At 42.2% G+C, this 122,833-nt stretch overlaps 2 protein-coding genes and 1 long non-coding RNA gene across 7 annotated transcripts in view; 1 reads left to right on the forward strand and 2 right to left on the reverse strand.

The window, feature by feature from the left end:
• LOC142071162 (uncharacterized) overlaps positions 1-1,590 on the reverse strand; it is an 11,925-nt gene extending 10,335 nt beyond the window's left edge. Inside the window, exon 1 of the long non-coding RNA XR_012667193.1 lies at positions 1-1,590. This exon is cut by the window's left edge and continues 1,213 nt beyond it. This is a non-coding gene — a long non-coding RNA (uncharacterized LOC142071162).
• A 33,906-nt stretch (positions 1,591-35,496) lies between these two features.
• Positions 35,497-48,534, reverse strand: OXSM (3-oxoacyl-ACP synthase, mitochondrial). 3 transcript variants are annotated; one of them, XM_048838587.2, is made up of 3 exons: positions 48,100-48,534; positions 43,504-44,520; positions 35,497-36,852 (listed from the first exon to the last, which is right to left on the reverse strand). In XM_048838587.2, the coding sequence occupies exons 2-3, from the start codon at positions 44,487-44,489 to the stop codon at positions 36,450-36,452; spliced, it is 1,389 nt and encodes a 462-aa protein (XP_048694544.1). In that variant the 5' UTR covers positions 44,490-44,520; positions 48,100-48,534; the 3' UTR covers positions 35,497-36,449. The 3 variants fall into 3 exon arrangements, with proteins under 3 accessions (XP_048694544.1, XP_048694545.1, XP_074981843.1); XM_048838588.2 differs by lacking the exon at positions 48,100-48,534 and adding an exon at positions 47,453-47,804; XM_075125742.1 differs by lacking the exon at positions 48,100-48,534 and adding an exon at positions 47,521-47,541.
• Positions 48,535-50,875: 2,341 nt separating this feature from the next.
• Positions 50,876-100,903, forward strand: NGLY1 (N-glycanase 1). Of its 3 annotated transcripts, none has more exons than XM_075125739.1 (12): positions 50,901-51,080; positions 52,221-52,335; positions 58,428-58,670; positions 81,019-81,181; positions 87,121-87,340; positions 88,416-88,537; positions 90,357-90,502; positions 90,709-90,819; positions 92,233-92,397; positions 93,717-93,905; positions 98,942-99,119; positions 99,687-100,903. In XM_075125739.1, exons 1-12 carry the CDS (start codon positions 50,953-50,955, stop codon positions 99,860-99,862), a joined length of 1,956 nt encoding a protein of 651 aa, XP_074981840.1. In that variant the 5' UTR covers positions 50,901-50,952; the 3' UTR covers positions 99,863-100,903. The 3 variants fall into 3 exon arrangements, with proteins under 3 accessions (XP_074981842.1, XP_074981840.1, XP_074981841.1); XM_075125740.1 differs by having other exon boundaries at positions 50,999-51,130; XM_075125741.1 differs by lacking the exons at positions 81,019-81,181; positions 87,121-87,340; positions 88,416-88,537; ... (4 more) ...; positions 98,942-99,119; positions 99,687-100,903 and adding exons at positions 68,226-68,829; positions 69,235-69,794 and having other exon boundaries at positions 50,876-51,080.
• The last annotated feature ends 21,930 nt before the right edge of the window (positions 100,904-122,833 follow it).

Here is a 122,833-nt window from a genome sequence, read left to right on the forward strand (position 1 = left end):
GGCCAACTCATGAACTCACTGCGGTAGATCTCACTGACCCAGAGGCTCTTCTCTGTCAGTAACAGTCATCCATTCCTGGTCTCCACAGGGGCCAGTGGAGCTCTCTGTAGGAGCTACCAGCATAGGACTGCGCCTTGCTCTGTCCACCCTGACTGAGATGGGCCACTCCCTTTTGATCTTTGCCTCCACTGAGAGCATGCCCAGCAGGTGTGGCTTGGCGGGGCCTGGTTAACTAACCCTTGGTTCCCCAGTGTGGATTTAATACAACCCATCATAGGCGGATACAACAAATTGATTCAGGTAGCACAAGTTATACATCGATCATATAAGTTATGTGTGCTAAGTATAACTCCTATGTTCTTGAATATAAAAATAAAACTAACTAAATGAATAAATACCCAATGCAACACTGTGTTTGAGATTTTCCATGACTGCTCATTCATATTAACGCATATTGCATGAAACCAAACCGAATAAATGAGTAAATTTATTTCACTGACAGGTTTCAGAGTAACAGCCGTGTTAGTCTGTATTCACAAAAAGAAAAGGAGTACTTGTGGCACCTTGGAGACTAACCAATTTATTTGAGCATAAGCTTTCCTGAGCTACAGCTCACTTCATCGGATGCAATTTATTTCAATGTGTGATTATTATTGTGTGCCATGCTGTCTGGAATGGCTCACCACCATGACTGCCTATCTCAGGGCAGACTGTCAAAAACAGGGCAGACATCCCCAAACTGGTGGTATGTTCTATAGATATAGATAGATATAGATAATGTGAACTCCTGGATCACTATAACAGTCTTACCCCGAGGTCACAGACAATCCCCTTACACTCTCTAGTCTGTCTTGCCACACAGGCAGCTGGATTTATTTAGTGACAAATGGTCACTTACACCAAAAATCACAAAATATTCAGGTTGCTCCAGTCCCAAGACACCAGTTACTTACCCCAGATCAACTGATACCCTGTACCTTACACCAAAGACAACACCTGTAGCCAATCCTGTAATAAACTATCTAAAGTTTTATTAACTAGGAAAATGAAATAAGAATTATTTACAGATTAAAGCAAGCAAACATATGTACACAATTTTGTAAAGATAAATTTGCTTATTTTTAATAAGATCTTTAAGGCATTGTGATGTTTACAAAGGGTGCTACTTTGCATGTGTGTTGTGGAAGGAAATATTTCAACAGCAGACTGGAAATCAGTTCTTGTGTACTGGAAATCAGAAAGAGCAATGTTTCACCCATTTACTGACAGTTAAAGACTGTGCAGGGTAATAAATAAGTCTTTTTTATTTTTAAAAAGAATCTTCACAAATGAATCACACAAGATTAAAGATCATCATGACACCTAAATTCAAATAGAAGTGTCTCGATTTTCAACAGTTCTTCATATGTCTTGGCAATTTATTGGGTTCCAAATAGTGATGGCTAGAGAGTGAACTTCAAAAGGCTCAAGAACACATAACCAAATAACTTTGGCTTGGGGAAAAAAATCAGGATGGAGATAATATATTTCTACCCTAATTTTTCAGATTAAATAAATATGATAAGAACAAAAAGAAAAGGAGTACTTGTGGCACCATAGAGACTAACACATTTATTTGAGCTCACTTCATCGGATGCATGCAGTGGAAAATTTTCCACTGCATGCATCCGATGAAGTGAGCTGTAGCTCACAAAAGCTTATGCTCAAATAAATGTGTTAGTCGCTAAGGTGCCACAAGTACTTCTGTTCTTTTTGCGAATACAGACTAACACTGCTGCTACTCTGAAACATGATAAGAACAGATGCTCATACGGGATTTCCTATACATACTAATGTTGAACAGGTAAGAACAATGATGAGAATATCTTCTCCTGGTATTTAAATGTTGTCACTTCCTGTCCTATTTGACTCCAAGTAACGCAAAAGTTTCAAAAATGTTTTTGAATAAAGTTTACTGAACTTTTTGCAAGCTCAGAGAAAGGTATAGTTGGTCTGAGATTTAAGTGAAAATTAATGCCAGCTCTTTTTATTAAAATCTGAACCAATTCAGCTATCCTGAGGTCCAAAGCACATAGGCAATATTGCCAATCCCAAGTATGCAAAATTCATGAGTCAGCCCCTAAAAATCAAGAGCTTGGCATACAAATCATGAGATCTTAAAAAAAATTCATTTTCATTTCTTTTTATTTGCCTGCTGGTTTTTCAGCCTTTTGGAGTAATGTTTTCAAGCTTTTTCTCTGCAATCATGAGGGCAATAAAATTACCTTTTGAACAAAAAATGAAACCTGAAATTCTCACAATAAACATAGGACTGAAGGAGCAGGAGCTTTAAGAAAAATACCAAATATTGTAAGACTTGGCAACACTGCATAGGATACTTGGATCAAGATCAACAATGTCTGTAAGGAAATGTCTCAGAGACATTTGAGATATATGTATATAAGCTAGCATGGAAGATTTAAAATGAGTACAATACAAATGGTCTGCGAGTTAGTTCAATATTCTCTCTCTCTAACATAGCCTCTAGGCATTCCAAGCTCTTATCTTGGAAGCAAGGAAAAGAATATCTTCATTCTTGAATGGTAAAATAAACAATCCCAAATAGCTGTAGGCTTCAAATACAAAAGAGATAGAGAACGACATTGACTCAAAAGGAAGCTTTCCCAAGTGACTTTCACTGTTACCTAAACTAACATGCAGAAGGTTTTTCTATAGAACTCAACACCTTACTATCTAAGCAAGAATTTTTTAGTAATACAGTGAAATCAATTTCATCAGCACCCTGAAGCATATCAGGTTGGCATAGTTGGTACATTTGCCAGGAAACAGATTAAATGTGGTGAATTTCAGCAGAAACTATACAATGAATACATTTCAGACATAGCCACTGCTTCACTGGGTAGCCCGTCTGCTCACCAGAAACAGTTTGCTCCATGAGATATCTAGGATTTTGCTTTTAATTGGACCATTTCTGTTTCCACCAAGGTCTGTGCCAATAAGAGGATTCTAGTGTGTCGAAAGAAGGGATTATATATGCAACAGATATTAGAAAACTGGATTAACTATCCAAAATGTGCGAGGATAGACAATTACAGAGCATATAGTTTCAGTTGAATCAGACCTCCATTGAGTCCTTCTATTGAATGCCTGGCTGCATATTTAATTACAGCTGCCATGGGAGTAACAGATTCTCGGACAGTTTAAAAGTGTCTATAACTTTTGATATTGAGGGCTTTTGCACACTAATTAGTGAGAGGATAAATCAGTGGGTCAAGGTCCAGCCCCATAAGGTTCTGAGGTTGCAAATTCTCACTGAAGCTGCAAATTTGGCATTTGATACTGTGATGGGATATACAAACCTCACAATGGACAACAAAGGGTTAAGGAACTGCTCTGGGCTCGGATAGCTCCATCCCATCACACCTGCAATAAATGAATGAACAGGCTGGGGGAGGACTTAAAAGGGGAGCAGAGCTGCTCACTTGTGGGCAGATCAAGGAAGAGACTCGACCTTCAGTTCTCTGCTCCTGAAGAAAGGGCTGACAGAAGGCAGGCGCTTCCCAGACAATCACTGCCTGAAGGCCCCTCCGTGAGGGAAGAGAGGGCCAGATCCTGATGGACCCTGAAAGGAAGTCATTCCCCTATATCTCTTACTAACTCAGTTTGTGTTAATTCTTCTTGCTTTTTGTTCACGGACTACCCCAGAAGAGGAGAGACTTTGAAGTGACCCTGCCAGAAGGCCTCGTCATGGGAAGAGGCAGCCCATCACAGAAGTGGAGCAGCCACCGTCAGAAGACCCCCGCAGAGAGAAAGCTGTCACTCCACTTCTGACCATGAGGAGGCACCAGCAATGAGTTAGCCCTTTCCAGATACCCATTTGAGTGAAAAATGTCCAATTTGCAAGCACACTTGTGCAAATTGCTGAAATAAAATAGGTTTCAGAGTAACAGCCGTGTTAGTCTGTATTCGCAAAAAGAAAAGGAGGACTTGTGGCACCTTAGAGACTAACCAATTTATTTGAGCATGAGTTTTCGTGAGCATCCGATGAAGTGAGCTGTAGCTCACGAAGGCTTATGCTCAAATAAACTGAAATAAAATAGTCATAGAAAATGCATGTGGGCTTCAACTTTCTGAAAAGCATGCCCTCAATCTCTAACTTGTGATCTGCTGAGACACTGCTAAATTCACTTTGGAAATATAATGAAGGAGAAAAAGCATGATGTTTATAAGACAAATGTGATGTAAAAGTCTGATATTCCACACACTTCCAAAGATAAAAACACTTTGGCAGGAGCAGTACATTTTCAATCACGGCTACTGGGCCAAAAAATTTCAGTCACTCAACATTTAAAATTCACACAGCCCTATCTATTACTATAATTACACACTAGCAGCTCAACAAGAAGGTTGTAGACAACAAGGATACACATACCACAGCTAATTGACCACAAATCCAATCTGTATTCTTAATGTCAAATTCTTTTCATCATTAATAGCACCATTCACAAAGAGGCTTGAGATTTGTTTGCTGGTTTAATACACTCTAGTAATAATGTTCCACAAGTAAAGTTTCTACAGGAGGCTAGTGATTCGTCAGCAATTTCTGTGCAAAAGAATATGTGTGTAAGAACTGGAGCTGACCGGAGAACGATAATTCTATTTCACAGCTACTTTTGAGATTTCAAAATTTGTTTTCTTTCCAGATTGGAACAAAAACAAAAGCTTTCAAAAGTTTTTGCAAAAATGGAATTGTGTTGAAATGTCCATTTTTGGACCAAAACCTGAACCATTTGATTGGGATGGGGTGTGTATATGTGTGCCCTGGTGGGTAGGCGACTGGCAGAGGTTTTCATCTCAGATCAGTCTGAATCAGGCAGAACAGGGCTCCACACAGCCCAGGCCAGTGCTTTAACCACCAAGCAATCAAGTGTGACACAGAATCTCTCTCACACACTCTCCCCCATCACCTCACTCTCCTTAATGCAAACTTAGTTGAAACCAGTACATCTCTGTGAAAGGTTTCGGCTCTGATGAAACACCATATGTTTCAACCAGCTCTAAAGAGAATCTGTGAATTGTTCCATATAGCATTTAAACAAAAAGGACAAATCAGTTAATCTAGTTGACACAGCAGTACATGAACGTACGATGGGTAAAACTCGGTGAGAGGATGATTCAGAAATCTCTTTGCAGATAGACAGGAAAGGAGCTCAGTTCACCCTAAAATAACAGAAGCCACAAGAACTTTGCAGAACAATGGGAACAAAGGCTATAAGACCTACAGTTAGAAATTCTGCAAAGGAGAGCAATGCTCAACACCCAGACAGAGTCCATTTGGCCCAGTGAACCCAAGAGCATAGCTGGGTGCCTGGTGGAGTGACAAACAGAGTGGGGAGAAAAGAGGTTGTTAGATGGAACAGAGGGTGGGGTGGAAAGACAGCCATGGGGTGAGCCCAGAGCACAGCATGCTGAGCGTGCTGAAGTGGCAGCCTGAAGGCTGGGTATGTGTGTGGAGTGTATGTGTGTGGAACAGGAGGGTGAAGGGATTAGCTGCAACTCTAATCTATGAGCAGCCCCAGCAGACTACTAAAGTGGCATCTCCAGGTGAAAAAGTTAAATAACAGCAACATTCATTTCATTTCACTTAAAACCAGACCAGAAATTTTTTAAAAAAGATTCAGTAATATGGGGGAAAGCACAGTGTGTCGGCTCTAATTTTGTGGCTTCACTCACAACTAGCCCAGTTAATTAAAACAAGGATTTGACAATATCATAACATATAGCGCTAATCAAACATCAGAATCTCTGTCCCTTGGGAAATTTGGATATGCTGGCATTTGTTTTCATCTCGAATTGGGATGGCCAGTTGAAATATTGACATTTTTCACTGAATAAAAAGTTCAAAACGTTTTGATTTAGAAATGTCAAAACACTTTGTTTAGGTATGGTTTGACATTAAACTGCATCCATCTGAGCCACTGCAATGTCTCATGAGTAAGGCTACGAGTTTGTCACAGAGGTCACAGAAGTCACAGATTCCGTGACCTCGGTGACTTCTGCAGAAGCCACCACGCCCACCCCCAGCAGCAGCATGAGTTTGGGGGGGAGGGGCTGGGGGTTGGGGTGTGGGAGGAGGTGAGGGCTTTGGGCAATGCTTACCTCGGGGGGCTCCCCGAAAGCGGCGACATCCCTCGGCTCCTAGGGGGAGGCACAGCCAGGGGGCTCTGAGCGCTGCCTCTGCCTGCAGACATCGCAGTTCCCGGCCAATGGGAGCTGCAGAGCCGGCGCTCAGGGAGGAGGCAGAGCACAGAACTGCCTGGCCATACCTCCACCGGAGCTGAGGGATGTTGCCACTTCCAGGGAGGCACTGAGCCGGGTAGGGAGCCTGCCAGCCCTGCCCACCCCACTCTCCCCAGCACCAGTGGGAGTCCCTGGCCACGTGCCATCACCCACACCCCCAGCATCTGCATGGGTCCCGCCCCTCCCAGCACTGCCCCCCCCCAAGCACCGGTTGCGCCCCCTGACCTTCCCCCCTCTCCAAGATTTAGTCCAGGGTACATAGTACAAGTCATGGACAGGTCACAGGCCGTGAATTGTTGTTTACTGCCCATGACCTGTCCATGACTTTTACTAAAAATACCCTTGACTAAAACGAAGCCTTATTCATGAGCATTGTAGGTTCGGTCCTTTCTGCCCCCATCTTCCCACTTGGACCAGGTTCCCCAGCCAGACTACATCTCCCAGATGCACTGCACACTCTCCGCTGGTTGAGCTGCTGTGTGCGGGCAATGCAGTCCAGCAGGGAAAACGGGGACAAGAAGCACTGGAACTACAAATCCTACGCAGCACCACAGCCATGCAGCAGGATACTGATTAATTTTGAATTGGCCTGAAGCAGAGCATTTGACTAGGTCTGACAAACTAAAATGCTTTGATGTGGGTCAACATAACATGAAATATTTCATTTCAATTTTCTTGGTGGAAAACTGAAAAATTTCAGGAAAATTAATATCTTCCTGCAGAAAATGTTAATTTTGCAGAAACCATGTTAGGCATCCCAGTTTGGAAACTTTGACCAATATTAATAAATAATTTTAATAAAATTAATAATGCTAATGTTCATGCCAACGTGCAATCAGGCACTGATTAAAATACAATAATAAAAATAATAAAATACACAAGGTGAAATCCGACTGAGGCCAATGGGAGTTTTACCAGGATTTCACCCACAAGCAGAACATTAAAAAGTCAAACAAAACAGCATCATTAGAAACAGGGATCACAGTAAATTATAGCAATTTTTATTCAACAGATATTATCACTCTTTCATAATCCTAGCTGGAGGCTTTGAGGCCTTACATTAGAGTCTCTATCTTTTTTTGTGGAGTGAGAGAGAAGGTGTAATTTTTGTGTAATATAAAAATAGCTCTAGTCTGAATCAAAGTTTCCTCCTCTGGGTAAATCTGAGAAAAGTAGACAATACTTCATTTACTTCACAAAAATATGAAAAAAATAAAATAAAGTATTTGAAATTAAATCTTTGTAGGTAAATATCTACTCTATTCAATTTTCTGTTCAAAATTTATAGCTAAAGGGTGAAATCCAGACCTCAGTAAAGTCAATGACAAAACTTCCATTGACTTCAGTGGGGCCAGGATTTCACCTTAGATTTTTATTACAGTGAAAGAGTCTTATATTTTGAACTACCAGCTTCTCTTCGTGCAATAATTGGCAGTTATTAGTGTCAGTTTGGCAGGTACAATGTTGCACAGGTCTGTGTGAAATTTGTGCCTGCCAGACTGTCATGCTAAATTTAAACTTGCTGCATAATATGCAGATTCATTGCCACACATATAACACAGCTAAAAATATCTACAGAGAGTTCAAGGGAATTTAATATTCATACAAAATAAAATAAATAAAATAAAATTTGTGCTCTGGCCTTTGCCTCAGAGAACAAAAAAGCAATGGTAAATTTGTGAGACACCCAGAAACCACAGTGATGGGCTCAGTACAAAATGAGAGAGAGAAAAAGATTGGGGAAGAACAAAAAGGAAAGCTCTCCATGCCAGGCCGCTCTCTCAGTCCCAGCTGCACATACACAAAAGAGTTCTGAAGAGCTCTGTAAAGTTCAGATGCTTTCCAGATTTCAAAACTGGGCACCCTGCCCCCTTGGTGTCTTCCTCCATCTCTGGCCTTTGTTCTAAGCACCTAAAAAAACATCGCTCTCACAAGATCTTCAGTGCTTTCTGTACTGGTAGGACCAGAAAGACTCTATGGAAAACCTTTCTTGCATTTCAGCATTTCTGCTTCTGATCCCATGTGGGACCAGCAAACATAGAGGCACACACAAATACAAACTGAATATGCAGTGGTAGGAATATTATCTAATACTTACACCTTTCCGACCAAAAAAAAAAAAAAAGTTCACCTGAATTCTGGATGAAAGTTCTGGTCAGTTCTTATTTCCACACTCTTTCACCTGTCTCTAATTAAAAACCCAGACTAAATAAGGGAGCCTGATGAAGTCCTGTCTCTTTGACATTCAGCACTCCTGTTTATCTTTAAATGAAAACTTCCAGAAACCTCAGGAGAGCCGTGAAAGAAGAAAATAAGGTTTCTTTTTTCTGTTGTGACGTTTCCTTTCTGTGATGGACCTGTGGCAAGTAAAGAACACGCATGTACTGCAAGAGGATCAGCAGCTGTAACACGTACTGTATCACACATGTGGCCACTTGTGATTTTGTATGTACCAGCTAAGCAGCCTCAGCCAATATTTTTTGGAGGCTTGCACACGGATAAAAATACTTCACCTATGATCTTACATACGTTCAGTTCTTAAGCTATTGCTCGTGCTCCCTTGCCCTCTTACTCTTGAGATAGTAAAAATAATTAATTCAAAGTGGGCAAAGCTAGATCAGAACCTATGCTTAATTCCCAAGTCGCACACAGATCTTTTCCGACAATATAAGAAGTCCAAGACTGGTTGCTTGCCTTCAAGTTTTGTGAATTCCTGGGCTTCTCCTGGGTCTGTGGGAGCTATGCCTTCTGACAAAAATATGAAAAAAGAAAATAAAGTATTTGAAATTAAGCCTTTGTCGGTAAATATCTTCCTGCGGTAATTCTGGCCGCTGGAAGTCCTACATTACACTAGATGTGTATAGAAAAGTCAATTACCAGCACTGAGAGCAACAGACCTGAAAAATACCTACCATCATCACCAGGAAGGTATCACTTAGCAAGAACTAGTCACAATGTCCCAGATTTCAAGTTTTCAAGGAAACATTAAACTTGAAAATTTTCAACACAACTTTAAGTTAAAAATTTCATTTTTTCAACCAGCTCTTTTTTCACAATAGAAAAATTGAGATGAAATTTTGAAAAAAACATTAAAAAAACCTTGAAAAATTCTTGTCAAATTTTATACTTTTTTTCCCTAGCTCTAGCCAAGAAACAGAAGCCAGATAAGGATTACAAATGAGGAGTTATATTTTCAGTGGTGAATCAGAGGCTCAGTACGGTTGAGGAGAAGGAATCTGGGAGGGTAAAGGTAGCAAAAGACTGAGATCAGGTGGGGGGAAGAATGATATACATCAGAGAGGGAGAAGGATGAGAGGTAAATAAAGCATACATTTTTAATGGTGAGGGTAATTAACCATGGGAACAATTTACTAAGGGTCGTGGTGGATTCTTCACCACTGACAATTTTTAAATCAAGATTGAATGTTTTGGTTTTTTTTAACAGATGTTCTGGGAATTATTCTGAAGTTCTCTGGCCTGTGCTATACAGGAGGTCAGACTAGATGATCACAATGGTCCCTTCTGGCCTTGGAATCTATGAATAAGTGAAGAAGAGAGACCTGAAAAAGTGTGGAGAGGTTCCAGAGAACTACCTGAGCTTTGAGGGATTGACATAAAATGTTTAGGTTTGCCTGCCACTGAAAACAATGCCAAAAAAAAAAAAAAAAAAAAAAGAGAGAGCGAGACAGAGAGAGAGGTGTGAAAGTAGAGATGGTGATAGGAAGAAAGTACCCCTGTTTTTCCTGGTCTGCCAGAGGAGCAGGAGGGCTGTAAAGGCAGTAAGTCACCAAAGGCTTCTGCTCAAATATTTATATTTACTCCAAGATTGTTTTCCACATTTAGAACACATGCAGGCAGGTGATGTAGTCAAACAGTTATCACAGGTCCATTGTAGTGTAAGAAAATAAATGTCTTTTTTTGCCTCATTGAGCTTCAGATCACTATGCCAACTTTCTAACTCCAGAAAACCGAACACCCTTGCCCCGCCCACTGCTCCACCCCTTTTCTGGGGCCCTGCCCCTGCCCTGCCCCTTCCCGAGGCCCCAACCCTACTCACTCCATCCCCCTCCTTCTGTCACTTGGTCACCCTAGCTGCAGGGGACTTCCTGTGCCTGTGGGCCCCCTGCGCAGGGGACTGCAGCGCTGCCAGGCTCGGCATGAAGGTTGGGTTCCAGAGTGAAGGGGACAGAGGCTGGCCACCTGGCATTGAGGAGGCTCTGCTCTGCCTGGGCCCCGGGCTGCTGGCTGAGTTTTATTGCCCGGTTTTATTGCCTTTTTATTTTCTCTCTCTGATTATGATGGTGCCCGGGAGGACTCCACTCTTCCAAAGACTGCCTAAGTCACCCAGCTGGGACGGGAGGAGGGTGGGCTGGAGGAGAAAAGATGGGGGCGTGGAGGAGAGCGGATAGGGAGAGAAAGAGGCTAAGGACGAAAGCAGGGTGGGAGTGAGAGGGGGCAGTGAAGGAGTGAAGGAGAGAGGAAGGGATATAGGGGGGTATGTGTGGTGGATGGGGATAGAGGGGGAGGCAGAAGGCTACAGGTGCATGAGGATGTGGGGGGCACAGGTGTATAGGGACATAGTGAGAGTGCAGCAGTGTGTGGAGGTGAATGGGGGGTGAGGGACATGGGGGTGGTGGTTCTGGGAGGTGGAGAGGATGGATGGGAGAGCGCTGTAAGGGGTACAGGGCTGGGGTGGGTAGGTGTGGGGGGTAGGGTGAGATGGGACAGGGAGAGATGCACTGAGGAGGATGGGGTGTGTGGGGGGGGTTGGGACAGGGATGGATGCAGTGATAGGGGTGCAGGGCTGTGGGGGGAGGAGTTGCCCAGAGTCCAGGACTGCTGGGGCCAGCAGCGGACTCAGGAGGACTGTCCTGGGCCAGGGGGCGGTGCTGCTGGGGTGACGGCAGTGCTGGAGCGGTGTGCTGCCAGGGTGGCTGGGCAGGACTGGGCACTGGGTTCGTCTCATTCTCCTCCCCTCCCCTCCAGCAGCCTCATTCCCAGCAGTCGGAGATGGGGATACATACCTCGAACTCCTGGGTGGGGGCAAATGGGACAACAGACCATGGTTCGCTGCACGGCATGCACCGCAGCTTGATCCCAGCCACAGGAGGAGTGTGAGGAGGAGAAGAGGGCCGGCACCAGCGGGAGAGGTGCATACCACAACCTCTCAACAACCGCTGAGTGCCTGTGAGTTCCACTAGTTTGTCCCCTGCCCTGACCCAGCCAATGGGAGTTGCTCCTGTAGGGGTGGGGGGTGGGACAGCATGCAGACCCTGCTGGCCGCCCCTAAGCCTAGGAGCCGGACATGCCGGCTGCTTCCCAGGAACCAAACAGTGCGGAGGCTAGCAGGGAGCCTGCCAGCCCCACTGCGCAGCACCACCAACCGGACAGTCAATGGCCCCAGTCAGCAGTGCTGACCGGAGCTGCCAGGATCCCTTTTTGACCGGGTGTTCCAGTCGAAAACTGGACACCTGGTCACCCTAATTGCAGATTTGGAGATAAGGATTTCAAGGTATTTTGTGTGAAATGTTACATTTTTGCAAAATATGTACATTTTCATATGTATTTCCAGGCCCTATGTCTGATGTCCCAATAGCTACTTTACATTCATTTCCTTGAACATTGTAGAAATAACTGTTTAACTGAATCAGCAATTTTGACAGAAAGCTAAATCCTCCAACCCAAAACCAGGCTGCAGAAGGCTGTGAGGTTCAGCTAGGGACCAGATCGCAGAGAGGCTACACCTGGAGTCCCTGCCAATGAGCCCATAGAGAATGTGATTTTTCAGGGCAAGTCAGGGAGGCACGAATAGTGAGTGTGTAACTAGGGCCTTGTTTACACTAGGAAACAGCGCCATTTCGGCCAATGCTCGTCAGTAATTCATTCAGCTAAACAGGTAGTGACTGCAGTTGAGCTTAGTTGACAAGCACAAACCATAGCCAGTTACACTGATTGCTCAAATTGTGCCATTTCTTGGTGTAGACACGACCTAAGAAAATCCACTTACTGAATCCCCTATGTAGGGGCTACACAGTGCAAGATGAACATGAATGCAGCTTGAGACTGATGTGATATCTCCAGAGGGGCTCTGCAGGTAATTCATACCCTGCCCCCATTTTGGGGGAGTAGGAAGGATTACATAAGCTTCCCCGCACACAGCCCATGGAAACCGTGTATTCTTCCTCATATGTAAGTTCCTTGTACTTGCCTTCCAGGCCCTGCAGAATTTAGCTGCTCATTTCCTCTCTGCTCTCACCACTTTTCACTCATTCCCATCTCTCTGCCCAAGCTACTGGAATAATTGCCCCTTTGTTGTCCTCTCCCACTTCTGTCCATTCTTCCAAATGGATACATCTCCTTATAATTCCTCTTCCCGCCCCGGCCTGGAAAATTCTCCTCCGACAAGTTCCCTCTTAAAACAAGTTCCCTGAACATCTTCCTGAAGGCCACAGACCCTAGCTCAACCCCATCCAAAATTAACCAAATAGGTGGTGAGAAAAAAAAAATCCAGCCACAAAAATTGTGGAACTGATACACTGCAAGAAAAGCACAATGCTTAATTACTTCATTTGCTGCTGCTCCCTTCCCCCACTCCTCTGTACAGACTGTAAAGTAAAGTAATTTTTTCTTCATATCTATCTGTTGAAGCTATATAAATACTAAATAATAATAATAGCCTACAAGGGCTGTGACCAGATACCAGGATTTGACACACAGTAAACACTACTAATCTGACACACACATCACAGGAATACAAGTGGGATTACTTTAATGATTTTTCCTTACTAGCTATTTTATATGTGTGTATAATTTTCTTAACACAATCAAATGGCTTTAGTAGTTTGGGTCTCCCTTTCACATGAAATATCTTGTGATTGTTTCTGCTACAGGCGAAATAGCCTAAGCACATATTGCCAAATCCCCAGACCAAGTGAGAGCTGCAGAGACCACTGATCTTAAAAGAACCTGTGCAGTTGCTCTGTGTAGTGCCAGGTAACAGCGCACAGTCCTTGTGCTGACAAGCTGAGCTCTGCAGCAGATCATTGAATGTAGGTTTCAGAATAACAGCCGTGTTAGTCTGTATTCGCAAAAAGAAAAGGAGTACTTGTGGCACCTTAGAGACTAACCAATTTATTTGAGCATGAGCTTTCGTGAGCTACAGCTCACTTAGCTGTAGCTCACGAAAGCTCATGCTCAAATAAATTGGTTAGTCTCTAAGGTGCCACAAGTACTCCTTTTCTTTTTTTGAACTAGTAAGTTTTTCATATGACAAAGTCTAACTGCTTGTTTTTGGTACTCTTTCTGACCCAATAAATCTTTGTTCAAACTAGCAATATTAAACTAAGCAAGGAGAAGATTAGCTTCAAAAGGTAGTATTAAGGGAAGATAAATTACTCACCTGAAAGGCTTTTTAAACAATGTTGAGAAATGTAGCCATGCTATAGAAACCTTTCTAATCCCTAGAGTGCCGAATGACACGCGGTGCAGGGTACATTCAGGTCTGACATACTAGTGAAATAAAGCATTTTCCTATTGAAGACTACTTCCATAAATATCTACTGTATTTTCCAGCAGCAGCAATGGGCCTAAATCAGACAGCTCCCTGAAAATTAGTATTCAGAATTCAATACTTCATCTGTTTTGTTATTTGCCTCTTAGTGCTAACCCTAAATAATGATAACAAAGAAAAGCACCTCTAGCCAGATAATTATAATCACAGACACTAAGGTCCTATAACCTCTTATCTAAGCACCATCTATGTCTGAAGTAGGTGGGAAGAACGTAGGGTCCTAAAATTCTCTTCTGAGGAGCACTGCAGGCCAAGTATATTAAGTTTAGATGTGAAGATTGGTTCTTAATATCAAGATTCACCCACCCGTCAGAGAAATAGGACTGAGAAAAGTTGGGTTGACTGTTGCCATTCTCCTGAGAGTTAGAGTATTTGCCGCTTTCAGAAGAGTCAATAATTCATTTAGGATAATTTTTAGCAAATTAATTGAGTAGTTCATTTATCATTAGAAGCTGGATGGAGGGTGGAAGATGAATGTGTGTCAGCACCTTGCACAATGGAGTTATGATCTCAGTTGGAGCCTCTAGGCACCACAGCAATAAATAAAAATATAACAACAAAAGGCAGAAGCTTACTTTTCCCTCCAGGTGTGGTGCTGTCAATCAAAGGGCAGAAGAGAGGAGATAGGTGAAGGACTGAGAATGACACCATGGCTTCTTGGCTCCCCCAGACATTTCAGCAGTAGTGGTAATAGTACAAAAATGTCTATTTCACCTCATTCTAATTGGCTCTAGCTGTCTGTATAATAAAGCCAATCTTTTGCTTGACAAGAAACTGTTTGTCTCCCTGATTACGCCTGCCATTTCTATGATCATTTTAACAGTAGAAAGAGGCATGAATGAGGAAGTAAATCTTTTTCTTGTTGTCAATGATGAAGTCAGGCTGTTAAATATTGCTTTCTATTTTTAGCAGGGTTAATTAGCACTTGGAGTTATAAGGCTTCTCCATCCCTTTTCACAAGAAATTCAAGCTTGTGTCCTGAATATGTTGTTTTGTGTAAAAGTACAGCAGAGGAGTGCTCTTTTTGGTAATGCAGCCTGCCTGTCTTAAAAAAAAATCCCTCACTTCTCTTTCTATCGCAAGAGTCTTCTTGTACTTTACAAACTGCAAATCGATTGTTCCAGTAGCCGCACTCAGAAGGAGAGCGACTGGACTTCTGAGAAATTATTACATCCTTACAGAAGGACAGTAACTTGGGGTGAAATCCTGATCCCATTGCAATGAATGGCAAAACTCTGACTGACTTCATGAAGCCCAGGATTTCATCTGCGATGAGGAAAATGTTTGAAAGTTGCTGGCTTGCAAGGCACTCAGAATTAGCATCTGTTGCTATAGGCACTGGAAGGTATACACGATACCATCTTTAATGGTAAATACATTATTTGTCAGTGGCTGCAATTTTCTACACCATTTCTGAAGGGAGAGACATTCTTCAAAGTGGTACAGCACTTCTGGAACGGACATCATAGAATTAGGCAATCAGTGGTGTTACTTTCAAAAGCGGAACTTCCCATAATGGAATTCTAAAAGACATCAGTTCAGTTTTCAGGGAGTCAGATAACCATCCTGAACATTTGGATGATTTTCTAAACCAACACTTAAGGTTTGTTTCTCCAGCACCATTAAAATCAGGTATGAGACAGGAAAGATCCGGAAGAATTTATTACAATTTTGCTGTCTTTACTCTGCTTTTCTCTTTCCCTCTAGCTGATTATTAAGTAGTATGTATCATCATTCATCTGTGAATGTGGTTTGAAATTTATTTCTTTCACGTCCCCCTAAAGACTCTTCTTTTTGTTTCTGTCATTACAGAACAACAAGCTTAGCAATTTGAGAAATTCTCCGGGGAGCAGGGAGGAAGAAGGAGGTGGAAGGAAACAAGTATGTAATAAGTAACTTTAAGGATGGAGTCACATTCACTACTTAGTTAATAAATACAAATAGAGGTAGCCCAAAAGTTCTTAACAAATGATCTAGTATTCTGCAGGAAATGAATGGTGCTAAAATATTAATGATGAAAACAGAGAGCAAGGAAATTTATAGGGAGATATATATATTCAATCTCCCCTGGAGACTGTGTGTGTAGTCCGTCGGTTCAACAATGACGTTTTCATGCTCTCTCTCTTTTTGGATTCTGGAGCAACTCTGAAGTCCAAAGCGTGGCGCGCATGCTCGTGAGCAGATTGGGCAGACAAAGTCATTGGTGAGCGTCTTGGTAGCTATAGCAGTAGTATGACACTTTCCCCTTGCAACTAACAATTGATAATTTCTGACCTCTTCAAGGCTTGAAAAGCTCCGAGTGTTCTGTGTTGCCATGCTGATCTATTTAATGTGGCCTTCTCAAGATCATTCGGTTTTATTGCACCAAAGTGTATGCAGTTTTGTCCTTGTAGTGCTTTCTGGGGCGGCCTTGATTCCGGTGTTCTTGTGCCAATTCTCCACAGAAAATTCTTCTGGGGAGTCGATATTCAGGCATCCTAATGATGTGTCAGCGCAGTGTAGTTGGGCTTCTATCAGCATGACCTCGATGCTTATGGCATTTGACTTTTGGAGAACCTCCAGGTTGGTAATTTTGTCCTGCCAGCGAGTCCCCATAATGGCACACAGGGATCGCATATGGAAGGCCTTGATATGCCATTTGTATGGTGGCCAGGTCTCACAGTCGTGGAGACCACGGTACCTCCAAATATGGGGGATTCGGAGGCACAATAAGGCACTAGACCACATGCTCTGTTGGATGCTATTTCTGAAAATGAGCCTTTCAAATATTTAGAGAATTATTTCCTTTTCTAAACAATGGCTGTGCCAGAAATTAAATAATGTGGCAGAAGTTTTGTTTTCAAACCTTACAGCTCCTTCAGGGCTGGAAACTATAGGGGTTTATCTCTCTGCAAACACCTACGTTCAGAGATATTTCAGACCTTAGCCCACCTCTAGTCTCTTTACTTGTTTTTTCCCCCTTCTTTTATGTGTATGGGTGGATTTGATCCTTAGGAAAGAAGTTCACTGGCAGAGTTTCCACCACTCATAGCTCTGCCAATACCTCTCATTGCTCACTTTATAGCACTAGAGCTTTTCCAGGTCTCCCTCCCTCCCAAGCCTCTCCAGTTAGTCTGATGGGCCTGTGGCTGCTGTATTCCTGTTGCTGAGTAAAATAAGCTTTCTTCAGGGAGCGGGGAAGATTTTCTGAAATTTGCTTACTGCAGTGTTCCTTCTTCCTCTCTCTCATCTCCCTTTCCTCCTCTTTCTCTACAGCTAATTCCACGGTTGTTGCTGTGTTAAAGAAAAGTGATTATTTAAATTGAGGGGAGAAGTGATCAGTTACTTCTCCGAATCAGTCTATACCACATACAGCCACCCAACTACTGAGGTTTTGGTGCCATCATGTGGTCATTCTGATTTTGCCCAAAGATGACATGGTTTTCTCTGTTTAGAATAACTGTGATTGATTTGGTTATGATCTTGTGATAACAAGGTAGGATATAGCCTCTATTTGTGAGCAAAGGGCTAAGATGTAGTGACTTAAATGGACCTATGTGGGCCTAACCAAAGCTGTATTTTAATCACATTTAAAGGGTTCTTTAGTGTGGGTAGGCAGGTATTTGGCATCTTTGCCCAAGCCCAGTTGATCTCCCACTTGTGCCCTTTCTTCTGCACCCTGAGGGTAAGCAGCGAGATGGAGACAGATGTCCATATCCAAAATATAACCATTGAAACTAGCACCCTCATTGACAATCTGAGGGGGGACAAAGACTAATTACAAGCCTGAATTACTCTCTCACCTTTAAGAAAAGGAGTACTTGTGGCACCTTAGAGACTAACCAATTTATTTGCGCATGAGCGCTCCAGATCAGGGTTGAAGAACAGTGTAGAGAAGAAAAGGAGTACTTGTGGCACCTTAGAGACTAGCCAATTTATTTGAGCATAAGCTTTCGTGAGCTACAGCTCACTTCATCGGATGCATACTGTGGAAAGTGTAGAAGATCTTTTAATATACACAAAGCATGAAAAAATACCTCCCCCCACCCCACTCTCCTGCTGGTAATAGCTTATCTAAAGTGATCACTCTCCTTACAATGTGTATGATAATCAAGTTGGGCCATTTCCAGCACAAATCCAGGTTTTCTTCCCCCCCCACACACACACACAAACCCACTCTCCTGCTGGTAATAGCTTATCTAAAGTGACCACTCTCCTTACAATGTGTATGATAATCAAGGTGGGCCATTTCCGGCACAAATCCAGGGTTTAACAAGAACGTCTGGGGGGGGGAGGGTAGGAAAAAACAAGGGGAAATAGGTTACCTTGCATAATGACTTAGTCACTCCCAGTCTCTATTCAAGCCTAAGTTAATTGTATCCAATTTGCAAATGAAATTCCAATTCAACAGTCTCTCGCTGGAGTCTGGATTTGAAGTTTTTTTGTTGTAATATCGCAACTTTCATGTACTTTCTGTATTGTTACACCAAAGTTGGCATGGAGGAAGTGCATTCTGCATCCTTTTGATTCTGGCACACCCTCTCCCAGGGTTCCCAGGGGGAATTTTATCTGCCTTATATAGAATGCAGGAGTCACTTGTTTTCATTCCCATCCCCAGTCCTGCCTCTCCCATTACTGAGCTGGGGAGGAGCGAGAATAAGAATGCCTCTAAACCTGCTGCTAGCAGAGACTCCCTCTTCCCTGCCTGTGCTAAAGCAGTAAAATCCCTAATGGATATTTTGCTAAGAGTCTTGATAGCCAAATTAGTCCTCCTGACTTTTAAATATTATTATAAAAGACTCTTCAAAATTAATATAGCATAGTTCAAAAAAAGGTCATTTTCCTGTTGCTTTCCTGTGGAAAGGAAAGGAATTAAATAGGAGCTCTAACTTCATAAGCTTCATTCCATTAAGAAGAGCATGCTGTAGTTTCATATCTTATTTGGCTTTATTGTATAGTTAGCCTTGTCAAAAAACAGACACTGGCTATGATATACCCACTCAATATCTTGCTTTCCCAAACGGGCTCTTATTTCTGTGGTCTCTCTCTCTCTCTCATGATCATCCCTCATGTTTTATACAGAAGAAGTGGATCTGGACATCAAAGCAAGACCCACACAGGAATCAAATCAGAGATGGGCCCCAGCTGCGAGATTTTTGAACCAGAGCAGGATCTGAGCTTCCCCAAAGCTTGGGGATGTTTCGATACAAGGTCTGAGCGTAGCCATGGCAAATATCTAAAGTAAACTGGAATGACAGAGAAGCTTCCCTCCTCTTGTAGCCAGATGCTTACAACTGAACTGACTCCTCTCCAGAACAGCTGAGCCTGGTCTACACTGGGGGCGGGGGATCGATCTAAGATACGCAACTTCAGCTACGAGAATAGCGTAGCTGAAGTCAACGTATCTTAGATCGACTTAGAATCACTTACTTCGCGTCCTTGCGGCACAAGATCAACAGCCGCTGCTCCCTCATTGACTCCACTTCTGCCTCTCACCCTGGTGGAGTTCTGGAATTGACAGCGGAGTGATTGGGGATCGATCACTACCCGCCAATCCGGCGGGTAGTGTAGACGTGGCCTGAGATAGTGGTCTAATTGAGTAGGTATGGGACAAAGAACTCATTGCATTTATTCCCAGCTCTGATTCAGACTCCTTCATTAAGTCCCCTTATAAGTCACCTTACAGTCCATAAAGTCGAGGTAATAATGCTAACCCCACAGCGTGGATGGGAAGAAAGTTGTAAAGAGTAAGTATTCATATTTGTAAAATTCACAGAAAGACACATAGACCCTTCCTGTTACTGGCAAAGTAGCATCGCCAAGATCCCATCTTTGTTGGCCAAGCATCTATTTCAAACCTTTTAAATGCTGGCACCAATGCAATGAACCCAGCACAAGCTCCCTCGGTGCCACCCTCCCATCGCATTCCAGGGACTCCCTGCAGCACACTCCCTTCCTCATACCCAGGGCTCTCTGTACCCCCCCATACCAGGGTCTGCCATTCTCCCCGCTCCATGGCAGGAGCTCTGTATGCCCCCCCATTCTCCCATTCCCCACTATGGCAGGGGCTCTGTATGCCCCCCATGTCCCTCTCTCACAATACCATTGTCCCCAGTTCTCTCTTGCCTGCCAATGCCAGGGGCTCTGAGTGTGCCCCCTATTCTCCTCTTCCCTCCGCCATTAATTCCTTTTCTTTCTATCTAGGAGATATTTTAAATTTTGTGGGCAGATCTAAAACTGGCAATACTGTTATGCTGGAATGTGTCAATGGCGCCATCAACCAGTTATTTCACCTACCTATAGACAACTAAAGAGGTGGTTAAAGTCGATGGGTCTAATAACCAGATGGCAGGGGCTTTGCATGTCCCCCACTTCCCTATTCTGGTTTTCCAATTTTCACCAAAACCAATAGAGTTCTGCCCACGGATGTCTAGAATATTCCCTGAGATTTTGGATTTGATTGGATGTGGAGTTCAAATGTTATCCTATTATATACAGACAGAAGCCATCAAGTTGAGTATAAGGCCTTACTTTTCTTGGCCAATAACTTACTTCTTCTGGGGTTCCTGGGAGAGGGCTTTGGAGGGGCCTGAATGAGAAGGTGGTGGCTCCTCTTTAACTCTTAAAATAGTTGGCAGGGTTATTTATTCTTTTTAGAAGCTCTTTCTGAACTAACCATCTGGAAACTTCATATTAAAATTTCTTATCAAATCAGTGGCAAAAGCACCAACAGAGCTTCCAAAAATCAGTAAGTCATTTACTTTTGCTTTCCTCAGCAAACTGGATTATTTTGAGAATTTGTTTTCTAAAAATAAATTGTGCTGCTAGGATAATGGTAATGCCGTATTTCAGCCCAGAGCAAATTTTGATAGAGTTCTGAACCCATGAAAACAGGAAATTATAATGGAAACCTTGATCACTGTCTATACTAGTTCACTGTCTATACTAATGGCAATATAACCTACATGCAGTAAGGTTAATTTTTTTTCTCCACTGATATTTTCTGATATCCTGATGCTGCCATTATGATGAAACTGTAAAATTGTAACAGTGAACTTCTAGGTGTTCAGCTATTTAACATCAACTCCTTTAAAAAAATTATAAAATCTGTATCACAAACCATTCCTCTCCTTTTTGGATAGTCTTGACATTTTGTATTTTCAGTGTTTTTCATAAACATACATCTTTGTTCAAGCACTTTTATTATTATTTTATTTTACTTTAGTCCTATTTTCACCTTTTGCTGCAACAGTCTTCTATATTACCAGCTGGTATTCCTGCATATTAGTTGTCATAGTAAATTATTGTGCCTCCTATGCAGAGACACTGAGATTCCAAGGAATGGATACTGCCACATTTCTTTACAGTTCACTGACTGCTAGTAGAAAATAGGCTTTCTAGCAGGCTAAAATTAATCACCACTGTTACAGAAGTTGGAATGATGACTACTGCCTTGGCAGAATCTATTATATGCTTTGCTTGGGTTATGCAACTGCTTTCATCTATGTGATGCTATTCTCAGAAATCAATAAGGTCCCTATTTTCTTCTCAAAGAGAGGACTGAAGTGCATAGCTAATATGTGATACAGAGAAACAGTTATTCCTATTCGCACAGACAACTCGATGCACATGAAGTTCAGAGTGCTTTCCAAATAGGTAGAAATATCCAGTACAAACCCAACAAAGTGATATTTTGTCACTATTCTCTATCTCTGGCAAATGCAAACTGCAACCTCCATAGATTTTACTTTGCAAAATCTATCTATCTAGCTTAGGTACTTATCTGGCCCCGATTACCATAGTATCTGAGCACCTCACAATCTTTAATGTTTTATCCTCTATTACCTCTATTTTACAAATGGGGAACTGAACCACAGAAACATTAAGTGTGGGATCCATGAAGGGACTGAAGTGTTGCAATGCTGAGCATCATGGAAGTGCCTAGAAAATCACAGGAACAACGCTGTGTTCCACAAAGCTGAGTGTGGTGCTTAGGCTCCCCATATAATGCCTGGGGAGAGACGGGCACCTTAGAATTGGATCCACAAAAGCCAGGATGCTAGGAGGGGAGCCACCTAAACTAGACAATGGGAGAGGCCAACAACAGGGATGTGTCCTAAGCTCGGCCCCTCTCTCGAAGGTAGGCACGGCACGTAATTCCAGAGTGCAGGGAGGCACCTATGTCCACTAAGCGATCCATGACCTGGAATCAGCCACCTGGAATCAGACAGTTTAGGCACACAAAGTGTGCCTTGCAGGAAAGAGTTAGGAACCTGCCTCACTCCACACAAAATGGTTGTGGTAAAAGGAAGGGAACTAGTACCTGCTTTATAACTATTAGCCCACGGGTTAGAGCACTCAGCTGAGATGTGGGCGACTCAGTTCTCCCTACTGGAGGGGAAGAAAGGCCTGTAATAGGGGGTCTCCTACTCCTTAGGAAATGGCTCCTACCACTGGACCTCAGAGTCAGTCTCACATGTACTCTCTCTCAAGCCCAATGACTGTTTTGCTGTGAAAAAATAGTGATTTGGCCAGGCAAAGGAAGAGAGAGAATAATTCTATAGGCCAGTGATTAGAGCCCCCTGGGTCAGGTCTCCCTGCTCCCATTACACTTTCATTAGTTATCCAATGGTGGAACAGTTTCACTGAGAGAGACCAAGGGAGTCCCGTATCAGAATATTCCAGAGCTCAGTGGTTGGAGCACTTTCCTGAGATGTAGGAGACCCTTGTTGAAATCCTTCAGCCTCAGGCAGAGTGGGGGCAACTGAACCCAAGTCTCCCATATCCCAAGCAAGTGCTCTAACCACTGGGCTAAAAGTTATAAGGTGGGCAGCGCCACCTCCTTTGGCCAGATTTTGAATGGGACCCATTCTAGTCGGAGCTGCCTAAGCACGTCTACTGGATTTGCCCCACACCCAACTTGGGCGGCCAAATGCCTATCTTCCTCTGGTTTGTGAATCGCTGTGGGGCTTATGTGGGAGACAGGTGGCTGGTTGCCTAAAGTGAGGCAGCAGTATGCATGCCCAGACAGGGGTGCTGGAACAATTTGTATAGTGGGGATGCTGAGAGCCATTGAACCAAACTGTAAACCCTGTACATGATGGAAACCACTTCAAGCCAGGGAGTGCAGCAACACCCCTGGCACCTTTAGCTCTTGTACCTATGCGCCCAGAGACTGAAACTTAGCACCTATGAAACTTTCACTCTGAAAACATACGTGCTGAGTAAGTTTAGGTATCTACAGAGTTTGGAATGAGTTTTGTGGACCGGAGTGGAGCTAGACCTGAGACTTCAGCACCTAAGCATAGGAAGAGCAAGGAATTGAACCCCAGCATTCTAAGGCCCAGCCTAGCACCTTGACCATTGAACCTTCCTTCCTGTTCTAGCCTGCAAAAAAGCAGCTTTGCTGGTGATCTGGAAATGCACTGAATGCAGACAATCCAGAAAAACGAGTCTGATCAGGCTTTTTTCCCTTCCTCTGAAAAAATGTTAACGGTTCACTCTGCAGCACAAAAAGCCATTCCACCTGCCTTATGAAAGCATTTAACACCATGTATCTCCCAGCTATCTGCAGCTTTTTTTTATGTTCCAAGCTATTTTTATTTATTATTATTTGTATTGCTGTAAAATCATACACAGATTTGAGACTAAAACTGACAAAATACAGCAAGAAGTTTTTCTTTTCCAAACAGTAAGATACAATGGTAACAATATTTAAACAGGCAGGGAAGGAAATGAGAGACAGAGGATGGAAAAATAAAAGAGAGGGAGGCAAAAGGGAGCTTTCCTGTTTACTCAGTCTCTCTTTGATATCAAAACTGCAACATGTCTTTTCCCCTTCAGAACAGAGGCAAGCATGTACTGCAGGACCAAGTCCTGCCCTTTGTTGTGGTGTGGGATAGTAAAGATCATAGCAAGTCATCCTTTTATATAGGAACAAGGTAGGAACTCTCCATATAGTACTCAAGAGACAGAAAGATGGCTCTTGTACCAGGCATGTTCAACTGTGGCCCTGCATGGTTTCCTAATAGAACTAGAAGGGCAGGGTTTTGCCCTAGAAATGGGAATTCCTTTGGCAGGAATCTTTGATGACTGTCAGGGTTCCTTCCCCACTCTGAACTCTAGGGTACAGATGTGGGGACCTGCATGAAAGACCCCCTAAGCTTATTCTTACCAGCTTAGGTTAAAAACTTCCCCAAGGTACAAACTTTGCCTTGTCCTTGAACAGTATGCTACCACCACCAAGCATTTTAAACAAAGAACAGGGAAAGAGACCACTTGGAGATGTCTTCCCCCCAAAATATCCCCCCAAGCCCTACACACCCCCTTTCCTGGGGAGGTTTGAGAATAATATCCTAACCAATTGGTTACAAAATCATCAAAGATCCAAACCCCTGGATTTTGGAACAATGGAAAAATCAGTCAGGGTCTTAAAAGAAGGATTTTATTAAAAAAAAGAGAAAGGTAAAAATCATCTCTGTAAAATCAGGATGGAAAATACGTTACAGGGTATTCAGATTCAAAACACAGAGGATCCCCCTCTGGGTAAAACCTTAAAGTTACAGAAAATAGGAATAAACCTCCCTCTTAACACATGGAAAATTCACATAAAAACAAAAGATAAACTAATCTGCCTTGCCTGGCTTACCTATACTGGTTGCAATATTGGAGATTTGGATTAGGATGGGTTGGAGAAGATGGATTTCTGTCTGGCCTCTCTCAGTCCCAAGAGAGAACAACCACGTAAACAAAGAGCACAAACAAAAGCCTTACCCCCTCCCGTCCCCCCAAGATTTGAAAGTATCTTGTCCCCTTATTGGGCCTTTGGGTCAGGTGCCAGCCAGGTTAGCTGAGCTTCTTAACCCTTTACAGGTAACAGGATGTTGCCTCTGGCCAGGAGGGATTTTATAGCACTGTATACAGAAAGGTGGTTACCCTTCCCTTTATTTTTATGACAATGATATTATCTTATTATTTTTCAGTTAACGTAAGCAGTTAACGTAAACCTTTACCAAGTAAAGAATTTCACACTGAACAAATCTGCACTACATCTAACCTACTAGTAAAGTTGTACCATCCATTATTTCATATTGCTCTAAATGTCAGTCAGCACCACAAGAATGTTGTGCATTTTGTCCTACCCAAAAATCAATTCCTGCAGAATATTTATTTTACATCATACTTCAAAAGCAATTAAAACTTTTTATACCCTTTATTATGTAGATTTCCCCTTAGGGCTTAATTTCAATGCACTACAATCCATTCCCCAAAAATATTTCAACAAATATTTACATCCTCTGACAATCTTCAAATCCACTTCTGATTTCATTAAAATGGATATAAACTTGAAAAACTACTTCAAAGAGAATTGAAAACTAAAAACTTTTCTTTTTGCCTTCCACCAGGCAACTATACTTGATATACTATACTCCAGTGATTGAGATGCTGCTGTAACATGACGAAGATTCTTTTCCACACTCCCATGAAATGGTAATGAATCTAAAATCTGCCAGTGAATTGCCTGTATAACAGATTTCATCACAGCTTCATCCGTGCAGTTGTGCCGCTGTAGCGCTTAATGAAGACATTACCTATGCCCATGGGAGGTAGGAGCTTCTCCCTTTGGCGTGGGTACCCCACCGCCCCAAGAGGTGGTAGCTATGTCAACAGGAGAAGCCCTCCCGTCAACATAGTGTTGTCTAGGTCGGTATGACTACGTTGCTCGGAGATGTAGATTTTCCACCCCCCCTGAGCAACGTAGCTACACCAACATAAATTTGTTGTATAGACCAATTCTGTCTTTCAGTTGTACCTTCCCAAAATGCTTCCTAACAGATCCTATAAAACAGTATCAAAAAGTCAGTTCCCAAGTATAACTCTAGACTCAATCTCCCACCCGCACTCTTTTTCTCTTAGTTATATGTATGTTTTCCGCCTTCCCCCTTTTTAAGTACTATTGTTTCCTCAAAGATTGTCTTTGGCTTCCCAATTTTGAATGGCTTTATTCTCCATCCCTTGATTGCTAGAGCTGCCAGTACTCACCTTCTTTTCCTTTCTGGATAAGTTTATTCAGATCCCCAGTGCCATGTTTTGATGATATCCACCTACTATTCCAGATCAAAACTTTGGAACAACTAAACAGACTACTCCCAAAAGATTCTATTCCAGGTTTTCATGTGAGCCCAGTGCATGCTGGAACAGGAGGCTGTAAAAGGACCAAACAGAAGGGGACCTAAAAAATGTCAGCATGGCTAAACAGCAGCATAAAAAAGGCAGTTAGAGATAAAAAGGCATCCTCTAAAAATTGGAAGTCAAATTTCAACTGAACAAAACAAACAAGAGCATAGACTCTGGCAAGTCAAGTGTAAAAGTATAATTAAGCAAGCCAAAACAAATGTGACAAGAAACTACCAAAAGACACAACAACTAACAACAATTTTTTTAAGTACATCAGAAGCAGGAAGCCTGTGAAAAAATCAGTGGGGCCACTGAATGATCAAAGTGCTAAAGGAGCACTCAAGGAAGGCAAGACCATAGGGGATAAGCTAAATCAGTCTTCACTGCACAGAATGTGAGGGAGATTTCCATACCTGAGCCACCATTCTTTTTAGGTAACAAATCAGAGGAACTGTCTGAGATTGAGGGGGTCAATAGAGGAGGTTTTGGAACAAATTGATAAATTAAACAGTAATAAGTCACCAAGACCACTCAAGTGTTCTAAAATATAAAATTGCAGAACTACTAAGTGTTGCTTAAATCAGCATCTGCAGATGACTGGAAGATTTCTAATGTAAAGCTGATTTTTTTTTTAAAGGCACCAGAAGAGATCCTGGCAATTACAGGCTGGTAAGCCTAACTTCAGTACCAGGCAAGCTGTGGAAGCTAAAGAAAAGAATTATCAGACAAATAGATAAACATGATATGTGGGGGAAGAGTCAACATGGCTCTTGTAAAGGGAAATCATGCCTCACCAATCTATTGAATTCTTTGAGCATCTCAACAAGCATGTGGAAAAGATGATCCACTTAGTACAGTGTACTTGGACTGTCAGAAAGCCTTTGACTAGGTTCCACACCAAAGGCTCTTAAGCAAAGTAAGCACTCATGGGATAGGAGGAAGGTCCTCTCATGGACCTGTAACTGGTTAAAAGACAGGTAAATGTTGTAGTAGCCAGGAAAGGTACTAACAAACTTCAACAGGATTTTATTTTTTAAAGTGGAAACCTCTTTTCCAAGCTGCTGCTGGACCCTCAGTAGCTCTCCCTCAGCCTCTTCAACTCCTCCCCCCTCCTTCCTGTTTCCTGTCCTTTCAGACTCCCAACAGCCAGTGCTCCCAATTCTATTAATTACAAGCAACATGTAAACATCACATTCCCGCCTCTCTTAAGAAACTCTCCCAATTACAGATTTCAAAGTAACTGCCATGTTAGTCTGTATTCGCAAAAAAAAAAAAAGGAGTACTTGTGGCACCTTAGAGACTAACCAATTTATTTGAGCATAAGCTTTCGTGACCTTTCAATAAATTGGTTAGTCTCTAAGGTGCCACAAGTACTCCTTTTCTTTCTCCCAATTACAATAAACATTGTTGTTCTAACCATGGAATAAATAGGAAACAAGGCACTATACTGTTGACAGAATTATACTGTATACTAAAAACACCATAGATACTACATAACATAGTCTCTAGTCCAGACAGGTGGTCATCTGGGTCTGACAGGCCATCTCTCAAGCCCCGGTTCCAGTGCAATGTCTTGTTGTGTTGATACTACGGTGAAGTCATCCAATGCAGACTGGGTGTTGGCATAATCTCCTCTTGGTGCTTAGGCAGGTGCAAGATAAGAAGCTTCCATACCCGCCCATCAGAAAGTCAATAGGTGTAAGGTCCCTTCTTCTCTATGTTTTTAAGAGCTCCTCTTTTAAGAGGAGCTGTGAATTTATGGTCCCCTTTGAGTAAAATTCCAGGTTTTCGTATTCTAATGAAGGAACCGCACTGAAACTTTGGTTCCTTAGCACCCCGCCGCTTGTCTGTGAAAGCGTTATACTTGGCTTGGTTCTGTTCAACTGTTTTTCTCACATCATCCTTGGTTGGGGCCTCAGGTCGTGCCTTTAACAATCTGGCAGTGTTCAGTTTAGTATTCATCTGTTTCCCATGCAGTAACTCTGCGGGCGACCTTTGCATTGTGGCATGTCGTGTAGCCTGGTATGCTTGCAAGAAATCAGTAGTGAAGGTTATCTACAATCGCCCTTCCAGTTTAGCCGTTTGCAAACTCTCTTTCAAACTTCTGTTAAACCGTTCAATTTCCCCATTAGTGTGAGGGTAATACAGGGATGACTCTCTGTGTAAAATGTTCCTCTCTGCTAGAAAAGTTTCAAACTCCAGGGAAGTAAATTGACTACCATTATCTGAAACCAGTTCTTTGGGGTTACCTTTCCTGCTAAAAACTGAAGAGAGGAACTTAGTTACTGTAGCAGAAGAGATTTGTGATGTAAACGCTACCTCAGGCCATTTACTGAAATAGTCTATTAAGGTGATGGCATAATGACAGTCAATTGGAGCTATATCAAAGGGTCCTACATCTCAATCGCCACTTTTTCCCATGCAGATTCAGGAAGAGGAACAGACTGTAATGGAGGGGTACATGTCACTGCTGTCTTATCATGCATTTGGAAAGTGACACAGGATTTTATGAGTGCTTCAGTTTGAAAGTCCAGCCCTGGTCACCAATACAGATCCCGTAGTCGTTGTTTGGTTCTGATAATTCCTTGATGAGTATCATGTGCCAGGTGTATGAGTTTTGACTGTAATTCTCGGGCACAAGTAGCCGGTGTGTACCTCGTAGCACACAGCCATCGAGCAAAGAAAGTTCATCCCAAACTCTAAAATAAGGCAGCAAAACTGGGTCAAGGTTTTTAGGGTTACTGGGCCATCTCTTTGTCAGAAATTCCCGTAGTTTTTGTTGAATTGGACATGCTGAACAAGCAGGTTGAAACTGTTCTCTTGTAACTGCAGTAAGAGTGCTTGTAATAAGCGCAACTACTACATCCTCATCCTCTGATGGACCATCTGGTGAAGACAAAGGCATGCGAGAAAGGCAATCAGCTACCACATTTTGGTTTCAAGGCTTATATTCCAGTTCATAAATGAAAGAGAGTAGTCTTGCAGACCATCTAGCAATACAATATCCTGCTCTTCCCAGTCCTTTCGTGGTGAGCAACGTTGTCAAAGGGCTGTGGTCTGGTGCAACTTGAACGTGCAGCCCCACAGGTAAGTTCTCCATTTTTCAGTAGCCCAGACACAAGCAAGTGCTTCTTTTTTGATTGTAGAATATTTTCTCTCAGCATGACTAAGGCCATGTCTACACTACCTGCCGGATCGGCAGGTAGTGATCAATGTATCAGGGATCTATCAGGGAAGCAGAGTCGATGGGGGAGAGGTGGCCGTCGATCCCATGCCACGAAGACACAAAGTAAGTGATTCTAAGTCAATCTAAGATACGTCGACTTCAGGTACGCTATTCTCGTAGCTGAAGTTGCGTATATTAGCTCGATCCCCCCCCCCCCCGCAGTGTAGACCAGGCCTTAGTGTCCTTGAAGCAAATGCAACAGTCTTCTCTGTGTTGTCCTCATGAAGGTGTGTGAAGACAGCCCCAAGTCCATAATCAGAAGCATCAGTAGTTACAATTGTGGGCAATGCAGGACTGAATAGTGCAAGTACTGGACTATGTACAATCAAGTCTTTCACCGTTTCGAAACTAGCTTGTGCATCCGTTGTCCACACTAAGGTTGAACTTCTCCATAGTAATTCTCGTAACGGTTCAATGACAGAAGCATAATTGGGAATGAATTTTGCATACCAGGAGGTAAGACCCAAGAAGGAACGTAAGGTTTGTAAATCTGTTGGAGGAGGAGCATTTGAAATTGCCAGGATATGATCTGAATCAGGTTTTAGTCCAGCCTGTGAAATTGTATGCCCCAGAAAGGAGAGTTCAGTTTGTCTAAATTTGCATTTGGACCTACTGAGCTGGAGGCCTGCTTTGCTGATGCAGTTTAGTACAGACTGCAAATTATTGTCATGCTCCTCCAAAGTATTTCCAAACACGATAATATCATCCAGATAGCACTGAACTCCATGTTGATTCTTCAGAGTCAATGACATCATTTTTTGGAAGGCACTTGGGGCTGATGTGAGACCATATGGAACATGTTTAAAATGGAATAGTCCCTCGTGTAATAAATGCTGTGAGGTCTCTGCTATCTTCATGCAAAATAACCTGGTGGTATGCGCTCTGCAAATCAAGAGTAAAAAACATCTTTGCTCCACGGAGTTCTGCAAATACTTCTTCTATGTAGGAAGAGGATGGCTGTCAATCACAATAGCTTTATTTGGCTCCCTTAAGTCCACACAAAGGCGAATGCCTCCACCCTTCTTCTGCGTCACTACTATAGGTGAAACCCATTCCGAGGAGTTAATCTCTTCAATAATGTCCTCTTGAATTAGTTTTCTAAGTTCCTCTGAAACAGCTTCCCGGACTGAAAATGGAAAGCGCCATAACTTCTGTCGTACAGGCATCACAGAATTCTGCATTTTAACTTTATGCAGAAACCCATAAGCACAGCCGAGTTTCTCCTAAACCTGGTGTTGGGTCCCAGCTGACACTGGTGTGTGTACCGCAAGAGTGCTTTGCTGAGGAAGATCAATTTGTCCATTAACTACCCTAAGATTTAAAGCAGCCAATAAATCTCTACCAAGGATAGGAGTGCCTTTGTGGACAATGTAGAACTCTGCAGTTACACAGCAATCACCAAAAGTAACTACTGCTGGCAGGCAGCCACGTACTGGAATATGGTTTTTCAGATAGCACACCAAGTGAAGTCTGGGTTCCGTAAGGGGCACATCTTTAATGTAATGCAAATAGATGGAATCAGGTAGTATAGATACTGCTGAGCCAGTGTCCCACATTAGCTGAATAGAGTGTGATTTGCCTGAGGGTATGGCGGGAACGTTTATCGTGCACTTTATCTGTTCTGGAATATGTGCAGTAGTGATTTTGTCCATGCTCAGCACAGTAACTTCTGGTATTGTAACTGCATGCACCTGTTGATTAAACTGGCTGCTGTGACATACTTTAGCAAAATGCCCAATCTTTTTGCAGTGATTGCACTGAGCTACTTTTGCCAGACATCCTGTATAGCTTGCAAGGTGTTGTGAGGATCCACAACGAAAGCATACTTTTACTGTATTTTGAATTTGCTGATTTGGTGGTTTTTCATTAGTTTTCCTCTTGTAATTGTTTGTCTGCAGCGATAGTGAACTTTTCTGCAAAGGAGTCACAGCCTGGACTGTGCCTACTGTATCTATGCTCATTATTTTGGCTTTAGCTGTAGCTGACTCAATCTGGGTAGCAATGGTTATTGCTTTTTCTAGTGTAAGTTGTGGTTCTAGAAATAAACGTTCTCTTACACGAAGCATGGTTGTTTTCTCAATGAGCTGGCCTCTAATCATCTCATCTGCCATATTCCCAAAGTCACAAGTTACAATCAGACTCCTCAGGGAAGCAATATACTGCATTATAGTCTCCCCTGGTTTCTGCTCACGCTGGCGAAATCTGTAGCGATTAGCTACTACATTCACTTTTGGCACAAAAAAATTCTTTAATGCAGTGAGTGCAGTCTCATATTTATCGTCTGCAAGGGGAAAAGTGTAAAATATACGCTGCCCTTCTGCTCCAAGGCAGTGGATTAGCAGAGCACGCTTTCTTACTTCGGAAATCTCTGTAGCACTGATTGCAAGCAGATAAACCTCAAACATATGGATCCAGGCAGTAAACGCAATTGGAGGCTCACCTGTGCTTTGCAGAAAGGGTGCAGGTGGGTGCAGAGGCAGAAGATCCATCCTCGTCACCAAAATGTTGTTGTAGCTAGGCAAGGTACTAACAAACTTAAACAGGACTTTATTTTTATTTTACAAGTTGCTGTTGCACCCTCAGTAGCTCTCCCTCAGTCTCTTCAACTCCTCCTCACTCCTTCCTGTTTCCTGTCCTTTCAGATCCCCAACAGCCAATGCTCCCAATTCTAATAATTACAAGCAACATCTAAACACCACAGTAACAAAGAGTAGGAATAAATGGTCAGTTTTCACAATAGAATGTGGTCAATAGCAGACCCCTCAGGATCTGTCCCGGGACCTGCGCTGTTCAACATATTCATAAATTCTCTGGAAAAGGTAATTATAAATTTAAATTACCATCATAAATTATCTGGAACAGTGAGATTGTTTGCAGATGATACTAAATTACTCAACATAGTTAAGTCCAAAGCTCAGTGAAGTTACAAAGGGATTTCACAAAATTGTGTGATGAGCCAACAAAACGGCACATGAAATTCACCATTAAGTGCAAAGTAATGCATATTGAGGGGAAAAATCCCAACTATACATACAAAATTATAGGGCCTACTTAGCTGTTACCATTCAAGAAAGAGATTTTGAGGTCATCATGAATCCTTTCTGAAAACATCTGCTCAATGTGCAGTAGTAGTTAGAAAAATCTAACAATGTTAGGAACCATTTTGAAAGAGACAGATATAAAACAGAAAATACCATAATTCCACTCTATAAATGTGTGGTACATCTATACCTTGAATACTGCATGCAGTTCTGGTCATCCCATTTGATAAAAGATATATTAGAACTGGGAAAGGTACAGAGAAGGGAAACAAAAATGATTAGGGATATGGAACAGCTTCCATATGAGGAAATATTAAAAAGACTAGAACAGTTCATCCTAGAAAAGAGACAACTATTAGGTGAGATATGATAGAGGTCTATAAAATCATGAATGGTGTGAAGAAAGTAAATAAGGAAGTGTTATTTACTCTTCATATAAAACCAGGGGTCACCCAATTAAATTAATAGGCAGCAGGTTTTAAAAAAACATAATGAAGTTCTTCTTCACACAATGCACACTCAACTGGTGGAACTCATTGCCAGGGGATGTTATGAAGGCCAAAAGTATACTTGGGTTCAGAAAAGAATTAGATAAGCTCATGGAGGATATGTCCATCAATGGCTATTAGCCAAGATAGTCAGGAACACAGCCTTATGCTCTGGGTGTCCCTATACCTCCAACTGCCAGAAGCTGGGCCTGGACAACAGGGAATGGATCACTTGATAATTGCCCTGTTTCGTTCGTTCCCTTTGAAGTATCTGGCACTGGCAACTGTTGGAAGACAGGATCCTGGGATATATCAGTGGTTCTCAATCGAGGTCTGAGCACCTCTGGGGATATGCAGAGGTCTTCCAGGGAGTACATCAACTCGTCTAGCTATTTACCTAGTTTACAACAGGCTACATAAAAAGCACTAGCGAACTCTGTACCAACTAAAATTTCATACAATGACTTGTTTATACCGCTGTTTACATATATACTGAAATATAAGTATAATATTTATATTCCAATTGATTTATTTTATAATTATGTGGTAAAAATGAGAAAGTAAGCAATCAGACTCCTGAAAGGGGTACAGTAGTCCAGAAAGGTTGAGAGCCACTGGGGACCCAGTATGGCTAATCTTATGTCTTATGTTCTTATGAGCATTATCAGTGCTCTGTGAATACTCTTGTAGTGCAGAAGTGGAGACATGATCAATAAAGCTCCAATAATTATGTACCTCTTCATCAAGTCTCACTGCCTTGATTTAAGGTGCTTCCAGTAACACATCTCAGAAGAAATGATAAATTCTATAGCAAAGATGAGAAGAGGAGGAGCTACAAGATAGAGATCTGTCTGACCTTATATAGAAACTTTTGAACATTACCTGTGCGGAAAAGTCTATACGCCTACAATATTTGGAAAAACAATGTCAGGGAGGAAAGACACCGCTGCAAATGTAGCAGGTGCCAAGAGAGGACAGTTCATTAATATACCTTGTACCATCATCTTAGAGTCATCAGTTCCCACACAGTGTACAAGGTTCTAGCTTTTTAATGGGCCTCCTTCAGCTGTATAAACATTTCTAAGTAATCTGTCCGATTTTTACATTTATTGTAAGCCCGGTGGGGCAGGGATGCTGTTTTGTTCTGTGTTTGTGCAGCACTTAGCAGGTTCTGGTCAGTGACTAGGTTCCTAGGTACTATGGTAATACAAATAATAATGCAATTCATTGTTATTCTTTCAGCAATATCTTGTATTGCTCACTATTAACACTTTTAAAAACTGTACATTTAATCAGGACCCCCATCCCTTTACTGTTAAATACTGCCCATCCTCATATCGCACTCTTTATCTCCCCATAAATTAGTTATCCATAACCTGACATGGTGCATAACTGTAGCTGTGAGAATCAATACAGCTTTCATTAGGATCCATGTTGCAGTCTGGATAGGTCATGGTAACTGAAATGGGAAACCCGGCTTCTGTTCCCAGCTCCAGTTATGTTCTCAACTGTGTAAACTTGACCCAAGTCACTTATCTTTTCTGTGCCACAGTTTCCCTATCACCAAACAAAATAGGGATGATACTTACTCACTACTGTAAAGCACTCTGAGATCTATTCAAAAAGCACTCTATGAAACTCCTAAAATAAAAATATCCTGTAGGTTAGCACAAAGATGCATTGAGATGGGAGCCAGGAGACCATGAGTTCAAGCCTTCGTTTTCAATGACTGCTGTTAATTTTTCTGTGCACTTAACAGTCCTTTTATACATATCACTGAGGCTAAAAGCTTAGCATGATTCAAAAAAGGATTGGACATTTATAATAAGACTATCTAGAATTATAATAGTAAATATTAAAAAAAATATTTGGAAGATACATAAACCCTGATGGTTTATATCATACACAAATCTCTAACAACTGGGAGTGAAGGGAGGGAGGGAGAAATTTTCCCTATAACTGCCTACTGCATCATTTCTTGCTCCTTGCCCCAGAGCAGCTGGTGCTGGCCACTTCTGGAGATAGGACTGGACTAGATGGACCACTTTTCTGATCCAACAAGAAAGTTCTACCTTATTATATGGCATAATAGCACAACAGAAGGACAAATTTCCATCTGTTTTTCTGTGAGTCTGTTTATTTCATTTAGTAAAAGAAGATATGAGGTTTAATATCCACATGTATAACCAGAGTAATTTCATCTTGATGAAGGTCTTTGTATTCAAATCTTGTACTAATGATTTGAGGAGCAAATGTAAAAAATGTTTCTAAGGTAAATATATTTCTGTGGGAAATTTTATATTTGATTCATTTTTAACTGAACAACTAAGTTGTTTATAAAGTCATAAACTGACAGACTCAAAATGATATTATGAAGTAAGGGATGCAGCAGCTATAAATTCAGCACTTCATTTGAATTCTATATTATTACCATTCTGATGCATCAAAAAAGCTCTGTTTATGAAATTCAAGGAAGACTGTCAAGATAAACATGACATATCATTAGAAAATAGGAGCTTCGTTCCTATGCACCCTAACTTGCAAGGTGCTGAACTCACTTAACACCCACTGATTTTAATGGCAATATATCCTACATTAACAGCACCAGTTAGTAAAACTGAATTTTGAAAATATAATTTTTCACTATTTATGCTATATACCTTTGCATATCACTTATCATGGAAATTAAAATAGATGAGTCAGTGACAGACAGGATCTGGAATATTTGGACTGCAAACACAGTGGGAGAATTTTTATTTGTTTTAAATCTTTCTATTAAAATTTAAAACAAAATCAGGATTCCCAATACATACAAAGAAGACACAAAACCATCATGCTTTCAAATCAAATAAACTTCTGTTCACGGTTAAATCTTTTGAGGAAGAGGCAATTCAGCTGAGTTTACTTCTTTGATGTTGCAAAACATATAGCACTGATGTAAATAAAGCCCTCAGTTTTGACAGATTCTCCCTCACTCAAAATAGCTGAAATAGGTTTATTTTTCTATCTAACTGAGCCACATCTTTACCAAACCATTTGCAAGAACAATTCCATTTACATTCTACTTTTACATTCTTGACCTTACAGACCAAAAAAAAAAAAAAAAGAGAGAGAGAGAGCGCGCAATTAATAGGTTTTTTAACAGTGGTATGTACTTTTGAATATTTAATTTAATATAAAGCATTTTAGAGCATTTTCAACTTTAATACCTTTCTTTTTAAAATATGACATTCCTAATTAAAGTGCTGAATTTGGTATTTCAAAGTAATAACCAGAAGTAATGCAAACAATATATTAAAGGGGAGAATGAGGTGAATGGGGCTGTTGATCAAACAGGAGTTGTCATACTAAGGACTAAATCCTGCCAAGTGCAGAGCATCCTAACCTCCCAGTGAAGTGAATGAAAACAAAGAAAGCACTTAGCATTTGCAAGATCAGACTCTAAAGGAGTAATACTCATTCTTTTGTAGTCTGAAGTATAAATAGGTAAGGACTGGAAGACTTAAGAAAAAAATAAGCAAGTCGCCAATGTGACTGGATAAAAAGGGATATGGTTCATGTAAAAAGTGTTACAGTACAACAAAACATAATGTAGTACCACAAATTATTTTTCAGGCCATTTACCAATCTGCATTTGTAGTATTTACACACACACAACACACTGTAAGCTAAACATGAGCAAAGCACAGTGTTGCATTACTACCACCAAAGCCAAATGAATTAGTGAGAGCAATGCGTCGTTTTTCACTTTGCCACTCTTGGGCTGTTAGCGGAACATAATTAAGGTCAAACTCCGGCTCAGTTTTATCCAGGTTGAGAGTAGGTGGTAAAATTCCATGGTAACAGGACAGTGCAGTAAAAGCTGCCTCTATAGCCCCTGCAGCCCCCAGGAGATGTCCTGTTGCTCCCTTTGTTGAGGAAACTGCAAGAGTGTATGAATGCTCTTTAAAAAGTCTCTTGATAGCTTGATTCTCAGCAGCATCTCCTAGTGGTGTAGAAGTGGCATGTGCATTGACATATGTTATATCCTCAGGACATATTCCAGAATCTTTTATTGCTGCAGACATACATCTAAGGAAAAAGAAAAACAGAGAGCTTGATTTCCCACTGTCTCTTGTAGTCACCGCCATCTGTTCAGAGTGGAAATGGTTGTTAAATGCTAAATCAGAATGGTTGCATTTCACAGGCCCTTTGCTCCAATATAAATGACTACACAAGGTGCAAGGCAGAGCAGAATCAGACCCATACACTTTATCAGCAACATAAGAATAATATACACACTTAGATCTCGGGTATCTTAAATATTTTATTCTTCTATAGAATATATTGACTGGAATTAAAGTCTACAGCGGAAAGACTGTTATACCACAGGTTGAAAAAGGGGATATAATAGATATCAGATATTAGATAACAGATATTGTTGTCCATTAGAAGTCTGTTTTTAATCCAAAGGTCAATCATTTTCCTTCTAAAATAAGTTTTATCTTAAAAATTATTTTCCCAACTATTTTACAACTTCAATTACCCTCTGCTGAAGTTTCTCTAGTTTAGCCGCCAGGTACTCAATCAAAAGCAGAGTTCCCTCTGTGATTACAGCAACCATCTTGATCATAGCAAATTAAACAAAAAGTTTCCTAACTTTTACATTTTCTGTCCCTCGTGTTTATATTATTCCCTTTTGCTCACAACAACCCTAGACACATCCTCACCACTGTTCAGAACTTTAGTGCAAACTGCTTTCTCCCCCGGGAAAAATCCAGAGGGGCAGGGAAATTCCACAGTTCTCCTTGTGAGCTTCTTTTGAATTCTTCCCTCAGGGTTAGGGGAGGATTTGTCTTCCTTATTCTGGAAGAAGTAGGGCTATGGCCCCAAACCCAGTAGATAACAGGAGATTCACTGGGAGCACAGTGTCAACTACACTGAGAACCTATACCTCCATTCTGGCCCCAAGGAGCAGAATGTATTTTCTGTGGGGGAAAAAAAAAATGCTATGCCCAGTGCTGCAGAATTCCCCCCAGGAGTAGAGTTCATCACAGCCGCAGAGCCAGGTTAGGACAGAGTGGGGCACACAGGGCTGCGGAGGGAGGGGATGTGTGTGTGTCACAGACTGGGGTTCAGAATGACAGGGCGGGACAGACTGGGGCATAGGCTCAGGAGCTAGTGGTGTGAAAGTGTTAAGCCTGGGGATGTGGGCTGCAGAGACCCATGGGGTCACACCCAACATCTCCAGGCTCACTCCTAGGCTCCTTCCCTCTCCCGCAGCAGCTCCATTACTCCTGACTCCCCCAAGCCTTTGCACTGCTTCTGACAGGTGCAGGAAATATAGTTTTGTACTGTAATTTAAACTAATTACTCAAAGTTCTGTATTAATATGCCTAGTAAAGAATCTATTTGTCAAAAAAAAAATTACCAGAATCTTTTCTTTTTTTTTTTTTTTGGTAATATTGTTACAGACATACTTGCTGACAGATATTTTGAAATAAATTATCAAAATAATTGAAACTAGAATGATTATATTGTGTTATTTTGACAAATAAAATATGCAGAATTTTGCAGAATTTTCAAATATTGTGAGAAGAATTTTTTAAATTTTGGTACAGAATTTTTAATTTTTTGGCACAGAATTCCTCCAGGAGTAATATAATATGGATGACAGATCTGCAGAGCAACAGACGAGTAGGAAGTGAGCTCTATTAGGTATACCAAATGTTGAATAAATTTAAACATCTCTGACTTTGAGTCTTTCTTCCGCCTTTTCAGGCATGTTGCAGAATCCAGCTTCTAACTTAAGTCAGAGAGTTGAGTGATCCTGTTTGTCACTTACTAGCAAGCCAGAATACTGGCAACAAAGTTAATCAACCAGAAGGGAAATAGTTAAACTATTTTAACTTACTACACTCCTTAGGGCTACTATATTATCCAAATATATTATATATCACATATATTCTACTGTATGCATTATATACACAAGTTTTGGGCCCAGACCTGTTCTCTTTTACTGAGAGTTTTGCCTAACACATGTAGGATCATGTCCTACATATATATTATTATCAGGCTGAAGTAGCTCTTAAAATCTATGGATTTTATGGAGGAGATGATACAATGGGATAACATGGTTATGGTAATTAAATATTCATGGTAAATAGGCCCAATGGCCTGTGATGGGCTATTAGACGGGGTGAGATCAGAGTTACCCAGGAAAGAATTTTCTGTAGTATCTGGCTGATGAATCTTGCCCATATGCTCAGGGTTTAGCTGATCGCCATATTTGGGGTCGGGAAGGAATTTTCCTCCAGGGCAGATTGGAAGAGGCCCTGGAGGTTTTTCGCCTTCCTCTGTAGCATGGGGCACGGGTCACTTGCTGGAGGATTCTCTGCTCCTTGAAGTCTTTAAACTATGATTTGAGGACTTCAATAGCACAGATATAGGTGTGAGGGTTTTTTTTATAGGAGTGGTGGGTGAAATTCTGTGGCCTGCGTTGTGCAGGAGGTCAGACTAGATGATCATAATGGTGCCTTCTGACCTAAATATCTATGAATCTATGAATCTCACAAAAACTATATGCCCCTGAAATTATGTAAATTGGGAAGCCAATAATTGATATACAGTAATAAGTGTAGTGTATACATTTCAGATTTCTTTGCTAATGTACAACATATCACAATTCATAATTTAAAATGTTTAATATAAAATGCTTTATTTCCTGTTGTGAATTTAATTCATATTCTGACACAATTATAAGATGCATATAGGAAAATTGTGTTACAAATGTATTATCATATCAGCTCAGTGGTGAAAAAAATCTGTAATTTGAGAGAAAGTTCACAGTTAATCTCAGTATCTCATCATAAATGTCTTAAAAGTCTAAATAAATGTCTAAAGCAATTACGTATGAATCAAGTACTGTAAGGAGAAAACTGGTAAAATTAGTCTTCTACTTTAAAATCTGTTAACCCAAAGATATAGCATTAAACACAGACATCAGAACAACATAAAATATAGAGGGCTACTTGTTTGGTCATTTAGTCCATTCCCTTGCCAGGGCAGTTCATCCTTAGAAAGGAAAAAATCCTGGGAGGCATGGTATATTAAGAACAGAAGAACCGAAATGACTATGAACTATCACTACAATAATAATTCTAATGGGGTCAGTACAATGCATTGACTCATACGGGCACACTCAGCAAACCCAGATTATCGACAAATAGGGTTGGCTTTGATTAGGTGCCACTGTCATCCATGCTTTCACTTTTTATTTAGTCTGTATTCTTGGATTGTTTTACCATATTCGCTTTTTCTTTGACCATTTCCTATGGTAACAACAATATGCCATAAGCACAAAGGGCATCACAGCTGCTATGAAAACCATTACTTTGCACTGATACGTAAAAGTTTTAGTATAATACTACAATAAGCTGTGAAGACTAGTAAAGCTCTACCTGTGATCTTTAGCAAAGACCTATATAGTCAGCCTACACAAGGCTCTCAAGCGGTAGAGATATATATATAGAGAGAGAGAGAGAGAGAGAGATACAGGTAAGTTATTTCATTCATAATTAAATTAATTATAGGGTATTTACACTATATACAAATATAAACACTATCAAACACTATATTCACAATATAAACACTGGCAAATGAAGTGTAAAAATACAATTAGGAAGGCCAAAAAAGAATCTGAGGAACAGTTAGTCAAAGACTCAAAAAGTAATAGCAAATTTTTTTTAAGTACATCAGAAGCAGGAAGCCTGCTAAACAACCAGTGGGGCCACTGGACAATCGAAGTGCTAAAGAAACACTCAAGGATGATAAGGCCATTGAGGAGAAACTAAATGAATTCTTTGCTTCAGTCTTCACAGCTGAGGATGTGAGGGAGATTCCGAAACCTGAGCCATTGTTTTTAGATGACAGATCTGAGGAACTGTCCCAGATTAAGATATCATTAGAGGAGGTTTTGGAACAAATTGATAAATTAAATTTAACAGCAATAAGTCACCAGGACCAGATGGTATTCACACAAGAGTTCTGTAGGAACTCAAATGTGAAATTGCAGAACTATTAACTGTAGTCGGTAACTTATCAGTTAAATCAGCTTCTGTACCAAATGACTGGAGGATAGCTAATGTAATGTCAATTTTTTAAAAGGGCCCCAGAGGTGATCCCGGCAATTACAGGCCTGTAAGCCTGACTTCAGTACCAGGCAAACTGGTTGGAACTATAATAAAGAACAATATTGTCAGACATATAGATAAACATAATTTGTTGAGGAAGTGTCAACATGGTTTTAGTAAAGAGAAATCATGCCTCACCAATCTACTAAAATTATTTGAGGGGCTCAACAAGGATGTGGACAAGGGAGATCCAGTGGATAGGGTGTACTTAGATTTTCAGAAAGCCTTTGACAAGGTCCCTCACCAAAGGCTCTTACACAAAGTAAGCTGCCACAGGATAAGAGGGAAGGTGCTCTCATGGATTGGTAACTGGTTAAAAGATAGGAAAGAAAGGGTAGGTATAAATGTCAGTTTTCAGAATGGAGAGAGGTAAATAGTGATGTCCCCCTAGGGTCTGTTCTGGGACCAGTCCTATTCAACATATTCATAAATGATCTGGAAAAGGGTGTAAAAAGTGAGATGGCAAAATTTGCAGATGATACAAAATTACTAAAGATAGTTAAGATGCAGGCAGACAGCAAAGAGCTACAAAAGGATCTCTCAAAACTGGATGACTGAGCAAAAAAATGGCAGATGAAATTTAATACTGACAAATGCAAAGTAATGCACACTGGAAAGCATAATCCCAACTATACATATACAATGATGGGTCTAAATTAGCTGTTACCTCTCAAGAAAGAGATCTTGGAGTCATTGTGCATAGTTCTCTGAAAACATCCACTCAATGTGCAGCGGCAGTCAAAAAAGCGAACAGAATGCTGGGAATAATTAAGAAAGGGATGGATAATAGGACAGAAAATATCATGTTGCCTCTATAAAAATCCATGTTACGCCCACATCTTGAATACTGTGTGCAGATGTGGTCGCCACATCTCAAAAAAGACTGGAATTGAAAAAGATTCAGAAAAGGGCAACAAAAATGATTAGGGGTATGGAAAGGCTTCCGAATGAGAAGAGATTAATAACTGGGATTTTTCAGCTTGGAAAAGAGATGGCTCAGGGGAGATATGATTGAGGTCTATAAAATCATGACTGGTGTAGAGAAAGTAGATAAGGAAGTGGTATTTACTACTTCTCATAACACAAGAACTAGGGGTCACCAAATGAAATTAATAGGCAGCAGATTTAAAACTAATAAAAGGAAGTATGTCTGCACACAATGCACAGTCAACTGGTGGAATATCTTGCCAGAGAATGTTGTAAAGGCCAAGACCATAACAGGGTTCAAAAAAGAACTAGATAAATTCATGGAGGATGGGTCCATCAATGGCTATTAGCCAGGATGGGCGGGATTCTATTCTATGGTTGAATGGTGTCCCTAACCCCTGTTTGCCAGAAGCTGGGAATGAGTGACAGAGGATGGATCACATGATGATTACCTGTTCTGTTCATTCCCTCTGAGGCACCTGGCACTGGCCACCATTGGAAGACAAGATACTGAGCTAGATGGACCTTTGGTCTGACCCAGTAGGGCCATTCTTATGTTCTTATGTATAAACATAAAATGTCAAAACAGTGAAACTGTAAAAAGATATAAACTGTGTGTAAACTAGCTTCATAAAAGAAGATTTTCTATCTCAGTAATGGATAGAGCAACATGCGTTCTTTTCCACAGATATCCCTTGTAAAAGCAGCCCTATTTTAAGACTGGCAAAAGAGTGCTGAAAAATGGCACTATCCTATAAAAAATAAGACATTTAATCAGCCTACAGTGTGATAGTATCTTAATTCTATGCAAACATAGATCTGAGGACATACCAAAGTGAAAATCCAAAGTTCATTTCTGCTGTCCATCCACCAACTCTAACCTTTTCCCCCCATACCACACTGAAGGCATTGAGTCTGCATTACGATTCCAACAAAGCAAGATACTTAAACCAGGTCTCTATTTTAAACGTGTGCTTTGCATACACATCAACGTAACTTGTTAAAACCAAGTCCTAAATCTTTTTCAGAGCATTTTGACTATTCACACTGATAATATCTAAGGTACTTATTCTGGGAATCGGCATTCTTCAACTACTACATAACTGTTAATGTACTATTTTGGAGTTCAGTGTGGGCTAATTAAATAGTATTCCTAAAGAACACAGGTAGCAGCATTACCTGCTTTCATAGCTGAATGTCTCTCCTCTCAAATACAGAGGTTCAAAAGGTTTTATTGTACTTTAGCCTTTAACATCTGCGTGTAGTTGGGACTCATTTATGGTGAACAGCTGTGTACATCAAAAGTAAAAGTGAAATATTTTCCACATTGAATAAAGCTTCCATAATATTACATGAGGCGTCTGACTCTAGTGAGACTACCTTGCCACAAGAAAAATAAGATAAAACCTTACAAAAATCTTCCATTGTTCAGATTAAGCTTTCAGGCTTTTTGAAAATCTGCATGCCATTGTATTTTAAACACTCTCACACCAGTTAAAAGATATGTGGATGGTATTCATGCTGAGGTGCATGTTATTTCTCTTGACAAATTTACAGAGAATATTGACCAACAGAAAATAATAGCTTAATAACGTATCTGTCAAATTAATCTACAAATTCTTACCTAAAAGCACCATCTCCATCTGGATTAGGTGCTGTTATATGGCAAGCATCACCAGAGAGTCCATAACCTAAAATTTCTGCATAGATCCTGGCTTCTCTTTGAATAGCATGTTCATATTCTTCCAACACCAACACAGCTGCACCCTCTCCCATTACAAATCCTTCTCTCTGCGAGTGGAACGGTCGACATGCCAGTTTAGGGCTTGAGTTAAAGTTAGAGCTGAGTGCCCGAGCTCTTGCAAATGCAGCTATAGACAAGGGGCTAATAGAAGCCTCTGTTCCTCCAGCCAACATCACATCAGCATCACCATAGCCTATAAATCTAAAGGAATCTCCAACAGCATGTGCTCCTGTGGTACAAGCAGTTGACACAGCATGATTGGGCCCCTTGAGTTGGTATCTAATGCTGATCTGACCTGCTGCCATATTGATTAAGATCTTAGGGATAAAGAATGGGCTGACTTTGTTATAACCTTTTGTTTTAAACAGCAAGCCTGTATTGGAAATATCTTCCAGTGGAACCATTCCCATTCCAATTGCCACACCAGCAGTTAAGTGATCCATTTCAGACTGTGGATGCCAGCCAGAGTCTTTTATTGCTAGCTCTGCAGCACCCAAGGCCATGATAGTGGCAGAAGACATGGATTTGCTTTCTGATTTTGACACAAAGTTCTCTTCACTGAACTGACCTTTGCCATTTCCTCTTGGCACACAAGCAGCCACTCTACATGGAACACTTGTATATTCTTCCCCATCCAGAGAGATAATCCCACTTTCTCCTTGGAGAAGGCGATTCCACACGAATTGAGTCCCAACACCAAGAGGAGACACTAAACCAATACCTGTGACAACTACTCGCCTTTGATGTTTGGAAAGTGACTTGGTGCTGAAACCATTTTTGCTACTTCTTAAACACTGATGTAATTTGGAACTCCGAGGACGAAAATTTACAATTTTTAAGAAATCTTGTAAGCACTGTGAGATCATGGTGGAGACCACGGTAACCTGAAATGCGTTTCTGTAACAGGTAAAAAAGGTAACAATCAAGTAGCTGATGTAAAAAGCATTTAAGGTACAGTAAAATTAGGACTTGCCTTTTAAATGCATGCATTTTCTAAATTGCAGAGAATGATGTTCCCTGTGTGACTAGTGCCCTATTGTGGCTATTTATTACAGTAAGTTAAGGACCTCATCATAACCTTTATGGGAGACAGCAACTCTAGGGGATGGGGCACTAGACTGAGAGTTGGGAGACCTGGATTCTGTTTCCAGCTCTACCACAGATTTGATCTGACACCTTGGCAAGTCACTTCATCTCTCCATGCCTCTCTTTCCCCTCACACCTTTTCTCTGTCTTGTTTATTTAGATTGTTAGCTCTCTGGGACAGGGTTCTCTTACAATGTGTTCATACAGCCCTTATTACATCTGGGCCTCGATCTCGGATAGTATTGTAACACAAATAAATAAGAGCCGTCACTTGGGTATCCCTCACTTTGCACTTTTATAGAGATTTATACTTTCAATATGCTGTAAAAATATTAACTAGTCCTTTGATGCCCTTAATGTTAGTTTAACATTGTATTTGAATATCCATTTATATTGTGAAAAAATTGCTTTGCTCTATCAAGCCATTTTTGACTTACTAAAATCAGATTTTTCACATTTGAGATAGTTTGTTTGATTAAGCTTTAAGCATAGATTTCGATCATGAAATTCTATAAATTAGTCCCTAATTTAAATTAAATTGTTGCTAATTGGGGAAAAGAGTAATTTGAAGTCATATAGTATATATCAAAATACATGTGAAGTAGTTAATTTACATTTATTAAAAATGTAGTACAGTTACGATTTAGAAAGCCATGAAATATGGCCACTTGCTCTCTTTAAACAATTATTTGAAAATTCTCCAAAACACTACATGTCACACAATCAAATGTATATGTCTTCATCAGATGATATATATGTCATCAGTTGTATTGGTATAGTGAAAACAAATGCACTGAAATATAATGCTGTCACAGGATTAATAGCTCTCACTTCGAAAATAACCACATCTAGCATCATAAAACACTGCGTTATTATATTAATATTATATTTTAAAGTACACCTTCAGCTGAAGAATCTAGTACTGATCACTGTAAAAGATAGGATACTGGACTATTGGTCTGATCTGGTTTGGCAATTTGTGTTCCTGTTGTACATGTGCTCATGAGGGTATGATTTGGCTTGCAGGAACTTTATTACCCATGATGATACACAAAGAAAGAAATAACCCAACTTGACTATTAAGTGTCCAAGCAGTTTGCAGGGCTTCCAATTAGAAAATAACCATTTTCTCTTCTAAATGGAGCAAATTTGGTTTGACATCCATGAGAAACAAATAAACTTGGAACCCCCCACAACGCCATTTTTTTACCAAATAATTTTTCCGAGGGGAACTGGACTTGGAGATAATATCACTGTAATAGAATGCTGTTATGTACTCCTGCTGCTAGATAAAGAGTTGGATGGTTATTTTTCAACACAGAGTATTAATCCTGTGACAGCATTTGGTTCTAGTGCCTTTATTTCTATTGTGCCAAATGTTTAATGGTGCGATTGTTATTTTATATGGGTAAAAGCATGCGATTGTATAACACTAGATATTTTGGATGTTGGCCTTGTTGTTGTTTTTGCCAAGGACAAGTACTAGTAGAACTTTTCTCACTTTTTTCTTATACTGTTTCCCCTTTATACATACGGCCAAAGGCAAAAAAGAAGAGCACTGAAAGGACAGGGAAACCTATTTTAAATTTTGCATATAGCTTCTTAAAGTCTGGTGAATATCTTTTTCAGTTGGAATGAGTGGGAGGAAAAACTGAAAGTAATTTTATTTCCTGTGACAACAGGCTGCAAAATGCTATTGGTTTTAAATTCACAGCAGCAGTGTGTTGTATCTTTAAGGCTGCTGCTTTCATTTTTATATTCCGCTGTGGGTCAACGGTCAGCATATTTGGCAGCCAGACTTCAGGATGTGGCATAATACACTGGGTTTCTCAAGCTTCACTGCACCGTAACCCCCTTCTGATAACAAAAATTACACGACCCCAGAAGGGGGGACTGAGCTTGCCCAAGCCCTGCTGCCCCAGGTGAGGGGGCCAAAGCCAAAGTGGGAGCCCCACCGCCCCTAGCAGAGGGGGAGGGGGCCTGTACCCTGAGCCTCGCTGCCCAGGGCTGAAGCTGTTGGGCTTTGGCTTTGACCCCAACCAGTTGGGCTCGGGCTTCAGCTTTGGCCCTGGGTAGTTGCGCTCGGGCTTTGGCCCCAGTAAGCCTAAGCCAACCCCAGTGACCCCCTTAAAACGGGGTCACAACCCACGTTGGGGTCCCGACCCACAGTTTGAGAACCACTGAAAATATTGTCAAAATAAACCTTACAACGAGGTATGTTCTGAAAAAACAATGCTTGTGCACCACCTTCATTTAATGGTTATTAATGTTCTATAAAAAGAAATAAAGTCATGTTAAACTAACATTAAGGGCAATCACAGGATTAGTTAATATTTTTTATAGCATAGTGAAAGTACAAAGCTCTATAAAAGTGCAAAGTGAGGGATACCCAAGTGACAACTCTTATTTATTTGTATTACAATATCAACAAGTTTCTAGCCCTTCTGGCTGCGGAGAAAACTTCAAAATGTGTCCCCCAGTGCACCCTAAAGGCTCATAAATCAGAACAAAAAACAAAGTAAAACACCAAACCTATTATTTTACTTAATCACATGATTTTAAAGCCAATCTCATGGTTTTGGTGCATTTGACTCACTTGTTTTGAACAACTGGGGTTGGCAACACTGCTAGAGTAGCTGAGATTATTACATAGAATACTATTTTGCTATAGGGGGCCAAACCTCAACAATTCACCAAAGAAGGCGTGGAGCCCTCTAAACTGAAAAAAAAATCAACATTTTACCCTTTTGCTCCCTCCTCTGGCTTCACTGCCAGCCCCTAGGCACAGCATTGAAAATAAGGTTGCCAAACCTCCAGGACTGTCCTGGAGTCTCCAGCAATACAAGATTAATCTTTAATTGAAGTTTATGCCACGGGATGACACCTCCAGGAATACGTCCAACCAAAATTAGCCACCCTGTGTGAAAACAAGAGCGGACTTTCAAACCTCACGCCTGCAAACTCCTGGGGGCTAGGGAAGAGGTTACAGCCTAGTTAGCGGAGGCCTCTCTCCACGCACTGCGCGATGCCTGACGGGCAGAGGGGACTGGCGGGCACAGGACACACTGGGACCGCGCCTCCCGCACCAGCAATGGCAGAGCTCTGCTGAGGGGGCTCGGGGGGGGGGGGGCTCTCCGCCACCCGGCTCCTCCCCAGGTGTGAGTCAGAGTATAACCCCCTGCCCCAGAGCGTTCCATCGGGGGCAACCTCCCCCTCCTGGGTGGGGCAGCCCCGCCCCGGTTATCTAGGAGAGGGGGAAACAGCCCTGGCCCATTTCCGGGGGGCAAGATCTTTCCCCTCCGCGCCATTCCCAAACCTCCCTCTTTCATTCCATCCCACCCCTCAGATCGGCGCGGAAACAGGCACGTTCCTCGGATGTCTGTGTCTCACCTCCCCCTCTCCGGTGTGGTCAGCTCCGTCTCCCTCCCCTTCTCCAACGGCGGTGGGGTAAACCACGTGAGGAAAAAAGGGGGGTCTCAAACCTCGACGACTGGATAATCGACTGCCGATTCCTCGATTGGTCAGAAGCTCCTGCACCACTCAAGAAATCGGCTTTGGATTGGTAGGGCATGTGACCTGCTGTTTCTCTGACTTCTGCCTCTTTGTCTCCGAGGCTGCGGCAGGGTGAGGCGTGTGGTGTGTTTATCTCACAGTCTCTGCTTGCGACATCAGTGAGAATCCCACCCATGACAATAAGCGGAGCCTTTCTTCAATTTGTTCTTAGGTGGTGGAAATATTCTTCCTACTTATCTTAGAGCACAGCATGAGGCTAGAATCCAAGAGCTATTAGGGTTATCTACAGAGACCAAAAAGAGGAATCACAACAAAAACAGCAAGGCAGATCCCTAGAAGGAAGAGTCATGGAGATTTTTTTAAAAACCCAGAGAATAAAGTTATATTAAAAAGGAAATTAATAAAAAAAGAAGTCAAGCGCTCTCCAAAAAGTCACGTTCAGAAATAGAAAACATGCAAAAGAGAGCACCAAGAACTCAAAAACACGAGATGACTAGAAAATATGCATGAGTCTAAATAATCACGAGGACATGAAGGAAACTAAAAGAGAAATTCACTTTCCCTCACTTTATTTTTTTCACATCATCTTATTTATATTAAAAAGAACGTTAGGGTTACAAATTCAGAAGTTGGGAAATGCTAGAATTAATGTTGCTTGTCACAAAAATAGTCTTTAATTACAGTTACATGGTATCATAAAGTATATGCACAAGGGGACCAAATTAAGGTTGCACAGCATGTCCGTGCCCCCAGTCCCATTTTAACACCCCACACCTGCATCAGCTCCTCATTCCAGTCCCAGATCCCTGAGCTTCACATCTCAGTCCTCTCTCTCCCATCCCCACCACTTCACCAGCTCCCTTAGATTGGCAATTTATTCCTCCATATTCCAGTCAGGTAGTTAAACTTCCTCCTCCTCCTCTCTGCCTGGATGCCAGTAGGGGGGCATTAAAAGCACAGGAAAGACAGAATCCTGGCTCTCAGTTCCTGTGCCTGGCACTTCAGCAATCTTCAACTGTTGGGGGGACCAACTAAGAGAAAGTCCTGCTCAGTCTCTGCATCCCTCTGGTGGAGTATGCCCACAGCAGATGGAATCTTCAGAGAAGTGAGCTGCCAAACTCCCCAGAGCGTGTGCAAACTGAGATTTTCAGAGGCTCATAATTTGAACAAATTTGGGCAGATTTTCATGGGGATGGCAAAAAGGCACATCCCTGACACCAGGGCAACCTGTCCCTGCCAAATTTCAAGTCCTTACCCCAAAGTATGGAGGCACTAGAGTTGCTCATCAAAATGGTCAGAAGATTTTTTTTTAAGATGGGCAACACTTTTTTCCATCAAATTTTGTTCTGAGAAACAACAGAATTGTTTTTGCTGAAATTTTCCAAAAACAGTTCAGCCTGAGGCTGACACCGTGGCATGGAAAATTTCAGCCCAAATGGTTAAATTTGGTAAAGTTACAAGCAAATTAAAACAGGGTCTTATAATGGAAAGTGTCCAGGCAATGTTAAAATGATGGATGTTGCTATCTGCGTTGCCTATAATAAAATAACTGACTCACGCTGTGCTCTTGCCTCAGTTTACTCATCCATAAAATGGGGATCACTTTACCTCACAGGGGTGCTAAGGATAAAATTAGTAAATTAATAAACCAAGCTGTGTTTATTAAACACTGTGAGATTCTTGGATAAAAGCACCTGTAAATGCTCATTATTTGGTAGGAAGAAATTTCTCAAGTGTGTAAATGAGCTGCTCTAGTTCAAAGACCCTGGTGATTTTTGGCTTTCTGAGAGAAGAATCTGAAGAAACTTGTGTGTACAACTGTCCCTAGAGGTTCAGTGCAAACAGAAAAACGTGAAATATACATTGTTGGCACTTGCTTTTTGGCAAAAGTTATTAAATGAGGTGCCATACTGATGGGAAGTCATCTAGTCCAACTCCCTGCTTAAAGCAGGACCAACCCCAACTAAATCATCCCAGTCAGGGCTTAGTCAGGGTACTTGCACATTTTACATAATTCTTGTGAAATGGGATGGAACTGTCCTTACATGGTAAAAGATCCATTTTAGGACTAAAATGCAAAAATGTTCTGCCTGTTAATAGTGGAAATACAGGGCTTTATAGGACCACATTATTAGAAAACGATAAGGAGTTTCAAAATTACTGTAAAAGCAAAGCAATCAGACCACACCATGTTGTAACTGACCAAGATAAATTATTTTGTATTTTGTACACTACAGTACATACACCAAGGGCCTGATTTTCAGAGAGGCTACACACCACAACCTCAAGGGAAACTGCACAAGGTTAGCACATCTGAAAATAAGACCATAAAATACATTTTTAGCTAAAGGGATTAAAAAAAAAGTGTGACACTCACCAGGACAGATTGTTTAAAGGACCCATTTTTAATTAAATCTAGCTCAATCTAACAGGTTTATTTGAAAATTCTCAGAAAATTCAAAATTTATTCAGATTATGTGCGGTACATTTGGGGAAAGATGCACTATATTTTTCATGCAAAACAAAGACGTTGAATCTGAGGGTTAAGTGAAATAATCCAATTTAGCTATGGAGGCACTGACTGTGAAACCATAATCGCTGATGAAGCTGTTGAAACTGAAAGGGAAACTTGCCCGCCCGCTCCACGTTCAGCCGCTGGGTGGTTCAGCAGGTCCCGGATCTGGGAGCAAGCGACACCCTCCCATCCCCCGCCCCCGGGAGAGTAGCACGATGGCGGCCGCGGGGGGTCCTTCCGCGCCACCGCGCTCTCGAGCCGTGAGTGAGCTCTGCCAGAACGCTCGAGACACCTTCCTGGAGGCCTCGCGGTTACTGCTCACCTACGCGGACAATATCCTCAGGTCAGCAGTGCGGACGGGCCCGTGAAGCTGCGGCGGACGCGCCGAGCAGGGTCAGTTAGGGCACCGTCCCCGTGGCGGGAATAAATCTTCTGACTCAGGGTCTGGGGCCTGGCGGCGGGCGCCGCGGGGGGGCACGACCTGAGTTTGGGCAGGGCACCCAGCGGGAAGAGCTGCTGACTCAGTAGGGGAGGCGGCGGCGGCTTAGCTCAGCTCAGCCGGTCCTGAGTCCATGACCGCCTGAACACTGCCCCCCGTTGGGTCAGTTGCAACCCCCCTTAGACAGCGGAGCTCCCGCTGAGGGGCAGAGCTTCCCCCTCCGCCCCCATGCCGTGTCGGCCCGAGCAGCATGTCGCTGCCCTGTCCGCAGGGGGCTGCCCCCGGCTGGCAAGTCCTGCTGGGTCTAGGCCTGGCTTTGTGACCTGCCTCCTGGCCACTGCCCTGGCACCCGCTCGGACGGGCCCACCTGGCAGCCCTTTACTCTTGTCTCCTGGGGCTGGACAGGGTGAGGGCAGGAGACGGACGTTTAATGAGTCAGTTGCTTTTCCCACCCTGAGGGGGCAGGTCTAGTGCAGTTCACACCTCTCCCCCAGGCGCATGCACAGTCTGTGAGCGGTTTGGGTGTTTAAACCGTGTGTATCACTGCAGTATTTTAGCATCGGGGTATTCATGTATTGCGCAGTATTTTGCCACATGGGGCATGATGGGGAGTGTCCAGTAAACGGCCATTCATCCCAAGTTAGTTCGTCATTGAGCAGGACCCCATTATGCTAGGTGCTGTACAAACACACACAAAAAGAGGGTCCCTACCCCAAAGAGTACAAATGTAAATGTAAGACAGATGGACCCAGACAGATGGGGAAGGACAAGGAAACAACGAGACAATATTAGTCAGCATTATGAGCAGTGATGACAGCACAGCAGTGGCCTAACTATTGTCAAGTTTTTTGTAGGATGTAGATTTAGAAATGACCTTTCATGTGCTGCCTACACTCTGTACATGAAAGCAAGTCTAAGTTTCTTAGTGTCTAAAAAATGTTAACACCCCAAAAACTCCAATGAGAGGTGTCACTACCCACACTGTAAGTTTCCAAGTTTTTTAGCTGATGATGTAATTGTTTCAATTTTTTAAATTCCTATCAGACACCCAAATGAAGAAAAATATAGGTCTATTCGGATTGGAAATCCAGCGTTTTCTACTCGGTTGTTACCTGTCAGAGGAGCAGTTGAATGTTTGTTTGAAATGGGATTTGAAGAGGTGAGTATTCTAGACGTTTGTCTTCCAGGCTTGTTTTATCCTGTAGTAACTTCAGTAGTGTTCCATCTACGGTGTAATAGGTGATTTGTCCTTCTTCTGGTTCATGCTTAACTTTACAATTGCAAGGCTATAGGGCCTTCTCTAGGGCTGCACCTTAAGATGGTGGAAAGGCTTAAGTGTTCCAATGATCCTGAGAGCTATGCTGCAGTAGTTTAACTCCTGGTAGAGCCACTCCAACTGGACAGGTCAGAAGGTAGACATCAGACAAAAAGTCCATTATTGGGATTAACCAGACACTCCTTAGCCCTGGTAGGCAGCTGGTCTAAAGAGACGGTATAGTCTGTATTCAAACTGAGGTTGTCCGACCTGCTAGCCAATCATGGCCCATGGACTTCAGTGGAGCAGCTGCTTTCTGCTTCAATTTGCAGTGGAGTTAGCAAGCTCCCTTTGGCACTGCTGCAAAGCCCGGGCATTGGGCTGTGGTCACTTTGGCCTTCAGTGGGTTCTGCAAGCAATTTTCTCAATTTTGTTTCACCTGCACCTTGCAAAGAGCTGTGTTGTCAATCCACACGTTGCAGTCTTCTGCACCGGTGGACAAAACAGCCAACAAGGACTACAAAAGTGATTTTTCCTCCCTTGGTATTCACTCCTTGTCAACTGTTGAGAATAGCCCACTTCCACTTTAATTGAATTGATTCATTAGCACTGATCCCCCCCCCACCACACACACACACTTGGTAAGGCAACTCCCATCTTTTCATGAGCTGTGTATTTATACCTGCCTACTGTATTTTCCACTCCATGCATCTGATAAAGTGGGTTTTGCCCAAATAAATTTGTTAGTCTCTAAGGTGCCACAAGGACTCCATGTTGTTTTTAAGGACAGGAGAGTGTGACTAGTCATGTACAACCTAGTACCACTTTAAACAATTCTTTGTGCAGGTCCATAGTCCTTATTCCTTGCTATCTCTTCACTCATTCTGTTCTTTGAAAGTCCTGTGGTGACAGGAAAGTATGGTGATGGGAACAGGGGGTCCTTAGTCACAAACCTGCAGTCAGGCAGTGCCAGCGTGATGGTTGTTTATTGTTGACTTGGAATGATCTTGGAATCCATATCCTTCTCATGCGACGGATCAGCCCTCTTTAAAGATAGTGCTGCTCTCCCTAATGCAGGGGAGGGGGAGAAATGGATTCCTAAATCTCTCTCACTCCATTATCAATTTACTAGTATGCCGTGACTAGCTGGTCATGCAGTATCTGGTTAAAAAGCAGCATCACACATAGAATACTGAACTTTTCAGCCTGGAAATGTCTGCACTCTTTCTGATGATGTTGGTGGGCTTGGAAAGTACACTGCACTCCTTGGAAGAGAACTTGCCAAATACAACATTGATATAGCTGCACCAAGTGAGACACATCTCCCAGGCAAGTCCCATCTTGAAGGGTTCTGTGCTGGATACACATTTCCTGGATAGGCAAGTCCGTAGACGAGTGGAGACTATCGGGAGTGGGCTTTGCTATTTGGATGTATATTGCACACGCACACCTAGTTGTGTACCAAAAGGAATAAATGATTGCCTGATTGTCCTTCACCTCAGCTTGACATCTGCATGTCATGTAACAGTTAGTGCATATGTACCGACGATGACATGTTCTGACATTGTCAAAGAAAAAGTCTATGAAGACTTTGACAATGCCATGAACTCAGCTCATAGGTGCGACAAATTAATCATCCTAGGCAATTTTAACATCAAAGTTGGTTGCAATCACAAAACTTTGCCTAAAAGAAATTGGTGAATGTGGTGTGGGTACAAATGGCACACTATTCCTCACAAAAGTGCATGGAGAACTAGCTAGTCATCACAGATGTGATATTTCAACAAGCACCAAAGTGCAAAACAACATGAATGCACCCCCACATTGTATACCAAGGCAATCATTGAGATGTCAAAATCACCTGTGCAATGCAGGGAGCTGCATGCCATCTGATAATCAGGTCATGAGATGTAAAGTGATACTGATCCAATTGAAACAGCGCAGATGTTGTCAATCTCCAATACCCACAGTCAGTGTGCATGTGTTGAAATCTGAGCTCACGTATACAAAGCTTGTTTAAAAAACTTCATGAAGTTCTCATCACACTTTGAGTCAGACATAATAAATGCTGACTCTGCCTGGTTATCTTTTAAGGAAACCGTGTTCAATACATCTAAAGAGGGAGCATCAGAAAAGATTTGACAAAAGTGATGCTGAGATAAAGCAACTCTTGAGATCCATGCATGCTCTTCACACATGGATAAATTATAAAAACTCATTATTAAAAAGATGGCTTATTCACATACAAAGTGTAATGTGCAAGCTAAGCTTCGCCACATGAACGATAGCTGGTGGAAAATGAAACCCAGCCATCTTCAATCAGTGGCAGACAAAAAAGACTCCAAACGTGTTTTTGATGAGCTGAAGATTCTGTATGGCCTGCAATCTAATGGGCTGACTGATCGTGGACAAATTCTGTAATGATGAGGTGAACACTTTAATAAGTGGTGAACTGCCCATACACCACATTAGCATCAGCACTTGATGATCTTGAACAACTTCCAATTCAAGACCAACTCTCAATTCCACCAAATATATCTGAAGTATGGAAAGCTGTCAAGCAAATGTGAAACAGCAACGGATCAAGTACAGATGGTATTCCTGCAGAGATCTTCAAATGTGAGAGATATAGAATTGTAGGTCTAGAAGGGAGCTGATCAGGAAGCTCACGGGCCTCTGCTTAAAGTTTTGGGAACAGGAGGCTATGTCACAGGAGCAGAAAGATGCCAACATTATCCACTTTTACAAAAGAAAAGCAGTCATGCTTCTTGCGATAACCATTGTGGCGTCGCACTTTCTTGCCACTGCAGGTAAGATACTCACCTGAGTCATGCTAAACTAACTAACTGATCAACTTGCAGAGAAGATTGGCATTTAGGCACTATGTGGCTTCCGTCCTGGGCATGGTACTTCAGACATGATCTTTTCACTCCGCAAATACAGGAGAAATGTTGTGAGCAGAATCAAGACCTATATGTAGTTTTTCTCAATCGTATTAAGACCTTTGACTCTGTAAATTGAAAAGGCTTGTGGACTCCACAAGTTCATTTTCCTCCTATAAGTTTGTCATCATTATTAAATCTTTTCATGCAGGAATTAAGGTTCGTGTCCTTGACCAATGCTGCTTCTCAGCTTCCTCTGTTGTCATCAAAAGAGTAAAACAAGGCTGTGTTCTTACCCCAATATTGTTTAGCATCATGTTTGCAGCTGTTCTAATAGATGCATTCAGAGACATTGATTGTGTATTTATATGAAGTACCATATGGATGGAGGTGTCTTAAATCTGCATTGCCTGTGTGTGAAGACAAAAGTGATAAGGATAACTATTCATGAATTACTGTCACTGATGATTGTGCTTTACTGGCCCATAACCTCAGGGGCATTCAGTTACTCGCTGATTACTTTGTGTGTGCAGCAAAATATTTTAACTTAACAGTCAGCCTAAAGAAGACAGAAGTGACAGTCCAGGCTCCACTGGTAAATACTGCAACTTATCCTGTTGCCTATTGACTATGTACCAGTCAAGGTTGTTGATACATTTTGCTACCTACACAGTGTTGTTTTTTGAAATACAATAGGGTTACCATATTTGAACATTCAAAAAAGAGGACACTCCACGGGGGGGGGGGCGAGGATTTGCTTGCGCCCCCCAGCCCCGCCCAACTCCACCCCTTCCCTGCCCCCATTCCAACCCCTTCCCCAAATCCTGCCCCCCCCTTCCCCTGAGCGTGCCGCGTTCCCCATCCCAGCCATGTGAAACAGCTGTTTTGCGGCGCAAGCGCTGGGAGCTAGGGGGAAAAAGTGGGCACTCTCTCGAGTGATCAGCATTCACTTTCTTTCTCAAATGATTAACATTCAGTCTCTTTCTTGAATGATCAACTCTTCTTTGGGGAAAAATAATAATGGCGAAATCCCAGACATTTTTAGGTATTTAAAAATTCTTCCCGGACGATTTAAGAACCAAAAAGCCAGACATGTCCGGGAAAATATGGACATATGGTAACCCTAAATACAATGATGACAACACCATTATGAAATGCATTGGTGCAGCCAGTGATGCCTTCAGAGAATTTTAGCGTTGTCTCTGGAATGAACACCATGTCAGACTGCAAACCATAATTGATGTTTACCACTATGTATCATCACCACTACTCTCCTCTATGGCTGCAATACATGGACAACTTATTAATGCCACATAAAATGCTTGGACAAATACCCTCTATGATTTCTACAGCAGATAACTGGAATTAAATGGCAAGATTTGATTCTAAATACCGAGGTCTTTGAGTGTTGCAACATCAGACATTTAAGCTTTTATAGTGAGAGCACAGCTGAGATGCTGTGGTCACATGGTCCGTATGTTTGACAGTAGAATATCAAAGGCTATCTTTTAAAGAGAATTGCAGATTGGAACTCATTTTAAAGGCAGACCAAGATATGTTACAAAAACACTGGAAGGGACCAAAGTCCAATCTTGCAGAGTTGACTTCAACATCTGGGAGCTTTCAGCCCATGAGCTGAATTGCTGCAAGCAAGGATAAATGTGTGAGGCATAAAGCTAAAAGCAGTGCATGTTCATCTACAATTGCCTTCACCTGTGGCACTTACAGATGGAACTGCAGATCCAGAATTAGCCTATGGTCTTGTGGGGCCTGAAACAAGTGATTAGCTCATCTGTTGAGCTTGACCGGAGACTTCATCAGATTCTACTTCCTGGCCACTTGCAGTTTAAGTAGCACTTTTCCTTTCATTTTGCATATGTTTACTTTGTCCATAAATATCTAGTGCCAAATAACATGAAAGTTAAGGAAAGCATCATCATAAATCTGTAGGGTTAAGGTAAAAAAAACATCCTGAGTGAAATCTTGGCCCTATTGCAGTCAATGGGAGTTTTACCACGGATTTCAGTGGAGCCAGGATTTCACCCCTTGTGTGCTAATATGGCCCCATCACTGTAGCATCAGAGTACCCTCCAAGTTTCTTGAAGTAGAAATAGCTTCTAGTTTTAATTTGTGTATGGAATATTTGAGGGAAAGCTAAACTGAAAAAAACAAATTTGCTTCCAGAGCTGAATTTGGCTAGTTCCATTGTCACTCTTATCTCTTGTGGAGTTGAGTTCTCTAATCTAAGTCCAGTGCTGGTGAAAGCTCTGTCTTTTGCATTTTTGAGCCTCCCTCTATTGGTCACACATTATAATTGACCTGATGGAAAGTAGTTGTCATGGGAGAGCCTGATTGCAGAGGAAGAGGTAATGCCTCAGGTTTCTAAGGCTAATCTCATGAAGAGGTCCCGGATAACACCTTGAATGGCATAGTATTAAATGGAGAATCTGTGTAGATAACTGCACTCCACAGTGATTGTGTTCAGGCACCTGTGTTACTAGGTAAACTGCTGCTGTATTTTGCATGAGTTAGAGCTTTGAGAGTATGCTGCTTCATCTCTATACAAGTTGTGGTAATCAAGGTTGGAGGTCACAAACTTATTTTCAGTAACCATTTCCAGGGGGTGTGTGTTCCAGCACGGTATGCTAGTCCATCTTTCTCAGGTGTTTGGAGAGGGGAAGAAATCTGAGTTATAGTTACCCCATCTCGCTAAGGCTGTTCTGGCTCAGCACTCTCCATGTTAGCACCATGGTCATTTCACTGCTTCTGGATTTCCTTTCAGGCGTGGCAGTTTCTTTACCAGCCTTCCCATTGCACAACTACTGCACGAGACCTTGTTTAGAGGAGAAACTGGACACTTCCCCTTACTTCTGGAGTAATAATATACAAATAAAAACATGAGGCCCTTTTCCTCCTCCTCTCTTAATCCAAGCTGAAGATAGGTAAATTCTTTTAGAAACATTGAGATCTTGTTCCAGTTTTCCTGGGTCTCTAAGGTTAAGGATGCCTCTTCTTTCTGCAGCAAGACCAGCAGAGAAAGGGTTAAACTGCATTGTTTTATTTGCATGCACTAAATACATAAAAATTAACTTTTCTATGTTTTTTACATTTCAGGGAGAAACTCATCTTGTTTTTCCTAAGGAAGCCTCAATTGAACAACTACACAAAATCCGAGATCTGATTGCTGGAGAGAGAAATAGCAGATTAAGTGAATCAAGTCAAACCCAAAGATCAGGATCTTCTCAAACTGTAACTAGTATGCAGCATATTGTACCTCAGTCTTCAAGAGCTGCTGACTCAACCCTAATCCCTGTCAATAGGCAACTACAAACATCAGCTGCACAATCTGCTGAAATGGTAAGCACCTTTTAAAACCCTCTTATAATACCTATCCTGTAAAAGGAATTGTATTTATAAGACTTGGAAAAACTTTAATGAGGGCAGAAGTAGAAATAACTGGAATACTGGGGACAACTGAAAATTTGATTCCCTTGGTATCTTTCTTGGGAACATCTTTTCCCATTACCTTAATGAGGTTGTGGAAGTTCTTTATCTACATCCAGCTTTAAAGCTGAATGTGCTATAGGCCCAGCACAAACAAATGACACAACAGAAAAGGTCTTGAGTGTGCAATTTCCAGAACAGGATTCACTGAATGTATGTTTTTTTGATGGAAAACTTTTCCAAAGTAGCAATTGAATTTCCACAAATCAACGGTCCATCCAGCTTAGTAACTTGTAGCCAAAAATGACCTATGCAGAATAGTTCAGAAGAAAACTCAAATTTTAAAAAAAATCCTATTAGTGATAGGCAAGACATTCTCAGCTTTCTCATAGTGTGGATCCATCTTATTATCTTATGGGTCACTTGCCCTAGCATTTGCATTCATAACATTCATTTGGTAATAAATACATAATTGTGTACAGCAGTTACATGGAGAAGTAAATATTAAGAAAGTATTATGTATTTTTAGCTGGTTTATATGTGATTACCAGCAGGAAATGAAGACAGCCAACATCGTGTGATCAGCCAGCTCTCTACTGACCACCAGTGAATTCCACAAGTTGGTTAACTATATATTGTGGAAGTGTACCCTGTAGGGTTTTTTAATGCTTTGCCCTGGGGTATTACATTGTCTAAGACTAACTGTTAAGAAGTTAACATTAGTGGAATCAGTATAGAGGATGCTTAGCTTTTCAGTTAATCTTGGTTTTTAACTTCAGTTCTTTAAAAATCCATATCCCCGTTCTTTAAATTTCAGTTACACTTCCTGAATTAACTCATGTCTGTTTCTCAGGACTGTGTTTAGAATAGCTTCTCCACTTGTATGCTTCAGAACAAGCTGTCCAAAGAAACTTTTTCCAAACTGTGTTTATAAATGATGTTTCAATCATTGTATGATATTGGGTTGGCTGGATGTTGCTGTTACTGTTGTGGATTTTATTGCCTCTTTAAACTGTCTTAAACTTCATCATTGCTCCTCTGATCTAGAGACTGATAGTTAAGGTTAAGATTTTGTCACAGGTATTTTTAGTGGAAGTCACGGACAGGTCGGAGGCAATAAACAAAAATTCACTGAAGCTTGTCACCTGACCCTGACTGTTTTACTAACAGTACCAGGGGGCCATCGGGGGGAGTGGGGAGGAAGGGACAGGGACTAACAGTCTGAGCCCCATTGGCTGTTGCTCCAGTCCTGGGGGGCTGGCTGCTGCTCTAGCCCTGGGGGGCCATGATAGTCACGGAGGCCCGTTAAAGTCACAGAATTCATGACCTCCGTAACAAAATCATATCCTTACCTGACAGTATACCCTCACTATTGTATTCATATTTTTAAGATCTCACATATATAGCCATATACGGTTTTACTTCAGGATCTTTTTTAGAAAAACAACCTAACTATCCTTTCTTTGTATAGTTTGAAGCAAGGAATTTTAGTATCCCATTGATGGTTCTTATTCCATCGTGTTTCGAAAATGTCAGTTATGTAGAGGTCCTTTCCCTAATGTCAAACATTTTAGTTCATCCATTTTGGCTTTTAGGCTTCTCATTGGTAAATGAACAGGTATCTATTTGTAAATATGTGCTTATTTTAATATATCTAGTCTTACTAAAATTACTCCCAGTTTCCCTCCTTCCCTTTTCTCTGTTGCAACTGTTTGTTGCTAACTGATTCCCATGCTACTGGACATGTAACTTGATTTCTGCTTATTAAAATTTTTATTCTGTTTTCCAATCTTCTCTAATCATAGAATCATAGAATATCAGGGTTGGAAGGGACCTCAGAAGGTCATCTAGTCTAACCCCCTGCTCAAAGCAGGACCAATCCCCAACTAAATCATCCCAGCCAGGGCTTTGTCAAGCCTGACCTTAAAAACTTCTAAGGAAGAAGATTCCACCACCTCCCTAGGTAACACATTCCATTCGGTCCCTAGTCTGTAGCGGTGCATGGGATTCTTCCGTCCTAAGTGCAGGACTCTGCACTTGTCTTTGTTGAACCTCATCAGATTTCTTTTGGCCCAATCCTCTAATTTGTCTAGGGCCCTCTGTATCCTATCCCTACCCTCCAGCATATCTACCTCTCCTCACAGTTTAGTGTCATCTGCAAACTTGCTGAGGATGCAATCCACACCATCCTCCAGATCATTAATAAAGATATTGAACAAAACCGGCCCGAGGACTGACTCTTGGGGCACTCCACTTGATACCAGCTGCCAACTAGGCATGGAGCCATTGATCACTACCGGTTGAGCCTGACAATCTAGCCAGCTTGTTATCCACCTTATCGTCCATTCATTCAGCCCATCCTTCTTTAACTTGCTGGCAAGAATACTGTGGGAGACCGTGTCAAAAGCTTTGCTAAGGTCAAGGAACAACACATCCACCGCTTTCCCCTCATCCACAGAGCCAATTATCTCATCCTAGAAGGCAATTAGATTAGTCAGGCATGACTTGCCCTTGGTGAATCCATTCTCTAATAAATTTCTTCCCACCACCCTTTTTTAACTTCATTGCCAGCAGTCTGGTTAAGATGGGAACCTTCCCTAAAACTTTTCCAGAGCCTGAAACCAAAGGCCCTTTCTTTTCTATCTCATTTTTTCTCATTCATACATTAAGACTAATTCCCCCCTGAAGGCTTTTCTGGGATGTGATTCAAATGTTGAACATAGCCCATTTCACTTTCACAACAATCTACTCTTGAGAGGTTTTCTTCAGACAAAGTGAATCCAAGTTTTGCATGTGAGATTAAGAGGATGGACCATAATTGTCCGAATTGTCCTTACTCTCATTCTTGACATTCAAACGTTCAGGGAACTTCTACTTATTTACAAACCTCTTCATGAACTAATTAAAAGCAACCCAGAAAAGATCATTTAAGGTCCTGGTTTTCAGAAGACCTTGCTCAGCACCCGCAAATCCATCTGAAGTAAATGGAAGCTGCAGGTGAAAATCAGACCTTTAAGCTTTATCAGTCAGTGTATGCCTAATGTCCATTCACAGCAAGCAGTCAGTTTGACTATAGTTAGAAAAGGCACCAAGGATGTGCAAAACTCAGTGCTTCTGTAAAAAGGTTAATGATAGTTAATAGTATAGCTCATTTCAGATTATTTGATTTTGTAACTGTTAATTAAACCTTATAATATGTCAGTGCATAAAGTATTATACCTATTTACAAATGAAGAAACAGAAGCCCAGTGGGGGTTAAGTAACTTACTTAAGTTCACCAAATGGTAGAACTAAACCCAAGAAGTCCTGACTTTAGCTCTCCTGTTCTACCTTATTTACAAAAAGGACCTAGATAATTTAAGTACAAAATGGCTTAATTCTCAAAGAGATGAGGTAATGTACAAAGAACTATCTATTTACCTACCTTAGGGTTTTATACTGCCTCCCATTGGTGTAGGATCTGAACATCTTCTACGTAAAATCATTAGCAAAGTCTCAGGTGGATTCATGGGTTTTCTTTCTCTTCACCCTTTATACAGTTAGAACTCTGTTTTGGGTAGGCTTTTTTTGATGGAGGTGATGGGAGGGAAGGAGTTGGCAGGGGTATTCAACTTGCAAGTGTCACTTACAGTCCAAAAGTTTCCTCTCCGAGAGAGCCTTCCTATCATGTTGGGGTGGGATACAAACCCATGACTCCAGAGGAGACTGCACCCTGAACGCAGCACCTTATATTACTCAGCTACCCTGATGGCCTGTGGCACAGCCGTTCACCTATCTGTCGTTGGAGCGGGCAATGCTCAGCTGAAGTCAAGGCTTGCTCCCTCAGGAGATGGTCAGACACTAGACTGCCTGATCTCTGCAAGATTGTTCCATAGCCAGGTCCTCTCAGAGAATGCTTTGTCCCCAGCTCTCAGATGCTTCATCCTGGTCTGAGACAATGTAGATCAGGGGTCTCAAACTCAAATGACCACAAGGGCTACATGAGGACTAGTACATTGGCCTAAGGGCCGCATCACTGACACACACCCCTCGCTGCCTCCGGCCCTGCCCCCACTCCTCCATGAGGCCCTGCTGTGGCCCCACCCCTTCTCTGCCCCCATTCCAACCCCTTCCCTGAAGTTCCCACCCCAACTCCGCTCCTTCTCTGCACCTAGGGCTTGCAGGAGGTGTGCAGGGTGTGGCAGGGGCTCAGGGCAGGGAGTTGGGGTGTGGGGTATAGGAGGGGTGCAGTAGGGGGTCAGGTAGGGGGTCAGGGTGCAGGGTGTGGCAGGAGGCTCAGGGCAGGGGGCTGGGGTGCAGCAGGGGGTCAGGGTGCGGCAGGGGACTCAGAGCAGGGAGGTGGGGTGTGGGGTGCCGGAGGGGTACAGGAGGGGGATCAGGGCAGGGGCTTGGGGTGCAGGAGGGGTGCAGGATGCGGCGTGCAGCAGGGAGCTCAGGGCAGGGAGTTGGGGTGCAGAAGGGATTCGGGGTGCGGTCTCCGCTCCAGGAAGCAGCCAGAACCAGGTCCCTGCAGAGTTGGGGGGGGAGAGGGCTCCACATTGCTCTCGCTTCCAGGTACCTCCCCCGAAGCTCCCGTTGGCCACGGTTCCCCGTTCCCGGCCAGTGGGAGCTGCGGTTGGTGGTGCCTGGAAGCGAGAGCAAGGCTCACCCCGGGGCCGCAGAGACATGGTTCTGCGCTCCACCGGGGGGGCGATGCCGCAGCCGGATTTGGCCCACAGGCTGTAGTTTGGCCACCTCTGGCCTGTAGGTAAGCGGGGGAGAGGTGGGGGGCGCGCAGGGAGCTTGGCGGGCCGCACAAAAGAACCTTGTGGGCTGCATGTTTGACACCCCTGATGTAGATCATAAAGAAGAGTGCAGCTGTTGCAGTATTTCATAGATGGACATTTGGTCTTTGATGTAGCTGCGCTTGATCTGTTGATTGCTTTGAAAATTAGGATCGAGGCTTTTAAACTAGCATCAGAAACTGACGGGAAGCCAGTGGAAGGACGTGAGTGCAGGCCTGGGTGTACTCAGTGTCTTAATCCGTGGAGAAGGTGGGCAGATGCATTCTGTACCAGTTGGAGCCTATGCAAGCCTTCACGTTCAGATTCAGCTGCAGTGAGTTACAGGAATCCTACGTGAAGGTGACAAGTAGATGGATTACTGTGTCTAGGTACTCATCAGGGAAGATGGGGAGATGTTTCCTAGCAAACTGGGGGTGAAAGAAGACGTTTCTGGAAATTACCAGGTCATCCGGGCTTAACAACGAGCCAAACAAGAGCCGAAGACGCGTATGTCCATGGCCATGAAAAAAACATCATTTGGTGCCAGAAGAGCAGTTTTTGCTGTGCCCTGGTCTGAACCAGATCGTGATGTATCCAGGATGTTGGCACTCGGTAGTTACTATTTTCTCAATTATTTTGCTCAGGAACAGGAGGTTGGGGACATGATGGTGGTTTGAGAGATCTTCAGGGTTGAGTGTTGGCTTCTTGAGGATTGGCTGAACTATTGCATTTTTTCTAGGAGCTTAGTAGATGTTTCTCTGAAGGAGGCTTGACTGTTTCTATTCGGATGGATATGGATCCATTTCACAGATTGTGGCTCTAATATTTCTTAGGAATTCTTGAGCTTTTTCATGAGTGATGGAGCCAAACTCAAAGGTGATGGGGAAAATAATTCCACTCTGACCAGAGAATATTTTTTCCCAGTTAGCTCTATACACATTTGATTGATTTTATCAGTGGAATATGCTGAGAGCTCTTCACAGTGGTCAGTTCTGGGTCTGATGTCTGAGCTATGCCATATGGGTTGATTAGACAGTTCACTGCAAATTTAGCTCTGCTGGTTGTGGTTCTGTTGCACTCACTGCAGAAAAGTGGATGGCTTGTTTTGCCTCCTTTATTGCAGTGACACAGTTCTGTGAGTGTTGTTTGTGCTGCTGCTGGAGGGGTTCAGAATGATTTTTGTGCCACTTGCATTCTAGCTTTCTGCCTTGTGTTTGGGTGGCTTGTTTTCCTATGGTGAGTTGAAAACCTACGGACTTCAGGAATTTTCAGGGGTGGAATAGTTTTGGTTGCTCACTCCTGTAGTGGGAAGGCAAGATGGCTCTGATCTCTGCCTAGATGAGGTGATGATCATACCAAAAGAGTGGTATGTTGATGTTTCCAGTACCCAGTCTTAGGCTTAAGATAGGATTCAGCATATTTCCAGTTGCAGGTATAGGTCCAGGTTCAAATGCATTGAAATGTTTGTTTCTGGGATGGAACATCATCTGAATACAATAAAAAATATTCAATAAATGAAGCTTTTTGCTAAAACTTTACAATATTTGACCATTTACAGACTGTAACAGACTGTAACAAAATAAGTTATTAAAAACCTTCTAATGAGCCCATGAGGTGGGGGTACAGGGTTGGCAATTTCCTGGTGGAAAACTAGTTTAGGACAGGGCACTGGTAAAACCAGCTTAAACAGGGAAACTGGTAAAATAATTGGATCAATGTCCAGCAAGTTCAGCAAGCATAGAATTAATCTTTTCAAATGTTGGATACATCCATTTAAAACTGAGGAATAGGCGTGGTCTGTCTATCTACATCAAAGTTGGTCTTCTGCGGCAGACTGCTATGTGGCCAAATGGACCTGGACTGGTAGTCTGCAACTCGGCATGCTTCTGATTGCTTAAAGTTTCAACTCTGTATTGTCGTCATTTTCATATGACTTTTGTTTATATAATATTGAAAACTGAAATGAATCATGACATGTAACTTCCTTGAGAAAATACCAAACCAAAATGTATAGACATTCAGATGTTCAGTGTTAGTTACATATATTAGTATTACACCCACTGCCGTTTTACTTATTATTTGTGTAACCATAAATTAATCTATGAATCTACTGCCTTATGTCACCACAATTTGACTATATAATCAAACTAAGTTTAGTGTGGTGTGCATTAACGAAACAGTTTTCAAAACAGAAAATGCTTTAAACTGGGATTAACTAGTTTTTCCTTAGCTGGTAAAAACCATGATTTTACTGATTGAAAACTGTCTCTGGTCAATACCATGGCAGCCCTGGGAGGGTGGAGAATACATGCTTCTCAAATTCTACCATGACTTATGCTCCATGCAACTTCATTGAGGTGAATCAGGGCAGAGTTTGGCCTATTATATTTAACCAGTTACCTACAGCTGATGAGCTCCAGGAAGAGCGAAACCAGTTCCCCCCTGATTCAATAGTTATGAAAAGTTCCGACTGGTCCTGTAGTACTGTCCTGCAGCAAAAGGGTCATTCCTGAGTTTAAGAATAATGCTGTGAAGGAAGCTATCATCCTGGGATTCTCCTACCCACCTACAATGTCACATTTGCTCTTGGTCTCCCGTACATTACTCCTGGGAGAATTCTGCGCCACTGCGCATTGCAGAATTTTGCGGAAATGTTTTTTGCGCAGAATTTCCTTTCCCATGCAGAAATGGGCTGAAGTGCTGCTGGCTGCCACTAGGGGCCGCTGTACCTGGCAGAGCCCAGCTTGAACATAGAAGACACTGCTGGGGAGAGTGCTAGAGGGTTCCTGGCAGCTGCAGTTCCCCGCATGCCCTAAGGGAAGGAGACAGCGGCATGCAGGAAACTCATTTCAAGCCTGGGACCCAGCATCAGGCTGTTTTTCCCTCTGAATCCATGGGGGGGAGCCATGGCTGGGCTTGGGTGCTGGTGGTGATGCAGTTAGCTGGGCTAGGGGGCCCCCGCAGCTGGACTCTGAGGGGGAGGGGTACAGGAATCTGGGATGAGGGGCATGGCTGGGCTCTGGGCTGGAGGGGGCAGAGAAGCAGGAACTGTGTTGTCATAGGGGTTTCTTTAACTCTCTACTCCTGGGGGAATTTTTGTGTGTCTCTGTATTGTTAGACATACTTGCTGACAGGTATTTTGAAATAAATTACCAAAATAAATGAAACTGGCATGATTATGTAGTGTTATTTTGACAACTAAAATTTGCAGAATTTTAAAATATTGTGCACAGAATTTTTAACTTTTCGGCGCAGAATTCTTCCAGGAGTACATACATAGGGGTCTCAGTGCTAATGAAAAATGCTAGATTAACATCACTGTAGAATGCTCTAGCCTCAGAAAAGATTCAGCAGTAGTGTTGCATGCTTCCCTAAGTGTGCCTTAACCATATTCTGGAAGGACAGCCTCTGACATAAGTTGAGTTTTCATGCCCAGTCATGAAACTTTAGCTATTGAGGAGGCTTTTCATGTGGCCACAAATTTTATGTAGCTCCTCATATAACTATCAAATAGTAATCACTTTTACTAGACCAGGAAAAAGTCTGTTGGCTGAAAACTGGAGCAACCAAAAGTCTGGTCTGAACAAGCAAAAACTGAATGACTTGTTGCCTGCTGGACAGCCCTTAACTTAATTCTCCCATCTCTCTTTTCTTGTCCTGCTATGCTAAATGGGAGGGCAGGGAATGCTTTTGTCTGCTCAGCTACTACTCTGAAGGTGCCATCAATGTAGTGGGGTGTAATTGCTGTTAGGTGGTACTTAGCAAAACTCACTGGGGGAGGCCAATTCCCATCTTCATTGATTATATTTATAAGGCACCATTGTGATCATCTAGTCTGACCTCCTCTATAGCACAGGCCTGAATTAATTCCCGTTTGGTTAGATATGCTACTAAAAAAATAATAATCCTGGGTGCACTCATTAAGTATATGTCAGAGCAGCAGCTGCCTCTAGAAGGAAGGAAGGAACATACAAGAATACTACTTGCATCCAGATGTCAGGTTGGTTTTAGATGACAGGCAACAGCAGTCTGCCACCCTACTTCCACCTCTGACCTCAATACCAAAAAACTCTCCCATCTTCCCATATTAGAGTAGAAGGTTCACCATACAACACATCTTGGTCCCCTGTCTAGTTAGCTATAACATCACACTCTGTTTATTACAAGGTACAAAATTTGGAGAACCTAGAATGTTACTGACAAACTTTCAGACAGGGAGGAGGGCCAGTGACTAACTGAAAACATACATACAATGTCATACAAGTGGGGCCTACACATAGCTTTAAAAAGTGGAAAAACATTATATTAGACAACCATACTTGATGAGTAAGTAGGTGGTCCATGGGCAACTCAGTTAACAAGCTTTCTTAGCCCTGGTCTACACTAGGACTTTAGGTCGAATTTAGCAGCGTTAAATCGATTTAAACCTGCACCCGTCCACACAATGAAGCCCTTTATTTCGACTTAAAGGGCTCTTAAAATCGATTTCCTTACTCCACCCCTGACAAGTGGATTAGCGCTTAAATCGACGTTGCCGGCTCGAATTTGGGGTACTGTGGACACAATTCGATGGTATTGGCCTCCGGGAGCTATCCCAGAGTGCTCCATTCTGACCGCTCTGGACAGCACTCTCAACTCAGATGCACTGGCCAGGTAGACAGGAAAAGAACCGCGAACTATTGAATCTCATTTCCTGTTTGGCCAGCGTGGCAAGCTGCAGGTGACCATGCAGAGCTCATCAGCACAGGTGACCATGATGGAGTCCCAGAATCGCAAAAGAGCTCCAGCATGGACCGAACGGGAGGTACGGGATCTGATCGCTGTTTGGGGAGAGGAATCCGTGCTATCAGAACTCCGTTCCAGTTTTCGAAATGCCAAAACCTTTCTGAAAATCTCCCAAGGCATGAAGGACAGAGGCCATAACAGGCACCCGAAGCAGTGCCGCGTGAAACTGAAGGAGCTGAGGCAAGCCTACCAGAAAACCAGAGAGGCGAACAGCCGCTCTGGGTCAGAACCCCAAACATGCCGCTTCTATGATGAGCTGCATGCCATTTTAGGGGGTTCAGCCACCACTACCCCAGCCGTGTTGTTTGACTCCTTCAATGGAGATGGAGGCAATACGGAAGTAGGTTTTGGGGACGAAGAAGATGATGATGAGGAGGAGGTTGTAGATAGCTCACAGCAAGCAAGCGGAGAAACCGGTTTTCCCGACAGCCAGGAACTGTTTCTCACCCTAGACCTGGAGCCAGTACCCCCCGAACCCACCCAAGGCTGCCTCCTGGACCCAGCAGGCGGAGAAGGGACCTCTGGTGAGTGTACCTTTTAAAATGCTATACATGGTTTAAAAGCAAGCATGTGAAAGGATTACTTTGCCCTGGCATTTGCGGTTCTCCTAGATGTAGTCCTAAAGCCTTTGCAAAAGGTTTCTGGGGAGGGCAGCCTTATTGCGTCCTTCATGGTAGGACACTTTACCACTCCAGGCCAGTAACATGTACTCGGGAATCACTGTAGAACAAAGCATTGCAGTGTATGTTTGCTGGCATTCAACCAAAATCCGTTCACGCGATGGGAGGAGGCAAAATGCGACCTTGTAACGAAAGCACATGTGCTATGTATGTAATGTTAACAGCAAGGTTTACCCTGAAAGAGTGTAGCGACTGTTTTATAAAACGTGTCTTTTTAAATACCGCTGTCCCTTTTTTTTTCTCCACCAGCTGCATGTGTTTCAATGATCACAGGATCTTCTCCTTCCCAGAGGCTAGTGAAGCTTAGAAAGAAAAAAAAACGCACTCGCGATGAAATGTTCTCCGAGCTCATGCTGTCCTCCCACACTGACAGAGCACAGACGAATGCGTGGAGGCAAATAATGTCAGAGTGCAGGAAAGCACAAAATGACCGGGAGGAGAGGTGGAGGGCTGAAGAGAGTAAGTGGCGGGCTGAAGAGAGTAAGTGGCGGGCTGAAGACAGGGCTGAAGCTCAAATGTGGCGGCAGCGTGATGAGAGGAGGCAGGATTCAATGCTGAGGCTGCTGCAGGACCAAACCAGTATGCTCCAGTGTATGGTTGAGCTGCAGCAAAGGCAGCTGGAGCACAGACTGCCACTGCTGCCCCTCTGTAACCAACCGCCCTCCTCCCCAAGTTCCATAGTCTCCACACCCAGACGCCCAAGAACGCGGTGGGGGGGCCTCCGGCCAACCAGCCACTCCACCACAGAGGATTGCCCAAAAAAAAGAAGGCTGTCATTCAATAAATTTTAAAGTTGTAAACTTTTAAAGTGCTGTGCTTAAAGTGCTGTGTGGCATTTTCCTTCCCTCCTCCACCACCCCTCCTGGGATACCTTGGTAGTCATCTCCCTATTTGTGTGATGAATGAATAACGAATGCATGACTGTGAAGCAGCAATGACTTTATTGCCTCTGCAAGCAATGATTAAAGGGAGGAGGGGAGGGTGGTTAGCTTACCGGGAAGTAGAGTGAACCAAGGGGCGGGGGGGTTCATCAAGGAGAAACAAACAGAACTTTCACACCGTAGCCTGGCCAGTCATGAAACTGGTTTTCAAAACTTCTCTGATGCGTACCGCGCCCTCCTGTGCTCTTCTAACCGCCCTGGTGTCTGGCTGCGCGTAACCAGCAGCTAGGCGATTTGCCTCAACCTCCCACCCCGCCATAAACGTCTCCCCCTTACTCTCACAGATATTGTGGAGCACACAGCAAGCAGTAATAACAGTGGGAATATTGGTTTCGCTGAGGTCTAAGCGAGTCAGTAAACTGCGCCAGCGCGCCTTTAAACGTCCAAATGCACATTCTACCACCATTCTGCACTTGCTCAGCCTGTAGTTGAACAGCTCCTGACTACTGTCCAGGCTGCCTGTGTACGGCTTCATGAGCCAAGGCATTAAGGGGTAGGCTGGGTCCCCAAGGATACATATAGGCATTTCAACATCCCCAACAGTTATTTTCTGGTCTGGGAATAAAGTCCCTTCCTGCAGCTTTTGAAACAGACCAGAGTTCCTGAAGATGCGAGCATCATGCACCTTTCCCGGCCATCCCACGTTGATGTTGGTGAAACGTCCCTTGTGATCCACCAGAGCTTGCAGCACTATTGAAAAGTACCCCTTGCGGTTTATGTACTCACTGGCTTGGTGCTCCGGTGCCAAGATAGGGATATGGGTTCCGTCTATAGCCCCACCACAGTTAGGGAATCCCATTGCAGCAAAGCCATCCACTATGACCTGCACATTTCCCAGGGTCACTACCCTTGATATCAGCAGATCTTTGATTGCTTGGGCTACTTGCATCACAGCAGCCCCCACAGTAGATTTGCCCACTCCAAATTGATTCCCAACTGACCGGTAGCTGTCTGGCGTTGCAAGCTTCCACAGGGCTATCGCCACTCGCTTCTCAACTGTGAGGGCTTCTCTCATCTTGGTATTCATGCGCTTCAGGGCAGGGGAAAGCAAGTCACAAAGTTCCATGAAAGTGCCCCTACGCATGCGAAAGTTTCGCAGCCACTGGGAATCGTCCCAGACCTGCAACACTATGCGGTCCCACCAGTCTGTGCTTGTTTCCCGAGCCCAGAATCGGCGTTCCACAGCATGAACCTGCCCCATTAGCACCATGATGCATGCATTGTCAGGGCCCATGCTTTCAGAGAAATCTGTGTCCATGTCCTGATCGCTCACGGGACTGCGCTGACGTCACCTCCTCGCCCGGTATCGCGTTGCCATGTTCTGGTGCTGCATATACTGCTGGATAATGCGTGTGGTGGTTAATGTGCTCCTAATTGCCAAAGTGAGCTGAGCGGGCTCCATGCTTGCCGTGGTATGGCGTCTGCACAGGTAACTCAGGAAAAAAGGCGCGAAATGATTGTCTGCCCTTGCTTTCACGGGGGGGGGAGGGAGGGAACGGGGGGCTGACGATATGTACCCAGAACCACCCGCGACAATGTTTTAGCCCCATCAGGCATTGGGATCTCAACCCAGAATTCCAATGGGCAGCGGAGACTGCGGGAACTGTGGGATAGCTACCCACAGTGCAACGCTCCGGAAGTCGACGCTTGCCTCGGTACTGTGGAAGCGCTCCGCCGAGTTAATGCTCTTAATGCACTTAGAGCATTTTCTGTGGGGACACACACACTCGAATATATAAAACCGATTTCTAAAAAACCGACTTCTATAAATTCGACCTAATTTCGTAGTGTAGACATACCCTTAGCCTGAAAAACACTTGATCACTGCCCATTTAGGCAGATTTTGACTAGTGAATGATAAAAAGCTCCATACTTCATTATCAAGCCTCCCCTTAGCAAATTCAGTTTACCTTAGTAAGTTGCAGTTTCTTATCTTCACAGTAACAAATTATTAATGCATCTAATCATGCTCAAGGTGTTTTCACAAGTTCAATCTCTATATAGCTATTGCATTTCCTATCTTGTGTATCAGTTATGTCCCTGTGCTAAACTGCCTAATGCAGTGGTTTGTTGGCAGACAATTTACCTATTCCAGTTAATTTAGTACATTAAAGGGATTTAGGGTGACCAGACAGCAAGGGTAAAAAATTGGGACGGGGGTGGGGGGTAAAAGGAGCCTATGTAAGAAAAAGTCCCAAATATCTGGACTGTCCCTATAAAATCAGGACATCTGGTCACCCTAAAGCAGTGGTTCTTAACCTTTACTGCAGCCTGCACCCCTTTGGTTCTCAAAATATGTTCTCACACCCCTTATCAAAAATCGTTGAAGTAGGTCAGTTCTTTAAACCTAGATATATTTTTTGTTTGTATATTACAGTAATCATTAAAAAATGTATAATGTTAATAAATACATAGTTTTGATGAAACAAAGTAGTTGTACTTACCTGCCTGTGCTTAATTTGTGTTTTCGATGATTTACCTTCTAAAAAAATCTGGCATGTCTTGCACCCCCAGAAAGGGCATCTTGCAGCCCCAGGGGGTGCGTGCACACCAGGTTAAGAACCACTGCCCTAAAGGGACTTGTAAAAGATGACTTATGCTAAAAAAATGACCACGTGTGCTCTAACTTACGGAATAATCATCAGCCTTAGCAGGAGCCAAGGATGTACTACATACACCAGCAGTGAGACCACAGCTACTGTGTTGAGTCCAGGTCCAAACACTTTATCTCCAGAAATATGTTAATAAGTTGGACAGTATTAAAAGAAAACCAATTAAAATAAGGGGGGGGTAATTAATTTGAGTGAGTGAACAAAATATGTATAACTTGGTTGGCCAAGTGACTAAGGGGAGAGGAAAATAATCTCCAGATACTGGAAGGATGTAAAGGAATTGTGTAGGAAGCCTCTGGGACTTGGGGGGCTAATTAATAGTAATGGAATGAATGCAAACACAGGGAAGTTTAATTTGGATATCAGGGAAAATTTCTTAACCAGGAGCTCCATTAGGGCATGTGAATTAGACAACCAGCCGGTTAGACAATGATCTAGTTCACCTGACCACAACTGGCCTCCCTGAGCATTCTTCAGCCACAGCATTTGGTCCTGGCCAGAGAGTATCCTCTACCAGACAAGGGTCTGTGGAAAAAATATTTCCCCTGCTCTGTATGAGACATGCTAAACTCAGACCTAGCTGAGTGCTGATCAGCGGAGCATTCCTTAAATCTGCCCAAGTGAACTGAAAGTGCTTATGATGTCATTACTCAAATCTGTTTGGCTGCGTTCGACGTATTGAATAAACTGATCCTGTGACATGGGAGCCACAGGAGGAATGGGGTGGGGGACAGAAGGAGAAATGTGGGAATCCACACATCTCCTCTCTTCTATAAGAGATGCACATACTGAACTTACAGGATTTGAATAAAGAAATGCTGAGGTCGCATGACCCAAGATGACCGCATTTGACCTTAACAGTTTTGCTCACTTGTGACACTCTCTCCAAGACCCAATCAACTTCAATAAGAAACAGCATAAAGTATGGTGCCAGCTTAGGCAGCAGGTAATAAAATAACTCTGAAAATATGATCATTTTGAGTGAAAAAGCAGCAGAAACAGACCATACTAGTGAGAGAGGAGAAAATAGAGCTATGGAGAAAAAAAGTCTGCAGCTCCGAGCACATACAGGGATTTGCTTCTACATTCATATAAATCGCTTCTTCTTTATATCCAGGCTTAGTGGAAGCCAAATGTCATATTGGAGGCTTAGAGAACAGAGGCCATTCAGAGCAGCTAAATGGAGTGGGTTTAAGTGATAGGACAGGTTGATTTGATCCACTATTCACTTATTAGGCCTTTGTGAACAGGTAGCCTCCCCACCCATTGCAAGACAGTCAATCTTCCCTATGTAAAGTGAAAACTCACTCTATCTTAAGCAGGCATTTTAGATAGATTCACCTTCAATTACATTGTTAAACGTCATGAGGAGGTATTATAACACAATACTGCCTTGGCTTACCAGTGCTTCATACATGCAGCTCCCCAAAAAATTAAGGTAAGGGAAGAGTCCAACAACACAAACGTTTCCTTCTTGATACTGAGATTGATATTACCTACTGTTTGCATTGCTGATATTTTGTCTGCTTAGTGAACTTCTGAGGCTTTTGTACAAGCCTTCCTCATGTTGAAGACAAACTTATTTACCTGCCATTGTCTTAAACTATAAGCTGCAAGAATACTACATTCTTGGAGTCCAGTGGCTCCAGTGTTTGACTGGCAGAACTTGCTAGCCACTAAAAAAGAAATCATCCTTACTAAAATCAAAGTTATGTGATCTGAGGTTAGAATGCTCACAAAATTGCTATCCTGTAGTTCTACTCCAGAGCAATCTGATTGGCTGGGAAAGAGAGACAACTGTCCATTGAGCCCTCTTCTGACCAGTCCCAAATCTGTAGCTATGATGTCATTCATAGTATCAAAAAGGGAATGTGAGCATCTTGGATTTCTTCTTGAAAGAGGTAAACAGTTCTTACAGAATCTGTTGTAATAATATATAAAATGAAGATACAAGCATAGGCGGTGAGTTATATGTGCCTGTGATGCCCTTGCTCCACAAATATTCAGGAACGTGGGCTCGGCTACACCAATGTTTGGGATTATATTTTCAGAGCTGTCCCATCCATAGGGTGGACCAGGGCAAAAGTCCCGGGCCCCACACTTTGCAGGGCCTCATGCTTCAGCAGGATGCCGGGTCCAGGGTGGCCTGGGGGCTAGCGGGGGGCCTAGCGCCGGCAGAAGCGAGCGACCCAGCCCCAGCCCGCCCCACTCCGCCCTGCCCTGCCTCTTCCTGCCCCTGCTCTGCCCCCTCCCCACCCCCATTCCACCCGTTCCCCCAAGCCTCAATCCTTTCCAGCTTCTGCTCCTCCCCCCCCGAAGCGATGTGGGAGCCAGCAGGGTGGATTGGGGCGGGCTGGGGCCGGGTCACTCGCTGCTGCCAGCACCAGGCTCCCCACTAAACCCCCAGGCCACCCTGGATCCCATGTCCCCCTGAAGCACGGGGCTCCCCAAAACGTGGGGCCCAGGGCGGTTGCCCCGGTCTCTCCTATAGGCGGGACAGCTCTGCTTGGACCCATTCTGGGCACCACCAAAAATTATACAAACCTGGCATCCATGGATACAAGTACCTATTTTTGAATTGGAACCCTATTCTATCTACATATTTCAAACAGTGAAGCTCAGCAGCTTCCTGAGAGGCATACCAGCGGTGCATGCTATTCTGCCTAAAGGTCAATTGGTTGGTTCAACAACCCACATTATGAAAGAAAGCCATAATGTACATAATCAATGCTGCACGTTGTGCCAGGAGGAAATGGCACTTTTCCTCAGTTAATTGCAATTGACATCTAATTTGCATATCTTGTTTGCTGTAATAGTGTAGAACTCTAGCTATATTTACATGGTAAAGGAAACATGCTCAACTGCTACTTGATCTTAAATTACTCAAATTGTGACACGTGCCTATTAGAATGACTTCTTTGTAGGTCAACGAGCAGAGAGAAATTTCAGCATTAAATTTCCTTGGCAATTTACAGATCATGAACAATACTGAAACAACCACCATGGCATGCCTTCAGGGCTTGACACATTGAGGGGAGAACAAGCTATCTAGCACTCCGAATATGGTACACTAAAATGTCAAAGAGGTTTCAGCATCTTGAGACTTAAATATTCCAGAATGTTTTGACATCTCTAAATGTAACTACCCCCAATCAGATGCACTCCAGAAATACTGGGGGCTCACCTGAGACACCCCTTGAGGTTAGAAGTTATTCAAGTTAAGGGACAATCTCTCATGGAGATAATACCTGCTCAAGCAATCACTTGGTAATAAGACAACTCCTTGAGGCAGCACAGTATTTCTCAAGGAATCAAAAACTTTCCCAAGGTCATGAGCTGAGAATCCTTTGGAGACACCAAGAAATTCCTTCAAGATAGCTGATGCCATATGACACCAAATCTCTATGTTAATGGCAAGAATAAGTCATACTCAAAGTCACAGGAAGCTGATCAAAACAAGAGGGAGAAGCCACAAAATGGTTGGAGGCATCAACCGTGCTTCCACATGCTATGGAATGCAAATCTGGTTGTAAGTCATTCAGAACAGATGAAAGCCAATGCAAGATGTCCAACGGCTCAAATCCAGATAATCCACTTCAGCACTATTTAGAGCCAGGGGCTCCTGACTGGCGTAATTTTTGCCAGAAGTTTACATCTTAGTCAGTGGAACACTGAATGGCAGCTGAGAATCAGATCTGACTGCACAGGACTTAGAGCTCATTAGCTTGCTTTGGTAAACTTCTAAATTCCATTCTGTAGGGAGAAACTGCTGCTGCCTATAACATCCAGGGACTATCCCCTCCAGATTACTTACCAAGACTTCGGAACAATTGAAGAAGTGATTGCCCCAAGTTACTTCTAGTTTTAGCAGTGAGCCTAGTGCATGCTGTGACAGAGAGTTTAATGAGTGCTTTGTGAATACTCATACAGTCCAGACACGAACAACATCTGTAATCTAGATACCTTATTAAAGAGTCTTAGTGTGTAGTCTGTTGGCTTGTCTCCCCATCCCAGAAAGGATTAATGCCCCACCTAGCGTCTATTCAGGGCACTGTTTAGTGGTTGTATTGACAGTCTTTAGCAGACCTCCCCAAAAAAGCAGTTCAACCTTTCCCCTGACCCACAGGCGTCCCTCCTGGCAGCTCTTCTCCAGTCTAGAAACAGTCTGCTTAGGCATCCCCCAGCACAAGCACCAACTTGCTTCTATAGTTCTCCTCAACTGAGCTCTTTCAGCCTTTATGGGAATCAACTGCTCATCAAACTGTCACCTGACTCCTTCCCAGCTGGGTCTGATAATCCCCTCTATAAGGCCCAAACACCTGTTTTTAAAGGGCCTCTGGCCCCAGACTCTCTGACCCTTAAAGAAGCAAACCACCCTGTTACATAGGGCTTTAGGTTTAAAGTGATCCCAATAACTCAGGACAGAATTTTCCTAGGAAACAGCCAAACTGAACAAAATCATTAAGGAGAAGTTAGGACAAACAGGTAACTTCAGGAATATATAATTCTATGGATACGACACAGAATAAGTTTGTAGAAGTTGGATTGTAGCTACATATAAAAGCCAAAAAGAGAAACAGTAGAATATTGCACTGAAACAGACCATGGAAATAACAACATCAGCTCCCAACATCCAAGAGATGTACTTCATTTGGACCCAATAGTTGGAGGTAATTGGAAGGGATGCTCTTCTGCATCAACATCCACAGCTCCTGGCTGAATGGGCAAAAAGCTTTCATAACTTGATATTTTTGATCAGGCAACTACCAGTCTGCCTGTATCTAACAAAACTAACAGCAGATTGCCTAACAGAGTAGTACAGATGATGTAACAGCCTTTTTCAGCGGAGGTGGCAGACCCACTTGTCTTAAATTAGTAGCATAAATGTCCTTGTCCACAACCACATTGATGTCTGTAAGCCAAGGGACAGTGAGGTTTAATGTATATGAGCTAGAGCAGATGCTGAAGCTTGTAGATCAGTTGGTCATACACTAAAATTAACTATTTCCCCCAGGTGAAGGCCATCTATGATGCAGGCCAATAAATTGCTACCCTCTTGAAAGCCCCCTGGAGCATACTGTGCCCTATAATCCTTACTGAAGGAGGAGCCTTCGATTCAACATCATTCCTTCCTGCAGAGTCATAAAAAAGCTATACAAAAGAGGGGAAGCAACAGATGCAATCTGACAGCAAATGTGAAATAAGGAAGGAGCATCTCAGCAAAGACACCATAGATGTTGAGGCACAAGAACACAAGTCTGAAGTCCAAAAGCATGCTGAAATTAGTCATTCAAATATCCATCTCCAGTTTTGTTTTTGTTCATTTTTTTTAATGTGAACATTTTTAATTAAATTTATGTATGGGTTATTTATTTGTTTGGTTTTTATTGGGGCTGGGAGAGGAGAAAGGAAGGATGTGAACAGCCCACACAAAACATAAGGTTGTTGTGGGGGGAGGAAGGCTAAAGTAGACAATATGGGAATTGCCACGCAGGCTAATTCAGTGTTGATCCTTCATTGTTAGTAAATGTGCACGGCAGGAAGGGGGAATTAAAGTCTCAAATCTAGCAGCTGGATGGTACCAGATGAGACCAGTCCCAAGCCCTGTTGGCAGTTCCTGAGCCAAAAGAGATGGCTTGAAAATGCAATGTTAAGCTTGATAGTTTCCCACCATTACCCCAGTAAGCTTCTCCCTACCCCACACAACACATAGAAGAAACAGAAGGATATGAATATCTGTATGCCCTGATACTTATATGAGTTCTGCATCAACTGATGAATGACCCCCTATCAAATCTTGAGGTACTCCATAATTTGTGCACCAGAGGGCATAGTGGCCAGGTCAGGGGCCCTATCAGAAATGAGCAAGGTCATGCTCCTTACGTCCCATTCCTATTTCCTTCATACAATATGGCAAAATGGACCTCTAATCTGAGCTCTTTCTCAGAAAGGAAGAAGTATGTAAAGCCTATCCATTGTGACTGTGGCAATGGCCATGAACCACTTTTGTCAATGCCAAATCGCTTGCACCTCAGATCTCGGACTATGCTGGCCTTGATGTAGGCTTTAGCCTTGCTTTTAGAGTAACTGTCAAACACCTTTCTCCCTGGTGATGAGAAAGAAAATTAGTAAAGTTGTTACTAATGCCTATAACATGCATATCCCTGAGAGTGCAGGTTTGATGAAGTTGGGACGTATATTGCTTTTGGGTATTTGTTGGATGAGCAAGTGAAAGTCTTATGGTGTGTTGGAGTCCATTATCAACTGTGTTGTAGGTAACGAAGGTGGCAGAGCATACAAGAGCATTCTACCTTAATTTCTTATATCCATGCTTTTAAGGTTTTAAGTGGCTGGGGTGTGTCCTTAATTGCTACTAAAAATTACTTTTGTTAGTTGATTTCTTAGGTTTTTTATATAGGCTTTAGGGTACCTCAGTGGATAGCTACCAAGAAGTAGGGAGAAAGGGAGCTGCACCTGCTTGGGAATTGAAAAGAGAAGCTGTGCTGTTAAGGTGCCCCTGACTACGTTGACCCTCCTGAAGCATGCTCCTCAACCTTCAAACCTGCCAGTATGTGACAGCCACCACTGTGATTGACACCAGGGCTGAACTCCAGAGCTAAAAACATGAACTGTTAGCGTTTATGCTAAAGAACTAGCCTCTGAATTTCAGAGCTATCAGATTCGGAGCCTCGGGCATGGAGAGGCACACAACCCGCACATCGACAAGTGCATCATACAAGCAAAATGTGTGACAAACAGCTGAAATGTGACACGTATATTTTGTTGATTCCCACCATAATGTATAGATTGTATTTAAGTACAAAGTTTAAAAGAAGTCTTTTCACTCTGTGAACCACACAGAGCCATCTGCCCGCATAAATCAGTAGCAGGCTTTGAACCCCTTGATCTTCAAATTGCTAGCTTAGGCCAATTACTGTTTGAGCTATGCTAATAATTGCTAGCCACTTTGTGGATTAGCCACTGAATAAGAACTTGACATGTGCTTTCTGAGTGGCTTACACAACTGTTTACTAGTCAGCAGTAGAATATTGATGATCAGGAATCCTGGATTCTGTTCTTGGCTCTGAAAAGTGTAGACCTGGCTTGACATGACTAATTGGACATGGGTGAGGCCTCATTTTTTGGGAGACAGTATTATCAGTAGGCTGAAAGCAGAATGTCTGTACTAGTTAAAACAAGGGGGAAACCCAGGAAACCATTTATAATGGATAAAATAACAATAACTAAAATGAGCCTGGAATATAAGATGAGGTAAAGAGTAAGTCATGTATGGACAGTGTGTGCTGTCCCAAGCCAATCCCAAAACATGTGATGCACTGTATAGCAAAATGCAATATAATGTGTAAATGTATATAAAGGAAGAGGTTTGCAGTGTAACTTTGGGTGTGTCGTATGCCCTATACACACCCACTACGCTTGAGTGTGATTAACTCAGCGTAGCTTTGCTGTATGCCAAATAAAAATATGAGTGACAGACTCTGAAGTTGAACTAAGTTCTAGGAAAGCCAAGTGGAAGGAGGTCTCAGAGGGAATCCCAACAAGAGGGGAGTGCAATCATAGTGGTTAGAAATACAGTAACTGAAACTGGTTTAGTCAATCTGAAAGGCAGTGTGCTACAGTGAACAAGCTGAGGGTGGGAGATCTGGGGTTAGAATCCAGGTCTCCTGAGTCTCGCTCCAGCACTCAGGCTCGTATAACAAGAAGTGCTCAGAAGCCTTAACAATAGGCATGACTACCTCCAATAAAGGTTTTTTCAGCAGCTTTTTGCTGGTTGTGACTTGCATGGAAATACAAAGGACAGTTAGCTTTAAATTCTTGGTCTCCTCCTTCCTAGTTCAGGGAATTATCCCCTAGGGTATAGAGGTATGCTAACTCACTCTCTTTCACCCCACTCTTTGGCCGGGGCTGCTATGTTGTCAAATTCAGCAGCTTCAGCTTGATACATAAATTTTCAATTATGGCTAAAAAGTTACAAAATGCTCTCTAGTCAAGCATAGCTATGTTTAACTGATATTCCAGGAATCAGCACATGAGGGGCAACAGTATGCACAAGGGACAGATCCCATAATCTGAGTATTTTAGATTCTTTGGAAAGGGCATACAAAGAAAAGTGAGACAATGCAGTGAAAAATTGCCCAAAAGGGGCAATTTTTGAGTTCTTACTTCTTTCTGTCAGTCCATTTTTCAATCACACCATCATGAAAAATTCAAATCATGCTCAAAGTTTACATTCTATGTTTTAGTTTTAGCCATGTTATTCATATTTTTACAGTTTAAAACTCCTTTTAACTGAAATCTGTAATGCAACCTTAACTATGGAGTCATGATCAGAAACTCTATAATAAATATGCAAACAAGCTTACACATTAATGAACCAAGATCAGATGTTTTGAAATCATCCAATTATTAGAAAATGGTTTGCATAGATTGTAATAATACCTATATTTTTTCCATATTAGGAGTCTGAAACAATCTTCTTTAAAACCCTTCAATCAAATTTTCAGCATGTGCAAGTGTATGAGAACCAGTCTCTTCAAAAGAAAGCATTGGCTTCTATTCCAGTCCAAGCATTGAAAGAGAAAGCTCAAGAAAAGTTAGCACAAGCCAAAAAAGTGGATGAAGGTATTAGTTCTGACAATTTATGAGACACTAAAATACTAGGTTAAACATTTGGCGTAATGTGCATGTTTATAGACTAGGATTGTCATTATATTTTTGTGAGTTCAGAGTACTAGTTTTAAACTACACTAGTATTCAGAATGTATGTAGTATGCCATCTTATTCAGTTAGTTTATCTGCTTAGTCAAAAAAGAAAAGTGCTTGGAGAATTAATGCTAATTCTTAGTTTAGGTTTGTTTTCTTTGTTTAAAATCACATTAGATAAAATTTTGAGGCTCACATTTCTTTGGTCCTGCAGGTTAATCTGTTGAGTACCAGCGCATCATATGCATTTAAAATTCATGTGTGCACAGGGCTGAAGCAAAGTCCTGTATTCTGTACAGATGGGTCTTTGAGAGGTTTCATAAATTCAGTTCAGCTGAACCATTTCTTAAATTTATTAACCCTCTGTCCTGTCTTCCATTCTCACCTTCCTCTCCTCATCCACTGTGCACTGATATCTTAAATTTTGTATTTTCTCTTCCTTTGCATGCTTTTCTTTTATGTCCATCTGCTGTCCATCTGTTCATGGCTGGGGAAGGGGGGAGGGAAGAGAGAGCAAAGGAAATTTACTTGAATCCAGATTTCTGAACTAGCAGCAAATAGCATCAGAGGCAGCAGGATTCTGTACATATTACTTAGCTGCTTGCATCTGGAGTAGAATGAAGATAATAAATGTATGTATGTTTTAAGGAAAGGCAGAGCAATTTAAATAATTGATTGTATTTGTAATTGTTTATATTTTTAAATAATTGATTCATGTCGTCTTGAGCCAGTGTACAATTAATTTGAAAACTTGTACTATTTTAACTTTACTTGAAAATGTATAATGAACTATATTCCAAATGCTGTTTCTTTTTTAAAACACCACTTTTGGTAGTGTGTCTTTTCTAAATTGTATAGAAGTACAATATGCAAAAACCAAAATAATGGAAGTTAAGGCCTTGATCCTGCAAACAAGTATGTGACTTCACTCACATGAATAATCCTTTTGATTACCTGCCTAAAGTGAAGCATGTGCATAAGTGTTTGCAGCATCAGGATCTAAAACTGTATTTTTAATAAAAAACTACTCTTTGTGGCATAAAATCTTTCTCACTTCAAAGCAAAATTGCTTCAGTTAGACTTTCAAGACGTTAAGAAATTTATTTTGAATTTTTATGCACACGAGCCAAAAAATTCCAAAAAACGGAGTGTAAAATTAGCCTTCTATACCCAGATTTAGGCACCAAAAGGTGGGATTTTCAAAAGTAACATAGTGACTTGTGTTCCGAAGTCCTATTGACTTCAAACTGCATACCCTGACGGAAGAGTATCAGAGAATTTCAGCTTTCTTTACTTGTGGAAGTTAAGTATTTTACAAGGTTATGTTGGTTACAAATACATAGGGCCCTACCAAATTCACGACCATGAAAAATGCGTCATGGACTGTGAAATCTGGACTCTCCCCATGAAATCTGGTCTTTTGTGTGCTTTTACCCTATACTACATAGATTTTATGGGAGAGACCAGTGTTTCTCATAGAGGAGGTCCTGACCCAAAAGGGAGTTGCAGGGGGTCATGGTATTGCCACCCTTACTTCTGCGTTGCCTTCAGAGCTGGGCGGATGGAGAGCAGCAGATGTTGGCCGGGCACTCAGCTCTGAAGGCAGCACCGCCAGCAGCAGTGCAGAAGTAAGGGTGGCAATACCATATCATACCATGCCACCCTTACTTCTGCGCTGCTGTCTTCAGAGCTGGGCGTCTGGAGGGTGGCAACCGCTGGCCAAGAGCCCAGCTCTGCAGGCAGCAGTGCAGAAGTAAGGGTGGCAATGCCATCCCATGCCATCCTTACTTCTGCACTGCTGCTGGTGGCAACTCTACCTTCAGAGCTGGGCTCCCAGCCAGCAGCCACTGCTCTCCAGCTGCCCAGTTCTGAAGGCAGCAATGCCACCAGCAGCGGTGCAGAAATAAGGGTAGCAGTACCACAACCCTCCCCCTACAATAACCTTTTGACCCCTCCCAACTCCTTTTCGGGTCAGGACCCCTAAAATTACACAGTGAAATTTCAGATTTAAATAGCTGAAATCATGAAATTTGCTATTTTTAAAATCCCATGACCGTGAAATTGACCACAATGGAGCGTGAATTTGGTAGGGCCCTACAAATATAGGATGGGGTATTCACTTATCAGTTTTATGTTTGAGATTGTGTTCTCATAATAATAATACTAAAATGTTTTCACTGAGCATTTAAAGTATGGAATTACCTAAAAGAAAAAAATCACTATGTAAATTTTGAAATTCTTCTAACAATTAGGAAATAAAGAAATTACTACAAAACAATTTGAGACTAAAATGGAGATAAAGAACTAACTAGTAATATGTAAACAAGAAATATTATTTAACTTTAAAAAGTTGATTTAAACCAAAAAAAAATTGATGTTTTTGATATTTTTTTAAAGTAATGATTTTTATCCATCTTCTTTAAGGGGGATGGGGCTTGTGTTCATGTGACCCCAGCCTCTACCGCTGATGTGTCAAAAGCGGCACTCAAGGTTTCAGACCTCGCACCTTAAACTCAGGTGTAAAAGAGTATAGGGAAAACTTTGCCATTTGTTAGGCAATGACAACTTAAATGCAGAGGTAGTGTGTTAACTTTAATTTTAAAAGCTGTATGGAAAGAGACTCCATTGAGAATGGGCTGTATGGAAGGGAGTAGCTACTGTTGCTAGGAAATAATCTACCTTGCTTGTTTCCTTGTAAATCTGTCACTGTTGTATTAAGACAGCCTCCTGGAGAAATTACCAGTGCTGTTGGAGAACAGTTATTACAGGCAGATCCAAAAAACCTTTGGGATTTTGAAGAACAAGTCAAAGTCATAGACATTTTGGCTCATAAAGACCACCCTGATAAAGTTATGGTCATTTGAACAAGAGATTACAATGCTTGTCTTCATCTTCATTGGCCACCTGCCATTAGCAATGTAAATTGACCAGAATTATGTATACTTTTAACTTTTGTGATATCTGGGTATTTTCAAACAATCATTTCTTGTTGAAACAGATCATATTTGTCATCATTTTTGTGCTGAGCCTTTCATGCAGGATGTACTTTATGAACCCAGAGAAGAATATTTATGTAATAGTAGCAATTTTCTTTCCATAGAGGGGCATCATTGTATTCACCACTAACCAACAGAAAGAAAAATTGTCCTTTGATTGAAATTACCTCATTTAGTTTCTGGCAGACAGTTCAGAGAAAAGGTAGCAGTAAAATAGACACAAAGCATATCCAGTATATAAGCAATAGATGCTATTTCTGTTGAATCATTTATGGAACATTTTAAATTTGTATAATGCTAAAAAGGTCCAGTATCCTGTCTTCCGACAGTGGCCAGTGCCAGGTGCCCCAGAGGGGATGAACAGAACAGGTAATCATCAAGTGATCCATCCCCTGTCGCCCATTCCCAGCTTCTGGCAAACAGAGGCACCATTCCTGACATCCTGGCTAATAGCCACTTACGAACCTATCCTCCATGAATTTATCTAGTTCTTTTTTGAACCCTGTTATAGTCTTGGCCTTCACAACATCCTCTGGCAAGAAGTTCCACAGGTTGGCTGTGCGTTGTGTGAAGAAATACTTCCTTTTATTTGTTTTAAGTCTGCTGCATATTAATTTCATGTGATGACCTCTAGTTCTTGTGTTATGAGAAGGAGTAAATAACACTTCCTTATTTACTTTCTCCACACCAGTCATGATTTTATAGACTTCTATCATATCCCCCCTTAGTCATCTCTTTTCCAAGCTGAAAAGTCCCAATCTTATTTATCTCTCCTCATATGGAAGCTGGTCCATACCACTAGTCATTTTTGTTTCTCTTTACTGAACCTTTTCCAATTCCAATACATCTTTTTGAGATGGGGCAACATGCATGGAAATCAGCATGCAGTATTCAAGATGTGGATGTACCATGGATTCATATAGAAGCAATATGATATTTTCTGTCTTATTATTTATCCCTTTCTTAATGATTCATAGAATCACAGAAGATTAGGATTGGAAGAGACCTCAGGAGGTCATCTAGTCCAACCCCCTGTTCAAAGCAGGACCCATCCCAACTAAATCATCCCAGCCAGGGCTTTGTCAAGCTAGGCCTTAGAAACCTCTAAGGATGGAGATTCTGCCACCTTCATAGGTAACCCATTCCAGTGCTTCACCACCCTCCTAGTGAAATAGTGTTTCCTAATATCCAGCCTAGACCTCCCCCACTGCAACTTGAGACCATTGCCCTTTGTTCTGTTTGGGGTGCAGGAGGGTGCTCCAGGCTGAGACTGAGAGGTTCGGAGGGCGGGAGACGGATCAAAGCTGGGGCAGGGGGTTAGGGTATGGGATGGGGTGTGAGGGCTCCGACTGGGGGTGCGGGCTTTGCGGTGGGGCTGGGGATGAGGTGTTTCAGGTGCAGGAGGGTGCTGCAGGCTGGGATCGAGGGGTTCAGAGGGAGGGAGGGGGATCAGGGCAGGAGATTGGGGTGCAGAGGGGCCTCGGGTGCAGGCTCCAGGCACCGCTTACCTCAAGCAGCTCTCGGAAGCATGTCCACTCTCCAGCTCCTATGTGGAGGCGCAGCCAGGCGGCTCTACGTGCTGCCCTGTCCACAGGGGCTGCTCCCACAGCTCCCATTGTCCGGGAACCGCAGCCAGGGCAGCGCCTGCAGATGGGGCAGCGCGCAGAGCCGCCTGGCCGTGCCTCCGTATACTATGTAGGAGCTGGAGCAGGGTCATGCCGTCTGCTTCCCGGGAGCTGTATTAAAAGATCCTCATTTAATATGAGTCACTCTAGTTCATCACCCTGGATTATCTCTGCACATCACATCTTTTTTTCAGAATGTTGAAAATATAGTGCGACTTTGGTTTTGTATAGCATGTTGTTATAAAAATATCATATTACAGCTAGTCCAGTTTGTAAATGCAAACTACAAGCAAACAAATAAAATATCGTATAGGCATTAACGTCTGTGACTGTGATGTGATCTAGATTATGAAGGAGCAAATGTCAGATTTATGGAGAACATTTATGAATGGGGGAGAGAGGAAGACTCAGGGTATAGTATTCAAAATATTTTTAAGTTAAAGGTGGTAAGGAATCAGAACAAAGAAGAGATGGGTCTCAATATTGGATTTTAAAAATCAGTCAGTTAGGTGCAATGAGGCTGTTCCAGATGGTAAGTAAATAAAGAAGTGTTATTTACTCCTTCTCATAACTGTAGGAAAGAAGGCTCTACAACCTGCTGCAAATAGACAGAAGAACAGGACAGAAGAGTCTGTTATTCAAGCATAGGGGAACTGGCTGGACAACAGAAAGATATGGGGCCAGAGAGCAAATGTCTAGTTTGGAGAAGTTGAACTGAAAGGACACATTTGCTTAATAATTATGAATGAAATCAAAACGTAGTTCACAAACCTTAATTATTGGAAAATATGCACTGTTCTGTACAATTTATAAAAGTCTGTTCATACTAGAGATATTTGGCTATACTGCCACTAGCTTCTGGTAAAAAAAAACCTTTGGGATTTTGGAGTCAAAACAATTGTTATTTGTTGATTAGAAGCTATTCCATACCTCTGGAAAAATATAAGAGTTATTATGTTCTATGCTAAATTTCTCTGTATTCAATCCTTTTCTGTTCAATTCCTTATTCTAAATTTCTTTTTGGCTGTTTGTCTTGTTTTTAAAATATGATTTACCATTATTCAATCTTTAAAATCTTATTTTTTAAAAAATAGCATCTATATAATAATGTCTTGGTTGATACTTCAACTCTAGTTATGATAAAGGTCCAGATATAGTAATTATGTAGATATTGGAAAGGTCAAATGAATCTGAACTTGGTTAATCTTGTTTGAATTACTATGTTTTAATATTATAGGAACCCATGTGAATGAAGATGATTTTTTGTTGTTGGAGCTCTTGCAGTGGTTTAAGGGTGAATTTTTTCAGTGGGTGAATAACCTTGCTTGCAGCAAATGTGGTGGTCAGACAGAGCCTAAAGGTCTCTTACCACCTAATGATGAAGATCTGAGATGGAATGCAAACAGAGTTGAAAATCATCACTGTAACCAGTGCCAGTTCAGCAATAGATTCCCAAGGTAAGCATAACCTTGGATTTTCTAAAATGCTACTTTGTATTTGTGTATTCTGTAAATTATTGGGAGACCATTGCTTGTATTTTGTTTTACATAGATTGAAAACCCTACTGTAATACATACATAGATCATTTTAAAGAGTACCATGGGATTGTTGTGGGCGCCGATATTTATATTTTATCACCAATCAGCCTAGAATGCTTAATTTTAAAAAAATTATTGCATTTAAAAAGAGGGCCCTGTTTTTAAACAGAGTATCTTTGACTGATCTTACCAAGTACATTTTCTGTATATAATTATTTTAATTAATATATATGCCATTATCAAGGTGATTTTTAAAAAGAAATAAATAAACCATTGCACTTTCTTGGGGAGCCCACAAAAGAGGGCATACTTCTGCTGACTGTAGCAGCAGATATGTACTAATTTCAGAATTGTGCTGACATCTGTTAATGAGGTTAGGGTACACAAATCCTACTTCAGTTGAGTTTTTTAAAATAAGAATTTTAGCTCTCTTAGAAGCAAGGAGATGGTCATCCAAATGTTAATTTTGTCCAGTGCTACAATCATCTTCAGCAACTAGTGTGAAATCAATGGCACTGAGAACAGATGGGAGGACTACAGTCGAACCTCAGAATTATGAACTCTGAGCAAAATGTTATGGTTGTTCTTTCAAAAGTTTACAACTGAACATTGACTTAATACAACTTTGAAACTTTACTACGCAGAAGAAAAAGGCTGCTTTTAACCATCTTAATTTAAATGAAACAAACACAGAAACAGTTTCCTTACCTTGTCCAAAAAAATTTAAAACTTTTCTTTATTTCTAGTAGTTTACATTCAATACAGTATTGTACTGTATTTTTCTTTTTGTCTCTGCTGCTGCCTGATTGCATACTTCCAGTTCCAAATGAGGTGTGTGGTTGATCAATCATTTCATAACTCTCGTGTACATAACTCTGAGGTTCTACTGTATAATGGTTCAAAGATTTGGAAGGAGAAAATATATATTCCTGTTAAAGTCCATTAACTGGTAGAAAGCACATAATTTACAATGAATAATGTTTAATTTTTTTAGGTATAATAATCCTGAGAAACTTCTGGAAACAAGACGTGGGCGTTGTGGAGAGTGGGCTAACTGTTTTACACTGTGCTGCAGAGCTATAGGATTTGAAGCTAGATATGTCTGGGATTCAACAGGTATCAATGCTCTAGAACACCTTAAACTTAGTATAAGCATGCATAGAAATGGGACTTACAAAATCATTAGATCTGTGTGTTCATGTTAGCTAACTGGTAACCGCTGAAGTTTCACAGTATCTTATGAACAAAATCTAGGTTAAATTTCCATTTTGTCTGATTATATGAAATATTCTACAAATGAGGTAAGGCTGCTGTTTTCAACATGATGAAATCTTTATATCTTACATTACATATTACATTCAGGTTCTCCTACTTTCAATGAAAATAAGCAGAATTCATTGTTTGTGCTTTCACATTTAAAAGGAGATGTGTCTGAAGGCATATAAACAGAAAATGCATTCTTCCCTCTACGCAGTTCCATGTTATTACTCCTGGGGGAATTCTGTGCCACTGTGTGTGTGCAGAATTCATGTCCCCCGCAGATTTCTTTGCTTCCCTGCAGAAAAATGACATTCTGACAGGGAAGCAAAGGGAAGCTACAAGAGCAGTCACGCACCACTCCCTAGCTGCACAGGTACATTGTTTCAGGCGTCCAGAGCAGCCAGTGGAGAGGTAAATCACCACGGGGTTGGGGACACCCCAACCAGTGGCTCCTACCCTGAGCCGGGATCAGCTGCTAGTCCCGGCTGGGCTAGAGGCAGGAGAGGATGGGATTTCCTCTTCCCCTGGAAAAAGTGGCTGGGGCTGTGTCAGACTCACCCTCAGAATTCTCCCCCAGTTGCAGGAAGCTCAGCATCCTCCCCTGCTTCCTGCCCCCATCGCTCAGCTGCAGGGGAGGGGTCATTGTACAGGGAGCTGCTCCCCGATCCACCCAACCCCCATGCATCCAAACCTCTCACACCCAGACACCCCCACCAAGCCTCACACCACACACCCAGAATCCCCCTAGCCCTCCATATCCAAACCTCACCTCATGGACCCTCAACCCCTGCATCTGGAGCCCTCCTGCACCCAGACCCCCTTGCCTCCGAACCGCCACCCCTGCACCCAGATCACTCCCAACTGAGCTCCCTGCACGCAAACCTGCACCCTGAAGAGCCACACCCCACCCCACACATCCACATCCCCATGCCACTGACCCCCAATTAACTGCACCCTGACCCCTGCCCCACCAAGCCCCACTTCCCCAGTACCCAGACCTCCCGATGAGACCCCCACACCCAGACCCCTCTACTAGCCCCAACCACTTTCACCCAGAAGCTCCTGCTGAGTCCCTGCACCTGGAACCCCCCCATGAGACTCTGTGTATCCAGATCCCCCCACACCTAGATCCCCCACTGAGCTGCCTGCACCCAAATTATCGCACACAGAATCCTTTCATCCCACACCTGGATCCCCCCACACTGAGCCCCTCCACACTTGGATCCTGCCTGGTTGATCCCACCCATGTCTCGGCGCTCAAAAGAACCTGGTGTGCCTCACGCAGAGGGGCAGGGCCCCAGGGTGTTTCCGGGGCAGGCCCAGGCCTTGTGCTGTGTCAGGGTCACCACTGAGTCCATGTCTCCAGGGTAGGGGGTGGGGAGGCTGCAGGGTGATCTCCCACCTTTGTGCAGCCAGTGGCCTGTACTCCCCACTGCCATGCTGGAGCCTCTGCATTTATTTATTGACAAATAAAACTTGCAGAATTTTAAAATATTGTGCACTGAATTTTAAATTTTTTGGCACAGAATTTAATGTTTTGGCTCAGAATGCCCTCCGGAGTAATGTTATGCTCCCCATTTAATTGATTTGGAAGAGTTTAAAAATCTCAAACTGTAAGAACAGAAAACCCATCTAAAAAACATTCAGTGTTTTCCTTGGCCTGTCTCTCATGCAGATCATGTGTGGACTGAGGTATATTCTTCATCCCAGCAGAGATGGCTTCATTGTGACCCTTGTGAAACTGTCTGTGATAAACCTCTTCTCTATGAGATTGGCTGGGGAAAGAAGCTCTCCTATGTAATTGCATTCTCCAAGGATGAGGTAGGGGTAGGGATAATAATATGCTATGAAATAAAAATACAAATTTGCCTTGAGAAAGAAGCTGTGCAAAGTATACCATTTTAATGGGATCTGCTAGATTATTGTAAGGGAAGACAGTCTCTTGATCATGTTGTCTATTGAAAATACACATATTTAAGAGGCAGAATATATATGTATTTTTTTAACTTCTGCAACTTATACTTGAGGTTGTTGATGTCACCTGGAGATATTCCTGTAAACACGAAGAATTACTTTCTAGAAGGACACAAGTCAAAGAAGCAGCATTGCGTGAAACCATAGAGAGGCTTAATAAACTGGTACGTAGCTTTACCTCAACTGATTTATTAAAATGACATGTATTGGAAACAGACTATGTAAATTCCTTGGACAAGGGAGCCCAGTCCTGATAAAGGTCTCTGTGTACTACAAAAAAATTAAATATTGCTATTTATACATTCTTTGTGATTTTACATAAGACCACTTCAGGACCAATCACAGCATAGCATTTTTGTCAGTTGAGAATTCTTAAAGTGCAGTTCTCCTCTGTGAAGTAACTGTGTAAAAGTGTCACCTAGTTATACCAGTCGGTTCTCTGCATAGTCAGTCATATTTCCTTACTTTGATTAGGGAAAAGGAAATTATTACCTTTTACTCCTGTTGGCTCTGCAGAGAAAGTGAGCTGGATTCTGTTCTCTCTTGTGTATCAACAGATAAGTCTAATTTCAATCAATTATACCTGTGCAAACAGTTGACTTGCACAACTTCAATGAGACTATAATTTTAATACCATAAGGTTGTATAGCTGTAAGAGAGGGCCTAATTCATTTTGCAGAACTTTTTTTACTGGCTGTGAGAGAAGAACTCAGCCTGACTCAACTCTCAGGCTGCTTGCAGGACTGTCCATGAAGAAATAAGAAGTGTTAAAGGTCAGCTTAGCATATTTGATATGGAAATCATTGAGACAAAAATGGACTGTCAGTCAAATGCATTTTAAAGACATTTTCTCAAGAAAACCCACCCTTTTTAATCATATGGTAAAAGTAGGTTATATAATAATTCTTGTTCTACATACCAGACTTCTTTAGGCTCACTTGATTTATCTTGAAGTGTAAAGGCATGATTTTACTCAATTCTGTTGCTTCTTAAAAATATGCAACTCATACTGCATTTGTAATGGCATGCATCATTGTGAATCTACTCTTTCAGCCTTTATGTAATTTTTATGCTTAGACTTATTCACCAAACCAAGACTGCTGGTAACTGGAACAGTCCACGGTGTAGAAGAAAGGCTTGACCCAATAATCATGCCTTTTTTCTATTCCCAGACAAAAAATACATTAAGATTGACACTACATATCAGTAATTTAGAATACAATACATTACAAGGATGTTTTAATGATGCAAAAAACATGCATTATAATTCCATGAAATTCAGTTAGAATTTACCTTAAAAGAAACCCAAACAGATTAAGGTATGGACATATGCAGTTAAGGCACTCAAACATTTTTTAAAGTCACTGCACAGTGCCATGCAATAACTATACAATTAGGATTGAGGCATATTAATGCACGTGATCCCAGTTTAATGTTTTAACAATCAGTTTAAATCTAGATTCTTTCATGTTTATTTCCTTATGGTGTCATTCCAGGGCTGAGATATAGTTGGAACTAATCTGAAAGATTATTTTTTCTTTGAGGTTTTTTGCACTTTTTTTTTTTTATTATGACAGAGACAACAATCCTTGTCAGAAAGCAGAAAGAGAGTGCTCCTGGAGAGGATAATTGTGGAGCTTGTTGAGTTCATTTCTCCGAAAACTCCTAAACCTGGTGAACTTGGTGGAAGGATATCTGGTTCAATGGCTTGGAGAGTAGCCAGAGGTGAAATTGGTTCAGAGGTATTTAATTTGTCAACTGGTGATCATTTTAGGGGGGGGTGGGTCTAAATTGTTTGTCTCTTAATTATAGGCTAATGACTGACATTCTTTTGATTAAAGCTACAACATAACAAAAGCAGGAAATTTAAGAAAACTGAAATTAAGGTGTTTGGGAAATCAACACATTAAGTTGTTGACAATTTCCTCAAGAATTCTGGGGAATCTAATTAAGCTGGAGAGCAATTTTTTACCAACTTTTTTTTGTGAATAAAATGTAAATCAAGGCCCACTGTGAATGTGTAACTGCAACTCCCACAAAGTAAGATTAATTAATGTTTACATAATCCCCCCTCACCTCAAGGTTCTTGGCTAAATGGAGTTTTTAATGTTCTTAATTCCTTATGCGGAGAGACAATTTCCTAAAAACAACCATTCTCGATAGGCCAGTACACAAAGGTATCAATTATTCCTAACATTTTGCACATCCTTTTCTAGTGATCTTGTCATTTGATGTAAAGAGGATGACAATCTAAATACTGAATTAGAGCTAGTTAAATGGAACTAATGGATTTCATAGCAATGTTCAGATTTGAGATACTAGAGTTTATTTCAACTATACATATTTTAGGGGACTTTATTTCTGTCTTACTGAATCTCATGATATGAAGGATGATTAGAAATCAATTTTTAAGTGCATATACTCCATTTTCCCTTGTTTTCTGAATATCTTTATCAAATTCACACTTACCCTTAATTTTGAAAGCCGATCTTTATTTTTGTTTCCCTATCAGATTTAGAAAGACATTGTTCTGTAAATTGCTATAGTTAGCTGCAGCTTTCACCATTAGTCATTGAGCTATGCTTGCTCTCTTAATATAGCTTAATAATTTGCTTTTTTCTCAGTGTGTTAAATCTGTTTAACACACCTAATTCCTACAGCCCCGTGTCATACATGAACATGAAAAATCTTTTGTAAACTACTATTTACTGTAGACAGACTCATGGTTTCAGTTATTTTAGAATACTTTACTTCCCCTTTCTCTGTGAAAGATTTATATTTATTCTAGCAAAGTAATGTAAAATTTCTAAGTTGGGGCAAACATTTTTCAATGAAAAAAACATTCTAGTATTTTTTAATTGGCTACTATACAGTTTTTCATAAAGAACTGTGGACCTCTTTGGTGTACTGCTTATAGAATAGCTAAGGGCATGGTGATCTACTTTATCAAATATATATATTTGCCAGATGTGTATGCTAAACAAAAAAGAAAAAATAAAATTAGCATGATCCCTTCAAATACATCGCAAAACACCAATGTATAGTTTTTGGTTTTGTTCAGAGGAGAAAAGAAGTCATTTTTATTCCATCTGGGAAAGAGAAGACCTCTAAACTCTTCCACCTCAGTTACAATATAGTGGAAGACAGCTATACACGACTTTCCAATAATAATGAAAAAATCACTGGCTGGGAGGAAGGTGTGTGGAAGACTGAGTCTCTATGGAGAAAGGTTGAAACGGATTGGAAAATGGTAAGGATTGCAATTAAATAAATTTCTGTAGAATTTTCTAGATTATTAATATCCTCTAGCTATTAAAGTCTAAAATTACTAAGCATATTTTGCATCACATTTCTCTTAATGCTTAAGGATTCAGTTGGAGTTGCCAAATTTTACTGTCCTGCTTCAGATAAGATTGTTAACTGATACGAGAAATTGGAAATAAAGTCAGCTTGCCTTTCAGAATGGGATGACTGACTTCTCTGCAGATAACAAGAACCCTGCTGGAGCACTAAAGTTTAAGACCTACCTTCTCCCTGTGTTCACATGGACACACACAATACTGCATGTATTAATAAGGAATACTTCTTTCCAAAGAGTCTAAATTGTTTTTTTCAGCGGTGGTGAAATAGCTTTGTAGTATATCATATCTCTTCATCACACAGACAAAAAGGAAGAAATTCCTTATGCTAAACCTTACACTCCATCTGCAAGAAGGGAAAAAGCTGTCAGTTACTCAGATTATTGAAGACCCTGCCTAAACCCTTCCCATCTGCTGACACACTGAGCAACGGAAGGATCATGCACTCCAAATCTAAAGAGGGAGAGGAAATTAAGGCTAAACTGGGGAAGGAGACATTTACTAGCAAACAGCCACCAAGTATGGAGCTGAGCATTCTATATTAGTGACTATTGTTTTGCTCTCCCTAACATCTTGTTAGCCTGACAGCTCCCTCTGTCCAGTCATACCACCAACTTAGGCCAGGCTTTGCCTCCTCTCCACAATGGAAAATTAAGCTTACCAGAGAAGTTAATTTCACTCTGAAATTTGCTGTGCTGGCCCAATATACAACAGCCTGTCAGAGCACCATGGAAGAACAGGATGGGGAAGTGCACAAAGAGGAAAGGAGGGAAACAGCTAGAGGGTAAGATGAAGGGTAAAAGAAGATGCAACAGAGTGGGATAATGGAGGAAAGAAGAACAGGGAAGGGTAAGAGATCAGACTGGGCACTCCCCAGCCTTCCCATGTCTGCAAACACTGTGGCTGTACCTCACACCTTCAGGTACTCATGATCAGACTTCCCATTTTTGCAAGAAACATATGGTCCAGGTAAAAAAAAAAAACTAGCCACTAATCAGGGGAGTGCTCTGTTCAAATACATATATCTGCTCTTTTGCTCAGCTCTCTACTCTGGGTATATGTAACAAGTGGAGCAGGGAGCACTGATGTGTGACTGAGCAAGAAGAGATTACCAGCAGTAAGCAGCTCTTCCATGAAGTTGGAAGAATTTGGGGGTGGGTAGGAAAACTGACAGCAGATACCCATCAGGCTTGTAGATGTGATATGGCACTTCTATAGAACGCCACCTTGTGGAATGTTCAGTCTTTTAACTTAAGCAGATGTACCACTTAAGAAGTTGGAGTCCAGCTGTCCAGAAAGAAAAGGAGGACTTGTGGCACCTTAGAGACTAACCAATGTATTTGAGCACAAGCTTTCGTGAGCTACAGCTCACTGCATCGGATGCATGCAGTGGAAAAAGAGAAGCCTTCATTAAAAAAAAAAAAAAAGGTTCATCCTTTAATTTGGAATGAAGGGAGAGGAAACCAACAAAGGCGACCCAAAAGGTAAAGTTCTTCTTTGAGCTGTTTTGCACATGCTCACTCTGATTTAAGTGTGCAAGCACCCTGATCACAACTGTCAGAGATTTTTCCCCTAGTGGTATTTGTCGGCTTGGTGCTGGCGCCACACACGCATAGTGCCGGTATAGGGGGCCCCCGCTGAGCCCGCGCTCCTCGGTCCCTTCTGACTGCCTGTTCAGCTGTTGGAACTTCCCCTCTTTATCTTGAGCTAAGTGTTTTAGTGGTTTCCACTATTTTTCATTGTAAATAGTTAGATTTTGATAGTTTAGTAGTTTCAGTACATTTAAATAGTCATAGTATAGGACTGGGACTCCTCTCCGTGCCCGGAGAGGTGCTCTGACCCTCCCCCGGTACTGGGGCATGCCTCGGGCACCAGGGTTTAAATAGTGTTCTTCGTGTGGCAAACCTGTGCCTACTAGTTACCCTCACTTGAGTTGTCTCAAGTGTTTGGGAGTGGGTCACAGGAAAGAGTGCTGTAACATCTTCTAGGAATTTAAGCACACACACAGAAAGACAGAGCAGCAAGGTTGAAAGTCCTACTTATGGAGGCGGCGCTGAGACAGAGCAGAGATCAGACTTGGCATCGAATATTTCGGCGTCAGTACAAAGTGCTCTGCTGGTGGCTAAGAGCTCTCGGCACTGGTCCTCCTCACTGGTACGGAAGAAGAAACGTTGAGGCCACCGGAGAAGACTTGCTCGCTGGCACTGAAGGGAGACAAGCGAGCAGATCGGGATAGAGTGAGATCCGTGCTGGGCCGCTCTCCCTCCCCAGCACTGCGGCAACCACTGGCAGAAGCATCGGCACCGCAGACCCCAGTAGTACTCAACCAACCAGATGGTTGGCACTGGGCAGACCAGTTTGCAGTGCCTTCAACCCCAGAAGCCTGTGCAGCTGCTAATGAGCTGATGACTTTGTCGATACCGAGCCCAGATGGGAGATAGGATGCGGCACCAGTGGCACCACTCAGTGGCACCGCGGCATCGACTACCTTTAAGCCAGTTTCAAGACCAACCTCCAGGGGGAAACCCCCTTCATTGCTTCCTCAGAGATGTCTCCACAGCACTGATCTCCAGCACCGGGAGGATCGGTCCCACCATGGTCACCACAGTCCTCCACCTACACATCGTCATCTTCATCAAGTTCAGACTCGGGATCCAACTATTCAAGACACCGGCACCGAAAGGAGACTCTGTGTCAGTCTCCACAGACAATGCTATCATTGGGAGTGCCGGGAGCATGGATGACCCAAGGCGCTGGGCCCATGGCGTCTGGCATCCCTACAATGGGGCTTTTGGAACCTGTGTGGTCTTCCCCCAGGCCAAGGGACCAGCTCACGATGCTCCTACTTGGTGCGCTCAGAGACTGTTGTGGCACCAGGGGCGCACAGGTAAACTCTGGATCCAACCCCCTGTACCAGTCCTGATGCCGGAGTAGGTCCCAGCACCGGCGCCCAGGCAGGGATACTCCCTGGTACTGATGCCAGTACTGGAACCAGTACCAGTACCCAAGTTCTTGTGCCTCGGGAACAGGCTGCAGTAGACACTATGGCAGTGCACATCTCTTCCTCATCATCTCAACAGGACGAGCTCATGCTCAAGGGGCTCTCCCCCCCACAGGACGATGTAAGGGCCCACCAAGACTTGTTAAAGTGGGTGGCCTCTAACCCTGGCAGGCAGAGGTCATTAAGGAACCATCAGATGGGTTCCTAGACATTCTGTTGGCCACAGCCCCTACGAAGGTGGCCCTGCTCTTACACAAATCCATTTTGGGACCTATTAAGGCCACTTGGCAGACTCCTGCTTCCATTCCACCCACAGCAAAGAGAACAGAAAGAAAATACTTTGTGCCCGCAAAAGGCTGTGAGTTCTTGTTCTCTCATCCCCCTCTTGGGTCCCTCATTGTGGCGGCTGCTAACAAAAAGGAGCACCAAGGTCAGATAAGATTTACCCCCAATCCAAAGGAGCCCAGGAAAATGGACCTTCTGGGTAGGAAGGTCTATTTGATGGGGGGACTCCAGTTGGGGATAGTGAACCAGCAGGTGTTGCTGGGTCGTTACGATTACAACATGTGGGAAGTGATGAACAAAGTCAAAGACAAAGACAGACCTCCCCAGGCTTGGTGGGGGCCCCTTATACCGGCTCTATGAGTGCGCTGCACCACGGGGCACCAGCGCCAAGCCGACGGATACCACTAGGGGAAAAATTTCTGACAGCTGTGCTCGGTGCACTTGCACACCTACATCGGAATGGACATGTGAAACACATCTCAAAGAACAACAGTTACAAAAGGTAGGTAACTGTTTTTTACCCTAAAGCTAACTATGGATCTCAGTCCACAAGCTGTAGAGAAGAAATACCAACTGCAGTGCAAAGCAGAAAGATAAGAAAGGCAAACTGATGCAGGTAAAGTGGATTTGCTGATCCTTTAGCTAGTATCCTGATTAGCAGTAATCACCACCTTATTTTTATACTGCAGTGCTGTAAACGAACATGTCCCTGAGGTAAAACTTCATAGAATTAGACCCAACTAGCTGAAGAAAACTAGGATTTAATAGGCCAAATTCCCCCTGAACCGTCTGCAGCACATGGTGCTAATAAGCACAATGTAAGGAGCAACATAAGAACCTGTTCATCTAAAATCATCAGATTTTTAAAACCTTGTATCCTCAGGTTCTTTCTTACAGTCTACACTAACCATCTTCCAAAAAAATTGCACTCGGGTGAGAATGTAAACTGGATTTTAACCTTCTAGATTCAGACTGCTTGCAGTTCCTTCAGTAAAGGGTAGCAGTATAAACAGGTAGGCACAAATAAGGAGGCTATGTAATATAGGCAGGAAACTTCAGGTGTACTCTAAGCTGCTGATGGCCCCAAAAGATCATTACAGTGATTGGGGTTGCTGGAGTGTAGTGGACTCTAGTCATCCCCTCTCTGACTGCTGGCATGCCAAGGCCTAGAAAGGGTGGCACAAAGCCAGCTGCACCAGTTGAGGAGTCCCACACATCTCTTTATTTGTTACACAAGCTTTCCCATCCCATTTGTGCTACCATAGAAGGGCAAAGGAGCCAAAACAGGATGGAAAATCTGGCCCATTGTAGTTACTTAAAAGCAGAACCCTACATACTTAAAACAGTATGTGTCTATGTCGCTAAAATACCATGCAGCACATTAAAGATCTTCCCCTACTATTTCAATGAAGTAAACTCCACTGAAAATGTACAGCTACCCAATATCACTGTAAAAACAGGAATAAGGTATTAGAAGGAGATTCTGTGCAAAGTTTTATTGTGTACAAACTTATTTTTCAATGACTTAATAAAGACTAAGTTTTTTTACGCGAAGGTTTAGTGCCCTTATAAAGACATTTCATTTGATCTGGGCTCAGCATCCATCTTTCAATACCTTAACCATGATGTTTTTCCATTTAGGTTTATTTAGCCCGAAAAGAAGGGTCATCCTCTTCTTACATCTGCTGGAAGTTTGAGTGTGGGTCAGTTGGTCTAAAAATAGACAACATTTCCATTAGAACGAACAGTCAGACATTTCACAGTGGAAGAATAAGGTGGAGATTGCGCTCCAACATAGCAGAAGTTGATCTGACTGGAGGTAAGTGTGAAATCTGATTGATTTCATTTTTTAAATCATGAGGTATACGTGCTAATGAAAATGCAATGCACTAGTACGCTGGGAAGTGGAGGTTGGAGAAACAACGTAAGCAATAAAGAAAGTTAAAATGCAGTTGCATTTTAACCTTTTCCCACTCAAGCTTTTTGCCAAGGATAAGGAAATATGTGAGAACAATCAATATACAGCTCTCACCTGCCACATTTTTCCATATTTGGGGAAAATAAAATTAGGATCTAGCAAAACCTGATGTGGATACAGGATATATATGGGCTCTTCAAAGCAAGGATTGTCTTTATATTCATACATCATATAGCAGAATGGGGCACCCAATCCTGACTGGAGCTTCTGGAGACTACCACAATACAAATAATAAATAATAATTTGCAGTGGACTTTTTCCACCATTTGAATTAGAAGATATATTTGATTATCTGCAAGTCAGACACTTTAATGTTCATTACAAATTGCCTCTTGAACATGTATTCTAGCAATATAAATTATCTGTGGCAGAACTTTAATTGTTTGTGGTTTTTTTCTCCCCCAACAGATAAAATTCTTCGCTCCTATTCAGATTTCTCTGATGCAACAGAAGTTATTTTGGAAGCTGAACTAAGTGGAGGGGATGGTGATATTGCATGGCAGCACACCCAGCTGTTTAGAGAGAGCTTAAGTAACTCTGGAGAAAATAGTTTGGAGATAATTATAAAACTCATTGGTCTCTGAGAACTTAAACAGAGGAGAAATGCTATTGGCAACAGGGGTTTATTTTATAAAATATGCTGTGGATACAATGTGAGGACTTGATTGTCAATAACCATGGTTCATACTGCTGGCATTTTATTTCCCATTTGCCTGTTTTAATTTGGCCATCATGAAAATAATAATTTTTATACTATGGACCATAAAGAAACATTGGAATTTTGAAGTTTTTATTCTTGTGTAAACTTATAGCAAATATGGAAATGTCAAAGTAAAAACGTGTTTCATCCAAAACACAAACACAAAATTAAGGTATTCAGAGTTACAATTGATGCTCCACCCTAAACTTACTTCATAGTGAGAGGGGGAAATAATTATAGGAAAGCAAACTGAGTGAGGAACATACAGCAGTTTTAACTTTGAATTTCTGGGCTGGTTTGTTTCACAATCTCTGCTGTTATTTGGAGTTAAAATTTGAACTTAATGGTCTGGTAGGCAGCATGTGTTATGTTACTTTTAATTTTAAAAGACTTGTAAAAAGGATAATATTAGCCCCTAACATCTCCTGTGGTTAAATCTACATAATATTTAGGCATTTTTAAAGTTACAATATTATTTTACATGATGCACCAGAACAGGAGCTTTAGATAAATATGAAGGCAGTTTTTAAGATGGCCTAGAAATATGCGTGTATTGGTCTAAGTAATAAACATATTTTGGAGTATACTAGTATACTGGGTAAATACATTTATGTGAAATTCATGTTCAACATGTACCTAGAAATTCTGTTATGGTCTATCATGTAAAATAGAGATTTAAAATTGAGTAAAAACAAATAATGTTTATCCTGGAAAATGCCTAGTTTGTTATACATATTTTTGTACAATATGAATCCATATTTATCCCCTTTTTATTAACTTGTTTACTGAGCTGATAGATCATAATCGCTTTTTAAGAAGCTATTATCTTGTGTCAGTCTGAGTCTCATGCACCAGATTTGGTGCTAGAAGTACATGAGGTGCTTTTTTTCCCCCCTTGATGCATTAAAATTTTCAGACCACAGAATTCAGTTTTTAACTTTTTGCCCCAAACACAACCGACACTACTATCCAGGAGATTAAACTTCCATTTTCAGTCCTGGTCTAGCCCCAGGGCCTGTCGTGGCCTGGGAGTGCTGTGGATGCAGTATAATGAGCCACTAGAGAGTGAATGCTTGGTTTCAACAGCCTCCATGAACTATTAAGAGATTGTGTAACTGTCTCCTCCTCCCCGGCCCTACCCCCACCACACAATCAACAAACATCTGAGGGACTTTGCTGGGATTTTAAAAAGTGATGGACTACCTTATTACCTGTACAGTTATGCAAACTAAGAAGAGACTTCAGGATTTAAACTGATTATTTGTAGGGGATTAGGAAGAGATACTCTGCACTCCCTATGTAGAGAACACTTGAACAACTCAACACAAATGAAATGCACAGAATTGCACATATCAGAACAATGTTAATATACACACATATATTCCCATGCACTCACCTAGTACCATGTGACATCATGGCTTGATGAACCTGTAGCTTCAAAGAAAAAAAAAGTTCTAATAGTGAGGAATACAAGATAAGACAGAGCTAAACGGTAAGGAAATAGTCCATATAGAAAAAGGGTTTGTACAGAGGATAGGAGACTCTGAAAGAACTAATTATCAAGTAGAATCAATTGAAAATATGCAAAAGAAGAGGGAATAAACTAACAGTAGAATATTCTACATTCTGCTTGAACAGCAGGAGCAGCAAGAATTACAAAGGTATAAGGAAAACTAGTAGGTATGAGGATCTCAAAGCAATACACAGTAAAGAGGAGAAATACATTGATTAAGTTTGTGGACATGTTACAAGACCATTTCTCTATAAATTATGGGCTTCAACTCCCATTGACTTTAATGGCACTGAATCAGGGCTTATTATAAGGAAGATTGAAAAGGGTTTGCAATGTTTTGTAACGCAAAAGATTACTGGTGATATAGAAGTGAGGAAGCATCCCTATATCAGTAACTAATAAAAAGCAGAAATATTCCTTTACTGCAGGATAATGCTCAGGCAAACCAAAAATCACAGTTTCCTATCAAACAGACCCATAAGAGAATGGGTTTGGAGGACCAAGTGTATGTTGGAGGAAGCAAACCCTCACAACCTCCTTCATTTATGGAGGCAGACATAATCCGCAGAAGACTGCATACTCCTCTGTAGGTCTCCATTCCCCTGGCAAGCAAGAGCAGTGCGGTGTCACTCACAAAGGGCACACACTGGGGGTTAATGTTGAGTTACAAGAAAATCCTCAGCTTTCCCTGATGTCATGATTTGTTTTTAAACAACCTTAAAGAGACTTGCAATCACAGGAATTAGTAACTCTGAATTTGGAACCTGTTGCCTCTTAGCCCTGCATTTAGTCCATATTTAACATAGCTTTTTCTCAAGGGGCATTAGTAAGAGGAGTAGCCTTCTCCCCCCACAAAAGTTTTAAGATTTAGATCATTGTGATTGTTAGCCAAAATGGCTGCCTTGGTACTTCTGTAAAATTTTTTGAATAATCTCAAGAATAAAATGTATAGTGAAATGTGGATTTCACAACCTAATTTGAAATTTTGGAGCTCTTAAAAAACCCCAAAGATTTACTTATTTTTACAGAAAAATAAATGTGAAGACTCAACGAGTGCAAAATTAATTGACAAAATTGTTTGCAGTGTTGTAACCATGTATATTTAGTCAGTTTCTACCAGATCTTAGTTATGAGATTTGAGGCTAAAACAAGCAAAGAGAATGTTCCTGGCTATCTATTCTACTAGAAGTCAGTAAGCAAGAAAAGACAATCTAGTGATACTGGACAATAAAACTCTTACTACTATGGAATCTTTGCTGCCTTGATAGGGTTGTTATTATAAGTCAGAAATTGATACACAGTCTTCTCTTTTCAGTATCGAAAGAGAGGTTTATTAGGAATTCAAGAAAACCCTAACCATATTTGGTAATTGGGAAAGCAGATAGTGGATCAAATTTAATATTAGTAAGATGAAAGTAATGCCTACTCAATTTTCACACACAATTTTGGACTCTGGGTTGGCCAGACCATCTCAGGTTAAAAACAGTGGCTATGGATAGCTCAATAAAGCCATCAACTCAAAGCAATGCAGCAGTTAATGTGCACTATTAAAATGTTTGAATGAAGTGAGGAGATTTAAAACATTGTAGTCCTCGTTAATCAACAATACATCTGCAACTCAGGTACTACATTCATTTTGATTATAGCAATAGCCATCAGTTGAAATACTTATTTTAGGAAAGACTTGATGAGGGAAACCCAAAGATTAAATACAAGTAAAATACAAAAATTATATTGAACTCCTTCTTGTGTCCCTGAAGCACCCTTTGTAAGCAGAATAGTTTGAACTCTTTAGCAAATAAATTCTTTTAAATGACCTCTTTTTCTGATCTCCATTTCAGTGCAGATCAATTTTTATTAAAAAGGAATTTTTTTTTTTTTACTTAAATGCCAGTTTCTCCCTGTGACAGCACTTGCTTTCTTTCATCAATGATTCCGTGACAAAACCTTATGCTGGAGTGGACTTAAAATATCGTAAGGTAAAAAGGTTCCATGCTATAAAGTGCTTCAAAAGTATGGGTATCAATTTGTGACGCCTGTGGTGTGTGTTCTTGGTTGAGTTAAATGGGGAAATTGTTAGGCCATGTGTAGATGGAAGTCACCACTTACGTGGCTTTTTAAGAGTTTGGGGTGTGAACAGAAAGAAAAAAATACAGGTTCCAATGCTGCAAGGCAAAATCATAATATGTGTAGGACCTCAACCTATTACAGAATTCTGTGTAATTGTGTACAAAAATGAATATGTAGCTACATGGCGTACCCACACTGCCTCCAAAGCATCACAGAAATGTAACGAAGTAATCTTTTCAAACAGGTTCTTCTGATAAGCACAAAAATTGCCAAATTAACACTTGTAACATATGGCAATTTTAAATGCCATTGCTACTCAAAGACTTACATGAGCAACCTGAATGGAAAGTCCCTCTCTCTTGGAAAATATTTGCCTTATTGGTATGACCTCTCTCTTTATAGCCGATCATAATAATATATGGTTTTTTGTGTTAAAATACAATATTAACAATGTTGGGCTGTGGAATTGCCAGTCACTTGTGGCCACCAAAGAAATAACAACAAGTAATATCTTGCATTGCTGTAAGTTCCTAGGATATCTGCATCTGATCCACGATCCGCAAACATGGTCCACGGATATCCGCATCCGCCAATGTGGATATCCGCAGATTTAAAGCGGATATCTGCAGATTTTGCAGGGCTCTGATTAAAAGCCAGGGGCACTTTATGTGAAGTGAGCCCATTGCAGGCAATAAGAAGATAAGAATCACCACACTGGGTCAGACCAATGGTTCATCTACCCAGTCTCCGACAGTGGCCAGTACCAGATGCTTCAGAGGGAATGAACAGAACAGGGCAATTTTCAGTGATCCATTTCCTGTCATCCAGACCCAGCTTCTGTCAGTTGAAGGTTTAGGGACACCTGCATAGGGTTGCATTCCTGACCATGTTGGCTAATAGCCATTGATGGACCTATCCTCCATGAGGTTATCTAATTATTTTTTAACCCACTTATACTTAGGTTGACTGTGCATTGTGTGAAGAGGTACTTCTTTTTGTTTGTTTTAAAACACGCTGCTTATTAATTTCATTGGCTGACCCCTGGCTCTTGTGTTATGTGAAGGGGTAAATAACACTACCTTATTCACTTTCTCCATACCATGCATGATTTTGTCGACTTCTATCTCATCCACCCTAAGCTGTCTCATTTCTAAAATGGACAGCCTAAATCTTGTTAATCCCTCCAAGTTGTTCTATACCCCTAATCATTTTTGTTGCCCTTCCCTGTACCTTTTCCAATTCTAATATATCTTTTTTGAGATGGGGCGACCAGAACTGCATGCGGTATTCAAGGTGTACATGTACCATGAATTTAAATAGGGGCATTATGATATTTTCTGATTTACTATGTATATCTTTCCTAATGGTTCCTAACATTCTGTTAGCTTTTTTGACTGCCACTTCATATTTTTCAGAGGACTATCCACAATGACTCTCTTTGTTGAGTGTTAACAGCTCATTTAGACTCTCATTTTGTATGAATAGCTGGAATTATTTTTTCCACTATACATTCATTTGCACTTATTAACATTGAATTTCATCTGCCATTTTGTCCCCCAATCACCGAGTTTAGTGAGATTGCTTTGTAACTCTTTACTGTCAGCTTTGGTTTTAACTATTTTGAGTAATTTTCACCAGGGAGAAAACTCAGGCATACAGGAATCAAGGGAACAGATCTTAACACATATTAGGGCTTGTCTACTCATACAGCACTGCAGCGGTGCACCAGTGTAGCTGTGTCACTGTAGCACTTCAGCGAAGATGCTGCTACACCAGAAGGAGAGCTTCTCCCATTGGCATGGTTAATCCACCTCCACGAAAGGCGGTAGTTATGTTGATGGGAGACACGCTCCTGTTGAAATAGCGCTGTCTACACTAGGGGTTAGGTCAGTATAACAATGTCACTCAGGGGGGTGGATTTTTCACACCCCTGACGGATATAGTTATTCTGATGTAAATTTGTCATGTAGATGTGTCCTTAAATGTTCACACAGAGAAGCAAGTGATCCTCTAAAGTGGAAATGACTCCCGCTGATCCTGAATAATGTTTTGTTGCCTTTACATATTAGGCAACAGAAAAAGATTTTTCACACATTGCTTCAGAACGAAATATACTCCAAATTCTGAACATCAGGAAATACAGAACACTGAAAATAAACTATGTTTGTCTCCTCAGTACAATGACATGAAAACAGGCACTCAGACTGTATGTACCATTGCTGAAACCTGGAAACACCGATCAGCAGGGGTCTGACAACATGAAATGAAAACCAACACAAATTCCCTTGAAGGCCAGTGATGATGACAGTCAGCTACCAGGAGTCCCCCTATCTCTCTCCCCGCCCTCATTTGTGGCAATGTTATTGTCTCCTGACATATGTTCAGTTAATGCATTAGTAGATCATTAATGTGGACCAGCTTCCATATTGGAATTGTAGAGACTCATGTTAAGATAGGGTTAGGAGCGAAGGGTCTAGTCAAAGCTCAGAATCTAAACTGTGAGTGAGGTTGAGAGAATAAAAATAGTCGTTGACTTGGCAGAAATCAAGTCACAATATCTTTACTTAAGTCCTGCAATCAAAATGATGGAGCAGGGATTGTATGCTAACTGGACAGATAATGAAAGGAACACCATCAACTCTCATCTAGCACTTTACAAATGCGGGTAAGTATCACCCCTATTTTACAGATGAGGAAACTGAGTCACAGGTAGAAGTGATTTAAGCAAATTCACACAGCATGTTAGTGGTAGCAGCAGGAGCAGAAACTGATCTGATGACCTAGCCTCTGAACCGGATGGTCTAGTTCTCACACTGTGGTGACTTCTTATTACAGACAACAAAATACAATATACAACCAAACAAAACATCAAATTTGAGATGCTACCCTAGGCTCCCTTAAATTCTCAGATGCTGTGTTATCTACAGTCACGTTGTTCTGTTCCAGGCTACAGCTTTGGAACTCTGTGGCCTAGCAGAGCACTCCTCTCTCACAATAACCTCTGCTATCTGTACTGAATTTCTCAGCAGCACGGTTTTTATAGCCCTGAAAACTCCAAGAAGCTTTCGCAGCTTTCTCTCTTTCTCCCGCAGTATCTTCCCTCTGCATCTTATTTCAGGTTTCTTCAGCTGACCAGGGCAATTTCCTTAGTAAAGATCTTCAAAAGCAACCTCTCTCTCATTTTTCTCCTGTTCTCCCAGTTGGTCTATTTTCACTGTACTGCTTAAACACCAGCAAATATCTTTTCTTTCTCTGTGTAGCGGGTTCTGGGGTAAGGGCTTTTTCTAAATACTCTTACTTGTGAGAGAAGATCCTCTAGCAGGAGTCAACAGTTCAGGGAAGTGTGGATTCCTCTCTTCAAACTTGAAATACAAAGTACCTGGAAGAAACAGTCAAACACTCAACATCAGACATCCATCATGCACTTCTGAGATGGATTATCTCTGACACTAGGGTTGCCTAAACTAAACTGATATACATCATATGTTAAGAATATATTCTTTTTCAATGTTTAACAGGGTTTCCAATTTGCTACACGTCAAAATGTATTAAATACAATTAGTTTTTAAATAAAAATCCGTCATTCCTAGCATTGGTTCAACATCATGGATTTCCTCTAATATCCAATAGTCTTAAATTTCTACTTTTAATTTGGCTCTCCCTATATCCTATTTTCCTATATAAAAAGTTATGGACAATTGCATCAGCTAACTAAAGCTATTGTTAAATCACTATATTTGGTATTAATAGACTGACAAGACAACTATTGCTATTTTATCTTCAAGCTTAAAAGTTAAAGGAGCAAAATGTTTAAATTCTGGCAATATGTCCTACAAATGACCTGGTAGCTTGTAAAACTGTAGTGAAACCTTAGAAAAAACCCATACTACTACTGGCTAGCATATTGAGAACCAAGAAGCACCTTATAGACTGGTGACTTCTGATACGTTTTCCCCATAAACTTCAGTTAGAGATCTCAAATACATCTCTAAAGATCTCTGGAACTGTCCCAGCTCATCAAGCTATTGCAGTCACTGTACTTTTTAAGGTACTTCCATTGATAAAGCCTATTAAACTGCTGGGACAGAACAAGATCCTATCTATACCAGGGACATTTTTATAATCTTTCCCAGTGATATGGACATTGGTTCAGCACAATCAGTGCTAGCAAGGTTGAGGCCCTAGTCTAGATGGGTCACTGCTTGTCACTGCTGTTTTAAGCACTGTGTTGAGTAGGCCTGCTCTGAGGGGTGTTATATGATATGATGCTTAATGCTGGTGGCTGTTTGCATTGAAACTCCCAACACTGTTGAACATGGATGGAGCTGAGCCAGTGTTAGCAATGGTAGACAGGGCCAAAAAGTGAGCCCAACCTACTGTCATGTTCAATGCTCAGCCCAGCTTGAAAGATAATACAAAACAATGAAGTAAAATACTCAGGGCCATTAATATGTTGGAAGCCAGAGGAGCAGGCACTGCAGTGATCTGGGGGCCTAGACAGGACTAACAACAAGAAGCCAGCACAACAGAATTTGGCAGACTCCCATCCTGGGATGTGGGGATTAGGAATGGCAAAGTGACAAGTCAAGTCAAAATCAAGCAGGCTCCAGCAAAACCACAAACCCACGCATTGTGATTTCTATAAAAAACTTAAGAACCCACCTTTGGAATGCAAGCAAATATTTTGATTGTTTGGATTTTATATTTGTGTTTTAAGCTTAATTTTGATATTTAGCTTTATAATCATAGAATCATAGAATATCAGGGTTGGAAGGGACCTCAGGAGGTCATCTAGTCCAACCCCCTGCTCAAAGCAGGACCAATCCCCAATTTTTGCCCCAGATCCCAAATGGCCCCCTCAAGGATTGAACTCACAACCCTGGGTTTAGCAGGCCAGTGCTCAAACCACTGATGAAGCTATTGTTCAATTTATGGTTATCTTACATCCATTCATAATTGCACTGAATATTTTGAGCTTAATCTTTTTCTACATGTACTGTAATTCCCCTCTTATCTAAAACATGCCTATATTTGGTTTTAATTCAAACAGAAGATTGTAACCGTATAGCTGAAAATACATTATGTCAAGAAAATCAAGCTATTTGGTAAAAGCAAATAGCTTTTGGTAAACTGATAGATTAAAGATATTCAAACTCAGCAAAAAGCATTAGTAACTAAAATGTCGATGACACTATAAAACACATAAAATGACAAGATTTAACAGAATTTAATGGAGAATCAAAACTCAATGGGTTACTCACAACTCAGTATCAGCAAGAGTACCTTCCACTATAGATCCCAGTTTTCCTCTCTGGTTGTTTACATTGCATTCTGAAAAAACTAGAAGTTTTCAGTCTAGGAAAAATAATGTTTCATATGCCAGGTTTTGTTTCTGGAGGGTTGGGGGGGGGGGGGTTAACCAGTTTAAGCTACAGAAATAATTTTAAAATTAAATTATGTAGAAAGCAGGCTCTTATTTCTTGAGGTGGGTCAGTAATGTTTTTGTTTTCTAGTGAATATCTTAGATCTTTGGTTTTGGGAAACAGTATTAAAGTTTGTTAATGAAAGAAACCCCACCTGTAATGATAATAGGATTGCAATGGATCGTGACGCACTAGCGCACTGAATGTAAAGAGCATATGTCTCCATTTGTAAAACAAAGATACCATTAGAATGTTTTGTACATGACAGCGATGTGATCTGTCTTAACATTTGTTAGCAGTGAGCCTCTGCTAGAGCCCTTTTAAGTTGAACATAATTGCACTGAATATTTTGAATTTAATCTAATCTTTCCATTTATGTTCTAATCATTTCTAAGAAAGTACATCAATTATTTTTAGACAGTGACCAGCTTATTTAATAATGCTTTGTATTACTATCACCATGCTATAGGATAGGTCCATCAGTGGCTATTGGCCAGGATAGGCAAGGATGGTGTCCCTAGCCTCTTTTTTCCAGAAGGTGGGAATGGGCGACAGGGGATGGATCACTTGATGATTCCCCGTTCTGTTCATTCCCTCTGGGGCACCTAGCATAGGCCACTGTCAGAAGACAGGATACTGGGCTAGATGGACCTTTGGTCTGACCCAGTATGGCCGTTCTTATGTTCTTATAGTCAAGATGTTAATTAATCTTATTTACTGTAGATCTATTTCCCATTTCACCAAAGTCCAGCATGATAATTTTTAGCATGTCTCAAAGGACATGCTTTGACATCTCTTGACTAATCTAGAGTGTTATCTTACTCTCAGGGTTAAAGAACTGCAAAGTGAAACAAAGAAAAGTGCCTTAGATATTATGATGATGGTGCACTATAGAAAACCCTAAAATAGAAAGAAGCTCATTAGTATATACATAAGCCCAGTGGTGAGCTGGAGCCGGTTTGCACGAACCTGTTAAATTTTGAAGCAGTTTTAGAACTGGTTGTTAACCTGCTTCCCTGCAGGGGGCGCTGAGGCGCTGCTCCTAGCCACTCTCTCCGTGAGTACCCACCACCCTGCCGCAGCCAGCCCCTGCCTCCAGCCACCCCCGCACTCCCTGCCTGCAGCCAGCCCCTGCCGCACTCCCTGCCCTGCCTCCAGCCACCCCCGCACCCCCTGCCTGCAGCCAGCCCTCGTCTCCAGCCAGCCCCTGCCCTGCCTCTACCCACCCCCGCACCCCTTGCCCGCAGCCAGCCCCTGCCGCACACACCCCTGTCTCCAGCCATCCCCGCACCCCCTGCCCTGCCTGCAGCCAGCACCTGCTGCACCCACCCCCTGCCCTGTCTCCAGCCAGCCCTGCACCCCCTTCCCTGTCTCCAGCCAGCCCCTGCCGCACCCCCTGCCCTGTATCCAGCCAGCCCCTGCCGCACGCACCCCCTGCCCTGCCCACAGCCAGCCCCTGCCGCACACACCCCCTGCCCTGTCTCCAGGCAGCCCTGCACCCCCTGCCTGCAGCCAGCCCCTGCCGTACCCCCTGCCGTGCCCGCAGCCAGCCCCGCCGCACGCACCCCCTGCCCTGCCCGCAGCCAGCCCCTGCCGCACCCCCTGCCCTGCCCGCAGCCAGCCCCTACCTCCAGTCAGCCCCTGCCCTGTCTCCAGCCAACCCCGCACCTTCCTGTCTCCAGCCAGCTCCCCACCCCCTGCCCTGCCCACAGCCAGCCCCGCACCTCCTTGCCTCCAGCCAACCCGGCACCTTCTTGTCTCCAGCCAGCTCCGCACCCTCTGCCCTGCCCGCAGCCAGCCCTGCACCCCCTGCCTCCAGCTAGCCCTGCCCCACGCTCCTGTCTGCAGCGGGCCCCACGTCCACTGGTGCCCTGCGGTTCCCAGAGCAGTAACCCTGCACACCTGCTTCAATGAGGGGGGCAGGGAGCAGCTGGGACCCACACATATGTACACCCTAGGGTGACCAGACAGCAAGTGTGAAAAATCAGGGCAGGGGGTGGGGGGTAATAGGAGCCTATATAAGAAAAAGACCCCAAAATCGGGACTGTCCCTATAAAATTGGGACATCTGGTCACCCTAGCACACCCCCAGGGAGTGGCGGGGACCCACACATGTGAAACGGAGCTCATTTCTAGTTCAGGCCCATCTTTTTAAAAAAGAACTTTAGGCAGGGTTAACATACATCCGTATTTTCCTGGACAGCTCAGGCTTTTTGGTTCATAAATCGCCGTCCGGGAGGAATTTTTAAAATTTAAAAATTCCTCCCAGGAAAATACAGACGTATGGTAACCCTGTTGGTACAAAAAATACATACTGGGGCACATCCCTTAAATCAGAACTTTTTATAGGGAACCGGTTGTTAAGATTTTGGCAGCTCATCACTGCATAAGCCTCCATGTTATTAATCATTCTAAGAGCATGGACAGGCTTTGGAAGATGAAGGAAGCATGATATTATTACTCTATTGCAGTCTTCTAGAAATTAAATATTCATATTGTATTATATAATTATAATATACTATAATGATATATATATATACACATACACATACATATATTATAGTAAATTATAATTATGTTATATATGTTATATAAAATTCTGAAAATGTATGGGAATGTTCTAGAAGCTTTTTGGAGAGGGAAGGAGGCTTAGCCTCATCCATTGCCTTCCAGACCTGATATATTCTTCTCTCTGTCTTGGCAAAGCTATCAAAAAGCCTTTGACAAAGTCCCTCACCAAAGGCTCTTATGCAAAGTAAGCTGTCATGGGATAAGAGGAAAGGTACTCTCATGGATTGGTAACTGGTTAAAAGATAGGAAAGAAAGGGTAGGTATAAATGTCAGTCTTCAGAATGGAGAGAGGTAAATAGTGATGTCCCCCAAGGGTCTGTTCTGGGACCAGTCCTATTCAACATATTCATAAATGATCTGGAAAAGGGGGTAAACAAAGGAAGTATTTTTTCACACAACGCACAGTCAACCTGTGAAACTCCTTGCCAGAGGATGTTGTGAAGGCCAAGACTATAACAGGGTTCAAAAAAGAACTAGATAAATTCAGGGAGGATAGGTCCATCAATGGCTATTAGCTAGGATGGACAGGGATGGTGTCCCTAGCCTCTGTTTGCCAAAAGCTGGGAAATGGGCAACAGGAAATGGATCACTTGATGATTACCTGTTCTGTTCATTCCTTCTGGGGCACCTGGCATTAACCACTGTCAGAAGACAGGACACTGGGCTAGATGGACCTTTGGTCTGACCCAGTATGGCCATTCTTATGTTAATAGTCTTCATTAAAAGGTAAGGAGAGTTATGCATGCACACTGAGAGGTGAATGTAGCATTCAGTTCACCAGCTACACACACCAGTACATGGATGTCATGACTCAGAGATGAAAAATCTTAACACCAAAGAAGCCACAAAATTAAAACCCAGGTATCTGACAATTAGGTTCACTCAGTGATGCAATTGTGCAACTATAAGAGTTGGCATGTTACAGAAGGGTGACCAAGTTCTTTCTCAAACATGCTGAGTCAGCAATTATAAACACACAATAACTTTTCCTGGAGTCCTTCCAATGACCACACTGTTATTTATTTAAAAGAAAAGGAGTACTTGTGGCACCTTAGAGACTAACCAATTTATTTGAGCATAAGCTTTTGTGAGCTACAGCTCACTTCATCGGATGCATTAACTCATGAAATCTTATGCTCAAATAAATTGGTTAGTCTCTAAGGTGCCACAAGTACTCCTTTTCTTTTTGCGAATACAGACTAACATGGCTGCTACTCTGAAACTGTTATTTATTGTACAGTTTGCCATGCTGACTGAAGCACATCATCTCCATGATATATGGGAACCATAGTGAGGTCCATGACACAGAAAGAAACACAGTGGAGATTTTACCCAGCCTCCAAGTTACCAGTCATTGGTGAAGCATGGTGTGACAGAATATACCTGTACACTATTGTAAATAGAATACAGAATATACCTATACACTATTGTAAAAAATTTTGTACAAGCCATGTCTTGTGAGGTCTCATTTAAAGACTCAAATTGCTGACCAGTAATATCATGATAAAATGCATGTAGCAGCATCATATGTAAAGTTATAAAAATAAGATGAAATCATGACTAAAAGTATGTTTTTCAGCTAAGTCTGGGGAGTGGCTAAACCAGTTTCTCAGAGACAAAGGGCAAGCTGACGCCTCAGCCAGGTATAAACAAGACTGATGGGCCATTACCTGCTAAGTGGCCACTCTTTGGAAGGAAAGGGGGCAGAAGCAAAAATCTACATCTTAGCAAAGAAACAGCTTGGAGTTCCCTTCCACACAGACTGCCTGTTGCCATGCTTCAAGCTGGAAATGTTTCTCAGAGGGGTAACAGGACTACAAAAAGAAGGGGCAGATAGATACCCCTTTCTCTCTCCCTGCCCATCACATTCACTGCACCTAAAGAGACAAAGAAAGCAGTTGTTGGACTCTGGGGGAGGGATTCTGACCTAAAGAGTTTGGTCAGTAAGACTGCTGAAAGCATGTGGTGAAAAACTTTACTTTGAATCTAATATAGTTAGGTGAGGCACAAGTAAGCATTTTACCTTTATTTCTCTTGTAACCAGTTCTGACTTTTATGCCTCATTATTTGTACTCACTTAAAATCTCTCTTTTTGTAGTAAATAAACTTTATGGTTTTATCTAATCCAGTGTGTTCAAGTTAGAGTGTCTGGGTAACAAGTTGTGTGCATATTACTCCCTTAAAGGAATAATGGGCTTAATATATTCATGCTGTCCAGGAGTGGGCTGGGCAGTACAGGACATAAATTTCTGGTGGAAAATCTGGGACTAGGAGTGTGTTGTGATCACCCTGTGGTAATCTTGAAGGCTGGTAAGAGATGAGGTGGGGCTGGCCGACTGCAGCATGCATAGTCACAGTTGGAAGTGACTTACATGGTGGAGGCTGTGAGCAGTCCAGGTTGGAGGCTACAGTAGCAAGGCATTGTAAAGAGCACCCCAAGTTACAGGGCAGGGGTGACACAGCTACACATTAGTCTGGATTGCATCCTGGTATGTATCACTTAGATTGAATTTTTTGTCTTTCAGCAAATAGAAGGGTATTTGACAATGAACGGAAATCGGAGAAAGGCACTATGTAGGAAAAAACCTGTGTCTTAGTCCACAGGAGCCGGGATGTACATTACTAATTCACACTAGAATGTTGTGCACTAACTGGCCTCTGTGGACCCTTTAATACACATTAAGTTCTTTTTAGTGCATGCCAGCAGGGTCCACACAGGGCATTTGGTGTGCAATACAATGGTGCCCATTAAAATTTACACCCCAGCTTGAGTGGACTAAGGCATCTAGACAGAAGCCCAAAGGACAAAAACAAAAAACAAAAAAAACCCAGCACACACTGAAAAGGAGAACACAAAGAAAAGATATTCAGAGGGACATAGAAAAGTCATTCCAGAAAGACAACCTTTAGACTTGAGCACCCTGAACTATCCTGGTCAGAAGCTTGCAGGATAAGGCATTTAAACAGAAAGGAAATCACCCTATTTCACCACTAACCTACCTAAAGATAAAAGACAACACACAAAAAGTAGGTTGTGTGGGGTGAATACCGGACGACCGGGGGAGAGTAAGCCCTGGAATAGGGAGTCTTACAAGAGGCCTAGAAGGTGCAGTAGGCATGGCGGGGTGGAGGAAGCACCAGTAGTAATCCCAGAGATAGGCAAGGAGACAGCTGTGGGGTAGGAAGGAGCCCAAGGTACAGCAAATGAGACTGAGCAAACCTAGGTTGCTAGGCATAGGTCCGTGGGCTGGAACCCAAAGTAGCAGGCAGGCCTGGGTTCCCCTGTCAGTCACTGGGAAAGTGACACAGGACCTGCACTCAGAACGACAGCCTGCCAGAAACAGCATTGGACAGCTTATCCAGTGGGACTTTATCTTGGAAGGAGGGGACTATATCATGACCTGAGTGGAGGGCCAAGTCATTATGAGGGCACACCCTGCATCACACAGAGAAGGGTCACAGCACACGCAACCACTGGAAAGGGGTGCCCTGTGTGGCACGAGTTAATTCCCAGATCCAGCCACAAGGAGGTGGACCTCACATAATGCCCATTGTTGGTTATGCCATCTAGTATGAAAATAAACAGTGTTTTATGTATCTTACTAATGATGTTCTGAAGTGTTTTTGGTTTGGGTGTTTTGTTTTGTTTGTTGAGAAGAACTTTCTGCATATGTCTTTGTAGAGCAACTCCCATAAGGGTATTAATGGTTTATGCAGATCTAGCATGAGTAAACGAAACCTAAAATGACAGACCGGAATTCCCAAAAGAAATACCAGAGAAAAAGAGGTTGGGCAACTGATTCCTGTATCTGATTGCCATTCGATTTTCAACACCTTTTGAATGTAGACGGATAGGACTACCGATTTTTATTCAACAAAGTCAATACTCCAACTCTCTCAGGCAGGGAAGGAAACTAATGTCATGGCACCCTACAAAGAAAACCCATATACTTCTCAATGAAACAGTTCATGTCCAATAACTTTTTATGGTTTTTGCTATGAAAAGCTCCTAGTTTCCAAACAATATTGTGACTGAAATCAGTAATTCAATGTAAAAGTATTTGACCATTCACCAAGAATAAAAACCTAAGGATCATATTTCAATGGGAGTTTCTGAGTAAAGACTTCAGGATTGGTTTTTTACTACCTACTTGCTGTGAATCTACAGAACCATGGTTATACCACCTCCACTGTACAGAACTGAAAATATCACCACTGGGGGAATTCTGCATCACTGCACAGGCACAGAATTCATGTACCCTGCAGATTTCTTTGCTACCCTGCAGAAAAATTATGGGGAAGCCTCAAGAGTGGTCACACGCCCCTCCCTGGTAGCTCAGGCACATCAGTTTGGGTGCCTGGAGCAGCCGATAGAGATGTAAATCACCGGTGGGGGTGGGTCTAGACAGTCGTGCATGAGAGAGAGAAACAGACATTCTGTCCCTCGCATGATATTGCAGCATGCTTGGCATGGAGGGGCAGGGCTGTGGGGTGTTGCTGAGCAAGTAGGCATGGGGCAGGCTCTGTCCCCTCAGGCAGAGCTGAATGTAGAAGCCTGCCTGCTTAGTGAATTGTTCCCATTGTTTTTATGAATCCCCCAGGAGTATAAACAAGGTGTAAAAATTGTAAGGTTCCTTTACATTGCCACAGTGGTGTAAAGGAGTCTTATTGTAAGGACACTATTGCTTATAAATGCTTATGGTGCTTTAGTGATTATCACTGGTCTAAATTTTTGGACTGAAAACATTTCCTATCAAAATATGCTCCATGAACTGTATGCTATGGACCTTTCTGGAGACTGTCAATAGCCAATATAAAGTGTGAGTTTGATTCTCCAGCCCTCACTTGCTCTTCACTTACCAATGATGCAACATTGAGAATATTAGTCAACAATTATATACAACCATTACTAGAAATAAAGGTCAAACCTAGCTACATTACTATTAGATAAAGGAGGTTTGGGGATTTCCTCTAATGCTCCCCACTCCCATTCTCCATCCATTGTATTGTAATTTAAATAAATTACCAAAATAACTGGAACTAGCATTATTATATTGTATTATTTTGACAAATAAAATATGCAGAATTTTGAAGAATTTTAAAATATTTTGTGCATAATTTTAAATTTTTTTGGAGCAGAATTTTTAAATTTTTGGCACAGAATTCCCCCAGGAACAAAATATGAATGCTGAGGAAGGCTGAAGAGCACCGGAGTAACATTTTTTATTCTTGCCATCTTTGTCAGCTGCTCCATATCAGGTGGCTGGACAAGATCAGAAACTAGGATAGTCAAAGTTAAACCCAGCAACTGCCTCCAACAGCAGTGGTTCAGTTTTGGCAGCCTTCTCAGTATTGACATATTATTAGAATGGAAGACCAAAGATTCCAGGGCATGCATACCAGGGAATGTAGCTACATAGCTGGCTATCCAATGGGCATCAAAAGCTTTGGTGGCCTGATAAGATTGCCAGTGATGGACATAAACTGAATATCCAGACAGACCACTTAAGCACCGACAGAAATCCATGTTGGTGGTGCTCGATCTGATAGGAGGCCACCTTCCCTTGGGATTTGCCACACTGATAACATACTTGCTGTTACTATCTATATTTTTCTCCTATATTTCACACTGTTCGAATTTTGATACCTATCACAGATTCTGAATTCTTTAGGGAAAGAATGTGAAGTTCCTCTCCAGTTCTCAACTCCCTTGCTTTAAGGATACACTATTACTTTTGCTATGCCATATGAATCACAAGCTGTTCAGAACTTTGTTTTCCCACATGTAGTTCCTTTGCTACCTGATCTCCTACCATTAGACAATAATAGTTGTGACAAAGCTCTGTCCTTGCTTCCGTGGGTCCCGCGTTTCCTGGTGGATTTCGCTAGCCTCAGAGGCTCACTGTGACCCTCCACGTAACCCTTCTCTCTCTAGAGACAAGGGTCACAATCTACTGAGCCATTTTCATCATAAGCCAGCAAGGGAGGTGAGGAGAAGTTATCCTTCCTTGCACAGTCTCTGTTGTCTCTCAGTCTCAGTGATTAATCAGGGGGCAAAAGTGGTGGGGGGGAGCCCAGGCACACCCTCTACTCCGGGCTCCAGCCCAGGGACCCTAATAGTATCTGCTATGGTAGCTGACCTTTTAGAAACATGACATGTACAATTCCCTGGGCTACTTCCCCCACAGCAGCCCTCACTTCCTCAAGCTCCACTTCACCCTTACCTCAGGGACTCCTTCCTTGTGTCTGATATGGTGTGTACTACTCAGTCTCTCCAACAGCACAGCTTCCTCCCACAGCTCCTGACATGCACACCCACCTGACTAACTGGGAGGCTTTTAACTAGTTTCAGCCAGCCCCTGATTGGCTTCAGGTGTCCCAATCAACCTAGCATTCTCCCTGCCTTCTGGAAAGTTCTTAATTGGCCCCAGGTGTCTTAATTGACCTGGAGCAGCTGCCATTTCACTTATTCTGGTACCAGGGATTTGTTTAGCCTGGAGCTAATATATCTATCTCCTACTACTTTTCTATAGCCATCTGGCCTTGCCCCATCACATAGTCTACTTGAAAAATTTCTTGCTGCCAGGACACTTTTTAAAATGCAATACTTAAGGTATGTGTCTTATAATATGATAATTCTTTATTACTAAATAAGGAATTATTGAATGACAAAATGAGGCAAAGGAACAGGCATTCAGCCTCCCCTGGCATAAATAACCTTCAGAGGATAACAAGCTTTGCTTGTATTATTTGTCCAGAGCCAAAAGAACATGATTGAAAAAAAAAACCAGAAACAAACACTGGCCAGAAGCAATTTGTCTACATTTTGTAAAGTTTTTGTATTTTATTGCATTTACTTTTCATGCAGTATCGGTAACAGATCATAAGGAAATGATATGTAGCTCAGCCATTTGTGAATATTCAGTGCCAAAACACTAGCACAAAGTCTACTTTCCCGCAGGACACACAGGCAATGTATATGGTAATAAATAGGAGTGAGTCAGATTCAAAGAAATTTAAAAAATCATTTCACAGATAGGGTAGGTGGAGGGGAAAGGAAAGGAAATAACGTATAATTCAGTGTGCGAAGCATGTAGATTTGCTCATACAGAACATGTAGCATAAGTTGAGGGAGTGTGGGGTGTGGGAGGGGGTGTAGTGTGCAGGAAGGGGCTCATGGCAAGAGGTGTGGGTGCAGGAGAGGGCTCGGCAGCGGGTGGCTCAGGGCAGAGGGTTGGGGTTCAGGAGAGGGTGTAGAGTGCAGGAGGGGGCTCAGGGCAGTGGGTTGGGGTGCAGGGAGGAGTACAGAAGGGGGCTCTGGGCAGGGGGTTGGAGGCTCTGGGCAGGGGACCCCTGGAGGAGTGGGGGCAGAGGGCTCTGTGTGCTCCCTCACCTGCGAGTACCTCCCCTGAAGCTCCCATTGGCTGCGGTTCCCCATTCTCAGCCAATGGGAGCTGCGGGGGGTGGTGCCTGCAGGCGAGGGCAGCATGTGAAGCCCTCTGCCCCCCCCCCCCCCCCCGGGGCCGCAGGGACATGGTGCCGGCCGATTCCGGGATCGGCGCAGGGCTAGGGCAGGCAGGGAGCCTGCCTTAGCCCTTCTGCGCCACGGGGCTGGTAATCCCGCAGGTCAGATCCAAAGCCCTGACGGGCCGGATCCTGCCCACGGGCCGTAGTTTGCCCACCCCTGCCTTAGTCTGTGCTACTCCCAGTAAACATAGTTATTTTTCATGCTGTTCATAAAGGGATCTCACATGACTGATGAGAGGTGTGATGTTGTTTCCAAGGATGTAACTGTGCCAGAGAGATGGGGTTGTTCAACAGATTCTGTAAGAATTCCAGATAAATGCCATGAGGATAGTTTAGTCAGTTTCCAGAGGCCTTGAAAAAGATAATGAGACTACCTCTTGCATTTATATGTGGGTATTGTGCCATGTGATGTTGCCAGTTTTAAAAGCCTTAAAGAGTCAAATCTTAATCTGTGCTTTAAAAATGTAGCAGTTAACCCTAATGAAAAACTTGGTAGCGGGGGGGAGACTGTTCAGTGGGTAAGTGGCTGGACACTACAGAGGAATGCTTCAAAAGGGTTCAGGGATTCAGCTGAACGTACTGTTAACCTGCAAGACACAATAAGGGCTGACATAGCCCAGAGGAAAAGGCTTGGGAGGATCACAGGCTGCTGGTGCCAGGGAGCTGACCCCCAATTAGGCACAAGACAGTTTCCCTCATGCTGGAGGCAGTGGGTTGTCAGGCCCTGCCTCTGACAATCATGCCCAGTGGTTGGAGCACAGGTCCTAGGTGGGCACAGGGTTGGGTCTGAGCCACAGCTGGTCCTAGAATTGAGATCTGGGAGCAGGCCAGGGTCAAAACCAAGGTCAGAATCTGTAGACAAACCAGAATCAGAAATGTAGCCAGAGTCCAGGTGCAGGCCAGAGGTTAAAGCTGAGTGGTCAGAGTCCAAAGACAAGACAAGCTGATATCAAAGCTGGAGTCCAGATACATACTGTGAAACCAGATAGTCAGAGTCCAAAGATGGGGGTGGGAGGGGGAACTTGGAGTCACTGGAGTCTGGTGCACTGTGAAGCACTAAAAGGATTCCTGACCACATAATGCTGTTGCTCAGCCTGACCTGTAGCTCTGCTGGGACTCAGACTCAGGGTGTTGAGCTGGTTCCAGAGCACAGACAGGACAAGTGATTAAGCACCAGCGCCTTCCCCCACACAGAAAGGCACTGGAGCAGTCCTGTCCACCTCCGCAGCTGCTCAGCCACTTTGCCCTCCAAATCATGCCAGTTTTCCAGCAGGCAGTGATGGGTGACAAAAAGGTAGACGCCCATGTAAAGCAGCAGTCCCATGCTCCACCGGATGGCCTGGAGTGCTCATGGAAGGGATCTTGCCTGTCACCCATTCACAACCATCAGGCCAGAGTTCTTGACCCAGTTGACCCAGGTGGAGGAGGCTGCCACATAAATGGCTTGGCAGGCCTTCATCTGCACCAGGTCGCCCGGGTCCTGGACCACAAGGAGCATGTCATCAGCATACAATGACAGGACTGTCCATAACTCTGGCTTTTGGAGCACCAACCCCATTAACCACTGGCGGAGGAGATGGAGGAACAGCTCGATGACCAGCTGGCAGCCCGACACACCCCTCAACCAAAGATGATGGGTTCGGTGAGGCTTTAGCTAAGCTTTGACCAAACACTCCACAGAGGCATACAGCAACTGGAGAAAGCCCACAAACCAGGGCCCAAAGCCAAACACGTGCACAGAGTCCACTAGATACCCATGATCACTGCAGCACCCTGAGCTAGCAGCCCTAGTTTGACTGAGAGTTTGCCTCACAGGGGGGCAACAGGATGACTCACAGTCCTGGGTACCCCGAGAATTGTCTAAGCAAGAAGATTTAAAGATCAAAAAGAAACTACACAGAAACTTTTGGTATGGAATTGTACTCCATGCAGCACTACAGAGCAATTTGCTTTACATGACAAAGTTATAATGCTGATTTTCTGAAGCAACTTGGAACTAATCACGTACCTTGGTATGAACCTTGCGTTATGTTAGATTGCTGCAGCTTGTGCTGTGTTCTCATGGGTTTGTCAGTATATCTCACCATATCCTCTGTAATTAGTGTGTCCCTACATTTACTATCCCCTTACAATTTATATTGTTTATTTTTGCACTTTAACAAAAACTTTCAAATGAAAGTTTCTCTGTTGGCTTTGAGTTTCTTCCATATAGTACAGCAAATTAAAATTAGAGAATAGTTCTGAACAGTTGTGAGACCAATAACCCTGGTTAAAGAGCTGAAGAAAAATCTATATATATATATATATTGCAAATTTTAAAGAGAGTAGAGTCTAAAGTCCATAAATTTGATCTTCAAATTTGAGTTGATTTGTTACCTTAAATTATTCCATTGCCTTCTCGGTCATTTTTTGCCTTCACCTGAGCTACTGAATGATTATTGTTAATCTCCCAAGGGAATAAGTATAGAATACTGGCGGAATAGGGTGGAAAACAAAGAACACACAGGGATGATATTAACAAATTTGAGCTGCCTATGTTTACATTATTTGAGAGCATCACAAAGTTTTTTCAAACAGCTGAGATGTAGGATCTGATGCAAAAAAGGACCTTTGGCTCATCCTGCCACCGACCACAGCAAAGAAAGGAATTCAAAACAAGGAAAATCATGTTCACTAAGATGTATGACATACCTCACCAATGATGTGAATATAGAGGAACTCATAAAATCTGTGCCTTTTCTTAAAGAGGTGGCTTACCACTTTTCAGAACTGCTTGTCATTAAGGATAAATGTGACTCTTATGCTCTGTACTGAGATACTAAAAAATAAAAGATCCACAAATATTAGGACAGCTATTGATACAGGTGCTGCCTTTTCTAACTTTTGAAGATGTATACCAGAAAAAAACATATTAATATTACACAAAGAGAAACTGATACAGTGTTGAACAATTCTGTTTAAGATGTACCACCTCCTCAGGAAAAAGTATGGGAAAACATAACAAAAGTTAATACTTACCAAATGACAAATACAGAGATGCAAGATACAACAGCCATTTGCAAAATGGTCACTTTAGACCTGCAGGTGCTTCTTCTACCAAATTTAAAGAGCCACTCCTACTTCTTGAAGGTATGCTGAGAAAGAGTTCCAATAAAAGAGTGAGCCTAAAAGAAAGGCTTATTAAAGACCAACTATGAAAACAAAGGGCCCGTTGTTTGTATATGCCATTTTATCATAGAGAAAGACTTTATGATGTTTGATAGTCAATACAGAGTAAAATGGTACTTATTTGTTATTATTAATGGCTACAGAAGGAAATAATGCTTCACTAACTAGTAGAAATTAGTTTTAAAAGATAAAGCTGGATCTATTTATTGTATACCATTTATTAGTTTGGTGAAGTTTAAAAATATATGTAAACTCTTTTCAATCCAAACATGGGTTTGACGACAAGCATAAACAACAAAACTTAGAATTCAATACCATATCTTCTTCTTCTTCTTTTTTTTTTTTTTTGGTTAAGGTTTATCCTATGCTCCATCTTTTGCAAGAATCTGTAAAAAAGGCAGCTAGAAGAACTGAAGACACAGGGAATAGTTTTATCTGTAGACTTCATTAAATTGGATGCACCAGTTGTGTGGATGCACATCATCTTAACGGAAATGTGAAATTGTGAAAACTTGTAAGTAACCATATTCTCCTGGCTGAAAATACATCTGTATATAATTCCAAAATACAAGACTTATTTGCCA

The sequence above is a fragment of the Caretta caretta genome, chromosome 2 (genome assembly GCF_965140235.1).
Source record: "Caretta caretta isolate rCarCar2 chromosome 2, rCarCar1.hap1, whole genome shotgun sequence".
In the NCBI taxonomy this organism is placed as follows: Eukaryota; Metazoa; Chordata; order Testudines; family Cheloniidae; genus Caretta; species Caretta caretta.

Excerpts from the sequence above, each read along its gene's own strand:
- OXSM (XM_048838587.2), bottom strand. The coding sequence starts at position 44,489 with ATGATCTCACAGTGCTTACAAGATTTCTTAAAAATTGTAAATTTTCGT. Across the intron at positions 36,853-43,503 it reads GATGGAGATGGTGCTTTTAG|ATGTATGTCTGCAGCAATAA; the intron begins GTAAGAATTTGT and ends CTTTTTCCTTAG.
- NGLY1 (XM_075125739.1), top strand. The coding sequence starts at position 50,953 with ATGGCGGCCGCGGGGGGTCCTTCCGCGCCACCGCGCTCTCGAGCCGTG. Across the intron at positions 93,906-98,941 it reads TTGAAACGGATTGGAAAATG|GTTTATTTAGCCCGAAAAGA; the intron begins GTAAGGATTGCA and ends TTTTCCATTTAG. Across the intron at positions 99,120-99,686 it reads AGAAGTTGATCTGACTGGAG|ATAAAATTCTTCGCTCCTAT; the intron begins GTAAGTGTGAAA and ends CTCCCCCAACAG.